The sequence below is a fragment of the Quercus lobata genome, chromosome 9 (genome assembly GCF_001633185.2).
Source record: "Quercus lobata isolate SW786 chromosome 9, ValleyOak3.0 Primary Assembly, whole genome shotgun sequence".
NCBI classification, from domain to species: Eukaryota; Viridiplantae; Streptophyta; class Magnoliopsida; order Fagales; family Fagaceae; genus Quercus; species Quercus lobata.
The window spans coordinates 42,915,193-43,059,371 of record NC_044912.1 but is presented as its reverse complement, the minus strand read 5'-3'; the positions used below and the strand labels follow the sequence as shown (position 1 = coordinate 43,059,371).

The 144,179-nt window shown below is 34.7% G+C and overlaps 6 protein-coding genes and 1 long non-coding RNA gene across 8 annotated transcripts in view; 2 read left to right on the top strand and 5 right to left on the bottom strand.

Annotated features, from left to right (window-relative positions):
- The window catches only part of LOC115960534 (probable indole-3-pyruvate monooxygenase YUCCA5), a 2,139-nt gene extending 1,059 nt beyond the window's left edge, over positions 1-1,080 (bottom strand). Inside the window, exons 1-2 of the mRNA XM_031079467.1 lie at positions 174-1,080; positions 1-56 (exon numbers count right to left, since the gene is read on the bottom strand). The exon at positions 1-56 is cut by the window's left edge and continues 316 nt beyond it. Coding sequence (XP_030935327.1) covers positions 1-56; positions 174-821 — 704 coding nt within the window. The 5' untranslated portion in view covers positions 822-1,080. The remainder of the gene's footprint in view (positions 57-173) is intronic.
- Positions 1,081-23,898: 22,818 nt separating this feature from the next.
- Positions 23,899-56,474, bottom strand: LOC115960533 (myosin-6-like). The gene is made up of 39 exons (XM_031079466.1): positions 56,104-56,474; positions 54,478-54,606; positions 54,034-54,177; positions 53,695-53,840; positions 53,452-53,608; positions 53,144-53,202; positions 52,876-53,035; positions 46,974-47,123; positions 46,740-46,876; positions 46,480-46,626; positions 46,230-46,331; positions 44,955-45,012; positions 44,753-44,854; positions 40,562-40,599; positions 40,325-40,451; positions 40,024-40,194; positions 39,802-39,933; positions 39,585-39,694; positions 39,436-39,496; positions 38,146-38,323; positions 37,810-38,015; positions 37,418-37,537; positions 35,849-35,947; positions 33,937-34,149; positions 33,645-33,784; positions 33,398-33,509; positions 30,557-30,601; positions 30,364-30,447; positions 30,091-30,261; positions 28,369-28,521; positions 28,020-28,205; positions 27,627-27,752; positions 27,450-27,520; positions 27,274-27,373; positions 27,008-27,064; positions 25,750-25,806; positions 24,906-24,986; positions 24,680-24,762; positions 23,899-24,427 (listed from the first exon to the last, which is right to left on the bottom strand). The coding sequence occupies exons 1-39, from the start codon at positions 56,104-56,106 to the stop codon at positions 24,313-24,315; spliced, it is 4,530 nt and encodes a 1,509-aa protein (XP_030935326.1). The 5' UTR covers positions 56,107-56,474; the 3' UTR covers positions 23,899-24,312.
- A 19,420-nt stretch (positions 56,475-75,894) lies between these two features.
- On the bottom strand, positions 75,895-79,306 carry LOC115960065. Its single transcript, XR_004085078.1, has 4 exons — positions 79,094-79,306; positions 76,384-76,449; positions 76,283-76,301; positions 75,895-75,944 (listed from the first exon to the last, which is right to left on the bottom strand). It is a non-coding gene; the product is annotated as an uncharacterized LOC115960065 (long non-coding RNA).
- Positions 79,307-90,268: 10,962 nt separating this feature from the next.
- LOC115960064 lies at positions 90,269-92,882 on the top strand. Its single transcript, XM_031078761.1, has 3 exons — positions 90,269-90,622; positions 90,739-90,857; positions 92,560-92,882. The coding sequence occupies exons 1-3, from the start codon at positions 90,453-90,455 to the stop codon at positions 92,577-92,579; spliced, it is 309 nt and encodes a 102-aa protein (XP_030934621.1). The 5' UTR covers positions 90,269-90,452; the 3' UTR covers positions 92,580-92,882.
- A 7,873-nt stretch (positions 92,883-100,755) lies between these two features.
- On the bottom strand, positions 100,756-109,620 carry LOC115960063 (probable mitochondrial import inner membrane translocase subunit TIM21). Of its 2 annotated transcripts, none has more exons than XM_031078758.1 (9): positions 109,458-109,620; positions 108,852-109,018; positions 106,248-106,313; positions 106,147-106,165; positions 104,875-105,059; positions 104,613-104,791; positions 104,453-104,501; positions 101,637-101,756; positions 100,756-101,305 (listed from the first exon to the last, which is right to left on the bottom strand). In XM_031078758.1, exons 1-9 carry the CDS (start codon positions 109,459-109,461, stop codon positions 101,132-101,134), a joined length of 963 nt encoding a protein of 320 aa, XP_030934618.1. In that variant the 5' UTR covers positions 109,462-109,620; the 3' UTR covers positions 100,756-101,131. The 2 variants fall into 2 exon arrangements, with proteins under 2 accessions (XP_030934618.1, XP_030934619.1); XM_031078759.1 differs by having other exon boundaries at positions 106,248-106,295; positions 109,458-109,600.
- Positions 109,621-132,593: 22,973 nt separating this feature from the next.
- LOC115959057 (FT-interacting protein 3) lies at positions 132,594-135,958 on the top strand. Its single transcript, XM_031077355.1, has one exon. It carries the CDS (start codon positions 132,701-132,703, stop codon positions 135,740-135,742), a length of 3,042 nt encoding a protein of 1,013 aa, XP_030933215.1. The 5' UTR covers positions 132,594-132,700; the 3' UTR covers positions 135,743-135,958.
- A 2,821-nt stretch (positions 135,959-138,779) lies between these two features.
- Positions 138,780-144,179, bottom strand: part of LOC115960672 (ribokinase) — a 10,831-nt gene continuing 5,431 nt past the window's right edge. The window contains exons 7-13 of the mRNA XM_031079631.1: positions 143,858-144,008; positions 141,933-142,043; positions 141,203-141,329; positions 140,967-141,064; positions 140,184-140,322; positions 139,334-139,386; positions 138,780-139,226 (exon numbers count right to left, since the gene is read on the bottom strand). Of these exons, the coding sequence (XP_030935491.1) occupies positions 139,110-139,226; positions 139,334-139,386; positions 140,184-140,322; positions 140,967-141,064; positions 141,203-141,329; positions 141,933-142,043; positions 143,858-144,008 (796 nt within the window). The 3' untranslated portion in view covers positions 138,780-139,109. The remainder of the gene's footprint in view (positions 139,227-139,333; positions 139,387-140,183; positions 140,323-140,966; positions 141,065-141,202; positions 141,330-141,932; positions 142,044-143,857; positions 144,009-144,179) is intronic.

Here is a 144,179-nt window from a genome sequence, read left to right as displayed (position 1 = left end):
AAAACCGCCAATTCAAATGTAGATTTCCCAAGTATTTCTCTTGGTAAGACATGAACCTGTATTGCAAAACAGAACAAACGCCATTAGAATACTAGTTAAATGATTAAATTCATAATTTCCTCAGAACAAGTAGTCCTAGTTTGCACTATGTGGAATTAAGTAACAGTACTTACCGAGTCACGAAGCACCAAGGATGGTGAGGCATTATGGTTGCAAAGATCAAGAGAAACTTCCATGCCAGAATTGCCACACCCCACAACTAGTACTTTCTTCCCTTCATACTTCTTGCCGGACTTGTACTCACTAACGTGCATGACATCACCTTTAAACTCAGTTAATCCTTCAATATCAGGCTGGACAACCTCAGCATTCTCGCCTGTGGCCACCACAAGCCAATGGCAAATGTATTCAGCTTCAGAAGTCTTGACACGCCACAATCCACTAGTCTCATCGTACCTAGCAGACTGAACGCACTCATTGAATCGTGGGTTGATCTCAAAGTGCTTAGCATAGTCCTCCAAATACTCTATGAATTGAATCCTTGTTGGGTATTCAGGGAATTCTTGTGGGAAAGGAAGCTTAGGGAGCTGGCAAAATTGCTTAGGGAGGTGAAGCTTTAGCCTGTCATAGGTGCGCTTTTGCCACAAGGAAGCTATGCAATCAGCTTTTTCAAGGACTACATAGGGTACTCCTTGTTCTCTAAGACAAGCAGCTGTGGCTAGCCCAGATGGGCCAGCACCAACTATGACTGGACCATTAACCCAAATGCATCTACGAGAGAAGAAATCTTTATGATCAGCAAAACCAAAGAAGTTCTCCATGTTTGTTCAAAAGACTAAAAGGTGTCAATTGTGAGAGAAATGTGTTTGTGGCTTGAATAGAATAGAATACAAGGTGTGAATAAGCTAGAAATGTTTTGTGGACAGTTTTTGAAGTGAAAATATGAGAGTTTTTGTTTTTGAGGTTTGAAAGTAGAAACTTTAAGAGCTTTTGTTAGAGAATATGATGTGAGTTTTGTTTGTAGGGACTAACGGGTGGAGAGGGTCATATATAGAGGTAGCATCCGAAGGGAGTAGTGAGTTAACGCCCCTTGGAAGTCATAGTCTGAAACTTGCAAATCATGAGTCTGCCTGACTTATGGATTTTTTTAATCAGCTAAAAATGTTATTATATTTGGAGCATTAAAATATTAGATCTTACTATATTATTCTTGAAGCGTATATTTTGGGGAATAAATTTATGATTTTCTTGGGAAAGTATTTTTAGTACCACAAGATATGAATGAGCTTTTTCTCTAATTTTTGTTTTTGTGAAGCTCCTGTGTATAATAAAATAGGGAATGTTAGGCAATATCTGCATCACCCATGGATGCATGGCAGCTTGATGGTTTCTTTTTCATTGAACACTCTATTATATCACAATGATCTCTCTCTCTCTCTCTCTCTCTCTCACTTGAAATTGGTGAAGTTCTAGAAATTTGAGTACATTTTGATGGAATTGATGAGCTGAAGAGATGTATCAACAATATACACATGACATGAGGTAGTGTATAAGGGTAATTTTTTTTTTTTTTTATATATATATATTTTTTTTTATGTTTTCTTTTGGGGGGAAATAAAATTGAAGTAAACAGTAAACAGAGAATTAGATGAGAATTAGGGAGCAATGAAAGTGATGGGTCATCCACATCTGATTTTATTGGCCCACAAAAGCCTGAGCTATGACAATCTGAGTTAGACGAGCATGCTGAGTCAGACGCTCCCACGTGGAGTGGATATCGAGCCAAGTTGTAAGGTGGGCCTACAAATACATATATATTTTTGGACCCCAACAAAAGCCTGTGTAATAAGCATTGGAAATGTGACTGAAAAGCTGTTGTTTCCGGCCCACAGTCATAGAGCCCATTCTGCCAACCCATCTTGGTCACCACGCTTGTGCCATGTGTTGGCCCCACACGTATCCAACGTACACATACGTTTACCAATTTCCAGTTTCCACAACTATCTTTTAGCAAAAAATTAAAATAAATTAAACACCACTTTCACATCCCCATTAATTTTCAGCTAAATAAAGCTAACTTCCACACTTATTAGGGGCTTTATTATAAGCTTATTATTGTTTAATCAATTGGTAGAGGCATATACTTTAGGTTTTGGGACTTTTTCAACACTTTTTATTGGATTAAATTAAAGGAGTATCAAAAGTTTTGTAACTCAACCGACGCCTCGAGATATTTAAAATTTTAATTTTCGAGTAATACTACGGACACAATAGTAGTTTCATAATAATTTCACAACAAACTTTAGGTGTTAAGTTGTTATTAGTTATTCTAAATTCACACCAACATTATTTTTTTACTTACCATTAACAACTTGCTATTTAGATTTCATTGTAAAATTGTTGTAAAACTATTTTTCTTGTAACTTTATTCTTAAATCTCCCTCCCAACTATCAAATTATTAAAAAAAAAAATGAAAGTCAAAAAGAGGCACACTTAATGGATTAAACGTGAATAAAAACCCAAATAACCTTGGTAACATCAGAAGATTAATGTTTAAAAGGGTTATCATCGTTGTAGGTATCACTTAAGCAAGAATCTAGAGTGTATAAATGTTTGAGGATACAATTTTGTTAGAATTTCACAACAAAATTTAAGTGGCAAGTTATTATTTGCTCTCATCTAGGCTCATTATTGTCATTACTTTTTTACCTACTTTTAACAGCCTTCCATGTAAGCTTTGTTGTGAAATTTTTGTGCCTGTAGTTTCATTCTAAAATCCCCCTCCCAACTATCGAACTATATAAAAAAATAATAATAATGAAGATTAAAAAGTGGCACTCCTAATGGATTAAAAACCCAAAGTAACCTTGGTAACATTAGAGGATTAATGTCTAAAAGGATTGTCAGGCTTGTAGGTACCGCTTAGCCAAGAATCTAGAGCATATGAATGTTTAAGGGTATAATTTTGTTAGATATTATATATATATATATATATATATATATTAAATTTCAATATTTAGTAATGGTGAACACTGCATTATTTATATCAATCTAGAATTACTTTCATCCATGTAGCATGTGAAATGCACCAATAGAATGTTATGTATGGACTTTTTGCTATGATTGGTTGTATGTAAAGCACATATTTCTTTCACATTTGTTATTTGCGAGAGCGGAAAGTACTTAATTAATTAGTATATTATTGAATTAAAGACAAGGCTATACACGAGGATGAGAAAAGAAAGGCTTAGGCGAGGAAAAGAAAACGAGTAGTAGTAGTAGCTCTTTGAATCCTATACAGGAGGAATGAGTAATGCAGTGCAAAAGTTAGAAGAAAATAATGTTCGGTTTGTAAGAAAAAACAGGCAAGGCTACCTCCCTGGAGGTAGACATATGAAATATCCCCAGAAGGAGTAAGTCGGTGCTACAAGAATTTGAATGTAGAATAGAAATTAGGTTTTAATTTGACCGAATGTACAGTAGAAATTAGGTTTTAATTTGACCTAATTGCTAGGTAGGCATAATGATGACCAACTCTACTCTACTCATCTCCACCTCAATTCAAACAGGAGTTTCCATTAAAAACGCCAAAAAATGCCAACTAGTTCAAATACAAAATTCTTAGCAAACCATCCATATTCTAGAGAAAGCTAACTTGGTGAACAAGTTGCCTATCGTAATTAACTACTCCCTCTGTCCTAATTTGTTTGTTCTATTTTTAAAATTTTAACTTTTTAAGGGAACATTACTTATTTTCTTGTTTAATATATAAAAATATATAAGTTTTCAAAACTATCCTTAAATAAATTTATCAAAAATGGTTTTTAGAAATAAAGTAAGGGCATAATAGGAATATTAGTAAATTATTGGTTTTTATTTAGGACATTCCAAAATGAAATAGATGACAAAAAAATTGGAATGGAGTGAGTATAATTTTTTTGTTAAACTATATATACATTTATTCAAAATTGTTCTTACACTTTGAAAGTTTCAAAAATGTCCTTACCGTAATTTGATTAATTGAAATTTTTTGCTAGTGTAACCAAAAAAAAAAAAATCATAAAATCGAGGTCATTTTGCTGACATGAAGGCTATGATAGTATGATGTATGAATTCATTTTATCAAGTCCGTATTTTTTGCTATTGGATGACAATTAAGAATTTTAAAAATATAAGAACCAAAGTATCAAGATTATTTTGAAATACATATCAAAGTTTAAGCCCAAATATATAATTAAGCATAACTTTATTAACGCCAACTAGAGAATTCTAAATCTAAATGAATTGCATTAGGATTATCTAGTTTAGTAGTTTTGGAGAATGAATTTGCATATTTTACTACAACAATGCCTTGATTTTCGTTCATGATACGTGGAAGCCTAAGAAGTAGAAGGTTAAGAAATGATGTTGCTTTCGGTACATTTTTATATAAAGAACATAGTTTAAAATTCGACACGTGTCCTGAAAATAGAAAATTAAAGTGGGGTTTTAGCTTTTCGATTAGTTGATTATGACTGTAATTAATTAGTATACCTAGGTTTAGGGTTCATTCGTGTGTGATAGAGTTGTGAAGTACAAATTCACTTTAATTGTGACTAAGTTAAGAGTTTTGAGTTTTAAAAGTAAAGACTGTGCCCCACTCACCCACTAGGAGCTCTCGAGTGACAAAACTTATTTTCTTGGGGAAGAAGAGGGAAGCATGTGCATGAAACCTTGAACTCCATATGGGTCTCTCCTTTTCATGAAAAGATTGGAGCTATGAGCTTGGCGTTTCTAAGGTCTTGCATTTTATATTTGCTTTGGAATGAGTAGTATCATCATTTCAACTTTACTCTACTTACCCCATCCCTATTTAAATAAACTAAGCCTCCAAATGCTACTCATACAAAGGGATATGAGAGAGAAATTATCTATTGATGTAGGGTTAATACTTGTAAATGGGTTCCAGTTAACTCAATTAGTAAAGTTTTTGATAATTGAAATTTTATAAATAGCACAATTATCAAAAACAAATATTATAAATTGAAACTCTATAATAAAAAAAATATTATTTGCCACAATTTTCTTACAACTTGTTAAAGTAATCGATTGTAAATAGTGGGTAATTATTTTTGCAGGAGAGTATCGCTTTTCCCTATTATTCCTAATCAACCACATCAAAACTATCGCAAAAATTATAGTACAAAAGTTGTATCCACGAACTTTCTTTGAAATTAAATAGAAAGAATATTTAGTGATATCCATGCATGATATGACAGAGATATATGTGTATCCTTAGCCCCCACCAGCCTTGCAGTGCTCCACAGCCAGCTTGGGAATGGGAACTGTTGTGGAGCCTTTCTACTTTTGGGATGAGATAGAATTTCTTCTTTATAACTATTTTTTTTTCTATATTTCTTTTATAGCAAGATCCTAGGGCTTTCATGGATGCTTTTTTTTTTCTTCTGTGGACGGCGGTACCGGCTAATGAAGAAGCAAACGCGTATTTTTTTCACAGAATATTTTTTAGTTGGGTAATGGCTAACTAAACTATGCAAAAGTTTTGCAAATTCTATAATTAGTTTGAGTCACGCGTAAACAAAAGTTCAAGAAAAGGTGCAATCATATATATTAGGATATCACTGACTTCTTAATTTGAAGGTGTTTATATAAGCTAGACTTGTGCTGGAATGTGGATCCTCAGCTTCCTATTAACTTCACTCAGCAGAAAGTTTAACTCCACGGTATCGGGGAATGGGATTGGCGGTGCCACTATAATATTTATAATCATGATAAAGATACAATTATAATATGAGCAATGCTACAAACAAAACAAATTTCTTTTATTTTTTCCTGCAACGTTAAAATCATAAATTACGATTAGTGTAACATTACTTTTATGTTAACGTGGGTGTATGTTTCAAAAACTTTGTTTATTATTTCGAGTCCCACATTAGTTTGGAGTGAGCTCCCATTTGTATTTATAAGTTATTGTAAGCCTTCAATAATATCTTAAAATAGCGAGCCTAGTGTGGACTTGAGCGTTGTGCATATCATTAGCGCCACCAACCCAATTGCGTTGGTGTATTGTTACGTCTCGTCCCTCATGTGTGAGTAATTTCTTAATTTTAAAGAAAATCAAAAGGTTCTTCTTAAACCTCCATGAGTGAAAGTGCATCCATATTTTTCTTGATCAATTACATAAGTTCTTGTGCAATTGACAAATCACGATTAAGGAAACGTATTGAAAGGTTGTTTCTTAAACTTCTATGAGTGGAATTGTATCTATCACAAAGGTTGATGCTATACTATGACCCTGGAGGACTATTCAACCAAGAAAGTCATTCACTCAAAGTTCTACTCCAAATCGAGAAATGGGATTGGCGGTGCCACTATAATATTTATAATCATGATAAAGATACAATTATAATATGAACAATGCTACAAACAAAAAAAATTTCTTTACTTTATTTTTTCTGCAACGTTAAAACGATAAATTATGATTAGTGTAACATTACTTTTATGTTGGTGTGAGTGTATGTTTCAAAAACTTTGTTTATTATTGCTAGTCCTACATTAGTTTGGAGTGAGCTTCCATTTGTGTTGATAAGGTATTGTAAGCTTTCAATGATATCTTAAAATAGCGAGCCTAGTGTGTACTTGAGCCTTATACATATCATTAGCACCACCAAGCCCAATTGCATTGGCATATTGTCGCGTCCCGTCCCTCATGTGTGAGTAATGAACCCATTTTCTTTTAAGGAAAATCAAAAGGTTGTTCTTAAACCTTCATAAGTGGAGGTGCATCCATATTTTTTTTGATCAATTACATAAGTTCTTGTACAATTGACAAATTGCAATTAAGGAAACCTATTAAAAGGTTGTTTCTTAACCTCTATGAGTGGAAGCGTATCTATCACGAAAGTCGACGCTATACTATGACCTTGGAGGGTTGTTCAACCAAGAAAGTCATTTGCTCAAAGTTTTATTCCAAATAGTACAAATCAACTTTTAATGACAACGTTTTTTATGTGATTCTATAGCATTGTGAAATTATTCTTAAAATTTTCTTTAATTATTTTCTGTTCTTACTTATTATTTGAGATACTATTTATTGAATTAAAAAATTGTTTTTCACTAAAATATTTCCAACATTTCATATGTGAATATGTGATCACCACTAACATCATTTTTATTATATATTCACTAATTATTATAACCAATTACCTCATCAATGAAGAAGAAGTTATGAAATTTATTATGTATCTAAACTTATTGTTATAATATTACTATGGTGGTCTCCTCCTATTGGCTGCTAAGAACCCCATTGTGAAAAGAGCATAGGAGCAGTAAATTTAGTATATATATAAGGAGTGAGTGGAGAGCATGTTCCCAAAGGATAATAAGTTGAAGATTAATTTGCTGGAATTCATAGGTTATATATGTCTATTAGTGCTACTTCACCCCCCCCCCCCCTCCCCTAAAAAATTCTAGCTAGGGCATAATGCAGTTTTATCTAAATAGTCATTTGTCATTACATCATTAATAGTTTCTAATAGAAACAATGTGATAGTTTTTTTTTTTTTTTCCAAAAGTAAAAAAGATATGGGCAGAAACCAGTAGTGACAACTCTGTGTTTACTTAACTATAATAAGAGACTTAAAAAAATTTGAAATTTCCTACTCCTTTGGCTTAATATCTCAGTCCCACCCAAAATCCAATAATTACTTCATGGTAGTAGACAGCAATAATATTAAACTGAATCACGCTATCGTCTCCAAAGAGTTTAAACTCATGTATAATCTACACTACACCAATACCCTAGTCACTGGACCACCATCTTAGTGATAACAATATGGTCTTTTTTCTTTTCTTTTTTATGAACTCGATCGATATGGTAGTATATGATTATACTATGTGCATGGGATAAAATTTACCATTTCATGAACAATTGTTAAACCCATGTACGTGCAATTAATTGTTACAAGTACTGTTTTTCTTGTTTGTTTTGTTATCAGTTATATTTTTGGATAAATTTAGATACTACACCCACGTAGTGTACTCTCAAAATTTGGAGGTACTATGAGCTTTATTTTGTAACATTTCCTTCTCTTGTAGTTAGTTTTTTGAGACATTTTTGTTATGACACATGCATCTACAGAAAAAGAATTAAAGCTTTAATTTTATCCTTTGAGTTTGTATCTATTCACATGACATAAGCTTTAAGGTAGAATGATTTTTTTCCTTAATTCTTATATTAATAAGTAAACAGTATCAAATAAAATGCCTCATGTAATTAACTATATATAAGGAAGATAAATGTTACAAAATAGAACATGAGATAGTTCCATGTTAATTTTAAACTTTTAAGGGTATATGTTAGGTAGGGGCGATTCCACATTCAAGTTAGGGTGTTCACATGAACACCTTGACTTCAAAAAAAATGTATAGATACTTGCCAAAAAATATTATATACTAAACTACTACTATATTTTGATCAACTTTAAAAAAGTATGGAACACCCTGATTTGAGAATTACAAGAATTTGAGTTCAACAATAATAAGATTAATGTGCTACGTCTACAGTATTTTTACAATAATTTCATAACAAATTCTAGGAAACTGTTATTAATTCTAATTTTAACCTAACACTGCCATCACTTTTTTACCTACCAATAACAGCTTATCACATAAGATTTGTTATAAACTGTTGTGAGCATTGTATTACTCCAAATATAATTACGCCACCCCAAACATAATCCTTAACCTCTTAAACAATAGAATAAGCTCAAATAACATTAATGAAAATTTGATGACAACAAAAATAACCCAAACAAAAACAATATTAGGCCAACAAATGAACAAATTATTCAACAAAAAGTATATTAAAAAAAATCCCTAATTATTCAAATTTGTAACTCAATCAACTCACATTACATAAAAATAATCTATAATTTCATTTTTCCTAAAAAAAATATAATTAAGAGAAATAACTGTAATAGTGAGTTCTTCTTGGTAGCGTCAACATCTCTGTTCTCTTTGGTTTTGGAGTCGCAACAACTTTGCTCTCAACAACTCTACTTGCAATTGTAGAATGTATCATCCATCTCTCTCTCTCTCTCTCTCTCTCTCTCTCTCTCTCTCAACCTTATCTCTTTTCAATTCCTTTTTGTTAGTAGAATGACATTGTAATTCTTCATGTATATATTCAAGTTCTCTTTTTATTAAATTTTGTATAATTTAAGTTTTTTTCATGATCATCCTAGGAAAAATTTTTAGAAAGAATTTCCGGAGCCTTAACTGATCGATCATAAGTGTAGTAATTTGTCCTTATTTTTTTAATGAGTTATTTAGGGCTGATAATAGTCTATTGGATATAAAAGGAAGTTCCCGTTTATGCATGGTCTGTTACGTTAATTATCATCAGCCTACCAATATATATGTATGCATGTAACCATGCAACTAAAATACGTAAAGCATATACGCATTTGTGTATACCCTAGAGAGAGAGAGAGAAGTAATGAAATCAAAGGTGATGGGTTAGGTTGAATGCATGTCGATCAAATTCTGGTTCAAAACAATACCTGTATAGTCAGTATAGATCCAACAAATCTTCTACCCGGGAAAAAACAAAAACCAAAAATAAAAAACAAAAAAAGAAGGGAAAGATCCAGAGAATCTGAATGAAGGTTGTTAATAAATTATAAATTTTCCTTCCCTATAGCATTTCACATAGCTGTTTTGTTTTCCTTTTATTTATTTTATTTTTTTCATTATTCCCTACAAAAATTAAGTTTGGTGGATTCTCCAAATGCCTTTTCACTTCTTTATGGTCAAACAGAAGGGGTTCTATGTATGCCTCTTTAGGTTTTTCTGGTGGGCAAGGAAGGGAAATATATATATATATATATATTAGATTTAATATATATATATATATATATATGTTAATTAATGAGTTTCTAATATATTAAAGTTTGGGGTTAGGTTCAGTTCATGATTAAGAAAGGGCCCCAAAAGATTGCAAGAGGTACTTAATTTGTAGTTTTTTTTCAACCAAAAAAAGAAAAAAGAAAAAAAGGTTCTTTGTAGTTATTGTACTTATAGCTCTCTCTCTCTTTCCAACTTCTATATATAAACTATAGAAGAAATACTTATGGCACCCATGACTCCAAATGTATAATATCCCCTCATTATTATTTAGCTATAAAAAAATTGAAGTTACTGGCCACACAATCATTAGAAAGAGCATAAAGTTGGATGCCTCCCATCTCCTGACAAACCGACGGTTGTATTTGCATCTTGTGTTAATGTCAACTCTAAATCTTCTCATCTAAGGGCTAGGGTACGTGAAAGGGATCTATCATCTATATAAATACCAAAGATGCTCATTTAGGTGATTGAAGAATTTGGTCTTATTAGCTAAGAAGAACCATGAATGAATGATATACCAAATGGAAGATGAGAGAGAGTGAGGAAACTCAATCTCCTCCATTTATTTGTCTATATCTAAATAACAAAAAAAAGCGAAAGATGGATCACATGGTACCTTGAGGAACTTTCGGAGATTAAAACATAAACCAGGAAAAAAACAAAGAATATTTTAGAAAATCTATAATTGCAAAATAGAACCTTAGAAAGATTTAGAAGATCTTCGTTTCCAATATCTCCAACTCTTTGTTTTCTTTTTTGTGTGTTATTGTTTTTCATGTGAGTCGCTAAGTATTTCATTATTAATGTAGAAGCACTAACATCATATTTATCAATTGAATTTGGAATATTTTCTGTCATGTGTTTGGATTTGTTTTGATATGAAAATTTTAGCGAATATGATTGGCTAAAAAATTTAATGATCTCACATCAAAAAAAAAATTTAATGATCGATTCTTGTATGGGATTTTTGTCCCAAGACAATAAATTTGGTCCGCATGTTAGATAGTAATTGCATTAATTTCTTTTTTATTTGATTCTCAAAGAAAAATCTTTTTATTTTTATCACATAGAATTAATTTGACCCAATAATCTTCAAAACAAAAACAATCCTTCTTGGTTTGGAGTAATTAATTACAAAAAACAATCCTTTTTGGCCTTTGTTTCTCAGTTTATAAGCGAACTTTTTAGCATTGCTTTGGAGTAATTAATTATTTATTAGAGTAATTAATTATTTATATATTACTACAGGAATATAAAAATTCAGTATTCCCTCTTCTCATATAATAGTGCATTTCACAAACTAAATTAATAGTGAGACATATTATTTATGTGAGATGATATAACACGTCATTATTGTACTTTTGAAATATTGTATTTGTGAGTAATTATATAATATTTTGGAAGTACGATAATGTTGTACTCCCTCTTAGCATCATAAAGTTTTACAATAAGAAAGATGAAAAAAAGAATAACATAACATATGGACAAAAAGTAGGTAAGTGAACCCTTGCAAGGATTTTGATAGACAATAGCTTGAGCATTGAGATAGTAATTGAATAATCCTTGCAACGATTTAATTTTCCTTTCAACCTAATTTGAACTTTGTAATTAAGAGTAAATTACACAATTCTCCCTTAAGGTCTAAAGGGATGATACTCAATCTCAAACTTAAAGGGTAAAAACAATTAGTTCCAATGATACCCATTTGACCAATACTATTAACTTGTTTTTAAAATATTTGTGTACTAACCTACCCCTTGGTTAAGGCAGGTTTCTGAAAATACCCTCTCTTTCAAAGGCCACAGAGAAAATGTGGAAGTAAAAGATCCTATATCCAAAATGCATATCAAATTTTTAAATATCTAATAGAAATTCACTATTTAGGTATGCGAATGGATTCTAGTTTTTTTTTTTTTTTTTTTAATGTCTACAAATTATTTTTTACAGTAAAGTAGTCAAAACGGATGTCTAAGTGCTTAAACATTGTGGTTGGGATAAATTCTATGACCTCAAAACGTTTTTGTATGCAATGTCAATCAATAAAAAGGTGATACTTTGCTTTTTTATCCTAAATTCAATCAGTTATGTTTTCACTAATTATAGTCAAGTTTTGGTAAAGAGATTTTTTTTTTTTTAATATAGAATATTTTGTTACTAATATTAATGGAAGAAAGTGAAGAATTTTTTTTCCTTTCAAATATATTGTAAAGTGTCATACCTCCAAACCTTAAGGGATGAGAGTTTTATTTACTCATTAAAATATTGTAATGTTATTTGTATTTTTAGTTATGTTTTTGGTATATATCAATCAAAATTTCATCATGATGTTTTGGGATACAAAATTAAGCAGTAGGGTTGGAAGTTATTATAATTAAAATGTTCATTTTTTTGGTGGGTATATTGACAAAAATATTAAAGTTCAAGGTTACATCACTTTTTCATTTTTGGGTGGGCAAAAAACGGAGAACAAGGACGATATAGAAAATTAAGGTGACTTAAGTGGCTTAAAAATTGACTTAATTTTTAGATTTCAATTAATTCAACTAATAAAGTTTATTTTCATTAAACAAAAGATCTGAATTTGATTTCACATACGTCAAAAGCTAATTAATATTTTGACATGATAATATATAAAAAAATATGTAATGGAAATATTGAAAAAAAAAAAAAATATATATATATATATATAATGACTTAATGCTATTATTCTTTTTAGAAAATAAAATCATGTCAGTAACTTCGAGGAGTAACTTAAAATAACACAGTTATATATTAAATCTTGTGTTAGTGTGTGTGACCCAATGAATAGTAATTCAAAGTTGTCAAAATTCTTAAATTTTCTTTAATATAGTAGAAATGTAGAATCACCCACAACTGTGGATTAAGTAAAAATTGTCTATATTAAAGGATCCGAAGCAATATTTTATTTGTTAATCGACTGAACATGGAGTATTTTTATGAATAAAGAAAGAGAATTAGTTAAGGGGAACGTCAATAATAGAACTCATTAATAGTTAACATGAATCGTTGAGCTTGAATATGGGTGACCTCAATCCCTTGTGATTTCATTCCCTTTCTTTGTTAAAAACACTTCCCAACGACAATATTCGGTTGATGAGGTCTGAAAAACAGTTTAAATGAAGCTTGAAGTCATCACCCTGATTAGTCATCCAGATACCATGTTAGGGCATTGCACCTGGCGAAACCAAAGCTTTGCATGTGGCATCAACCTCTATGTTATTTTTTATATATATATAAATGTTACAAATTAATAAACATATATATAATTATATAACCATTTCTTTTTTTCTATTGGCCTTCTCTTCTTCCTAGGTGCCGTCCCATTCCATGGTTATAGGCAAAAACCTCACATTCTATACATAGATTTAGTCTTCCAAGCTTGGGAATAGAGAAACGAAGGTCAAATCAGATTTCTATTAAAATATGGATTTTGAGGTGAGCATGCATGTGGTGGTCCATTGTAAGAAGTGGTTCTATAAGAGTTTTTCTCGTCTATCTAAACCAATGTCCTCTACAACATGTGACCTTAACTTTTATGATTAATAATTAATGATGAAATTAGGTTAATTATTAGTATATATATATATATAGCTACATTTTGGTTATTGATGGATTAGAACTTGTGACTAATTTCTAATTACACTTTATGATTTGCCTAATGCTGACCATTGGAAATTCTAGAGCATAATCTTCAGTCCAAAAAAAAACCTGAACATAATGTTAATACTTAATAACTAATTATATGATCATATATTAGTTTTTTTGACCTCCACCAAATTACTAATTCTAAATGGCTAAGAAATATAGTTAACGTCATGCATAACCACAGAATAAATAGTCACTAATTAAACTTCAAGCTGGTCAATTTTTAGTCTCAACCATGTCATATGCTTACCATGTGGAAACATGAGTTGAATGTGATGTTAGAAAAATCTCCAAGGTCACGAAAAAGGATGTTACATTTTCTTTATTCTTAGCCAAACAGCAATATTATAGTATAAATATTTTTTTTGTTAATTTCCCAAGACAATTATATTGGCAAGTTGGGAATAAGAGGAGGCATGATCTAAGGCTAAATTCTGTAATTTAAATCTCAAATTTTTTTTCGAGAAGTGAAGCTGTGTTCGAACTTCAAAAATGTCTACGTGGGTGTTTTAGGTGAAAGCAGATTCACGCACATCCCACGTCGATCAATTGCTCCATTTTCATTTGTTTTTTATACCTCCAAAGCTGCAAAAAGAGTCATAACATATAATACTATAATACACCTCAAGCTAGTTCCCTTATCTCTATTAATTTCCCAAGAAAAACTACATGGAAGTAGAAGAGATCGATGTTTGAACACTTTATACTATTTTATTAGGGTTTCAAACGCGTTTACAAATTCTCTTTCGGTTCACAGCAGGCATTATCTAAGGTCGGTAACGAACTTTGGCTGTGTTGGAGTATGATATATAGTTCCTTAAACATGATACTAAAAACCGTCCAAAATTAAATACCTCATTTATTGTGATTAGAAATACTCAAATCCACATGTGACCCACATTAATGGATATTGTAAACTGATTTATTTCCCAAAGTAGGATGTCTAAGTCACTTAATTTGAACACTATTTATATAATTTTCGTTTGGTCTGACCTAAGTCAGACTGGGTAACAAGGTTTATGCAAAGTCAACAGTTTCTTCTCTTTTTGTTCCTCAAAAAAAAAAAAAAAAGTTTCTTCTCTTTTTTTTTTTTTTTTCCTTTTTGGATCAGTGAGTTCTGTTTAGCCTCAAATGGAAGAGATGGGTAGATTTGAACTAAGAGTGTATATTCCACCCATCAACCTAACAAACTTGACTCGACTCAACCTAATTAACCCGGCAAACTTGACTCAAGTTGGTTTTTCATGATTGATGGGCTTAATTGGGTTGTAATTTTTTATCTTTCTAAAGTTTATATAAGTTAGGTCGAGTTCAAATTAATTGACAATATTTTCAACCTGTATAATCTTACCTGATCAATACTATTAATAGTTTAAAAATTAAGTGAACCTAAATTTTTAAGTTTGGTTGATTTTGAATTTTGAGACTATTTATTTATTTTATTTTGATTTATTTTGATAAAACTGAAATATTATATTCAAATTTGTAAATTAAAATTATTTATTGCGTAATTAGCTTCAATAGTTGAATGAGAAACTCCAATTACCTTTTATAAGGCTACACAAAATGGTCATAACTCGAACCCGATAAGTTGAGCAGCTTGATTGATTTCTAGAACTAAGTATCATGGGTTCAGTTGGGTTGGAAATTTATCAACCCAATGAGCTTGAGTTGAGTTAAAAAGTACGTGAGATCCAACTCGGTCTAATTTATACATACCCTTAATTCAATTTGATAACCTTAACTTAAAAATGCATGATCTACAACTCTGTGTATCCATTGGAGGGAATTTTTTGTGCTAAACAAAGTTAAAAGTTATTAGGCTTGCAATTTTTGCTTAATTGTGCAATATATAAACTAAATAGCAAAGATAATATTTGTTGTATGTACAATAATAATAATAATAAAATGTTAGTGATTTGACTTTTTCTTTTTGATCCCTTTTTATTCTTCCATCTAAGTTTTTGAAAGTTTATATTTTTCTCTAAACAATATTGAAATATATATATATATATATATAAGTATTAAATTGTTATATGTCAATTTAAAGTTTTAAACCAATTAAAATTTTAGAACCCATCACTTTAATTGGATTAAACCAATCTAAGACGAAAAAATTTTAGATTAAATTATCCTTTCTAACCAAATTCTCATTAAATTATACTTGATTTTATCTTTTATTTATTTAACAATATTAATTTATATATATATTTATATTTATATATATTATTTAACACGACTTTTCCATGTATTACACGAATTAGCAATTAGTAATTAATTGCTATAAGTTTTGAGAAACTGAGTTTTAGTTATGCTTTGACGCAACATCCAAATGAAATAGCTTTCTAACTTCATTTTAAACATTCAGAGGCCGTTTAGTACATGTGTTTAAACATATGTTTTCAGTTTTTAAACAACATTATACGCATTTTCCCACATTTTTTCACCCACAAGTATTTTCAAAAAATACAAACAACGTTACTAGAACAATGTTTCCAAATGGCCCCTCAAAGTTTCAAACCCTTTTTCCTCCTGTGTTTATTGTCTTTTGAACGAATCTTGAGTCATCCAAAGATTCCAAACTTGGCAGTGCGAGAGAGTGAGGATTAAGGAAATTTCTAATTTGAAAATAGTTAATTAATTGATTAAAATGGCTGAATTTCAGAAGTCCACCCTAGCTAATTCGTTCAAATTTTTTAAATTAGGAAGCCATATGGGTATTGGTTACGGCGGGATATCATATATTCAAGTACCAATCTGACCAATGAATAAGCCTTAATAACTAACTGTATAACTATAATAACTGCAAACATATATTAATTAAACAATATTACAAGAATATTACTCAACTAGGAATACAATATCTTTGAGAACATGACTTAGGGTTTACCAAAGAATCAACAACATGACTGAGGAGTGAGAATTAGATGCTTGTGATTAATGATCTAATAAACTTGACCATATATATAAAGAATATATATTCATAAAAGAGAGATCGATGTAGAAACACATGAGACCACATGGAACATCCGTTTTTAACTACAATTTTGGAATATTCAGACCGTTAGTAAAAAATTAGTATAATTCCAAAATTTTCTTGATTTTTAATTAGATATGCCAATAAACTAACATGTGCTACAGATATATATATAATCTCACACATAGCTAATAATCTAGGTTTTGAACCAACCCTGCATTTGATTGTTGATCGTATAAACCTGTATTATAATTTATATCCTTTGTCTTTTTTTGTACAATAATAATAATAATATATCACTTGTTAATTATAAGTACATGAATCCTTACTAACTACCATTGACTATGTCATGCATTTGGATTTTGGAACATGAACAAGAAACAGATCCTACAATTGGATTTTTCTTTCTGTGAATCGAGGAGCAGGCCGGCTTTATTTTCTATGATTTTTTTTCTTATGTTCCAAATTCCAATATTGGGTGTCTATTATTATACCTAGCTAATTTATTAAATTTAGACCATCTAATTCAAGGAGTTTTTTAACATTTATTTTTGAATAATTGGTCACTGATAGTTTGAGGATGCTGAATATTGACATATTTGTACTTCTTCCTTTCAAAAATAATTTCCTATAGTATATGATTATAATATGTTTCAACTGTTTTAGTGGTTTGACAGTTTCGGTTCGCTGTTTTTTTTTTTTTAAACAGTTTCTTTTGTTAACACTAGGTTTTAAAAGAAAACTATTTTGGGGAATTTCATTTACTTTTTGAAATATATATTAAAAAAATTCAGCCGCCCTATCATATCATAAATTTAAGATTATTCCTCAACTACAAAAAGTTAAAATAAAAATCTCTAAGTTTTTCGAAAACACAAGTTGTTTGTATACAGTTTGTATATAAGTATATTTTGAAGACTCTTATAACTCAATAACATTGTCTTTTTTTTTTTTTTTTTGATATATATACACGATTGCAACCGTAGGATGTCTTGGAGTAGATGATAATGAATAAAGTGACAATTAATCTCAATATCTTTGGTACGCACATGAAAGACATCATTGTGGGCAATCTGAAAAGTATTTCAATTGTCATAATAGGTCGGAGCATTTAACTCCAGATCTCTTGCAAACACCATAACTAAGCTCTGAGGTTTTCATTCAATTTCTATGATTCAACTTTGATACCATGTTGAAGTCTGAAAAACTATGTATTGAATTGTATATAATAAAATACAAGGATCTGCCTTATATAAGTAGACAATGTGTATTGTACAGATAACCTACAACTATGGGCCTAAGCCATTAGGTTTATACTCTAATAGTATTCTAACATTAACTATTAAAGACTTTATTAGTTGTTTCATTTTCTTTGTAATTTCATTTTCTTTGTAAGTACAAACAATGTAACTTATTTGATTTGAAGTCGCCTCCCCTATGAGTACAAAAGAAAATGTAAGTACATTAATTACGGATATTAGTTTGTAGATATGATGAAACTTCAGTGGCTTGCGAGTTGTGCAATCAGCGTCAGTTTCTTGATGAATTGAAGAATGAAGATGACGGATGGCCGACTACACAATATGTCAAGAACTGCATTGGATTGAGATTGACCAATAACATAGAGATTAGAATAGATACATCATACATGTGCCATATTTTTCAATAGAACTTTGATGGGGATGGTCCTTTTAAAACAAAGTTGATATTTGTCTTTTTTTAAAAAGACATATGCTCGGTTTTGCCAACATGAAAAAGATATGGCTCCTTTCACAATCACACCAGCCCAACAAGTACACCGTGAAGATCACCACTTTGCATGGGCCTAACCTTCTGCACAGTACCATGTCATGGCCCACAATTATGGAAAATTCTTTCATATATATAATTTGACAGTTGGAGAGATGGGGGATTTGAATATTGGAAGTCTTTATTAAAAACACCAGAGAGCGTAAGTTGAGCTACAAAATTTTTGACAATTTGGAACTTTGAATTTTGGAAGAAAAAATGAATAAATGAGGAATAGTGACGGTAGAAAGAAATTGGCTATAAAGAATTTAAATTGATGTGTTGTTACAACTTAGATCTTAAAAAACTTGTGCTATTTTATGGTTTGTTACATTTAATGATTTTATCTGTTTGAATATTTGTAACCCTCATCATTAACTACTAGATTCATTTTTTAGTTGGAAAATTTTTTTTCTTTAATAGATTATATCTATTATATATATATATATAAACAAAAACATTTGAATTTTGGTTGATGTAATAATATTTTTTCATAAAAATAAAATTATTTCCTAATTTTTCTCCAATTTTTTACAAGTCATCATTCTTAAACATATTTCCTAATTAAGTTTAAATTATATTCTATATTTAAACATTTCATTAGATTCTTGCAACAATTAAAATAAAATAAATCCATAATAATTAAATATCATTTTAAGGCCAAAAAAAAAAAGTTATTAATAATTATCAAATTTATATTTAAATTAAATAAATAAATAAATATTTCAAAGCATATTGCATGAGGTGCCGACTAATTTATATTTTAAAGTAATGGTTATTTTTTGGATTTTTTTTTTTTTTTTAAAGGCTATTCCAATTATAAATAGCATAGATATCCCACAAAATGGTGTGCCATCAATCCAATGGTCCGGGTTCCTCAGTCTGTCATACCATAGCAATAGCATCGGCCAAGAAAATCGGCAACATTAACATGATTTGATATTGATATTTGATATACATCTCTTCAAATTTATTAACCAAAACTCTAATAATTAAATGGTTTTTTTTTTCTAAATGCTTGAATCATGACCACAAAATTCACTTGGACATGATAAAGATATATGAAGGCAAGAAAATCTTAGATACATTTTAAGTGCCATGTCCCCATGTAGGTGTCGGTTTTGAAAATAACTCACTTAAATTTAGATCCCTCCCAATTCAATTGGGTCCACAACATGTACATCATCATCTTCACTGCAAATAAGTAAAGACAAATTAGAGTGTATACATGTAATTGATGGCTTATGATTGAGAAGGTCATGAAAGCGATTGCGTCGGCTATCTAGTTTTTCCTTCTTTTCCAAAAATAGGCCAGCGTTTTCTTTCTGGTTTTTCGTTTGATGAAACTCTTTAAAGGGTTGAGATTAGATTAAGATGGGATTTTTAGAGTCTTTTTGTTTTTAATTTATAGTTGTGGTCAACTTTTCTTCTCCTTTTTTGAGAGAGTTTCAACTATAACATCTGCTTCTGATGATAGCTCTTTATCATCAGACCTTTTGGTGTAGGCGGAAATTGAACCCCAGATCTTTTATTCAACTACTAAAAATTTTATCGAGCTAACTGGAACCCACTATAATCAACTTGGTGTTTCCAACTTAGGTATTTAGTGTCCTATTTATCATCTGCTTTTTGCTTAAACTTATTTCCTGTTTGTGAGCCCTATATGGGTCCCATAAAACTCCAAACTTATTTCATTTCACTTTTAGGGTGTTTAGTGCAAAATTTTAGTAAAAAAGTCAACTCCAATCAATTGTTAGTGAGTCATTCTATGACTTTTTTGCTCAAACTATCAAATCATTTTTACTTATTACATGTCCCACTCTACTTTTTTTTGTCATAGTATTTTCAACCAAAAAAAAACCAATCAACTTATTTTATTTTAGTTTTTAATAAAAAATTAGATAAGTTGTTTCCAAATGTACCTAGAATTCAAATTACCCCCCCAACTTAAGATGTATTATAAAAACAAAGGGTACGATTATACTTACTAAACACAATTAGTTATTAGACAAAATAAACCAGTAAAAATATACCCAAAAAAGAAAAGAAAAAATGAAAATAAGCTTATCCAATGAGTGAGAAGTGAGAACCACGTTTATAGAATTCATTGGGCTTTCAAAAAGCCCATTAATCTCTAAAGGAGCACTGATCCCATCATCATCATCATCATCCAGGCCTATATTCTACATTGCCAATGCCCTTTTCGCCCCCTTTATGTTATTAAGAACTTCTACTTCAATCATTGTCCAAAGCAAGAAATTTTTATATCATGGACAACCGGAGTCCGCTGCTAGTGCACAGAACCAATGGGCCAAATTTGAAGTCACCTATGTAGGACGTGTTGATATAGTTTAAGGAGGAATTTAGACTCTAAGCAAAAGATGGAATTTGACTACCATGTTTTACATACAATTTTTTAATACTTCACTTCTTGTAATTGCAATTTCACAAGTATACTTTAGCTTCATTTTTCAGCAAAAGGCTGAATAAATTGGTGCTAAACAGAGACAACTGAGAAACTAATAGGGAGAATTAAAAAGAAAATCAGAAATATTAAATCTTTTTTTTTTTTAATGTTTTGGTAATCCTAATTTAAATGTGTTCAAATCAGAGAGAATTGAGGATTGGGTCAAAAAACCTAGCCCTTCTCTTTCACATATTTTTAGAAATGGACCCAACATTAGCAAATAAGTGCATGATGCATGTGGAAGATGATGACCAAGAGAACAACGCTTGTGGAATATGAAATTTTGGTCCAGTCTCCAAGTGGCAATAAGAGAGAGATGAGGGGACCTAAAATCCATGGTCCAACAACAACAGGGTGTTCAAATCTTCGAGATTACTCATATGGGCCCAATTGAAATTTTGAAAACCCAAGATAAAATCCCTCTTATCCAGTTTGTTTGCAAGAAAAAATCTATCCTAAGATAAGAGCAAACCCACATTTTCACTAAGCACTGCCACTTGTACAAAAGAGTGTTGGCAGCACCAACTGGACCGCCAAGATTGATCATTGTATAGCACTGGTGGGAGTAGAGTTGTTGGGTTTTGAAGATTAAGGGTGGTCCAGTAGGGGTCCTTACTCCTACTCCTTATGGTCCTAACCCTAGTGAGAAGTGAGGACTTTCTTGTGATAGAGAAGGTTGTGGTGAATACCCTTGTGTATTAAGTAAAGCTGTTAGTGCAGACCCATGTGAATTCCTCATGGCTGGCGTGCATAACTTCTTCCTCCATTGCAAGTCAAGTTTGAGTTTGATTTTCAAGTTCCTGTCGTTATACATTTATTACATAACAAGTCGACATTAGCAATTTCTTTCTGTCTAAATTATATCAATTGCATGATTTCATTGATCCTTTAGATTTGAAGCAACCTTTCGTGATCATAAATTTTCATTTATTTTGTCTATGTTAAAATAGAAACAAACTCAAGCCAACAAAACACTCATTTAAGTTTTTGTTTCTTTGAATGCCATTGTCATTTTATGTATCCTTTTCATATACTACCTAAGCCTCAGCATAAAAACCAAAGCCTACATAGGATGGGAAGTGTGCTCCCACACAATTGGCCAAAATTAGACTACCGACTTGATAAGGTGGCAAATTATGATTGTGAATTAAGTGAAGTTGTTTGTACACTCCCACGTGAATTCTCATGGCAAGGTCGAGTTTGAGTTTGATTTTCATCTTCCTGTCGTTGTACATTTATTATATAACAGGTCGGTACTAGCTTCTTTTTTCTTTTCATTTTTTTTGTGTTCAAACTATATCAATTACATGATTCGTTGGATATTTGAAATAATCTTTTGTAATTATGAATTTTCTTTCATTCGTCAACAAAAACTATTATTTCACTTGTTTTTGTTTTTCTTAATGGCATTGACAATTAAGTGTCATCATATGCACAAAAGCCCACATAGGAAGTGTGCTCTCACACATAAATGACCCAAATCAGACTATCAACTTGCAAAGGTGACAAATTATTATTGTTGCAATATTACTTTTAAATTGATCTATTAGTAACATTACTTTTATTATGTATCAATCACAATATGTCCTCAAAATAGCTTTTAAATTGGTTTGTTAGTGACATTACTTTTATTATGTATCAATCACAATATGTCCTCAAAATAGCTCAATAGCATTTCGTACTTTCTTTTACAAGAACAATCTAAGTTCAAATTCCCCATTGTTGTAATAAACATGTAGAATCATAAATGGACTCTTTTTATTACCCAAAAGAAAATCAAAAGAAATTAAATGGATTTATATTCCAATAACGAAATTGAATCACTGTTTCTATTTCAAGGAAGTGATAACTGTAGGACATAAAATTGGATCAACCTTGGATTCAAAGTAACTTTCCATTTGGTAGCAAGAGAGAAGCCAAATTTTTTTCTTTTGCTAAGTGAAGAAAAAGATTAAGTAGATGAAGTATAAAGGTGTTGGACTTAAGTCAAATCTTAAAATTAGTACAATAACCCAAAAGTGGCTTACTTAAGAGATACCATTACATTAGGCTACAAAGCCAATCGAAAAAAGTTGATAAAAACAACATTTCGATTTCAAACTGATTAATACATAATATACGGACCCCTTGGATTCGTAACTTAACCCAATTACCCAAGAGGATCCAATCCAGCACACTTAAAGGGCTAGTAGAGGAGCCATATTCAATGAGACCTCTCATGACCCAATGACCAAGCCCAAAACCTTTTCACCTCTCCTCCTTTTTTTTCTTTATAAAAATATTATAATTGAAAAAAAAAAAAAAACCACCTACCTATCTTGCCATATATGTTTTTTTTAGAGACTTTATACAACAATTTTCATAACATTGTTCCAACAATTGGGCTGACAAATTTTTATTAGTTCTCTTCTAGACCAATCACATCATTGACATCGCTTTATTTTCATTAAAAACTTGTTTCTTAAACAGCTATGAAATATTTTGTAACAAACAAAGTAATTGTTTTCTTTATCAAAAAGTCATCTTAAATGTCATTGACATGTAATTGTTTTCTAATGACAACTAAATTCAACCGTGATTTATTTAACTGAATTTAAACACCTTAGAAATATAATCTAAATTATATCCTTTCACATATTTAGAAGTTTTTAGTCACATTGTCCCACCAATATACGCTAAAACAAAACCATCTATTTATCAAAAAACAAAAAAAAACAAAACAAAACAAAACAAAACAAAAAAACAAAACAAAACAAAACCATCTAAGAGTATTTATGCTATGTTTTCCAGTTGTTCATAACTGGAGTCAAGGTTATGTTCCAGGCATAAAAACTCACCATGGGGAAGCACAAAGAAGGCCACCCCATCTGTGTGTGTGTGGGTGTTTAACTTGAAGAGCACTAAGTTAAGACTGCAATAAAATTAACAATACTAAGCACACACCCTAGAGCGCGCACAGCTTCATCACAACAAATACATAAAGAATAGCAATCATGTACACTGATAATTAATAAACAGTGGAAGTAAACAAGTTGGGGAATGGATGAAATTGCCAATGGCTTGCCATTTCAAAATAAATTTAGAAATCCCTTACCAAATTAATCTAAGACTCTTTGTATATATGTTCATAAACTTGTTTCTTTTATACAACAAAAAATTGGGTGGAGATAGCAATATCTCAGCCACCAAAGAACAACAATCTCCTAAACTCCCTATAAAAAAATGCCTGCCCAATGGCAGAAAACAAAACCATCCTCACAAAGAATGCACACCACCAAAAACTATATATCCCCGCCCTCTTCAACTATAAACATTGTACAAATTGAATGCTATAATAAATGAATAAAAAATTAATTTTTCAACAGGGGCGTTGACAAGGGGTAAAAAAACAATAAGAAAGAGATGGATAAGGAATTTACAACCACCACTGCAATGACCAGAGAATCTGAATGCACCATATACCAGGACGAAAACCCGAGAAAGGCATGCTTGAGCCTCCATAGCCTACTCACTTAAAAATTGGAAGGCTGGATTCTCAATAAGTTCGTCTGATGGTTTGACATCGGAGAATTCTTTCTCTTGCAGAGTAGTAGAAAGGTCATCAACCGTGAAGGGGATGCTGTAATGAGACATACATATTAGTTGATAACTAAAAAGCTAGTTTTCTACTATAGCTCCACTTATTACAACGGAAAAGATGAGATCTTTTAAATTATTTTTCTTCAATTATATAATTTTAAAACTCTTTCCAGTTATATTTCAAAATTATCAAGCTCCTCCAAACACACATGGCAAGGGATTTTCTAGAGCCAGTACATGGTTCTAATGTTTCTAGTGTCCCCCAGAGCAAATGTAAAAGAGAAACTCTCACCCAGAGTTGTCATCCAACAAGAAGGAATTGCTCTCAGCATCGTTGGAATCCTCTGTCATAAGTACCCTCATACTAGAAATGACCTGTTGAAAGAAAAAAGGTGTGGTTGTTAAGCTATCAAATTAACTTGACAAGATTAAGAATCACTAACATAATTTTTAGAAAAAAACTTCACAGGATTAAGAATTATTAACATTTCAGAAGATATTCTCAGAAAAAAGCTTACATCTGGAGACACACTTCGAGTATTATAGTTGTCATCCCAGTAGAGCGTACATATTCTGTACAGCTGCTGAACACTTAGGATCTGAAAAATCAAGCCATGATGTCAGAGAGAGATTGGATTTTTTTTTTTTTTTCGCTTTTGACATTGATAAAATATCATGGATACAATTCCCAAAGGAACCAAACGTGTAAGTTTACATACATTATCTGGCACTAGCATGAACAAAATGAACGTTCAGACAAGGATAAGGTGGTGAATAGTTTAGGCAATTGCCACTCAGAAGAAAGACATGAGCTGTCATCAACCAAATATTTAGCATCTATTCTGTGAGCCATGCTCCTTAATTATAGGGATGGCAATTGGTCAGGTGGGGTTGGATCGTGGGTAACCCCATCCCTGCTGCCCCATCTCCTCTTTGGGGCAGGAAAACCTTTGTGGGGCAGGAGCAGAGTAGATCGGGTTTGAGGTGGGTTGGAGATGTTTTACTAATCCTCATGAGAGTGATAAGATAAAGATGAAACATAAGGGATGTGAGAATACTATTAGAGAATGAGAGACAAGGATTTTGGAAATGGTAATAGAATATCTATATAAAATAATTCTAACTAGGATTGTCTAGGAAAGATTAACTTGTATGTATAAATGATTTAAATATATATACATTCGGGTTGGGGTGGAACGAGCTAAATCTGTCCCTGCCCCGTCACCTCTTTGGGGCAGGGAAAATCCGTGCAGGGCAATTTTAACATCCCAACTTAATTCTTTTTTACTAAAGGCCTTCTTGCTGCTAATCAGTAATCTTAAGTCACACTGCAAAGAGTGAGAAAGAGAATGAGAGACTTACAGGGCACAGGTCATGGGTGATTTCATCGTAGGAAATTCTATATTTCTGATGTATGACCTGTAGATCAAAATCGGTGAAAACCAAGTAAGTTATATATCATTAGAGCTACAGTTACTTAAGAGAGAAAATTTGGACCGTGATAATTTCTAGTTAAAGCTGCCAAAGATTTTCTAATAACATGACAATATGCAAAGTAAATCCACAATAGTTGATAAATCACTCATTCATTTAAAATAAAAGAAAATCTACAATGTTTGTGTAAGGTAGGTATCTTTCAGTACAATGTGAAAGGAACTATTATCAGATGCAACAGTAAAGCAACGCCTGAAGAAGGTCCAAGACCTCTTTTCTAAAAATCATGTTGCATTTCAGATCGGAAATACACAAAATACACATATTCAATCCATAAATCAGATAATTTTTATATATTTAGTACATCAATCATATTGACAATAATGCAATGCCTTGACATGTGACTGATATAACTTGTGGATTACCCATGAATACATTATTTATAATTCCCTATTGCCAAATCATCCACAAAACACACAAGGGAGTAGATTCTTTTTTTTATAGGTAAGTTAACATGCACCAGTGGGTCTTAAACCCATGACCTCACCCTCCAGCTAACACTTGCAAGGGGAGGAAGTGCCAATTGAGTAGCCTTGATATTAAACAGTCAAATGTTTTTATGGCTTTTAAATAATGTACTATTATCTACCCATCTATCAGCTGAAAGTAATAATGCCATGATATTGCATAATATTCATTTATACTAACCGAAGTTTGATTTCAAAATCCCTTTTTCTATATAAGGAATAAATACATTAATATCAAAAGGGGGCATAAACCATGAACACTGGGAGTTTGCAAAAGATTTCAGTTTTATAGTTCTTTAACCTGTACACAAATTATCTCTGACCAAAAGAAAAATAGAAATTATCATTATTTATTGTATTGTCATACCTTATTTATAATATGACAAAGTTCCAAGCTTTTCCAAATAATGATACAAATTTCAGTCACTATCCCCAATTAATACTGATATTTCATATAAGCATCAACTTAAGACCACCACTTACCCCACCCCCCCCCCCTTTCAAAAAAATGAAAAGATATGGTTTTCAATTAGGTTATATGGACTGATCACATCCAATTATCAAGAACTCAGATGAACAAATAACTAAGGTAATTAAGCAACATTCCAAATATCATAAAATTCAACAACGGTTGAGGTAGAAGCCACGGAGAAGCTTACCAAGAACCCAACAGCCTGTCTTATGTGCTTAAGTTCATCCCATGATGAGCCTGCAAACTGCAATCCAAGGAGATCAAGTTATGAACCTACAGAAAACTATGCATGCATATGGGAAACAAAGTGTTCCATGGGTTGATGTATGTATACGCCCAGAGACTCGAAGCCTTTTTTTTTTTTTTTGATAAATAATAAACGCCGAGAGACTCGAAGCCTACATGCAACAATAATTAAAATTAAGAAGTTGCCCCCAAGAAACTAAAGTTTACCTCTTCTTTTGCTTGGCAGCACCATAGCTCCAACTCAGCTAACCCAGCTTTAACATATTCCCCATTGCTAAATGTACAACACTCACGACGTAGAAGAAGACTGGAAAGTCATAACAAATTACAATTTAACTAAACTTTTCAGTATACATTGATGAATGAAGAAAAAAACTAATTACCTATTAAAGAGTTGTACGTTGATATATGAGAAAGTTTGAGTGTAGATCTTCTGGACAAGAACTGGAGGCACCTGAAACCCCCCAACAACTATAATCATTTCTGTGAATTTAAAAGATAAAAACAGTTTGGCAATACTCAAATTTTGTAACTTTAAAATCTACAATGAAGTTCCATACAAAATTATCTTTCAGTGTACTGAGAAGAGTGTTGAGGCCTTCAATAATGCTTAGCCAGTGATTCGTTGGAGAATCTTTTCCAAAGGACCGCCCAGATCTTAGTACTCCCTTTGACGTTCTTGGTGCCTATATATCCACATCACAGGTTACACAAGCAACACACTAACTTTTAAGATAAAACAAAAAAAATGCTGCTGACAGATTATCCCATAAGGTTATGCATAAGAACTTCCAAAAGGCAATATTTTAAAAAATGAGGCAGTCAATCAAGTTATACAGGGCAAAACAAAAACAAAAACAACACAATTATGGGCATTTGAACTTTAGCCCTCCAATGTTAGTAGGACAACCACAAAATATATTTTAATGGAGTTCATAAATGAAAGAAAGTACCTGGATACATAAGGACAGCAACGATGACAACTCCTTCTTCAAGTTGTCTCGGATAATTCCATATATTTTCTCCACATAGGCTGTGAGCTGCTGCTTGAAAAGCAAAGCTGGGTATTTAGCTTCTACCTGGCGTACTACATCAAATGCAGAAACAGGAAGATTGGCAGAAGAAGGAGAGCGAAAACCCTGCAATTGAATGACCATATCATATTACATTGATGAAGTAAAGTGCTGATACTTAATTATTATAATTTTGCATCACAAAAGACAAGTCAGATTACATAAAATGAAACAGAACAAATTTTTTTCAAGCTAAAAAAAGAAACAAAATGAATAATAGAATCTATACCATTGTCATCCTCCCAAAGAGGGATGTTGGAGCAGGAGGTTTCCGAGCAGATGCACCACTTGCACCAGACCCCTTCAGACTTTTTTGGAGCAAGAACAATAAAGTAGATGTATTTGATAACCAATAAGCCATATGATTATTGTCATCTTGATCCTGAAATTTAAAAGATATATTATTTTTAACTTCTAATATTAGAAAGAGCACACCAAAGAAAATATGAAATTATTAAATAACTGATGGAAGTCAAGCAAACCAATCTAGCATATATGCATATACAACAGTGGCTATGAAAAGAGAGAGAGTGAAACTAGCAGGAGTGAAACTAGCAGAGCATGAATCACTTCAATTAATTTTCACTAATAAAAAGAACAGAAGTTTTTCTTTCTACTAAAAAAAAAAAAAAAAAAGCAGCTACTTCTTCTACACTTGTGACAACTTGGAGACATCACTAAAAAAATGTCCTACTAGACCAAAGTCGGGGAAGGCAGGAAAAAAGAAACAACTGCAGATAGCTGGTCAACTTTCAATAACATAGTGCTCTACGTTTATAACATAACCCTTTTTATTGTATAATGAACAAAAATTGCATAGTAATGCCTGTTTTTTGAAGTCAATAGAAAATGAAGATGGTTGTTGCCTATTGTTAGAGAAATAGAAACATAATATTATGGGTTGTACCCTTGTGTTGTATGGGTGGCACTCTTCTAGAAGGGTCTAGAAGATTATTGTGATGATGTGCCTTCAAAAATAAACCCTATCTATTGTAACTACCTTTTTCTATATAAGAAATGAATAGTAAGAGGGCTGTGAACTATGAATTTCCAGCTCCCCCTTTTATCTGCAATATCATCTTTTATTCCTTTTCTTTGAAATGGTGTCAGAGCCTTAAACCCCTTGGCCCTCAACAGGAATTGTATGGTAAGAAGGCTGTGAACTAAGAATTTCCAGCTCCTTGTTTTTTGTGGACTATCATTTTTTATTCCTTTTCTTTGACATGGTATCATAGACTTGGCCTTCAACGAGAATTGAATAGTAAAAGAGCTGTGAACTAAGGTTTTCCTTTCCTTTCCCTTTGCTACTCATTTCTCATTCTTTATCTATGCATCCTAACATTGGGTTGAAAACCTGGTTACCAGGCATCTGAGTGTTGTTGGATGGTGAGTGAAGATGTAGGTTATGGTTTGTCTTCACCACCATTGCTGCTGCCATTCTTGGTTAAAGGATGAAACAGAAAAGATGCCCAAATGAGGAATCTAATACTTTGCAGAAATCCCAGATGCTAACACAAGAATTTTGAAGATACAATATGTCTATATTAACAGGAAACAGTAAATTAATCCCAGATTGAAGGTGGAAGTAAAAATTAATTACTGATTATAAAGTTGTCAAAGGTTATCAAATTAGCACAATGATACAAAACATCAAGATGTGGAAATCAGAAACAGTAATTCCATCCTGCAATCAAAAAGAATACAATTACACTGTACTTATAGTCATATATACCATTAACCTTAATGTTTTATTATGGGGCACAAAGGGATACTTAGGGTTTGTGCTTTCATAGAATAGAATTTTATCTGAGGGTGTGCCTCTTAATGTTTCATTAAAGATAATCAACTCTCAGATGCATGATCTTTCTGAAGATTCACATCAATAATTGGATGATTCAACCGTATGGAACAATCACACACAAAACAGCCATAAGCAAAGCAATCTAGTTACCTCAATGGCCGAACCAATCATCTGGATGAGACGATCAAATACACTAGTCCTTTCAGCTTCAAAAGATTTCCAGTGGAGAAGACATTTGTAGATGGTAAATGCTGCAACAGGCTTCCCTTGACTGAACCCAATGTTTTTCATGACACAGCTAATAAGAGCATCAACGTTCTCCTGTAACAAAAGCAAATTTCAAATGTCAAAAATAGTCAGCCTACACTCTTAAAAAAATTAAAGCATAGGCAGCTGAAGATCATGATTTTTTTAAACACAGACATGTTGCCGCTCAGCATTGGATCTTCTGAACTTGCTATCAGACTCCGTAGTAAATTTCTTAACGGGTGTTGCACTCTGGGATTCCTGCAAGAATGAACTCTTTTCAATGAACACAAAAGAAAGAGTACAGCAAGTGGACTCGTATAAACAGAGATTATAAAAGAAACAAATATGAGGGAAAAAAAGTAATTACATTAGCTTTGTCCTCATCACTCACATAATGACCATTTTCCTGTCTCTGCAAATAACAAAAAATATATATATACAAATATAAATCAAAAACTAGAGATAGAGAGAGGATATAACAAAAATATATATAAACAAATATAAATCAAAAACTAGAGATAGAGAGAGGATGAGGATTAGGGGTTTCAAAATCAACCCAAACCCACCCACTTAAATGAGACCCAAACCCACCCAATTATTAATTGGGTTAAATGGGTATTAACCCAATTAAACCCAATTAACATTAATGTTTATTGGGTTTCAATTGGGTACCCAATTAGACCCAATTATGATCCAACTATCATTTCTATAAATCATCCAACTCTAAAATGCCCCAAAACCACTAAAATTACCAAAATACCTCCTCAACCTAAAAAATGACCAAAATAACACCTAAACCTAAAAATGACCAAAATACCCCTAAAACCTAAAAAAAGACCAAAATACCCCATAAACCTAGAAAATGACCAAAATACCCCCAAAACCTAAAAATTATCAAAATAACCCCAAAACCTACAAAATGACCAAAATACCTCCGAAACCCAAAAAATGACCAAAATACCCCCCAAAACCTGAAAATTACCAAAATACCCCAAAACCTAAAAATGACCAAAATACCCCCTCAAAATCCAAAAAAAGACCAAAATACCCTCGAAACCTAAAAATTACCAAAATACACCCAAAACCTAAAAATTACCAAAAATACCCCAAAACCCAAAAAAATGACCAAAATACCCCCGACATCCAAAAAATAACCAAAATACCCCTAAAATCTAAAAATTACCAAAATACCCCCAAAACCTAAAAATTACCAAAATCCCTCTAAAACCTAAAAAATGGGAAAAATAACCCCGAAACCTAAAAAATGACCAAAATAACCCCAAAACCTAAAAAAATGACCAAAATACCCCCGAAACCTAAAAAATGACAAAAATATCCTCGAAACCTAAAAAATGACCAAAATAACCCCAAAGCCTAAAAATTGATCAAAATAATTTAGAAACCTAAAAATGACCAAAATACCCCCTAAACCTAAAAACTTACCAGAATACCCATGAAACCTAAAAAATGACCAAAATACCCTCAAACCTATAGAGTGACAAAAATACCCCTAAACCTTTGAAATGACCCAAATAAACCCAAAACCTCTAAAATGGCCACAAACAACCTGAAACCTCTAAAATTACCAAAAATACCCTGAAACCCCTAAAACGACCAAAATACCTCTAAACCTATAAAACGACCAAAATACCCCTCAAAATATCTAAAATGACCAACATACCACTAATCCTATAAAATGAACAAAATACACCCGAAGCCACTAAAATTACCAAAATAGGGGTTTGGGGTATTTTGGATGTTTCGAGATTATTTTTATTAAATTAAAGGTTCTAAGTGTATTTCAGTCATTTTGTAGGTTTTGAGGGAATGTCACTAATTTTTTAGGTTTTAGAGGTGTTTCGTTAACTTTTAGATTTTGGGGGCCATTTTTTTGAAATTTTCTAGGTTTTGGAGGTCGTTTAATAACTTTTTAGGTTTTTGGGATATTTCAATCATTCTTTAGGTTTCTGAGTTATCTTAGTCATTTTTAGGTTTAAGGGGTATTTTGGTCATTTTTTATGTTTAGGGAGTATTTTGGTCATTTTTAGTTTTAGGTGGGATTTGAGTAATTTTTTAGGTTTAGGGTGTATTTTTATCGACTTATAGGTATAAGGGGCATTTTTGTCATTTTATAGGTTTCGGGGTATTTTGGTCATTTTTAAGGTTTCAAGGATATTTTGGTCATTCCAAAATTTAGGGGTTATTTTGGTCATATTTAGGTTTCAGGGGTGCTTTGGTCATTTTTTAGGTTTCAAGGGGTATTTCAATTAATTTTTTTGTTTCGAGGGTATTTCGATCATTTTTTAGGTTTCAAGGGCATTTTGATCATTTTTTGGTTTCTAGGTTTATTTTGGTCAATTTTTAGGCTTCGGGGTTATTTTGGCCATTTTTAAGGTTTCGGGGGTATTTTGGTTAATTTTTAGGTTTCGAGATTATTTTGGTAATTTTTTAGGTTTCAGAGGTATTTTAGACATTTTTTGGGTTTTGGGGGTATTTTAATCATTTTTAGGTTTTAGGGGTATTTTGGTCATTTTTTAGGTTTTGGGGGTATTTTGGTCATTTTGCAAGTTTCGTGATTATTTTGGTTATTTTTAGGTTTAGGGAGTATTTTGGTCATTTTTTAGGTTTTTTGGTTTCAGTGGTATTTTGGTCATTTTTTGGGTTTCAAGGGTATTTTGGTTTCGGAGGTATTTTGGTCTTTTTTAGGTTTCAGGGGTATGTTGGTAATTTTTAGGGTTTCGGGAGTATTTTAGTAATTTTTGGGTTTCAGAGGTATTTTGGTAATTTTTGGGTTTCAGGGGTATTTTGGTCATTTTTTAGGTTTCGGGAGTATTTTGGTCATTTTTTGTGTTTCGGGGGTATTTTGTTCATTTTTTGGGTTTCGGGGGTATTTTGGTCATTTTTTAGGTTTTTTTTTTTAAGGTTTCAAGGGTATTTTGGTCATTTTTTTGTGTTTTGAGGGTATTTTGGTAATTTTCAGATTTGGGAGTATTTTGGTCATTTTTGAAGATTTTAAGTACTTTGGTCACTTTCACTTTAGTGACATTTTGGTAATTTTGATAATTGGGTGAGTTGGGGTTTATTCATAATAATGGTTAGGTTGAATTTGGGTTAGAAGCAATTAGTTAAATGGGTTTTATACACCCAACCCAATTATACCCACCCATTTGCCACCCCATTGAGAATCCACTCAGCAGTATAGGTTTACCTGAGTTGCTGGAGTTGTCGGATGCTCTGGTGCCTTTTTTACAGGCGTTAGAAAGGTTTGCTGCCGAAGAATTTGATTTTCAGATTCAATGTCAGAAAATTTTTCTTCAAGCCTGCAAATAAAAATAACAATAATCACGATGATAAAAATGAAATTTGAAAAGAGAGCTTTCATCCTACGTTCAATATGTAATTAGATCTATACTCCAATCTATGTCCAATATTACAAAAGAGACCATGGTAACCACCTTTGCATGGCAGTCTTTAGCTGAATTATTTTTGATTCTGCCTCCAAAGCTTGCTTCAACCGCTCTTCACTAATTTTGTTTGCCTCTTCATATCTTTTCTCAGTTTCATCAATTTTCTTTTCCAGTGAACCAACCATGGACTGCAAAATATTTCAAGAAAGCAATAGATAAGCACAAAGAAATGCACAGGTTTGTTCTCCCAAACTAAGGAAAGTTCTTGGGATGGCTATAGCAAATAAACAAGGCAGTGTCCTTCAGCAAAATGCAGATCCTACACTTTCAACCACCTTACCTTCAGCTTTTCATTTTCACTGGTAAGCTTCTCCAGCATTTCATTGTCAATAACCGGAACCTCCTGTATAACAGGGACCTTCTCTATTGTCCTCTTTGCAGCCTCACGTTCCTTCTCAAGCATTGCTTTTGTTTCCTTAAACTGAAGCTGCATCTCTTGCAAAGTAGACTGTAGTTTTTCGTTTTCTTGTGTTTTAGCTTCCTCTACATCGGCCTACACAAATTGGATATATTAGGAATGAGAAATGCAATAAAATTTCAAGAGAAACTGTTTAAGAAACAACATACACACACAGATAAATATATTCTTCTATATATCTTTCTACAAGCAAAAGAATACAGGCATTCTTCAATTACACAAGCCAAAATTATAGTAGTTACTAAAACATAGCTCCATAAAGTACAAACTGAAGTTCATGAACTATTTTAAGGTGAAAGCCCCTAAAAGTTATTATAGAAGTTAGCCATAAAAATTTCAAAATATCCATAAGTGAAATAAGATAAAGAGACTTCCCAGCATACAATGTATCCTTTTCCTTTTTCAGTTCGCAATTTGTAGGCAATTTGTTAGGAATTGAGGACAGAAAGGTTAATGGAAGTGGGTTGGGTGTGTTCTAAAGACTGATTCTTACATAGATGGCAGCATCAAAAACCATCAGCGCAAGATCAAATAGATCAACCAGATGATCACAATGAAACATTTTTTTGCTTGTCTTACCCCTTTTTATTCAAAAATACTTTCCTTTCACATATTTTTTTGCTTGTCTTACCCCAACTCACCCACTTATCAAAATTACCAAAATGCCACTAATGTGAAAATGACCAACGTACTCTAAAATCTTCAGAAAATGACCAAAATACCCCCAAATCAAAAAATGGCCAAAATACCCCTCGAAACCCAAAAAATGACCAAAATATCCCCGAAACCCAAAAAATTACCAAAATACTATTTTGGTCATTTTTTGGATTTTAGGGGTATTTTGGTAATTTTAAGGTTTCGGGGGTATTTGGTCATTTTTTTGGGTTTCGGGGGTATTTTGGTCATTTTTTGGGTTTTGGGGGGTATTTTGGTAATTTTTAGGTTTTGGTGGATATTTTGGTAAGTTTTTGGGTTTCGAGTGATATTTTGGTCATTTTTTAGATTTCAGGAGTATTTTGGTCATTTTGTAGGTTTTGGGCTTATTTTGGTAATTTTTAGGTTTTGGGAGTATTTTGGTCATTTTTTAGGTTTAAGGGGTATTTTGGTCTTTTTATTTTAGGTTTTAGGGGTATTTTGGTCATTTTTAGGTTTAGGTGTTATTTTGGTCATTTTTTAAGTTGAGGGGGTATTTTGGTAATTTTAGTGGTTTTGGGGCATTTTAGAGTTGGGTGATACGTAGAAATGATAGTTGGATCATAATTGGGTCTAATTGGATACCCAATTAAAACCCAATAAACATTAAATGTTAATTGGGTTTAATTGGGTTAAAATCCATTTAACCCAATTAATAATAAGGTGGGTTTGGCTCTCATTTAAGTGGACAGGTTTGGGTGGGCAAATGGGTTTGGGTTGATTTTGCCACTCTTTTCATCCACTTCCCAGTACTAGAGTTTCTAGTACAAACAGAAAACTTTGATCACATACAGACACACAGAAAACCTAAGTTCTAAAAAAAAATATAACACATGTTTGTTACTCTATGATTTAATATCAATGAGATCATGTGGTTCCATTCTTCTCCTGAACCAAGAATTGCTATCAAAAACACTTCAATTGAAAACTTAGCCATACTTCAAGAGGCCAAGGTCCACAATTCCAGAAAATAGATAAGCCTCGTAGAAAATTCATGGATCTGACTGCATGTTCGGATAAGTAATGCGATGCAGCAACTTAACACAACTTTCAATAAATTTGTAGTCATATTAATACTTACCCTCATGCGTTTCTCAAGTTGTAATCTCCATGTCAATTCTTCAACTTGCTTTTCCAATTTATTTTTGGCAGCTTGAAGAGCACCAGTTTCCCTTGCAGCCTGTACATAGAGATGAGAAAAGCTAAGAGCCCCGAAATATCACATACAAAAGCGAAAATTGGCAAACTGTGCAGTGCAGCATAAGAAAAGCCACATTATCAAAAAATAAAAAGTAAAGCAATCATAAATGACTTGGCAAGTAGAAAAACCACAGGCTATTTCCTTTACTTTCTTTTTCATTTTTTTTTTTTTTCTGGAAATTACATAACTCATTTGTTTCGTTTTGATCTTGAGGGTGCTATAATAAAATCCCAGTAACTCAATATCTGCCTCATATATGAAACTGAATTTTTATAAGATGCTTTTTTTTTCTATTAGCAAATTAAGCACTCCCAATTGAAAAAGGAGTTTGTCAGCTTTCTGTGGCTGCAGAAAGCCTGAATCAGTATTCAGTGCAAAACTATACAGCAATATACTTCCCTATCATTCTGGGATATATCAAATATGAGCAGTGAGATCGATTAGGAGCACTTGTCAAAGGACATTAATTGGCAAAAAGGAGTGACAAGGCATTGTATTAGTTTCAATTTTTCAATGTGAGAAAGTTGTGAGGGTAAGGTGACGAGCTTGGAGAGACCCCAGAGATCATCAGGAGAGTAGAGTTGAGTGGTACCGGTTTGAGAAGTCAAGACAAAATGGGGCAGTAAAGCTTGAGAGATAAGGAGAAGGACTTTGGTTGCCGTGAGGAGAATGCGATGGCTGTTGATAGTGTGGGGTGCCTATGACAGTTAACAAATCTCACAGTGAAGGAAATTGTAATTCAAGTATTGCCAATGAATGTTGAGGTTGACAAATGATGCTGGAAGAAGTGATCTTTCTAAGTACTTCCATTGTAAGATAATGCAGGGTGACTGCACAAACCATGAGTGGTTGCTGTTAGATGATGGAACTCTGTCCTTTTAGCTAGCAAAAACTACAGTCGCCATGAATTGACGCAACTATTGGTCAATACTAAAATAAAAAAATAAAAAACTTTATGGCAACCCTTTGTAAAGAGAAATAGAATGAAACAGTTCCTTTAGTTATCCCTTTTCTTTCAGTTGTGAATTAGAAGGATTGAAGGAAAGCTAATTATTTCAATCAGCTCTAGAATCTGAATGCCATATAAAATATGAAGGTTATGGATCTTAAGATAGAAAAGACTTCAGATTTTTTATAATTATTATTATAGGTAAATAGGGGAAGGGGGGCTGGAGGGGTTCAAATCCCAAAGCCAGGTACCACAACAGATGCTGGAACCACTGGAGTATCCCTCAAACCCCACAAAAGACTTCAGCCTTTAGTTGAAAACAATGAATACATGCTTGAAAAATAATGTGCATTTTTCCAGTTTTATCAGATGTCTCATTACAGACCAAATAACATTAAATCTCATTGTTGATTTTATCTCTAACTACAATCCCTTAGCAATTTAATAATATAAGACCTTATGAAATTGAAAGAAAAGACAATAATGGAAGAGGTAATCACCATCTTAAGCTGGCGTAGTTCTTTTCGAGCAACTCTTCCTCTCCATGCACACTGTGTCGCAATTGTAGCTTTCTTTATCTTCATATAATGTAGCCGTGCCAAGAATTTGCGACACTGGCTCTGCAATTCAGAATCAAAAGTATTCCAAGATTGAGAGTTAATATAAGAGAAAGAAAGAATTCAGCAACACGGCTAAACAGCATAGGTAAGACAATTGTGTGGACAGCTCCTTGAGAGAGATGTCTGAAGTCACAAGTATGATGTTGATATTTCAAAACATTTCAACATTGTAGAATAACATAAGAAATGAAATTCAAAAATAAATCTAAAATAAAAAGATGCTTAGGAGCCTTTTAAAAATAGTGACGCATTTTGTTAACAATTTACTTTACCTGAATAATAATTGCTGCTTTAGTCTGCCTTCTAAAGCGTAGCTCAGTACGAGCGGCCATTCCACGCATTCCCCTCTGAATAGAAACGGCAGAGGAATACAATTCTGTGTAAGCTTTCCTAGCAAGATACATGCGCAAGGCTCTCTGGATCATCAGACAGGAAGCTTCTCTTCGCATGCCCTCGTAAACTTGCCGAGCAAGTTGTCCTGCAATCAGCACAGACAAAAGCTAAAAATAAACATAGACAAGTCGCAATGTCTCAATAGACAGGACTACAAACTATGACCTAAAACGTCAGAATGCCCCAAGAAATGTCTAGAATTAAATTTAAAATACCTCGGCATGCTGATTGAAGTTGTATAACAGACCGACGCACCAAGACATAACTTTTGCGAGCCAAATAAGACCGGACTTTCCTTTGAATAATGCTGGCTGATCTTCCTAACACCTCACTCCTAAGGGCATCTAGTTCTGCCATCTGACCAGCCCTAAGAAATATCTTAGTTTTACCAATCTGCAAAAAAACAAACAGGACCATAAGGTCACAAAAACTATCCAGCAAATAAATGTATGAACATGTGACAAATAAGCATTTTACAACAGCAAAGGTAAACACTAATTAAGTGCCACAAACTAACCTATATACCTCTCAAGCCCCCACCCCCCCACACCCCCCCCCCCCAAAAAAAAAAAAAAAAAAACACAAAAAAGCAAAAAGGCAATATACTATTTAAGTGTGGTTTTAAAAAATCTCACTCAACATCAAAAGATTAAGGGGGACAATCAACAGCTTCCAGCATTCCTCAGACTCATAAGATTAAGGGACATATGACTAAAACAGAAGATATCATTATTAGTTCATCATCCATGCTAAATCAGATTCCTGTAGGCTTTTTCTTCTTCCTGGAAATCCTAAAATTCACCAACCCATAAGGTTGTAGTGCTAAGCAATTTTTTTCTCTCTGTTGTGAGGAAATCTCCTGTTATCTCCTACCATCCTTTTAATTTCAATACATCCATTAAAAGGTATAATCTTTCTGTTGTGAATAATCTTCCCATGTTCAATGCTCAAATGTGGTAAAATAGTATTTTAGAAATTAACATCGAATAATTTTAAGTATACCCCATCTAAACACAATAAAATTATATAGGCGGGTTTGGGACGAGTGAGCTTGGATTTCTCAAATAAAAATGGGATAGATTGGGGATAAGATTCATAAAACTAATCGGTTTTAAGACATATTTTAGCGTCTTCTGTTCAGGTTTGGGAAGGCCTGCTCCATTCCAAACCCAACCCATTGCCATTCATAACTAGAAGTTACATCTCCTCACATATAAAAGACAATTTTTTTCTAAATACATTTCATAATAAGCAAAGATAAAGAGCCACAACAAACTAGATAGAGTGTAAGATGAAACAAAGATAGCAACATAAATTAGCATCCATTGTGCAAAGGGGGACTACAATTATTTTCTTCTTAATGATGTTAAAGTATCTCTCCAAGACTTATGTTACGACCACATACTAAATTTTGGGGAAAAAATAACGCACAACTGAGCAAGAGAAACATAATTATGATTGAACCACAGCTGTGACGAATGTTAGATCACCCATCAAATAATTACCTGATAGTCTTTAAGTCCCACCTTCTCCAAAAGCCTCTTGCAAGCAGCGACCTCATCAGAACTAACATTTTATTATTATAAGAAACAAGTTAGGACCTTTGATGGCTAGGCAGCATCCAACAGAAAGAAAAACAATTAAAATACCTTACCTTCCATCCAAAACTTCAGGTGCTAGGAGGCCAAACCTGTCTACAAATTCAACAAAGGGTTTTCTAGTAGGAAATCCAGCACAACTTATCCTAATTGCCTCCATCACTCCCTGAAATAAGATACATAATGCCATATAAACTTAAATAGACTCATTCAACTTTAAACACAATACAAACATATACAAAAAACCAACACATAAGATATCAACATTCTTACCCCACACCGTAGTTGTTGTAGAACATTTTTATTCTCAAAGATTGCTGGCTTAAGAAGATTATTGGGTTTTACACAACGAATGTAATGCGGCTCAGTGGAACTAAGAGTTTCAAGCAACTGTTGCAATTGTTGCTGCATAAGGTACAAAAGAGCATTTTACAACCCACAATACAGAAGAAAGAAGCATTAATTTGACTTAAGAAAAGAGAAACAATATCAGACCTTGAACCGCGAACCTATTGAAGAGAACTTTGATGATTTGGATGAGTCCTCAGCTGAAGGTGGAAATAAACCTGCCACAAAGGAGCATTTTGAAGCACTCAAAAGTGCCTGATGTTCAGCAACAACGTAGTCCTTGTTCTTGTCCAGGAATTGTTCTGTTTGATAAGTGACCTGAAAATCATGTCAAGTTCTCAGTGCATGTATTTTTTAAACAAAGACAATTACATCTTGCTTCTTAGGTCTAAATTTTATGATGTATACATCACTCCAAAAAAAAAGGATACAAACAAAGCATACTTACATCACCAGCATAATGGCAAATTGTGAAGTCACTACGCGATAATTTTGGTTTGGTGAAGCGATTATGATTTTTGAATGTCTGGTATAGCTTTTGGGCAAATGTCTCGTGTGTTGATCTTGGAAACATACTACAGAACACACAACACTTAGCAATCTCACAACCAAACAGTCTATTCATAAATTTTTATGCCATGATATAGAACAATTAAAGCAATACACCATGCAGTACAGTACTCACCAAGCCTCATCCAAGAGAGCAATAATGCCACCAGGTTTCTGAAAACCCACGTACATACAAATTATCAAAAAAGACCAGTCATGAATAAAGTGGAAACAAAAGACAGATGCAGAGTGAGAATCATAAATTAAAAATACTGAATGGCCAGAATCATTTCATCAATCAGTTTGTTTAATTATAATTAAAGAACAATAGTAAATACATTACAATCATCGCAAACCCCCCCCCCCCAAAAAAAAAGTAATTAACTGTAGTGCACTATTATCAACAATAAAAGGTTGTATCAGAGAGGAAGATCGGTACAATTATAGTAATAACAATAACAACAAAAGGAAAGTATCAGCATCAGCAACAAAAGTAAAAGAAAACAATTAACCAAGATCAAACTTCAAAGTTATTATCTCTTACAAGTATTATTCCTCAATTTGGTTGAAGCCGTTATATACTAAAAAACTTACCCAAAAAAAAAAAAAACTATAAATATATATATACACACACATATAAAGTTGAGTTCAACTTACACCTAGTGTAACTCTAAGTAATGTTACACCACAAAATAATTTGTAATTGAATTCATATTTTGAAAATCCAACCATTGAATAACATGTTCTATATGTTCTTACCATGAATGCCAATTTTCATAATAATCGGAAGTAATTTACCATTCGATTCATAAACTCATATTTTATGCATTATTTTAAACTACAAAAACTTGAATTTAAATAATTGATTGATGACATGGCTATTGATCTTTGATCACCTTGATGACATGGTTATTGATATTTAATTTAGGTAAGTTGCACATATCTAGTGTGTTCAAAACGTAGGAAACACGGACACTTCATTTAGAGTGTTGTACCTGTGTCATACCAATGTCGCACCGGTGTTGTACCTGCCGTGTTATGTTATAATTTTTCAAATATTGCTCAAGCCACAATGTCGTACATGTACCCATGCCCGTGTCCATGCTGCCTAGTTCAAAACCCACAACCTAAGCTCCACCCGTTCTTGTGGGACAAGGAAATGTCATTTGAGCTAGAGCCCATTGCATAAAGTAACCTAGAATTATTATATTGGCTTCTTCTTTTTTTATGGGTAAATAATATAATTGATGGTTTCATGTCAAATTAATTTCAAATTGATTCCTTATATATAAGAACAGATTATTTCCAAATCCAAGTATCCTACTTTTCTATAACTCCACCTCTTAAGCATATATACCTCTCCTTCCTCTTTACTCTTCTCCAGCAATCCTTAATCAACACCTTCCTTCCTCTAAGTGGATTACATATTTGAGACTACAATCATACAAATACAAAAAATAGAGTACAGGACAGGTATTTCATAATTTCCACCATTCCATAAAATGGAAGTTGTAACATCAAGATGTAAGGGAAGAAATAGCAGTACTTAAAGACCAAAAGGTGCATAGAAGAGATGAGGTAATAAAGGGGACAGTTAGACCAAATGGTTGAAAACTGAAATATTTGTTGAGATAGTACAAAAGTGGTGGTGAAGTTACTCTTTTCGGGGCACTGCTAGTTATGTTTTCAGTCGGAAGCTGAGAGCACTCGAGCAGGACTTAAAGCAATGGAATTTGGGAATGTTGGGGTAAGAAAAAAAAAAGTTCTTCAGATGATTAAGGAGATTGATGGTTGGGAGGAGATGAGGGTGTTATCATCAGAGGAAAGACAGAAGCGAGAGTAGAAAAGTGAATTACAGAAAATAATGGCTCCGGAAGATGCTTTCGAAGGCTGTTCAAGATCAATCTATTCAGGGCTTCTTGGTAGGAAGGGTCAATGAGCCTTTGATGATTTCACACTTCTTGTTTGCAGATGACACTATTTTTTTGTGGATCTAATCCTGAACAGATTGGCTATTTGAAATGTGTACTGCTGTGTTTTGAGGTGGTTCCTGGCTTGAAGATTAATTTAAATAAGTATGAATTGGTTCCAATCAGTGAAATTCCTTTGGTGTCAACTTTGGCTATCGTTCTTAGGTGTAAGATTTCAAGGCTGCCTCTGAAATAATTGGGACTACAATTAGGGGCCTCTTACAGATCCAATGCCATTTGGGATCCAATTTTGGAAAAAATAGAAAGGAAGCTGCCTGGCTGGAAAAAGATGTATCTATCATAAGGGGGTCGCCTAACTTTGTTGAAAAGCACTTTGTCCAACGTACCCACTTATTTCCTTTCTTTGTTTCCCATTCCAGCTAGAGTTGCTAAAAGAATTGAGAAGGTCCAAAGAGATTTCTTATAGGGGAGCCTAGGAGATGAGCAAAATTTTCACCTCATGAGTTGGAAGACCATGTGTGACCCAATTTGGGAGGGTGGTTTGCGGGTTCAAAGTATAAGTCACTTTAGCAGTGCCTTATTGGGAAAGTGGCTTAAGAGATTTGGCATGGAGGATGGTACTCTAAGGAGATTTGTTGTGGCTTCCAAGTATTAAGTAGGAGGATGGGTTTTGGGTGTCACAAGGAAGCCTTATGGAAGCATATTAGGAATGCATGGGGAAGACTTGCATCCTTTGTTCGATATGAGGCTGCCACTGGCACCTGGGTTAGACTCTGGTTGGATCTATAGTGTGGCGATGTTATTATGAAGGAAGCATTTCCGGCTCTTTATGGCATAGCTCAGAATAAGGAGGCATTAGTGGCTGAATATTTGGGCTGCGAAAACGGTTATATGCATTGGGATGTTGCATTCAATAGAGCTGTTCAAAGATTGGGAGATGGAGGCTCTTCATTCTTTTTTGGGTCTTCTTTATTCCTCCAAGATTATAAGGGATAGGACAGATTGCATGTTTGGGAACCCTACCAACAGAGGTGTGTTTGCTGTTAGGTCCTATTGTCAGGCCCTTTCACCTACTAATACTCCTGAGTTTTCCTTGGAAAAGTATTTAAAAATTGAAAGCCGCTTAAGAGTGGCATTTTTCTTGTGGACAGAAGCCAGAGGGCATATCCTTACTATGGATAAACCTTCTTAAGATCCAGATATGCAGTGTTTAGCGGTGTTGCTTGTACAAGATGAGTAGGGAGTCTACGGATCATCTACTCCTTCATCGTGTGTATGTGCATCACATTTGGACCTTGGTGTTTTGTATGTTTGGAGTGCAGTGGGTCATGCCTAGGAAGGCGGTGGACTTACTGTATATGTATGTTTGGAGGACACCAATCCAGAGATATACGGGCGGCCATTCCTCCTTTTATTATGTGGACAATTGGAAGGAACAAAACAGGAGAACATTTGAGGGGACTGAAGGCTCTTTGCCAGAGCTGAAGCTAGTTTTCTTGAGATTACTGAATGCTTGGATGGCTGCCTTGATTAGCCATTCCTTTTCCTCCTTGGAGGCATTTCTAGATTTATGTAACTTTTGCTAGCATTACAGTTTCTCTGGTACACAACCTGTGTACAGGGGATTCTGTTTTCCCTTTTTTGATGCAATAAAATTTCTTGTTTTACCAATCAAAAATACTCATGCTTTCTGCCCATAGCACACCACTAAACTTAACAAAGCCTCAACCCAACTACTAGGGGTTGACTACATGAATCTTTTTCACCACAGATCTTCATACTCATGCATGACTACATTTTACATTGACTAATTTACCTAACATCTGTTTGCCAGCAACTTTTCCTTTTAGCTTTATAGCTTATTTGTTTATCAATAGCTAAAGCTGTACTACAATTATACTTTCGGTCCTGTTAGCAGGTGCCCTTAGGGCATTTGTTAATGAACCATTTTAGAAAAATATTACCACTTTTATGGGAAATATAAAAAGCCATCAAAAAGATTAGTTGCTTTTTTCTTTTTTCATAAAAATTTTCTAAAAATATTTCCTAAATCAATGCCCTTAGGGCATCCATTAACTTTTCCCTTATACTTTAACCAACTTTCAACAAATAAGCAAATCAGCAAAGTGCTCATCAAAACACACACCTAGCCAATCCTCTTTTGCTTTAAGCTTTCAAATAGACTGCAATCAGGATTCACTTGAGCAGAATGAACATGTAAAGAAAGTTTGATTCATCAAAGGCAAAAAAAGCATGAAAAGTATTGTTCTAAAAAGTGAAAAAAGGAGGCAACCCTAGTGCATAGGGAGTATGCAAGAGAAGCACCAACACATAAAGAAAGTTCCAATCAAAGAAAGAAAGCTAAGCAAAACAGTATGCATGTTAGATGCACAAACCTTTTCAATAAGATCTAGAATATCTTGATTATCAACAAACTCAATGTAACTCCAATCAATTTCCTCTTTTGTATATTCTTCTTGCTCCATTTTGAAAACATGCTGCCAACAAAATATGTTTGCATCAGAAACACATGGACTACACCTGGACTGAAGAAACACCAAGGGCAACAACAACAAAATTACAGATTCACAGAAAAACCTGATTGAAATGTTGCTGAAGCTTCTCATTGGTGAGATTGATGCAAAATTGCTCAAAACTGCAAAAATACATCCCAAAAAAAAAAAAAAAGAAAGATGAAAGAAGATAACAACCATAAGCATCACTTATAAATTCAGTCTACAATTTAAATTTGATGTTATACTCTTGCAAGGCATTACTTTTAATCACTTTACCTGTCTTCTTGGCAGAAAAGTAATGAACTCAAATTTGGCATATTAGTAGGAATACAAAATTCCATATATACAAATTCGGCTTAGGTAACTAGTACTGGAAGTTAGAATAAATTAACAGAAGAATCTTTGACATCATAAGATTTTTTAAACAAGTGTAATATGTATTGTAGGGGCGGAATAAGATATTAAAACATTAAAAAGGACTAAAAGGAAACTGCTCTTTCAAAGCTCCAATTGCATGTATACATAAGCAAGGTGTCTAGAATTACCATAATGTAACATCATCCCAACCTAAAGACTACTTAAGCAGAATGAAGACAAAATTAGTGGTAAAAGCAAACAGGCAGCCAATGCAAGGAACTGTGCCCGTTTGGTAACGCATTATCAAACCAACTTTTTCAAAGTACAGTTTTTTAAACCCCACATTTTCTAGGTACAGCTTTTTTGAACAACCTCATTTTCAAAAGGCTGAAAAATAAACTATTCCAAACGGGCACTTAGTGTTTATATGAAGATGACAAATCTTCCCAGCTGTCCCAAAGATAAAGAAATGAAAGAATTGAGCACATAAACTAGCACATTTTACTTTTATATAGATGCTCAAACCCCCCATAGTAACAATGCTTCACATGTTTGAATTCCTTTGATGTACTTAAAAGGTAAAAGCAAAACAGCGAGATACCGGTTATCGAAAAGAAGTAAGCCTCCCAAGTCATATTAAAGTACTGAAAAGTAGTAACGTGAGGGGACAGGGAGATATGGTTGTAAATTCATAATAAAAACAAACGGTAAAAGATATATATGGTTAATTACTAAAGAAGTCAGATGAAGTGTATGTTGCTTGATGAGTCAGAGTGTAACAAGTTGCAGAAGGTGCAGATTCAGCCCTGAATAGTGAAGCATTTCCCTTATGAGACAACCCAGTATAACATTAGAGCCTCAAGACATAAATAGCTGTTCAAAGAGAGCTTCAGACTATCCTTTTACAACTTGATACACATAAAAATGATATTCCATTGAGCTCACATGGAGAAACTAATCTATGCCAATTATAAAAAGATACAGCAAACCAGTTAAGCACCTGTTTGTCTTGAAACTCTCAAATCCATAAATATCCAGAACACCAATCAAGAACTTTGACTCCGGGTCTTGACCAATTGAACTATTTAATCTATCCACAAGCCTGTACAACCATGAAGGGAATTAAAGAGAAGCACTGCAAAACAAGCCACTGCAAGTTGCAATACAAACTTGAACAAAGTAACCAGTATTACTAAGTAAGGTCCCCACTGAATAATCTTCAATCAAATACTCCAAAGAGAAAAGCTTACCAGTCAAACAACCTCGCATAGACAATTTTAGCCAAAGCATCTCTACTGGTAACTGCAGCTTCTGGATCCAGCCATTTTGTGATAGTTTCATCACGGGTTACAATTACACGTTTGCAAAGAGAATCTTCTAGTGCCTTTGCATCACACCTGAACAAAATTTATGAATTACCTACATATTCTTATCATAGAACATGCTGAGCAAAATAATCAACTGGCGCATATTTTAGTGAGAATGTTTGTCAATCAAATTGTTTAGTTACATGAAAAGCTCAGACGCGGTTCTTAGATGATAGCAAGATTTTTCATCTTTGGGCTTGGACGAGTCTGTTTCCTCCCCTTTTGTAAATTCAATGTTCCCAAGATGCAGAATTGCGGCCACAACTCGAAATATTGCATCCTGAAAGGGCGTAGAAATGAATAAAAATAAGATTTACAAATAGCAGTTATAATTGAAGGATCTTGTCTTCCACTTGAACTAATTCCCTATGAAATACCTGCTCATAAGTACTTATTCCAACAACTTCCATTGCCCTCCGAGTTGCAATATATTCCTTTGAATCATCAACCCCATCCAACTCAAAGCAATTTGTTTGATTCAAGTAATGAAATGTTCTTGGGTTTCCCAATTTGTACCTCTGAACATCCTATTGAAGGAATAAGAGAAGAAAAATGAGAAATGTCTGATAGCTAGAAAAGAGCAGTTGATGCTTTACACATGTAACATAGAAAAGCTGAAAGCATTCTTGCTTCTGCTTGAAAAAAAAATTTTCATTTGTTGTAAACAAAGAAATGAAAATGACATTTGAAGTTTTCAAAGTCTATTTTCAGACATGTCTCTAAAAACCATTCTTTTCTGGGGACATTATGTTTCTATTTTTATATCAATTTCCCAGCAAAAAACACAAGAAGATGAATTCAAAGATCTGATATCCATTTATGTTCTTAGTGTGCGTTTGGGTCCGGCTGATGCGTTTGCGTTTGCATTTTTCTGTTCTTTTTTTTTCTTTTTTTTCTTTTTTTGCACGCGTTTGAGAGGCCAACACGGCTACTGTTCATGAACAGTAGCCGCAAAGTTTGACTTTTTCCACATTTTCAGCACAAATTTTACTGTTCACGGACCCACAAATTTCACTTTTCAGCAACTTTTTCATTAAAAATGGGTTCCACGGTACTATCCACACATTTAAAAATTATTTTGCTACAGTGTTTTTCAGTTTTCACTTTCAGTTTCAGTTTTCAGTTTTCAGCTGTATCCAAACGGACCCTTAGTCTAAACCATGAAACTGGATTGTGCGAGAACAATACAGGCATCATGCTGCTAGGTAAAGTGGTGGAATGCTGCACCCTAGATAACAAGAAAACTGAGACAAAAGCAAACACATTCACATATAATGTTTCCAATTTTCAGATTCTAAAATTCCAATTTGGAAGAAAGAATACTTTTTTTCCAAATGGAACTTAAGACGGCCTAATTGTACAGCAAAAAATTTTAAGTTTTTACTTATCAATACAAACATACAGCAAAATACTAAAGTATGGAACATAAAAATTCACTGTTTGATTCTTTTTATCACTTAGTTTGTATATAACAGAGTTCAATTCACCAACAAAAGAAGAAAAAATATTAAATTACAAAGTTTACCATAAAACCAGTAAAGATTAAAAATTCATGTGGGAATAGCATATTGAGACAAAGATCTACAAAAATCCATTACCAGGAATTACAAAAAAAACATCCCTAACAACAACAACGAGCCTTAATCCCAAATTTTTGGATTAAGTTATGGATCCTCACCAAATTAGTTAGGGTCAGCCACATGTATTCTTTTCAACCATTCTATTCTATCTAAAGTCGTATTCTCTGTTATTCCCTTAATTAGTAAGTCCTTTTCTATTACTTCTGTTAATGTTATTTAAGGTCTTCCTCTACCTTTTCAACTTGGATTGGATTAATTCACTTTTTTTTACCAATGCATTATTCGCCCGGTGCATTATTCGCTCTCCTCTGAACATGACCAAACCATCACAAGCGACTCTCTCTCATCTTTTCATCAATAGGAGCTATCCCTAACTTTAAGTGGATTTTCTTACTTCAGTGTTATGATCCTAATGTCCCACATGAATTAAGTGTAAGCTTAACCATGTGTTTATAAATCCTTAGGTACCCTCTCCTTGCAAGCTGGTTTTCAAGGGTGAGTTCTACTCATGAGTTCCTAACATTTAGTATCAAAGTCAACCACCATGTCGAGTAATCGGACATAGCTCATTGAGTATGGGATCAAATGAGTTGCGGTTTTGTGGTCGGACCTCAGAGGGAGCGACCTAGAGACTAAATTAAAATAACTAATAGGTGAATGGGCCTCCAAAAAGAGAAAAGGCTACCATCGGGTTAGTGTCGCTAGAGTAAGCCATCGTGGATATCGATTGCGAAGCATGGTGGTATGTTATGATCCTAATGTCTCACATAAATTAATTGTAAGCTTAACCATGTGTTTATAAGCTCTTAGACACCCTCCCCACACAAGCCGAGTGGGTGAGTTCTACTCATGGATTCCTAACATTAGGATTTATTTTTTCAAGTATTTCCACATATCTATCTTAACATTCTCATTTCAAATACACTCGTTTTATGAATATGTTTCCTCTTAATAGCCCAACATTCACTACCTTAGAGCATTGCTAGTCGTATAACAATCTTATAAAATTTTCCTTTACTTAATAGATACTCTACGATCTCACAATACTCTTGATGCATTTCTCCACTTCATCCACTTTACTCTTATACTATGATTCAAATCATCTACTAATCTCCATCTTTATGAATTATTGATCATATCGAAAGCTCTCATTCTTTAATATCTCTTTTTTTTATATAGGTAATAAAAGAACTATTATTAATAAATAAAAGATGAATAATACAAGATGTTCATGATGATGAACAATAAGAAACAGAAGAAACAAACAGCCAAACAAAGAAGAGGGAAATCAAATAGAAAATCTAAGGGAAGACAAAAACTCTGGAAGAGACGAAGACTCAGTAAAACCCCAACAACGAGACCACTCAAAAAGACTACGATGGCTTAAAACCTTCAACTCATCCAACGTCTTCTCCTTGTTCTCCAAGGAGCGATGACTCCGTTCCAACCAAACAATCCACATTATGCACCCTAGAATCAAATTCCAAATATTCGAGTTGTGCTTCCCAAGCCACTGATGCCAACAAGACAACAATCCCGCCACCGATCCTGGCATAACCCAATGAATACCATAAGCCTCAAGCATGAAGGTCCATAAGGTATGAGTAATAGGACAGTGAAGGAGGAGATGGTAAACCGACTCCCCATCACAACAACACATACAACACCAATTTGTCAACTCTTGACCATCAAGTCTTACAACTCCTTCATCTGTATTTCTTTTCTTACTAAACCTCATTCCATGTACTTTGTTTTAGTCCTAATTAATCAAAAGCCTTTAAATTCTAGAGCTTCTCGCCAAATTTCTAACATGGGATTAACTACACTTCTAGTTTCATCCATTAAAACCATATCATCTACAAAAACATTCACCAAGAGACTTTCTCTTGAATCGATTTAGTGAGCCCATTGATGACTAGTGCAAAGAGAGATGGACTTAATGCTCATTTTTTATGCAAAACCTATAGTGATGATAGAAAACTAACTTATTATTCCTCCACTTGTTCTCACACTAGTTACAACTCCATCATTTATATCCTTTTTTTTTTTTTTTGATAAATCACAACTCCATCATATATATCCTTAATCAACTTAATATAATTTCGAGGAACTCCTTTCGTTTCCAAAACCCACCACATAACCTCTTGATGGACCCTATCATATACTTTCTCTATGTCTATATTGGATCCATTCATAATAGAGTGACTAAATTTTACACTAGCCATCAACCTACCACAACTATCTTCCTTTACCCAGGTTTGGGACCGAATGTTAACAAATATATGACAATAAGCACAGACATAGGCAGAGTTACAAAAAACATATCTCCTAAAATAATAATAATAATAAAATGACAAAACAAACTAGGTAGCGATCAATAAAAGCTAAGCTCTAATTTCCATTAAAGATTACCCAATTCTTCCTTTCTCAAATCACAAAAGAAAAGTGTATCTCCATAATCCACCTTCTCAAATTCTGGACCATTTTGACATCAGCTGCCAGCCTACCACTAGGGCTACAAACATATTATCTTGGTACCACTAACAAAGTAGAAATCTCAAGAAGGAATCATGACACAAGAAAATTGCAAAACGGACAATGAATATTAGACAATTCACCAACACAGACTTGATCTTGCATACTTCCTAAAGGCCAAATGTTTGAATATACGAATCTTATCTCTTATCCTTGACCTTAGAAATATAGAGTTCAAAAGTAAGCCAAACCAAACAACAAGGTTTGGTACGTTTTTTGCAGAGCAATGGGTTGGCTTGGTTTTTGGACTTACTCAACAAGTTGTTTCAGTCTTTTAGGCATCTCATAAAACCCCTAAACCAAACAGAACCAATGAGTACATTCAAGTACAGCAATTTTATTGGTTGCCTCGTGGAGTCAACTAATGATAAGCATTGTTCTCCTATCCCTTACATACACTCTCTCTCATCTCAACATCTCACTAATGTACCGCCTCCCTTAGCTCACTCAACTCTCAGCCCCTCTCACGCCTTCATCTCTCATCCTTTACTCTCATTGGAGCCATGCCTCATGATCACATGTTCCAAAATATGGATCCAGACCCATTAGATAGCTCAATTGAACTCAGAGTCCCCAAAAAAATTTGAGTAGCTATCCAATCAATCAAGTTTAGTTTTCTATTTTTTATTCTCTGATAAGTTCTGCCTCCAAGGGGAGGAAATGGAGAGATTTGAAATAGTGACCTCCAATTCATGAGGCATGATCCCCAACCTCATTTGCTACCCCTTGGGGTTTGCCACCATAGCTAACTAACGTCTATAATTTTTTGAATGTACATTTCCAGGAGTTTTATACGTTTTTGGTTGATAAGAATTTGAAGCTAAAAGTTGATTTACCTGTACTACCTGATCGAAAACTAAACCAACCACTTCTCGTTGCTTAAGTTAGTACTAGTTTTGTTTGTCTAATTGGTAAGTTACACACACACCCTAGTCAATGAGCCTTACCTCGAATGATATTTCTTCCATTCACAAGTGAGGGTGGAGGGTGAGGTAAGGAGTTCAAAGTACAGCAGGGGCATGCGTAACTTACATATAAATAATAAATAAATAAAAAGGAGGTTACACACTCGCCAGTTTGTTTTGAGTTGACAACCTCACCCTCTACCTTGTTTTTTACAAGGAGAGGAAGTACCATTTGAGGTAGAAATCAAGAGCAACTTAGGATTGGTTTTCTTAAGACATTTGTTGGGAGTTGGTTTAGGTCTTAGAAAACTGATAAAGGTCGGTCATGTACTCATGTTTCAGATTTACATGAAATCCAATCCAAACTAGCCCATGCCCATCCCTAATAATAACACAAAAAAGACAGCACCAATAAACCCATAAATTTTCATGCAATTTTCAAGAATTGGAAGCAAAACCCTAGAAGTGAGTTGACAAAACTGCCAAGAGCCTTGTAACTCAACTTGTACCTCCTCACGTTTCTAACAGAGACATCTAGGGTTCAAATCCCCCTCCCCCAACTATTGAATTGTCACAAAAAACAAACAAATAAACAAACAAAAAGTGAGTTGGAAATACTATCTCCATTTGATAAGCAACTTCAAACTGCCTTCATTGACCCAAGGCACTCTCCAGCTAATTACTATCAATAGGAGAAGTTCCAATAACCAATACCCCCCCCCCCCAAAAAAAAAAAAAAAAAAAAAAAAATCATATTGGTTGCACAAAAGCCATGTCTACCAAAAAGTAATGAATTCCATTGAAATATGAAAAACAATTGGAAATGCTCTTAGCATCAAGACATGCCACTACAGTTCTACACTGAATTTCCCAAACTCCAACATTGATCTGCTATATTTAAAGTAGGGTTCCAAGAAAAAGAATAAAAATATAAATTCATTTTAAGCACACACAACAACAACAATCTGTAATTGAAGAAAGAGAATCACCAGCAAACCTCTAGTTTTAACCTCCACAACAAACATCAGCATGAACAATAAACAATCATACACAAGACTAGAATATCTAGAGCTGAAACATCAAGAGAGAGAAAGTATCGTGGTCCGCTCTGCAAATCCTACTTTGGCCAATTCACAAGATTATGAGACAAATATTTCCATGCAAAGACAAAGTAATACAAAAGAAACAAATAATCTGCAAGTATCAATCCTGATTCTTTCCATGAAGCTGATTTAGTGAAGCAATTTAGCAACCATTACCTCTGGTGGTGCAGCACAAAGCATGTAGAAACAGTGATAATTTCTCTCAGGATCAGACACCTGGCAAACACGTGATCTTTCTAGCAAATAAGTTCTGATAGCAGCTCCTGAAATTCTCCCCATCTTGTCAAATTGAATCTCCACAAACTTACCAAAACGACTGCAAAAATAATATGCAGATAAGAATGGAACCCTAACAAATAGATAGTATCATATAAAATTTGCATTATACAAATAAGAATATTTTTAAAACAATAGATCATCCCACCTCGAGTTATTGTTTCTAACAGTCTTTGCATTACCAAATGCTTCCAGAACAGGATTGGACTGCAAATCAGAGAAAAACACAACAAAAGCATGTATGATACAGGTGACAGTTACAAACTTAGGAAAGAAAATTATTGAAAGAAAATTCAAGCCAATGACCTCTAGCTTGAAAAGCAATACCTAACCCCACAAAAATGGGGTGGTGGATGAGGTTACGTAGGTTCAAGACCCTTTGGGTGTGTATGTTATAAAAGTCAACATCATATCTTACTTCTACATGTACCAGTAAGATTCTAGATTTTTTTTTACCTCCAGGACTTGCTGCTCAACAGTCCTCCCCTCAGCAGCAGCTCTCCCACCCATGTAAGCAAGATAAGCCATGAGCAATTTTGTGCTTTCAGTTTTACCAGCCCCACTTTCACCACTGACCAATATTGACTGACTCACTCCTTCATTAATCATAAGTCTGCACACACATCAATGGCATCTTACATTGCCAGACAAGCAAAGAGATGACATGAAGAGCTTTACAATGAGAAAGTAATAAAGTACCTGTATGCAGCATCTGCAACAGCAAACGGATGTGGGCTCAGCTCGCCAAAGGCTGCCCCTTTATATTGTTGCATCATATGGCTATCATAAAGATGTGGTAGTCTTCTAAAAGGGTTCACAGCAATCAATATATTTCCTGTGTAAGTCTAAAGTCACCAATAAGTGTATCAGCTTCAGATAATACCGAAGATGTAAAGAAACAAAAACAATGTCCCACCCCTCCTCTCTTCGAGCCCCAATTCAACAAATAATAATAATAAGAGAAAAGGACAATCTATGATGGAATAACTATCTCTTTTTTAATAATCATTTTTGTGGAACTCTATTTTGAATACTTACGTATATCTCATTGATATCATATCTTGATCTTAAATTGTCTAGGACTCCCGGTTCATGCAAATAAGCCAGCTTTGTCATATCATCCACTCCACATGGTGGGGCTTCAGCATCTTTAGGGCAGACATTGGAAGCTTTAACAACAACCTGCAGTTTCCACATAAAGAATAGTGGGGAAAATGAGTAAAATCAGTATTCACACACAAAAGGCATCAACATCTCCAAATGTTTTCTTCTAAAACAAGCAAAAACTACAAATAACAACCTAATGGAAAATTGATACCATAAATTGAAATGTTCAACAAATGAATTTTTTAATTTATGAAAAAAAAATGACACATGGACGTTACATTAACAAAGTATGAATTATCATTCAGCATATGACAAAATGAAGGTGATATGTGCAGTAAAATATGCCCAAGAGTAAATATTATCCAAAGCACTTACTGTCTTCCCTGAAGTGCATAGGACCTTAATTTCTTCACCATGAACCTCCACAACTTCACCATCTTCCCAAGCTACATCGGGATCCTCCACCCAAACAAGAGACCCAACCGCAGGACTAATAGTAGCAGCCTGCAAAGCAAAAGTGTCTTAAGTCTAACACATCAAGTGAATTGAATTACTATATTCCATCATCCCACGAGATTTACAGATCATGAAAATATGCACAAGCAGCCATCTGTAACTGCTGTGGTGAAGATGTAAGGCTAAAGCAATTTCTCTTTTCTCAATGATACAACAGAGAAAAAAGAGTCCATATACATACTCAAGTAAAAGAGCAAATAAGTAAAAAAGGGAAGGGGACTCCCTATGTGTGTATGTTCAGGCTAAAGTATTCCGTGCAACATTGCTCAAAATACAGTTTTTGTATCAAGTGGAGCTGACTTTATAGTTGGTTGTGACAAAATTCAGATTACAAAATTAAGTAATTATGTTGAAAGTTATGTTAGCTTGAACAAATAAATTACAAATGTTAAATAAATAAACACAATTGATGTGGTTTAGAAGATAAACAAATCTGAAAAGTAAAGAGAAACCAAAATTTCTAATGAATCTTGTGCTAAACAAAACCAGAACTTATCTAGAAGAAAATAACCCAGCATATGCAACATCAATTGTTTATAAGAACATCTTCAGCAAGAAAGAATATAATATTCCAAAAGTATCGCTCAAAATAAGCAGTATAAGTAAGATATAGAAATAGGCTGTGTAAAAACCCACTAGATGAATTGACTAGCATGACAAAGAGTAGTATACCAAATCCTATTTTTCATATATCAAACCTAACTACCAAGTATTTAAGAGGTTAGTGACTGAGATTAAGGCTTTTTATTAGTTGGATTGACTAGTTACGTAAACATTAGAATAACACCACATCTGGCTGCACAGAATTAATATATAACTGGCAGCTAAGAATAAACAAAATATAGATTTATCTAAAGAAAAATTTAGAGTACCCAAGCCTGAAATGCAAAATTTATTTATATGAGAATCAACCAAGTCAAAAAGCTAGAGGGTGTAATCAATTTCCATGCAACCAAACACAACCTAATTGTTAATCACTAACTGGATTAGCTATAGGTCAAGAATAAATTGCAACAACATTAATAGCCTTCCTTTGAGGACCAATCAGCACAAAGCTGAAGAAAGACATTCGCTGTCAAATAAATCATCAAATTCTTATCAATGTAACTCTCCTCAAACGAAATCCTTGTTTTCAATTTCAATTTACTGTATTCCTTACAAGATCTCCAACCACACAGTAAACACTTTAGTTGGGACACTCCTAACCTTTTGCTTAGTAAATCAAAATAGGCATTTAACCAAACATAACAAAAAAGAAATCCAAATCTGAATATGATGAAAAAGAAACAAACTTTAAAATGAAATGAAAGATATTCATATATCCACTTCTACTCCAACTTAAGCACAGATCAGTAATCAAGATACTAAACCAACAATAACCCTGCATTGAGCAACATAAAAATTCCACATAATTAAAAGAACCCATATACAAGAAATGTACAAATCAATCAAGGACAGCCAAAAAAGAAAGAAAAAAAAATATACCATTTTGACAGAGATTTGATCAGATCAGAAACTTGAGGTTGGTACCGCGTCTACTTCCACTTCCTTTGAATTCAGATACAAAGAATTCTTCTAACTTCTTTCCCTTCCTTTTAGTACAACTTTTATTGATGTATGGGTTTAGAACAATAAAAATAATAATAATAAAAGAATTAGAGAAAAATATATATACTTGATTAATGAAAAAGAATGAGAAGCTTGAACCATTCAACAAACCCAAATATTTTTCAGAAGAAGAAAGAAGGAAGGTGTGTTTGAAAGCAGAAGTTTCTCTGCTTTCTTTGTTGTCTTTGTTTTCTTTGTTCCCTCCCACTCCTCTGGCTTTTGGGTTTTACACTCTTCCTTTACTAATTGAATAAATAATTCTTGTGTTAATTAAGGATGTAATTAAGATAAGAAGAAAATAAAATTCAAAAACGTTTTTGTTAAGTTTCGTGATTCCGGAAATGCCCTTCTTCTTTGGCTTTAATTACGGTGACTTTAATGACAAGTGACAACTCAGACATGGTCAACTGTGAGTCACAGAACCAAGGTTGTCTGAAACTTTACAAAACTCAAAATGCTAAGGCGGGGTAACACTTTACACTAGTTCACGGTCGTCGAGTTGAATTTTTTTTACTTTTCTTTAAGGTTGGTAAAGATTTTTTCTGTTACATACGGTGTCTAACTTTACACTAGTTCTCTTTTTGGGTTTGGTAAGATTTGTTCGGTTACATAACAGACGGTCCTAACTTACTCATCATTTTGTTTTCTTTCTTTTTTTTCACTAAAAATTACAATTCACATCTTAAAATTGAAATTTTTAGTAGTTTTGATTTTGCGTACTGAATTTTCAAATTATGTTAATGTGTCGCGACGAGGATTCTGTAAGTGTCAACTTAACTCAGAATGAAATTGATTTTTTTTTTTCTATTTAAAACTAAATCGTTTTGACCTCTATTAATGTCATATCATATATTATTTTAACTAAATTACAACTTAAAATCTTAAAATTTAGGATAATTTTGAATTTGTCCCCCTTAAAATCTCAAATTTTGGATCTATAAAATTACATAATTTTGAGTTGAGGTGGCCAATTAACAATTATTTCATCACGGTGTATGGATGAAAGAACTTGAATCTAAACAATTTAATATATCATGTTAATAAAAGTATAAATCCAAATTTTAAAACTGGAGAGAATAATATCTAAATTACCACAGTATAAATTGAACTCTATTCTCTTTTTTAATAAATATATTATATCCTATATAATAAAATATGCATTGCCAAGAGTTTTATAGTTAAATTTTTACCTTCAAGTGTTTTAAATAAAAGAAATGTTACATTTATAGTATTTTCACAATATTTTCATAACAAATCATAATTGGTAAGTTGTTATTGGTTATATAATTTGAATCAACAATAACAACCAACCATTTAAGATTTGTTGTAAAAGTATAGTAAAAATGTTGTTGACATAACAATTTTTTTTTCATTAGAAATGTTTATAACTCAAATCCCTTCCTGCTAATTGTAACTATCAATTTTATAAAATAAAATGCACATTCTTATGTTACATTTGGTATTGGCTTAAAAGACCAGCTTTTTATACTATTTAGCTCATTTTTGCTACTATTCAGTCTATTTTTACTACTATCAATAGGTTTCATTACACTTTTTGATACTATTCATACGTCTCATTGTACTATTTCAACTACCTTTTAGTTTTATCTATTGTACTTTTAACAAAAAGTTTTTAATTTTAGCTGAATAAGTTGTTCCCAAACAAACTCTTAGTAAACCTGTTATATGTTATATAATAAAATTAAAATTTTGGAGTTCTACAAGTTATGAAAAGAGAAAGTGGTTGCCTGCCAAGCCACCAAGCAACCTTTCTCTGTTCTTTCTTTTTTTATCACCTTATGCCATTTATCAAGATAAAAATAAAATAAAATAAAACTTCATATGCCATTATAATTCTATAATATAAAATTATTAACACGTTTTTCTCTAAACAAAATGTTATCGTCAAAGTGACTTCAATTATTACACCATTAACAAATTGTTAACTCCTATGTGATATGATCAATCTAATTCCATAAATCATTGGACATTAACGTACAATTTGGTCCTTAAACAATATATTAAACTTCAATTCATTACCAAACTAGTATTCATTATGTCCATTGAGTACTTACAAATTTTAAGCATAATCTGTTATTAAAACCAAGGTATAATATCACCAGGTGGATGATGTGATAGACTTTTTTTTTTATATACATGGCATTATAATCATTGCACAATACGTTATATTATGTGTCTCTCACATTTTAAACATATGGAGATATATGAATATATTTGTGTCTCAAACAAAAAAAAAAAAAAAAATGTGAGAACCATCACCTTAGCATAATATATGACAATTTTTTTTCCTTCAAGAAAAGAACTACAAGTTCTTGGTCATAACTCTTCTCAAAAAAATTAAAAAGTTTTTGATCATAATAAATGATTTTGTTTTAGGTACCAATTAAGTTAGAAGACTTTTCTATCAAAAAAAAAAGTTACAAGACTCTTGGCATATATGTGATATGTGATATGTGATATGTGATTATGGGTTCTAGCTAGTTAACTTAAGTTTAACTAGTAAAGTCTTTCATCCTCTAATAAAAGGACTTAAGTTTGAATCCAACCCACACACAAAATCAATAAGTATCTTACCCTATTGATAAAGAGTAATTATCATAAAGTGAGCGTCATAAGTTCAAAAATTATTGCATAAAAAAAATAAAAATAAAAATAAAAACTTACTTACTAAATAAAACACACGTGTCATGCGACTGAGTACTTTAAAAACAAAATTGATGAGTGATATAAACTAGAGATACAAACTATTTTACAAAAAATTCTACAAACTATTAATATGATGAGTAATTATTGATAAATAAAAAGTGATATTAATGTCGGGTCTAGATGAAAACTAATAAGAAATTGGTCATATCAATATTTTGTAAAATAGTTTGTGCCTATAGCATTACTTAAAAAAAACTACCAAATCAACAATTAAAATTTAGATTTTAGCAATAAATGATAAAATGGCTAGTTTTTATAACTTAAAAAACAAAATTGAAACAACCAATAGTTTTTTTTTTTTTACCAAATAGTTCGTCAGCATATAATTGAAATTCAATGTACACTTTAAAAACTCAAAATATAATTTACCTACGTTGATTTATAAGGTAATTTTACAATTTAAATATTTCTCTCACCAGATATTCAGGAAGTTTCTCTTTAAGGCAAGAATCACACAATTTTGTTAATATATTATAAAGTTTATTAGAATATACATTATACAAAGGAAAAAAAAAAAAATTTGAGAAAGAAATTGAAACACAAAAGATAGAATAGAAAATTTGCATTGAAATTAGTACATGTACATCAAATTACATAATAAATAATAGAACTAATGCAATGAATATAAGAAATGCATATTTGATTTTTTTTAAGAAAGAAAATCAATATCATCACTTAATGTAGATGGATGGAATATTGAACTATTTCACCATACTATCTATTTATTATATAAAAATATCGGTATGTAATTTAACTCAATAAATAAGTCAAATATATACTTGTAAGGACACGATTAGTGGCGGACCGTAACAGTGTCGGGTTCGCACGTAAAAAGGGCTCAAACAATATCATTTGTAGAGCGTGGGCTTGAAAGGCTAGGCCTTGGTCACCAGGCAGTGGGTTTTTCGGGGTGTTCGTATATAGTTATGTTTCCTTCACCCCTGGAGTCTTTCTCCTGGAGGTGGGCTGGGAGGCTCTGGTTTTTGGCCATTTTTCTCAGCCCTTTGCTTGGTGCACCTACCTTTTTATTATATAGTCCGTCTTGGTTGATCCTGACCCTCCACTTGTAGGTCAGGCAGGGGCTTATTTCTATATCCATCCCATCAACCGTCCCGTCTTACTTTCTACTAGTTGCGAAGACCGAAGTTTACACCGTCCCAACGTCTTTTCTCATTAATCGGATCTGGGTGTTGGCAGATGCATTTAATGCTGAGGGGACGCATCTTCCTTGATCCAATCCTACACCCTGCTTCCCTATGGGCCCCCTTCCACTTACATCCCCTTCAGGGGACTGCCTGGGGATAGCCTCCACCAAGACGTTGATCTTCCCATCGAAGTTCTGGAGTGCCGAGGATAGGGCAGCTTTTCAGCCGTTCTCCTTAACTCCCCGGCCATCGACCACTCGTCCTCAGCAAGAGACCTCCTCGGCACGGACCCTGGGCCCAGATAGAGCTTGGGCCGGATTGTAAACTTCCCGGACCCACAATAGCCCCTCAAAATCCTGCTATCCGTCTCTTCGGACGGATAGGAGGGTTTTGATGACATCAGAGATCCGCCAATACCTGTCAGTCCTTGTCACTTATTGTTTCCCGAAACTTTTCACCTGCCCAAGGCACGTTCCTAGTGCCCCTGGAAGGTGAAACGTGACCTCATTAAATACGGGCGGCTCTGTGCTTCCCACGTTCAACGGTGTGATGGAAATCGAACGGTGGTGATCTCCTGGCCTCTTTGGGCGGGAAAAGGGCGTGCAGTTACCCTAGAAAGTATAAAAGATTTTTTGGAGATGGATCCGTCTCTTCAGTTTTGCACTTAAGAGTTTTAGTGCGTGTATCCTGGGTTCATCTGAACTTCCGCCCTAATTCAAGTCTCTCTCAAGCACATAAAGCCTATCCGAAGCGTAATTCTTCTTTTATGTAAGTTTCCTACCTCCATTAACTCGTACTTTTTCTTTTCTGAGTTTATTTCTCTTTGGTTCCCTTTCTTTCCCGTCGCGGGTTTAGGTTTGTTTTAGTAAATGACAAAGACGACTAAATTGAGATTGAGGAAGTTGGTCGATACTGAAGAGGCGATGAATAAATTCATCGTTGATTATAGGATTTCCCCCAACGTAAGCCTGGAGCACTGTAAGATGGGGGAATGGCACTATAAGAGGGGAACGGGCGCGGTGGTAATTCCCGTCCTCGCCTTTGTTGAGGGAGGCATGAGAATCCCTATGGGGCCAGTGACGAGGGGTTATCTCAGACATTTCCGTTTAGCCCCCACCCAATGTGCCGGCAACATTTTTAGGATTCTGGGGTGCGTGGACGCTTTAAATGAGAAGATGGGGTTAAGACTGACCCATCATGACGTGAACTGGTGCTATAACCTCCAAAAATTGAAAGGGAAAACCTACTACATGAGGTCGAGGGACGACAGGGTTCGGTTGATCCAGTGCCTCCCTGACTCCAATAAGGGACTGAACAAGGACTTCCTTATCGTTTTTGGGGAATGGCACGATGGCGATCCATGCCCCGTAGTAGAAGGAGAACCAGGTGGGGTACCGGGAATGGAAGGGGGATAACCCTTTACGCCATTCTAATCTAATGTTGTTCAATAACTAACCATGCATATGTGTTTGCTTTTGTTTTTTTTGCAGATGAACACGCCTACACACGGCATTTTCACTTAGTCAATCGGGCGGATTTGGAGACCGTTTTACAAGCGGCGGTTTTTGTGAATGACAGTGATGGCCAAGTCCGAGCAGCTCACAAAATACTAGGGTACCCTCTTGTTCAAAAGTCATTTGGGGACGCAAAGCACGTGATCAGTGCCCGCCGTCCTTGGCTTCCCAAAATTACCGTAGTTGAGAAGGGATTTTTAATCTCTCAAGAGCCAGCTGTCCCCGAGAACGTCTCGCAGGTGGGTCCCTCCTCGTTTCATCAGGTTGCAGAGGACGAGAGCGAGCCAGATCGGCCCGAGGAAAGTTTTGAGGTTTTTGACCGAGTCTACCAATCTGAGGATCCTCCTGGTGACATAGGTGACCCAGCTTTGTCCGAGGCGGAGTTGTCGTCCATAGGCACCTCTTCTCAAGCCGAGATGGGAGTCAAGAGAATACCCTTGACCCCTCTTCTCCAACTCCTCGAAGGCCAACCAGGGAAGGATACACAGGAAACACCACAACCCGATGCCCCTTCTCCACCACCTCGGCCCCTTACTATCCAAACCAGGTCATCCTCCACCAAGTCCCAGCCACCATCCACCCACCCCGAACCTCCCACTTCCTCCCAACCAGCTCGGCCTCCTCGACTTGAAGGCGCTAATTCCAAGAGAAAGAGGAGCCCCAAGGGCAAGGGCGTTGTGGACGAGGGAAAATCCCAACCTCCTAAGGAGAAGGATGAGACTCCGCGCACAAAACTACTGAAGATCGGACACCAAGGCAAAGGCAAAGAAACTGAAGTTCAAACTTCTCAAGGCAAGGGAAAGGGGATTGAGTCCCAGTCCCTACCGAATGCCTGGCTTCCTGCCCCAATGCTTCACGGGGGTCCACTACTGGAGACGGCCTCTCTGAGGGACTTTGGAGACGACGAGGGTGGCTACGTGGCGGATGCATTAGGGAGAACTATGTTACTCCCTAATGACATGGATGAACTGAGGAGAATGAGGATACAGGAGGTTTTCCTCAGCACCAAGAGGTACTTGGGCATGGTAAGATTTCTTAAAACCTAACACTTTATTAACTCATGCCACTGGTTTGTCACTGACTACGCGCTCATCTTTCTCGACAGGCTCTCCAGGCCACCTATAGGATGGAAGAAGAAGTGCATGACAGGAGTAAGGCAGCCGAGAACGAACGCAAGAAGCGCATAACGGCCTCGAAGACTCTCGAAGCGTCCGAGGATGAACTCGCCAAAGTCAAGGCTGACTTAACAATAACTACCTGCGAGAGGGATAACGTCTCGGCGGGCCTAGCTAGTGCCCAAAAACAGGCCAAGGACCAAACCAAGCGCGCACTTGAAGCCGAGGACCAACTGCGAATAGCCAAAAACCTGATCGAGGATTTAAATAAGCAGCTGGCCGCGGCTGTGCATGAGAAAGGAGTGGCAGAATATGCCCGTGATGAAGCCGTAAGGACAAAGCAGGAAGCCGAGTTTGCCAGGAATGAGGCAGAGGCTGCCAAGAATACGGCCGAGGATGACGGTTACAACATGGGTGTAGCCAAAACCCAGGCCACCCTTAAGGCGCAGATTCCTGGGGTGTGCAGGTTTTATTGCTCCCAGGTCTGGGAAGAAGCATTGAAACGAGCTGGGGTGGATGCTTCATCAGATTTGTGGAAGGCGGAGAGCATATTCTATCCGGCGGCCATCCGCGAGACCACTTCCACCAGCTCTGCGGCTACGGATGATCAACCCGAGGAAGAGGTCACCCCGTCGGAAAACTTACAAGCCAGCGGTTCCTCTAGCAAGGCGCCCAAAGAGGGAAAATTTCGGGATGTGATAGTGATATCGCAGCATGCGGATTCTGAGGCACCTACAGAGGTTACTGAGCCCAAGGTTGGCATTCAGGTGTCCAGTACAGAAGAGCCAGCCACACTTACGCAGCCACCACAGGCCACTCTCCTTACTGTGGTCCCTCAGAGTACCAGTGCTGGCCCTGTTCAGCCTTCCCCAGAAGGGACCGTCATTCCGGCCATCAAAGCTGATCCTGTTCCTATCTCCCAAGATGTGACCGACAAAAAAGCAGAAAAGTAAAAGTCTAGGCTAGGCTTTTGTATTCGTGTCTATTTTAACGATTAACTTGTTTCCTTTTATTTCGAAAACTTCCTAATTTAGTGATGATGTGCAAACATTTGAGCATGTATATATGAAATCTTACTTTTATTTTTTCCTTCTGGTTACATCGTTAGCTACCCTCGTTGATACGCACTTTTGTTTACAAATTCTGTGCTGATTCATTTTTAACACGTACGAATATCTATGTATGCAATACATTTATCATCATGTTTCCCACACCTTAGTTTATTTGCACCCGTAGAGGCTTTAGAATCATTTTTAACCATTGTTTAACGGAGATATAGGAACCATTTTCGACGTCGCGTATGGTAGCTAGGTCTTGTTTAGTGCCCAATTTTCTCATCCAAGTAGTTAGTTTCCCCACAGGCTTGAGTCCGAGGACTATGCAATGCCTTAATTCTGTCCAAAACCTAGTTTTCCACATCCAGGTAGTTGGTTTCCCCATAGGCTTGAGTCCGGAACTATGCAATGCCTTGGTTCTGTCCAAAACCTAGTTTTCCTCATCCAGGTAGTTGGTTTTCTCGTAGGCTTGAGTCCGAGGACTATGCAATGCCTTGGTTCTATCCAAAACCTAGTTTTCCTCATCCAGGTAGTTGGTTTTCCCGTAGGCTTGAGTCTGAGGACTATGCAATGCCTTGGTTCTGTCCAAAACCTAGTTTTCCTCATCCAAGTAGTTGGTTTCCCCATAGGCTTGAGTTCGAGGACTATGCAATGCCTTGGTTCTGTCCAAAACCTAGTTTTCCTCATCCAGGTAGTTGGTTTCCCCATAGGCTTGAGTCCGAGGACTATGCAATGCCTTGGTTCTGTCTAAAACCTAGTTTTCCTCATCCAGTAGTTGGTTTCCCCATAGGCTTGAGTCTGAGGACTATGCAATGCCTTGGTTCTGTCCAAAACCTAGTTTTCCTCATCCAGGTAGTTAGTTTCCCCATAGACTTGAGTCCGAGGACTATGCAATGCCTTGGTTCTGTCCAAAACCTAGTTTTCCTCATCCAGATAGTTGGTTTCCCCATAGGCTTGAGTCCGAGGACTATGCAATGCCTTGATTCTGTCCAAAACCTAGTTTTCCTCATCCAGGTAGTTGGTTTCCCCATAGGCTTGGGTCCGAGGACTATGCAATGCCTTGATTCTGTCCAAAACCTAGTTTTCCTCATCCAGGTAGTTGGTTTCCCCATAGGATTAAGTCCGAGGACTATGCAATGCCTTGATTCTGTCCAAAACCTAGTTTTCCTCATCCAGGTAGTTGGTTTCCCCATAGGCTTGAGTCCGAGGACTATGCAATGCCTTGGTTCTGTCCAAAACCTAGTTTTCTCTTTGTGTGGGATCTTGGCTTTAGGGGAGTTAGCTCCTCAGCCAAGCCCCTAGAGTTTATCCATACGATTAACGCTACCAAGTGCCTAGTTTGCTCTTTACGGGGGACCTTGGTTTTAAGGGAGTTAGCTCCTCAGCCAAGCCCCTAGTCAAGAAACGTAGCCCCTAGCAGAACTTTATACTAGAACTCTATAACCAACAGTTAGAAATAACAAAGAAACTCTATCGACCCACATCCTATACCAACACACAAGCCTTTCCCACAGACGGCGCCAATTGTAAGGACACGATTCGTGGCGGACCGTAACAGTGTCGGGTTCGCACGTAAAAAGGGCCCGAACAATATCATTTGTAGAGCGTGGGTTTGAAAGGCTAGGCCTTGGTCATCAGGCTAGGCCTTGGTCATCAGGCGGTGGGTTTTTCGGGGTGTTCGTATATAGTTATGTTTCCTTCACCCCTAGAGTCTTTCTCCTGGAGGTAGGCTGGGAGGCTCTGGTTTTTGGCCATTTTTCCCAGCCCTTTGCTTGGTGCACCTACCTTTTTATTATATAGTCCGTCTTGGTTGATCCTGACCCTCCACTTGTAAGTCAGGCAGGGGCTTATTTCTGTATCCATCCCATCAACCGTCCCGTCTTACTTTCTACTAGTTGCGAAGACCGAAGTTTACACCATCCCAACGTCTTTTCTCATTAATCGGATCTGGGTGTTGGCAGATGCATTTAATGCTGAGGGGACGCATCTTCCTTGATCCAATCCTACACCCTGCTTCCCTATGGGCCCCCTTCCACTTACATCCCCTTCAGGGGACTGCCTGGGGATAGCCTCCACCAAGACGTTGATCTTTCCATCGAAGTTCTAGAGTGCCAAGGATAGGGCAGCTTCTCAGCCGTTCTCCTTAACTCCCCGGCCATCGACCACTCGTCCTCGGCAAGAGACCTCCTCGGCACGGACCCTGGGCCCAGATAGAGCTTGGGCCGGATTGTAAACTTCCCGGACCCACAATACTTTTAATGATTTGAATGTTGAAGTCGAATTTAAAGATTTTTTTAACAAATAAAAAGGAATTTCAATATTATTCTTTTGGCAATAAAATTTGTAAGCCATTTTGGTTATTGAGCCCAAAGGGTAAAAGGATTCAGACCTAAAGAGTCCAACACAATAAATTTGTAGAGAGTAGGCTTTAAAAGCTAGGTTTCAATGAATCATGCAACAAGCACAATGAATTAAAGATGTTAAGAAAGCAACGAAAGACAAGTTATAAGCAAGGAATTCCTTCATCGGTGAAGTCCGAGGAGAATGATTATTGAATATAGTTCTTTTAGACTTTGATACAATTTCAGTTCTTATTAATACAGTGTGTTCTCTATAGATTTTCTCCCGCCTCCCCCTTTCCCTGGAGGGTCTCTCACGTTATATAACTCCCTTTAGATGATCTTGGCTCTCCATTTGTTGATCGTCCAGGCCCCTACTTAAGTACTTGCCCCATCAGACACCTCCCCAAACCCTTTGTGAATTGAGGTAGCCAAGGTAGCACTGTTCAGGAGTCTTCTCCACATAAATGTAGCCAGAATGTTTGGTGTGATGCATTAAATGTAGTGGTAGCCACCATCCCTTCAGTCATATAAGAGCTAACCCCCTCCCCGAAACTCTTTCTTTACAATATGACCTGCTCTGGTCACGTGTCATTGACGTAGCCTTACTGTTTGAGCATGTGACCTCCTCGGCACAATAATGGCCTCCTCGGCTATGGGTATGACACATGGTGCAAATACCTTATTTTAAATTTTTGTACCCCACAAAATTGATTTAGCAAAAAATTAAGTAAATTCTTTTTAAGTTATGTCATGGGCTTGCCCTTTAAAACTTAGAGCCTAACCATGATGTAGTTGGGGGTTGGAGCAGTATTCCAGTAATTCCAGTAATTCCAACACTGAACACTTCTTATGCATGGACATTTAGGTTAGCCCTCTTTCCTCCTATTTACCAAAATAATAATAATATGATGTAATTGGCAATGTGCTTAAGTAATCAATTATCTTTAATTTGTGAATCGAACTTGGATTCAAATTTTTCTTTCCCTCTTATTAATTATTGTAAGGAAGGAAAAAAAATTGTCAATTTTTGATTGCATTAGTGCCCTTACTACAATTTTATTTGGAAAATAAGATTTTTTGAAATAATTATAATTAAAAATAGTAAAGTTTTTGTAAAATTATACTTTAAAGAAATGCAATTAATAACTCATTATCAAACCGATACTAGTTAAAAGCGTTATACCTTTTACCTGGTTGACATCTTCTACTGATCTACTAACACTAAAAGTCTATTTTTTTTTTTTTTTTGGATATTCAAAAGGGGAGGCAAGAGCGACCATTTGTGACTAACCCCCCAAGGCTTGACCTAATAAGGGCAACCCCCGCTAGGAAATGTTGGATTGAGTCATACCTACTGTGACCGGGACGCCACAGACCTCACCCTAACACCCCAAGAAAGCCAGCAGGAGAGGCACAATGCAAGTTAGGTAACCCTCCTCTCACACGGTACCCACCACGACTCGAACAAGGGACCTTGTGCTTGCATATGGGATCTCTCCCATGGGCCACCCCTCCTGGGCACACTAAAAGTCTATTTGGAACATAGAGAGATATAACTTATATAGGGGCATGTAAAAAGAGGTCAGGTTCATTAATTAACACAAACTTGTAACTTTTGTTTTGCTCCCAAAAAAAAAAAAAAAAATTGTAACTTTTGTAGGGCCGGTTTGTAACTTTTGTTGGGCAATTAAAGTAATGGAAGTTTGGATTTAAAAAAGAAAGACCGATACAAAAGAGAAGTAAATTAAAATATACACCAATACCAATTTGGCATTCATTTTATTCAATATATATGTCCTTCCAATTATTAGAGAAAGCTGAACAATCGAAACATGCTAAGAATGAAAATGATTGCACTGTTCAAATTGAGAAAGATCGGTGAATGAATATGTGACCCAGATCAGAAGAAGGCAATGAGTGCCAGCCAGAACCTGGTTAAATTTGAGGAACACAACTGGATTGTACTGAAAGTCGTGCATGAAAAAAGAGAGCAAAGCTGTGGCTTTTGTTTTGTCAGATTGTAATGAGATCGGTGGGTACATACATTAATTCACATCTCATGAGTCATGATGCATAAAAAGAGAGCAATAGGCTTTTTAGATTCCGCGGTGCTCAGCTCAGCAACACGTACCATTGTCCTTGTCCATGTGGAAGGCTGACAATGAAGCATGTTAAAATTTCAAATAAATGCCGTCATACATTTTTTGTTCTGTATACTCGGCTAACCAAGACAATTATGAGATATATCCTACGTTACATTTTTAAATCAATTGATTCCTGTGAGCTCCTTTTTTGTTGCCTTGGGCACGTAATGGTTGTCATCCTTCTTCTCTACACCTTTTCTTTTACATAAAAAAGAAATGAAAAAAAATGAAGAGGAGCAAATTTATGAAATCATATGTCCCCAATTGCCTAGATTGTAAAATACAATTTTATTTTATAGATACAATAATATTTAAATTTATAAAATTTGTTTAATTATAATTGTGGGTCAACACAGCAACTAATTTAAGTGTAGGTAAGATTTGAACCTAGATTCTATATTGAAAACAATAAATTTTAGGGTAAAATATTATTTTAATCTCTAAACTTAAAAAAAATTAATTTTTCATCCTTAAATTTTGTAAAGAGCATTTTTTTTTAATAATAATTTAGAGACAAAAATAAAGATTAAAAAAAGAACTTATTTTTCAATAGTTTAAGATTGAAAAGCAAACTTTTAATCAACTTTAAAAATAAAAAGTATAACATTTTCGATAAAAAAATTTGCAATGTAATAATGAAAAAGAGATAAAAGTCTCAAATGCACCAAAAGGCAAAAAGTGGGTATCCTTGTCATATGATGGTCATAACTCATAAGGTGGGTCTAACTAAAAAAGAAAATTACTTAATTTACTAAAGGAAATGAATTGTAATGTACAGTTGTGCACATTATCTAGTTGAAAATTTAGAAAATGATGCAAATGAGCTAACTGAAAATAGCTTTGAATTTTATATTATGTACATTATAATTCATTTTTGTAAAGGTTAATAATTTTCATTCATCATAAAATCACTCTCCTTTTTTGTTTCTCTCTCACATTTTTATTTTTTACATGTCTTCAACTCTATCAAAAGATTCAAAAATAAAACTATGTTGATATATTCTCAAAAAAAAAAAAAAAGTTTAAAAAGTATAAGGAGAGGTGGTGCCTAATTTTATGTGGTTTGGAGAAATGTGGCAAAGAAAAAAAACTACGTAGTATTTTTTTTAATTTACCTAAAATTTAGGAGTTTTATTTAGAGTCCACAGCTTAAAGTCCATGACTTTTATTTTTTAAAATACTAAGTATTTTTAACACATATATTAAAAAAAAAAAAAAAGTCTTAAAGAAACTTAAAGTAATGAATATCTAAAAAGATATGAGTCCATGACTTAAATAACTTAAAAAGCCCCTTAAATAGCATATAGAATAAATAGAAGAAAGATGATTAGATAAAAATCAAACCTCAAAGACAGATACATTGAATAATAAAAAAACAATAAATAAAACTCTCAAATGCAGGTGGGTATATTTGTAATTTGATTGGCATAAAGTGGACATTATAAAAAAGAATATTGCTTTAATTCCTATTTTATTTAAAATCCTAAATATTGTACTATACTATATATGTGTGTGAAAATAAAATTCCAGGGTTACGAAGAAATGGGAGAAGATGGCGTCACAGAACGCGGAATGAGAATATCTAGGACCAACTATTTTTTATTCTTCTGTAAAAAATAAATAATCCTCTAGCAACTGCTGGGTCACACGATACAAGTGACAAAACCCAATAGTATCAAGACACGCGTATGCATCATGTATACTCCTACCCTTTTAATTTCCCTTTTGATTTTTTCATGCTTCCGTGGCATATTATGATTGGGTATCGGTCGACCTCACCGATTAAATTAGCACTTTTGGAGTAAATAGGATTCTCACGCGCCAATGCTAGTTTAAAGAATGAAATTTTTTAAAGTTTTAAGCCATAAAACTTACAAATTACTTTACATAAAACTTATAAACTGATGTGACAAATGACAATAATTGTGATTGATAGGCTTCAACAATCGAATTAAAATTGTTTGAATTGTTTTATCTTAATCCGTAACGTATCATTTTGTAAGCACGATATAAGATTGTGATACTCATAGCAACTCACATTTTGAAAATGTAGCGCCCATAACACTATTCGTTTATCAACAACTAGTCTCATTACATGCATTTCGAGCATTTTTTTTTTTTTTTTTTTTTTTTTTTTTTTTTTTTTTTTTTTTTTTTTTTTTTCAGTGTCATCAATTTTCATTCTTTCCAATTTAACATTTACACGTTTTCTCATTAATATTACGCATTTAAAACTATTAATACAATCAAGAGTGTCATGAGGCTAGTTTTTTAAAAAAACAAATATTACACGATTATTTTGTAACAAAAAAAAACTTATGTTTTTATTATATATATATATATATAATTTTTATTTTGAGAATTTAATTTATAAGTGGATAAAGCAATTTGAAAATCAACAGAAGCGTGGCCTTATTTTTGTTATTCCCGCGTGCAATGAGTTTTTTTTTTTTTTTTTTTTAGTGTCATAATTTTTCATTCATTCCAATTTAAGATTTACATGTTTTCTCATTAATATTACACATTTAGAATTTATAAGTGAATAAAATAATTTGAAAATTAGCAAGAGAATGGCCCTATTTTTTAGGCAATATTTTAGTGGGAGTTGGAGTTATATTTTTACTCGATTGTTCTTTAGTTTTGTTTTTACTTAAACATAGGGGTGTAAGGGCATTTTTGAACCAAAAAAAATGAGGATTCCAAACAGGAGAAACCCCTTAAATGGTAGTACAAATAAATATAGATAAATCTATGACATAACATTTTCACACCAAATTTAGATGACAAACTATTAAGAGTCTAGTTAACGGTGCCTTTGGGATATTTGTTAACTAACTATATTATGAAAGTTTTAATATCATTTTCATTAAAAATATTTTATAAAATATATCCAAAAAATATATTTTTCCTTCAAAAATTTTAAAAAGTGCTTTCTAAACCAATGGCCTTAGAGCATCCCTTAAATTTTCTCAACAATTAATGGTGGAATGTAAATAAATGATGTCAATAATGAGTTCAAAAGTAATGCTACAAACACAAACTCTTTTACAACATTTTTACAAATTATTGATATGAAAAACTTCTTACCAATTTTCATTTAAACCCACTAGTAACATCACTTTTTCATTGACTAATAACCACTCACCACATCAACGATTTGTAATTTTTTTTGTAAAATTATTTGTATTTCTAGCATTATTTATAACATATTCAACCATTAGATGTTCATAAAGAGTTTGTTACTAGCTTTTCTAGGTGGGTGGTGAAAATGTTTTTTCCCGAAACATATCTTTCATTTGGTTGCTATTGATGAATTCACCATTCCGAACCATCTTTTTTCAACTTCTTTTTATTAAAAATTGCCATGCCTGGACTTATTTAAGTCTTGGCTAATTTTATTTTTTGGGTGTGGTTGCTTGGCAGTTGACCATATCTGATGATAAGCATTTGAGATCTTAGATGAGTAGTGCTTCAGCCTTAACCTTTGATGTTAAGAATCTATGGAATGATGAATACGCAATTTGGGGATTTAAGGTTTACAATATACTGAATTTGGGAAAAATGATGGCACGCACATGAGACAGAGAGAGATGTGGAAAAATTTGGGTTTTATTTTGATTAATTTTGAAGAAGGGTATTTTAGTCTTTTAACTTTGTTCCACCTAAGTAAGAAGCATATGTTTGTCACATGCAATAAGATTCTGTTAAATATAACAGCAAAAATAACATCGGGGTGCAAAGTGCGATAAGTGTGATAATTTATGGTGCAAAGTGTGCAGTTAGATAGTTTAGGGTGCAAAGTGTAATCTAGTGCATAGTTTACGGTAATAAAGTGTGATTTCCCCATTTATTTGAGATGAGAGAAAAAGATGAATAAAAAATAGTAAAAACCAAATGACATTTCCTTCCGTACCATTCCAAAGATGAAAGTCTACTGTAGCAAAAGCAAAAAATTTTTGGCATTTAATACATTTTATGATAGTTTGTTTTGAGTATTTGGTGTGTCAAATAGCAAATATTTGACATTTGGCACACCTAAGAAAAATGTTCTAAGAGTGGCAGCACAACTTTATATATATATATATAAATTAAAAAAAAAAAATTACTTGAAAATATGTTACTAGTTCTCATCTTGTTATATTCTTTTAAAAAAAAAAAAAGTTCTCATCTTATCTAACACCATTATTTATTTTTTACATCTAATTTATTGCCAATAAAATTATTGGATATTCCCAAGAGAATTTGGACGCACTTTAAAGAGCCAATCACGGAAGCGCGTGAAGTATGTGAGAGTGGGGTAGAGGTATATTGACAATTTGGAGAGTTATGAGCACGTTGTAGGACGTGGACTTAGATAGTTAAAGCTCATTAATTCAGGGAGAAATCAAAACAACGGTCTGGATCTTTGGAAGTATGTTCGGTTTAATTGTAGGCGTTGGATTGGGTTGACGGTTTGGGTAATGAAAAGGAAATGGATTACGTGAAAAGATGGATTCAGTCACCGCCTTAAAAGACGGAATCAACTAGTGGGGGTATTGTCTATTATGTTGTTAATGATTGATTGTGATTCTTTTCTTGCTCGGTCTTTTCAGGATTGAATTGAAAATGTCTTTTTTGGCAGGAATTTGGGTCCATATTGGCAAATGGCAACGTGGAAACGTGTTAAGAGAATGGGGAAAATTCCGAAAATGTAATTCTCAAAGCCCTTACCAGCTCATGTTGTGTAAATCTGTTGCAACGTTTCTATTGTTTTTTTCAATAAAATAAAAGGGTAAATTGAAAACTATACCCTTAAAATTTGGATTTCATCCCATAAATTTTAAAAATTTTAAAGGTATTTAGATTTTATTCCCTAAAATTTTTGGATGTCTAAATTTTACACCCTGAAATTTCAGAATTTGGAGGTATTAAATCCAAAAACTCCCAAATTTTAGGGAGTAAAATCTAAATTTTGAAATATCAGGGTATAAAATCTAAACATCCTAAACTTCAGGGGGTAAAATCTAAATTCTGAAATTTTAAAGTATAAAATTTAAACACCTTCAAACTTTAGGAGTATAATTTGTAATTTTTCCTAAAATAAAAGAATGGGAAAATTTAGGCCCATTTCCTTTCCTTTTATTTTATTTCTTGGTAAATGGTTTAGGCCCCTTTTAGGAATTTATATATTGGGTGAAATGAATTAGATTGGAATATGGTTTGCAGAGTTATACTTAATAGGTATTGGCTGTACCAAGATGGACTCTTCCATCTTATAGTCATCCAATCATGATTGTTCAATTAGATGTTGGTAGGAAGACAATAGTCGTGAGGTTGGAATAAAATACTTCCAAATATGTTTGAAGTCAAAATTTTTCCTACATAGAAATGCGTATAGTAAGTTTAGAATGGAGATGGAGGCCATCCGAACATAAGGGTAGTTTCCTGAATTGAGGTGCATGATTCTTGAGATTGAGATTTGTTACAATAACGAGAGCTATTGTACTGTGTAATTTCAAAGATTGTGATTAAAACTTGAAAAGTTCGCTTTTAATATTAACCCTTGGATCATTTTTATTTTTTTATTTTTTAACCTTTTTACCATGATAACTTTTACAAATCGTAACAAAATGGTAATATCAGCAGATTGCAAATCTTGATTTTTACTCCACTAATGCAGGATACCTAATCATAGGCACAAATCTTAAGATTCTTGCATTTCATTAATTCTACAACACCCATTTTTCCATAACCCTAGTAAATGGAGGAAATCATGGGAGAAGGGATTAGAAAAGACCCCTAACGGAGATCATGATTTCCCTTTGAAGAACATCTGGAAGCCGAAGGTTCCAGCTCAAGTGACATTCTTTATCAAAACTACAAAACCACATTAGGGAAAATCCAACCACGGAGAATTTGAGGAAATGCAATATTTATAGTGATCGAGACTTTGAGTGATGTTTTTGTGTGTGTGTGTGTGTATTTCTTCATTATGATTGAGTTAGATTTGTGGGCTATGGTCGCATTTTTAAGTGGGCCTATTTGTGTGGGATTAAATGGGTCATGCACTCATGCCTAGACGTGTGGTTGATTTTTTAGCTTGCTAGAAAGGACATTTGGTCGAGATTAGAATATAGTTTGGAATTCAGTTCTTTGAATTATTAGGAGAGAGAGAAGCATTAGGAGAGAGAGAAGCATTAGGCTCCAAATGGTATGAGAGTTGCTGGTATAGCTCTTGTATAGTTCCCATGTACTTGGGTCCCTTGTGCACTCTTATTATGAAATAAAAAGATACAACAAACAAGAACAAGCATTACCCAGAATCCTAGGATCAAATTTGAGCAATCTTAACATATGAGTGCATTGCATACAAAAGAATGCCATAGAAAGTAGGGACATTGATCAACAGACTAGTTCAACTAGCACGTGGAAAAGAACTAGCACTGTATCGACAAAAGGTAAGATTTGAGCATGCTTGGACACACCAAATGTATATATACAAAGGAACCCATTGCCCCCTCCCCAAAATGATAAATTCAAACAAATATCAATACAGAAATATAAAAGAAAGGAGTCGACAGAGTAAAAGAGATGTGCTTGGAATTGATTTTATTAAAGCTTTCCCTTCAAACAACCTAGGTCTGCCAAAGGTCAGTGTCAAATGAAGATAAGCCTGAAACAATCAGCGTACCTAACTTGATACATAGTCAACAAAAAGTTTGAAATTTGCCAAGCAGGTGGATCTCAAGTCTATTTTGCTGCGCACACTACATGAATGGCTGGCTGTCAGGTTTAGTCATTGTTGTAATGATTTGATTGCAATTTTAGATGCTTGTTTGTTTAGATGATGTTCTTAATGGTCTCTGCATTCACTACTTGTGGATGCAGACTGTGTTGTAATTTTTTCTTCTTCTAATAAAGTTATTACTTATAAAAATAGAGAGAGTGAGAACGTTAAGGCTAGAGAGTTTAGATACAACATTGTTTTGTGGGGATACATGTGGTTAATAAACAACACTAGTGTGAAATGGGTGGAGCTTGACATTGAAATCTTTTAGAAGGAAAGAACTGTAATTGACAAAACAAAAAAAATCTAAGACTAAATTAGAAATAGGGGTATAACTCTTATTTTTATTTTTATCTCCCTATAAATAATATGGCCTAGAAACTAGATGGATCATTTGCATTCAACGTATTTCTGACTTAAACACTAGAATTGATGATTTGGTATGCAACAGTGACATATATAGACTACATGGCCTAAGAGTGAAATTTTAGAAAATGCCTAACTACTCGTAGTTTAAGGTTTTTTTTTTTTTAATGAGTAAATAATTTTATTGAGGTATTTAATATTTATAGTCTATATAGAACCGGGATTCCTGCAAAACATTAACATATAAAAAAATATGAAAATAAAATAACAAATTTACAAAACCAGACTCACCTATCAAAAAGAAAAAGAAAAAAGGGGACTCATTCTCCCTCCCTAAATTTCCCCACAAATCAGTTTGAACATCTGTCATGGAGAGCTGTCAACATTAGATGCCATAAAAAGGTTGAAACTAACCCCACAGCAGAAGCACTCCTACCAAAAACACTAGTTTCTATACTACATACAATTTTGTCTCCACCAGCAACCTCAAAAAAAGATGGGTAGATGTTGATGATGTGGAGGAATAGACTGGTGCAGAACAACACTGACAAAAAAAAAAAAGCAATTGATGATAATTAATACTGCCTTAAACCAAAAGATGGCTTGTACAGATTGGTAATATTTCAGTCTTAAAATGGAACTGCAGTAGACTAATGCACAGAGAACATATTGCAGTTTGGATGATACCACAGAACTCATGTTCAAACATGGGCACAGTAATACCAACAACCAGAAGGCAGAAACTAACTATTTTTGGAAAAAAAAAAACAAACAAACAGAGCATCCTCTTGCAAGATCATTGTAATAATTGTATATTTTTTGATAACCTTGTAATAATTGTACGTTAAGCTCAAATATGAAGATAAATAATATGAAACTAACCATTAACTCCAAGTACATGCTGCATAATGAAAACAAAGAAAAGAAATTAGACTGCAATCATATGCTAAGAACAAATAAATGTAAGGAGCTAATTACCACACCTTAGTCATGCGGTTTGCTTGAAAAGTTGATCGTCCAGCACTACCTGACTTCAATAGAAGGAGCAACTGCATCATCATCACATAGGAACTAAGTACCGAATAAAGATACATAATGCTTAACTAACAAACTTACAGGATTTGAAACATTACTCTAAAGATATATTTTGTCAACCATGTACATTAGGCCTTAAGCTGAGAGAATCCAAAGGAACTTTCTTCCAGCCATACATGCCAACAAACAATCACAAAATGGTTTCGATTGTTAATTTACTGGCATATCTTTTTCAATGTGACGAAATAGCAAAGTGAAGGATATGTTCAACTAAATTTCCAGAAGAAGATTGAGGAGAAATCTAGGCACTCATAGCATTGATTTTTGATTCCTTCGCCAGCCCTCTCTCCCTCTCCCTATTTCACCAGCTATGTATTCTTAATTTTGTTACTCATAATCTTTCTTAAGTAATTTAGTCTCATGCCTTCTAAACACAGGGTCCTTTATTGTTGAGTATGAGGTTAAGGTGCTGTCAACCTTAGCTATTTAATCTCCTTAATATTTATTAATGCACATAACAATGGTTGGAGAGAGAGAGAGAGACAGAACATATCATCATATATCTTAGGATACATATGATATAACATGCATTGTTGAAAGATTGAGTGCAAAGGACTTAAGAAGCATAGCCACGAAGAAAAGTGTGTGCTTGATAGATGTAAAGTGCAGTGTTTGAAGTGCAAGGTAAAATTATATTCAAGTGAAAAATTTGCAATATACAATAAAATAAAGTTTAGAATCAAAATAGTGATTTATTTATCCAGTTAGCTTAAAGGACTAGAGCATTTTAGAAATCCACTAAGATCAAAGGTCCAAATCCTACATAATCCTTCTAAAGTTTCTAAAATTTCAACAGATAAGTTTGAATTAAATTATCAACAGACAGAAAATCAATCATCAACTCATAGAAAAATTTTATTTAGTCAGTTAGCTTAAAGGACTAGAGCATTTTAGAAATCCACTAAGATCAAAGGTCCAAATCCTACATAATCCTTTAAAAGTTTCTAAAATTTCAACAGATAAGTATGAATTAAATTATCGAACGGACAGAAAATCAATCATCAACTCATAGAAAAATTTAAATATAAAACTATATTTTATTGTCTAGTGATTTACATATTATAATTTCTCATGCATTAGTAATGATCAAATTCAAGTGCATGGTTTGGCTAAATATACCCAACAATCAAAGGTTTTTTTTTTTTTAATGACAACCAGTGCAGTCAAAGACAAGTTGGGCACCCGAGTGAGGCAAGGCACGCCTAAGATGCCTCTAAAACCCTGAGGTGAGATGCCTTTAGTAAGACACTGGCGTTTCGTGCGCAGACAAGCTCCCAAATGCCTCAAGCAAATTGTAAGGCACTTAAGGCGAGAGCCTAAAGAAATTTAGAAAATGAAAAAGAAACGGGCAGTTTAGAGTTAATGGGTGTCTCTTTCTGTTCCTTTTCTTTCCTCATCAATTTAGAAATACACTTTTTTTTTTCAAAGTTCAATCATATAATCATTAGCTTTGATAGTTATTCTTCATTTTTTTTTTTTTACTCTTTTATTTTTAATATAAGCTTGTTGTAAAGTTCATCCTTATAGATTAAGAAGAGAGCATCCTATTAGTTTGCAAAATTCACACCGTGCCTAATAAGTATTAGATAAATCTGGTTTGAATTCATTCTAATGTATAATAGCCAAATTTAGAATCCAGCGCCTTGCTACTAGGGCAAGTGCTGTTTTGGCATCTCACGTGGGCAAACAAAGACTCGCACCTTTAATTGCCTTTCACCTTTAACTACATTGGGACAAACAATTTTTTTAGACCCTACACAAGATTTGTTTTGTATAGCAGACTGAAAAAATAGAGTATCACTGATCAATGGCCCTTTTGATTGGTTATTTCAATGGAAATGGGGAGAAATCCTCCTTTTATAACCCGGAGCTTCCACAAAATGCACAGATTTTATGAACTCTAACTGCTTCACCTAAAGATGATGGGATTTTGTACTTAACTACTTATTACTTTTTAAGCATTCCTAGGCTCAATCCTAACAACATTGGATATAAAACATTGGAATGCCTTATATTTCTAGTTCTGATTGTTCAAGTACTTCGAATTTTACATCATTCAAACAATTTCTAGATCTTTTCATTTATTCAAATTTAACACATTACAGCATAACTCTAGTACCCGACCCCCCAGCTAATTTTAACCAACCCAAACAAATTTTCTCCATCAAATGCACCCCACCAATCATTGTATAATGGATGACAACCTTTTATGGTCCAAACAAAATCATATAAATTTAACACTGATCAAAATAATATGCTATGACAGTTTTTGAGTTCAATGAAACCACCCATGAGACTAAGCAATACATCATCACTACATACTCCAGTGGGTCTAACTATCTTATCTAGTAAAGTCTCTTATCATCGAATAAGGAACCTGGGTTCAAATCCTACTTACACTAAAAACCAATTGATGAATTGGCCTAACAATAAAGAACAATCATCATAAAGCGAAGGTCATAGATTCAGATTATATTGGATCAATCAAAGAAAAAAACTACACGAACCAAAATGCAAATCAGCCCAAGAATTAACAAGCAATTCAAAAAAGTACATTAAAAAAAATTCCCAACACTAATCAATTTGCAAACGGGTCACCTGATTTGCCTCATTGCCCAGCCGAGGAGCCTAATGGGTCTGCAAAGGCCGCAAGGCATGAAGAATGGAGCGGTTTTGTGTGTAATTCCAACACTTCATTTCTGCCAAAAGCCTCACCATATCTAACTGCTTGTTCCTCATTATCCCTGACAAGTACTTGTACGTTCCTAACATCACCAAAACCTACTAATATCAGAATTAAAATCCCAGAATTTCAACAACATCAAAAAATAAATAATGTCTATGAAACTAACATTACTACTCTTAACACTCTATTTGGTTACTGGGAAAATGCGGAAATATACTAATGTATAAAAACTTCCAAGTATTTAACTAAAGTACCACTTAAAACACATACACTAAAATAATTAATCAAACCCAATAACAAAAAAAAAAAAAAAAAAAAAAAAAAAAGAGGACAAAAATATATATCATTCCCACTCTCTAAAAAAGAGTCATTAATAAGAGAAAATATTAAATGTAAGGACGCGATTTGTAACGACCCATAACTGTGTTGGGTTCGCACGTAAAAAGGTCCATACAATATCATTTATAGAGCGTGGGTTTAAAAGGTTAGGTCTTGATCACCAAACGGTGTGTTTTTCGTGGTATTCATACTTTATTAAGTCATTTTCACCCTAGGAGTCTTTCTCCTGGAGGCGGGCTGAGAGGCTCTGGTTTTTTGCCATTTTTCCCAGCCCCCTCTCTGGATTGCTTACTTTTCCTTTTATACTCGCCTGCGTTCCTTATCCTTCGTCCACGTGTAGGATCGGCATTCCAAGACTGATACTTGTCCCATCAGCCCATACCCAGAGTGATTGGGGGTGGTTGTAAAAACTGGAGAGTATGGCTCTGTCAGGTGCAGAGTATTGAATGGTAGTAAGGGTAACTTTTCCTGATCGTTGTACTTTCCAGCATACCCTTTTCTATTGACATAGATATTTTAGATTTTTTTCCAAGCTGTTTTTTTTTTTATTTTTTTTTTATTTTTTTTTTATATCATTTTTGCCCTTCCTTTCTGTGAGATCTCGGACATGCCGAGGACTGAATCGTCCTCGGCTGTGTCCCAAGGCCATTTCGTACTTGTATTACCGATCCAGGGTTATAACCCTTCTCGGCTCGGGCCTTAGGCCCCAATGAATAAATGGGCTAGGGCCACAAACTATTGGGCCCCACAATAGCCTCTCAAAATCCTGCTGTTCGACCTCTTGGTTGGAAAGAAGGATTTTGGTAACGCCAAGCCTTTATTACAGCTCGTTTAACTCTGTCCTTCATTAATGCGGGTGTCTCTTTATCTACCCAGGAAACATACCAGACCATGAGACATTCCTATGAATTCATTCACAATGCATCCCTGCCGTTTGATTATCCGAAATGCGCCTTTAATGACTTCCATTTACGAGACTATTTAATTTCGACGGTTTGTTGACGATGTGGGGAAGTGGAACAGGTACATTCTCGTTTACAGATTTTCTTGGAAATCTAGACAGATTAAATACCCTCTGTTTTGCCCTTCGTATAAGAAGAGAAGCAGGGGGCTATCTTTCTTGTACAGGGACCCTTTTCACCCTTCTGAAATCTGAAACCCTTAACCTCTTTCAGAGTTTACTTTACCCGCTAGTTATACCTTAGATTGCGATACATTTCGAGATAGGAGTAAGTAATGAAGGAACCATACCTCTCCCAGAAACACCATATTCTTATGAAGCTCAAAATGGCTCTGTCAGGGCAGGGATGACAGAGACTTAAGATTCTTCTTACCCTCCTTTCAGCCAAAATCCGAAGCAGGGGCTCGTCGTGTCAAACTTTTGGCGCGATTGAGTTGGGATCACCCATTATCAGTACCAGCCGCTCTCTTACGAGCATAGCTAACATGGCACCATCGTGTTAGGAGTCAGGACTGACGCAGGGACAAAGCATCTCTGCTTCTTCCTCTCTTCCTTCACTGGTATCTCCTTTTGCCTCTCTTTCTTCTTCTTTCCACCGCTAGATCCATCCTGGCGTTTTTCCTTCTTCCTCTTCTTCTCCTCCTTCTTTCTCTTTTTCTCCTCCTTCTTTCTCTTCATCTCTTCCATCTTCTTCTGAAGAAGGTCCTCCTCTCAATATGGGCGCTACTGGGGCAGAGTTTGGAAGGATTTCGGAGACGAGTTTAAGAAGACATCTGACTGTTTATTTGTTATATTGTTGTTGTTTTCCTTTTATTATTTTTGTAATACACCTTCTGTATATGCTTGTTTAAGCCATTCTTTGTACGTTGTAATACCTCTTTATAATAATAAAAGTCGTTATTGCTTTATTTCACACATTCTATCTCTTTATTTCTGAAATGGTTACGCCGTGAATAGACATACTATCTTGTGAATTCTTTTTATTTTTACACTTTGATCGATGTCTAAGACCGAAATCCTAGTTAATAAAAAGATCTTGCTCTGTGTTTATAGACACTATCCGACTTAAAACTACTGAATCGAATAAGTGATACTTAGGGTTGAAACCCCTATTAAGAAAAAAAAGAAATGAACATTATGATGAGCTTATTGAGGCGGCTTGGTACAATACCACCGACTTTAGAGCACAATATTTAGTCCCTTATCAAAGAAAAAGGCGCTATTATGAACTTACGAGTGCTCTTCGGCACAATAATACAGACTTGAACTAATGACACTTAGGGTCAAAACTCTTGCTAAGGAAAAGATATTATCACGACTTTAATAGAGTTGTTTGGCACAACAATGCCGACTTGCAAAAACAACACTTACCCCAAAATAGCCGAGATGACAACTGAATGATCGGTGCGGTGCAGGAAGTAATCATCCGAAGACATATAACCCAAAAAAAAAAAAAAATGAACAGCCCCTCCAGGTTGCTGAGTAATAGGGCGTTTCACCATCTTCTTAACAACTTTAATAGCTTTAACCTTTTACGGTATTTGAGCCGAGGATTGAGTAACTTAGAATTTTTATTAAGTAGCCGACCTTACGAAACTCAGTTTTTCTTCCAGAACTCAGTTTTTCTTCCAAGTAGTTGGTTTCCCCATAGGTTTGAGCCCGAGGACCATACAATACCTTGATTCTGTCCAAAACTCAGCTTTCCCATCTAAGTAGTTGGTTTCCCCATAGGTTTGAGTTCGAGGACCATACAATACCTTGGTTCTGTCCAAAATTCAGTTTTCTCATCTAAGTAGTTGGTTTTCCCATAGGTTTGAGTCTGAGGACCATACTATACCTTGGTTCTGTCCAAAACTCGGTTTTCTCATCTAAGTAGTTGGTTTCCCCATAGGTTTGAGTCCGAGGACCATACAATACCTTGGTTCTGTCCAAAACTCAGTTTTCTCATCTAAGTAGTTGGTTTCCCCATAGGTTTGAGTCCGAGGACCATATAATACCTTGGTTCTGTCAAAAACTCTGTTTTCTCATCTAAGTTTTTGATAAGTTGTCGGAGGAAATAACCCCTCAGCTATGGCATGGGACCTTGGTTTTCAGGGGATTGGCTCCTCGGCCAAGCCCCTAGAACCATCCATGCGATTGACGCTACAAAGCGTAGCCCCTAGTCAAGAATCATAGCCCCTAGTCAAGAATCATAGCCCCTAATGGAATCCTACGCTAGAACACTATAACCGGTTGTCAGAAATGACAAGAGAACTGTCTCGACCTACCGTCTATGCCAACACACAAGCCTTTCCCATAGACAGCGTCATTTGTAAGGACGCGATTTGTAACGACCCATAACTGTGTTGGGTTCGCACGTAAAAAAGGCCCATACAATATCATTTGTAGAGCGTGGGTTTGAAAGGTTAAGCCTTAGTCACCAAACGGTGGGTTTTTCGTGGTATTCATATTTTATTAAGTCATTTTCGCCCTAGGAGTCTTTCTCCTGGAGGCGGGTTGGGAGGCTCTGGTTTTTGGCCATTTTTCCCAGCCCCCTCTCTGGATTGCTTACTTTTCCTTTTATACTCGCCTGCGTTCCTTATCCTTCGTCCACGTGTAGGATCGGCATTCCAAGACTGATACTTGTCCCATTAGCCCATACCCAGAGTGGTTGGGGGTGGTTGTAAAAGCTAGAAAGTATGGCTCTGTCAGGTGCAGAGTATTGAATGGTAATAAGGGCAGCTTTCCTTGGTCGTTGTACTTTTCAGCGTACCCTTTTCTATTGACATAGATATTTTAGATTTTTTTCCAAGCTGTTTTTATTTTTTTATTTTTATTTTTTATATCATTTTTGCCCTTCCTTCCTGTGAGATCTCGGATATGCCAAGGACTGAATCGTTCTCGACTGTATCCCAAGGCCATTTCGTACTTGTATTACCGATCCAAGACTATAACCCTTCTCGGCTCGGGCCTTAGGCCCCAATGAATAAATGGGCTAGGGCCACAAACTATTGGGCCCCACATTAAACAATTATCAAACTGACCAAATAAAAGAAAAGATTAAATAAGAAAAGTGTGGTCCTATTTTGTACGCAATATTTTCGTGGGAGTTAAAAGTTTTTTTTTTTTTTTTTCTTTCAAACTCTAAATTACATAAAAGAATAAGGTTTTTTGCTTTTTTTATTTTTTTTTTCTAAACTCTAAGTTAGAGTTCAACTAAATATTTTGTTGAAAAAAAATATCTAAAAGTAATTTGAGTTCGAATAGAACTCATATTTTTTCTTTGAAATATTCATGTTTAGAAAGTTCAAATAGAAAATTCACTTTTAGAAATATAAGAAAATTTGCATTTAAAAGTATGAACTCATATTTAAAAATTTTAGTCCAAATATAAATCAAATAGAACTCATATTTTATATTCATGTTTTCAATATGAGTTCTAATATAAGTTCAAAACGTTTTCATGCTAATATGAGTTATATGACTTGAAAAGGTGCATATAAGAAACATATTTGAACAAAACAATAGGAAGATAAGAAAACATGACGTGAAAGTGTTTTTTTTTTTTAATAAGATAATGATAACAAAGTAAGGAAAGCAAATACTAAATGACAACTCATAAAAGCAAACGTAATAGAGAGAATTTAATACGCATGAGGCGTTCTAAATAGAGGTCATAAAAGATACTTACATTTTTGTTGTTGACTACACTTCAAGTCCAAAGTCCAAATAGTTCGTTAGAGATGGAGGACTATACACACGAAAATCTTGAAGATCAACACCCTAGTGCAAGTTCCTTGAAGTTATACCAAAATCTTGAAGATAAACACCCCAGTGCATGTTCCTTGAAGTTTAAATACCAAAATCTTAAAGATAGGCACCCCTAGTGCATGTTCCTTGAAGAAATATGTGAAAGAAATTAATGGTGAGGTTGAAATATAAGGGCTATTTTACACAAATATTTGATTTGTTTCTAGAAAATAAGAAGTTGTTCATGAATTAGAAAATCAAAATAGAAAAGACCAAAGTATATTGTCATACACATACCGTTGGAGCAGGAGCAAATTTGAGTTGAGCAAATAGAAAAAATGATGATAATGGTGAAAATAAGACTAATAGAATTGAGAGAATTGGAGAATTGAAGAAGAAGCAATTTGAGTTTGAAAATCAATGTGAGTGCACTGGGAGTGTGGTTCTATTTTGTAGATAGTGTTTTATGTGGGAGTTTTCATTAGAAAAATAATCCAACCAAATTGTGGTGATACAGTTAACAATTTGAAAACCAACAGGAGAATAGTAGTGTCTAAATTTAAGGGATATGGATGAAAAGTTATAATGATAGTTTTATTGTATGAAAAATAAAGAAGAACTTTTATAATTAAAAAAAAAAAGAATTGTTATAAAAAATAATAAATAAAGAAGAATTGATTTGAAAAAAAAAACGTGAAGGGAGTATGAGTAAGGGAAACGTGAATCCAAGAGAGAGAGAGAGAGAGAGAGAGAGAGAGAGAGAGAGAGAGAGAGAGAGAGAGAGAGAGAAGAGAGAGACAGGAGAGAGAGAGAGAGAGAGAGAGAGAGAGAGAGTGAAATAAATAAATAAATAACCCACTTAGAGGAAGTTAGACATGGGTTTAAAAAAATGAAATAGATAACCAAAAAAAGAAAAAAGAAAATTAAAGGATAAACCTTAATAACAGGGTAGATAACTTTTTTTTTTTGATAGAAATGTGGGTTTTTTTTTTTTTTTTTTTAATTAGGTTTTCTATTTTTAATTTTTAAAAAGAAGTTAAGAAAATAGTTTAAATAAATTGTAATATATATCTATTTAGTTTTTTTTTTTTGGATAAACTTGAGGATGTTTAAAAAAAAATTGATTTGAAGATAACTTTTTTTAAAAGGAAAAAAAAAAAAAAAAAACAAATGTATAGTTGCTTTAAAGTTGTGGGTTAGTGGGAGAGTAATCTTATTTTGTAGGAAATGTTTTAGGTGAGAGTTAAAGATATACTTTTACTTTGTTATCCTCAAATTTTGCCTTTACTTAAACATAAGCTGTAGGGGTATTTTGGAACACAAAAAAATTTGGTTCAAATAGAGAGTAGCCCATTAAATAGTACTATAGTAGTATAGATTAGATGAATTTTCGTTGTTTTCATTTTACGTGTAGTAAAAAAAAAAAAAAAAAAGAGAATTATATATATAAACCATTTGACGTAACCATGACGTCTAAACCCAACTTTTATTATATAGTACTAGCCTTTGAGCACACGCTCATGCGCATGCTCAAAGGCTCTTCTACTTTTTGGGTAAGGGTTAATGTAGAGCATTTATTATAATTTGGGATTACTACATTTTCCAATCACAAAAAAACCTAAGGGTGGGATGAGTATTATGTGTGGTGAAATAATTTTTCATCACACCCCTAGGTCTTTTTTGTGATTGGAAAATGTAGTAATCCTAAATTATAATAAATGCTTTAGATTAACCCTTACCCAAAAAATAGAAGAGTCTCTGAGCATGCGCTTGAGCGCGTGCTTAGAGGCTAGTCTATATTACTAATAACATGATTCTATATTGCTATTGATGTAGCAACATAGTCATTTATATCACCTAAATATGCAATTTGTAAAAATGCATCTTTATTCAGGATAAAGAGGTGAGAATTATCACCTAAAGCTGCAAAATTATATTAAGGACAAAATACTCATCACACATAATACTTATCACACCTCTAGGTTTTTTTTTTTTTTTTTTTTTTTTTTTTTTTTGTGATTGGAAAATGCAGTAATCTCAAATTATAATCGATGCAAATTATTAACCTTTATCCAAAAAAATAGAAGAACCTCTGAGCACGCACGAGTATGAATTTAAATGGTCATCTAAATCCCTCATGAAATTCTTAGATGTATTAGTAATTCGAAATGCATAATATTATTGGACAAATGTGTAAATATCAAATTAGAAAAATGAAAAATTATCACTAATTCCAAAAAAAAAAAAAATCTAAATATGTATCACAGAACTAAGGCATAGTACTAAAAATATCACCTACAATGAAATATTAGTAACAATTGAAATTATTTTGGGCCATAACACCATAACAACATTTGCACATTTCTTTAAACTACAGGGTTTTAGATAACCGTTTAAATTCATAATTGGAAACCTTTGAAACATTCTCATATTTTGCACAACCAAGTTAATATAAAAACTAGAAGTGAGTCATTGAGTTAAAACTTAAAACACTTCAAATTTTAGAAATTCATATGTGAAACTCTTAGCGTGACTGAACAGATTTTCTTCAAAATAGAAAATTAGGACATTATTAAAAATGAAGTGACCCCTAAATCTTCCAATCCCCCAAATCAAAAATTCAGAAGACGCATTAAAAAATGACAAAATCGATTCCCCAATTTTTACCATCTTCAAAGGATAGCAACTTCTTAAACATTGAATTAGGAAATTGAAATGATTTTGAGTAATCAATTTAATCCAAAATATCAGAATAAAGAGAAAACAAAATTCTGAAAGCAAAGTAACTAAAATATGATACAATATGATTTTTCACAACTTATTTTTTTAGATTATTATTATTATTATTATTGTTGTTGTTGTTGTTGTTATTTAATAATTAAATAACTTTTAATTAATTAATTAATTATCTCTTCTATTTTTTCTCAAAAAAGGAAACCTATCTAATATTAAATACCATATCACACGATTACATACCAAGGGATTAACTCAATTTTATTTCAACCTACTAATTTTAAAGACCAAACATTTTCACACCCAATTCTTTTTTTTTTTTTTTTGGTTAAAAGGGAAAACAAAAACAACACTAAGCAACAAAAACAGGGGCAGGACAGAGCCTACTAACAACCAGCCCAACGGCATCATCCTCCAACAAGGTAGACAACTCCACCGGAGGATTTGAAAATACAACAAACTCACTGTCTAGCAGTAATCCTAGTCTAGCCAAAAAATCAGCGCACTTGTTAGCCTCCCTGTAGATATGCCTGAATCTTCTCTGAGGAATCTGGTTAGCCATATTTCTGCAATCTTCCATGATAGTTGAGACAAAAGCATTACAAGAAGTGGGAGAGTTAAAAGCATCCACAATGGCTTTAGCATCTACCTCAATAATAACAGAATGCACATTAGCTTACAGACACAGATGCAGTCCATCACGCAGAGCCCATAATTCCGCCATAAAACTATTTGTACTCCCGATCCTTCTAGCAAAACCTGTCACCCAACTCCCATTTTCATCTCTAATTAGCCCACCTCCACCTGCTAGACCAGTATTGCTTGCTGCCGAGCCATCCGTGTTCAAGGTGAGCCAGCCAACCATCGATTTCTCCCATCTAACACTCCTTATAACTGTCCTTTTGGTGGCCAAGCCATTGTTCGCACAGAAATAGAACTCCGAAGCACGATCCATCACTTCTTTGCTTAGTCTGGGATTCGGATTTTTTTGGTTGAAGATGCAAAGATTCCTATCCTTCCAAAGCAGCCAAATACCAAATAAGAAAATAAGATTCCACGGCAGGGAACCAGATTGGTGATAAGAGCTAGATGTGGCATTATAGAAAAGCCAATCCTGTAAGCTCAAGGAGAAGAAATTATGCTTAATTACCCGCCTACCCAAGTGCAGCCACAAATTCTTACTAACGGGGCAGTCACGCAGTTTGTGCAAGATAGTTTCTGCCTCAACATGACACTGGGGGCAGCAGACATCAACTTGAAGACCTCTATCCGCTAAACACTGGTTAACTCCAATGCTATGGTGCATACACTTCCAGACAAAATTTTGAATTGTAGGCAGAATTTTCAGCTTCCAAATCCACTTACCATTGAAAGGGGCATCCCTCAAGGAGTCCATGGCCAACCCATAAGCACTCTTAAGCTCAAAATCACCCTTGGCCGAGTACTTCCAGGCCAATCTATCCTCTAATCTGGCAGAAAAGGGGATTGGGGTGGCCTTTATATCATTGAAAACTTCCTCCGGAAAAATCATTTGGATTAAAGACCAATCCCAACTACCAGTAAGATCCACCACCTCCTTTATCTTTAGATTGGCGGCCTCTCTAGACAAAGGCCCCTGAATGGTCTTTCTAAGGGGACCATGATTAGTCCAATTGTCATTCCAAAAATCCAGCTTACTCTCAAAGCCCGGAAGCCACTTGGTTCCTTTTTTAAAAATTTCTTCTCCTCGCCCCATTCCCTTCCAAATTCTAGAGCTAGGCAACTTGCTTGCATTTCTCGAATTAAGTCTCTGGGGATTGCAATACTTCATCCTCAAAACCTTAGCCCAAGGGGCCTTATCTTCAGTGTGGAATCTCCAATTCAACTTTGCTAACAGCGCTGTATTCCTTCCTTTTGCTGTTTGAAACCCCAAACCCCCTTCTTCTTTTGCTCTTGTGACCTTTTTCCAGCCCACCCAATGCATTTTCCCCTTCTCTTCAATTGAACCCCACAGAAAATTCCTGTTAACTCTGTCAATACCATCCAGCACCTTACCAGGCAGTAAGTTACATTGCATAATGTATGCCGGAATAGCTGCAGAAGAAGCTTGAATCAGCACCGCTCTACCGGCCATGGAAAGGAGGTTGGCCTTCCACCCTGCAAGCTTACACTTCACTCTATCCAGAACAAAACCGAAGTCCTGATTATTATTTCCTTTGTGTTTAATAGGAAAACCCAAATATTTCCCCAGACAATCCGTTTGACGGAAACCAAGAATGTCACTCAAGGCCTCCCTATCATCAGGATCAATATTCGGAGAAAAATAAACCCTGGACTTAGACTCACTCACAGTCTGCCCGGAGTACCCACAAAAGGTATCAAGAACCTCTCTAATGGCATTGCAACTTTAGGCATTTGCCTTAGCAAAGAAAACAAGATCATCGGCAAAGAACAGATGAGAGAAGGCTGGGCCATTTCTAGACGCCTTGATTGGACACCACACTTTAGCCTCACACTTCTCTTGAATGAGTTGATTTAAAAATTCCATACACAAGATAAAGATGTACGGGGAAAGCGGATCTCCCTGCCTTATGCCTCTAGAAAGCTTGAAAGGATCAAGGCTTCCTCCATTAAACAAAATCGAGGTCGAGACAGAAGATATACAGCTCATAATAATCTCAACAAGATTATCCGGAAAATTGTAACGGATCAACATACCCCTAATGAAGCTCCATTCAAGTTTGTCGTAGGCCTTCTCTAGATCAATTTTAATAGCCATGTAGCCACCTTTCCCTTTAGCTCTCCCCATGGTATGAATAATCTCCTGCACAACAATAGCATTATCCACTCCCTTCCTACCAGGAACAAAAGCAGCTTGGCAGGGGGAAACAAGGTGATCCAAGAAGGGCCTAATCCTACCAACCAAAATTTTGGACACTATTTTATACACAAAGTTACACAGACTTATGGGACGGAAACTACCAATAGACTCAGGCCCTTGGATCTTCGGGATGAGTACAACATTCGCACTATTCAGAAAATCCGGAATTTTTTTCTCTCTAAAAACAGTATGCATCTCCTCAGTCACCGACCTTCCTACAACCAGCCAGAATCTTTGAAAAAAACCTGCATGCAGCCCGTCCGGACCAGGCACTTTGAAGGCTTTCAAGGACCAGAGAGCAGCTCTGATTTCCTCCTCCATCACCATGTGACTAATACTATTCTTCTCCTCAAGCGAAAGTTTAGGTATTCATTACTCAACTTCAACCATTCTTTTTATCAAAAAAAAATTGAGACACGTTATTCTATTTATTTATTTATTTTTTTGATAAAAAGACACGTTATTCTATTACTTCACAGTTACACATTAGAGAAAACAAAAGAGGGAGAGGGGGAGAAGGCCGGTGGAGATCAAGTGTCGCCGGAAGGACAAAGCCGGCGGTCATCGGCGTTCACCAAGCAGCAGCGCCTCGTCCGCTTCCCCACTAAAAGAAGAGAGCTAAAAGAAGCTCAACGAAGCCAAGCCAACAATGGCGTACTCAAATGTAGTCTCGAGGTTATCGTCGCGATTACAACCTTTCGCTCTCAAACTCGGCAAAAGATCGCTCTCTCCCGAGCTCTCTCCGCTCAAATCCTGCTCTCAATCACAAGCCTCTTCCTCTGCCTCCGCCTCCGCGGGACGCTTTTCCCGCATTTCTCGGTGAGATCTCCGAGCTCTCATTTTTGAAATCGTCACATGTGAACCTAATAATAACACACAAAAAAGTTTTCATTTTTGTTCCTTTAACTGAGAGTTACAGTTGTTTTTGTGATTAGGTTACCGTTGGAGTTAAGCAGCGTGGAAACGATGATACCGTTGCACAACGCGATAGCTTCGGCGAGGCTTGTATCGAGCTTGTCCACTGATTCTCAGACCTGGAGTTTAGTTCCTCAAGGTACTGTCACTCTCATGTGTGCCTATTTATTTGATGCCCTTTTATTTATTTCTTGCTTTTGAGAGAGCTTTTTGTTGAAAAAATTTGACTAGGAATTTAGTGCACACCACTTGTTTGTATGTATGTCTGTATGAATGTGTGACTTTTGGAGAAGTGTATTAATTGAACTTCCAAATGGGTATATGTAGTCTACTCTCATTGGCCCTATTTTGGATTAAGGATTTTGCAGAGGTATGGAATTTTTTTTTTTTGAAAAAAACTGAGTTGGTTGGTACTGCTATTCTGTATGTTAGGGTAGATGTTGATTGTCTCAACTGAAGTTGGACCTATTGCGGTTATCTATAGTTGGGGATATGAATCATGTTACGCCAATGTGCGATAATAAGATAGATATTTCAAGTTGTTTTATAGGGTTTTTGCAGTTATCTAGGGTGTCTTCTCCCCCCCCCCCCCCCCCCCCCCTCTTCCTTTCTATGGGTGAAGGGATGGGAATTTCCTTGTCGTTGGCGAGGTTCAATTGAGTGTTGCCACTGAATTTTATAAGGGTTCATTTGGTTAGGCATTTTGGGAGCTTAAAAGCGCATTTTTAAACCTCGAAACTTCATTTCACAACAGCATTTGTCATAGCTTTTTTTACAAACGCTCAATTAAACTCAAAACACCGTTTTGCAACAGCTTATCCAAACACACCCTAAGAGGGGGATGGACCTTCATTATGGTATTGCTTATGCAAGGGATGAGACCATTGAAGGGAAAGTTCAAGCTATTTGCTTAATTGATGATTATTTAGGATTGTCGAATTGTAGAGTTGGGTTAGGGGCCTTAGGGGCAGAGCGGATCCCTTGAGACCCAATGCAGCTAATTTATTTTTGTTTTTCTGGGACGAATTATAGGTTGGGGTGTATGGTAAGGTTATATTGAGAAATTTCAATGTACCAGAATAGGGTATCTTCGGAGGCACTATAAAAGTATTGTAAATTCTTTTTTTTTCTGATTGTGATTGTTTTCTGCCACCCACTCCTGTGGATGTAGGCACCCTACCTAAGCATGTAAGATTTGTGTTGATTATCTCTCTATTTTTCGCTGATATTGCTAAGATCATAATTCTTCCACTGAAAGTAATCAGCAAAAACCTTGTATCAGTTATTTGGGTTGGCCTCCAACCTGCAAAATCTTCATTTCTGATGTGAACGGCAACGTAAGATCAATTGGCCAATTGAAGGAAGGAAAACATCACATTCACCGGGTGTTTGTCCCTGATAAACATAGATGATGTAGGCAACCAATATAATTGGCTAAGCTTAATGGAAACAGGAAAATACATAGCAGATGAGGGGGGCCAATTATCTAATATTCAACCTACACATTTTTGCACCCCCCCCCCCCCCCCCCCCAACCCCCCAAAAAAAAAAAAAGGATTCTTGCTTTTGAAACAATTATGTATGCTTAATATGATCTAGTTCTGATCACATGTATGTGTGTGTGTGTTGACAACAATATATGCAAAGTATTATATTTCTTGTGATACACTTTTTTGAATTGGTAAAAGATTCACGCACCCAATGGATCTTCCATGACCTCATCCTCCAACCAATTATTATGGGACAAGGGCATGAGAATTGATCTATAGCTCATTGGTATAACGGTATGTTTCTTATGATAATTTCAACTCATTAAATAATCCATTTTGTCCATATTGCAGGTATATCAATGCCTTTATGACAGAGTTTGGTGGCAGCAAGTTCATATTCTAGGCGGCATTTCTGCTTGAGGGCAATTTTATTTTGTTCTAACTTTTGAGGCCTCTATTGTACTTAGATTGCTTCATTCATCTTCATCCGTTTTTATACTGTTTTTGAATGTCCATTACCAGGAGAGCCTGGATGAATTTTTGTTAACCATGGTTAAGTTACTTTGTTCTGTATGCCTAGCAAAGTAGTCTATAGCTTTGCTCTCTTGTTATTTAGATATATTTACAATTTCCATGTGGCATATTTCAGGTGACTTATCTTTTCCATTTGATAAGCTGATCTGACTCTAGAAAACTCATTTAATTAGTTATTGTTATCTTTAAAACTCTAAAAAGAATTTATGTTTTTTTAGGCAATTGGGGTATCTCTTTTTATAGCGGCCAGCTATGTGTTTTGGGAGAAATTTCCATGTCAATGAGAGAGATAGGCTATATTTGGATCTCCCATCACTCATATCTCAATTCTTATACCTCAAAACTCATTCTCATATCTCATATCTATTTCCCTATTTTCTTTTAACTCACTCCACAGTGTGTTTGGCATCAGAATTCCCCTTAGTTTTCAGTTTGAAAAAAGCAATTTTAACTCATTTTTGTGCAGCCCATTAGTCAGAACAGCCACTACCAGAGGATGAAGAAGATGAAACCCACACACCAACGGTAAAACATTCCACCCATCGCAACAAACCCAAAACTCAGCTCCATCACCACTGCCACCAACAGCAAACCTTGAACCCACTACCATTGACACTACCAACGGTCACAACCAAAAGAAAAATCTCTAACTACCAAATGAATTACAACCATCAACAACTAGTCTCATCACACGCGTTTCGTGCATGTGATAAAATTATTTATTTATTTATTTATTTTTAAGTGTCATAATTTTTCATTCATTCCAATTTGAGATTTACATGTTTTCTCATTAATATTATGCATTTAGAACTACTAATACAACCAGGAGTGTCATGAGGCTAGCTTCAAAAAATGATCAAATATTACACGTTTATTTTGTAGCAAACAAAAAAAACTTATGTTTTTATTATATATATAATTTTATTTTGAGAATTTAATTTGTAAGTGGATAAAAAAAAATTAAAAATCAACAAGAGAATGACCCTATTTTTGTTATTCTTGCGTGCAATGAGGCTTTTTTTTTTTTTTTTTTTGTTTTTAGTGTCATAATTTTTCATTAATTTCAATTTAAGGTTTACACGTTTTTTCATTAATATTACACATTTAGAATTTATAAGTAGATAAAGTAATTTGAAAATTAGTAAGAGAGTGGTTCTATTTTTTAAGCAATGTTTTAGTGGGAGTTAAAAGTTGTATTTTAATCACATTGTTCTTTAGTTTGGTCTCTATTTAAACATAGGGGTGTAGGGACACTTTTGAACCAAAAAAATGAGGATCCAAAACAGGAGAAGCCCCTTAAATAGTAGTATAGATATAGATAAATCTATGACATAACATTTTCACATCAAATTTAGATAACAAACTATTAAGAGTCCGGTTAACGGTGCCTTTGGAATATTTGTTAATTTACTATATTATGAAAATTTTAATACCATTTTTATTAAAAATATATATTAAAAAAATCCAAAAAATATATTTTTCCTTCAAAAATTTTAAAAAGTGTTTTTTAAACCAATGGTCTTAGAGCATCCCTTAAATTTTCTCAACAATTAATGGTGGAATGTAAATAAATGATGTCAATAATTAGTTCAAAAGTAATGCTATAAACTCAAACTCTTTTACAATATTTTTACAAACTATTGATGTGGCAAACTTTTTACCGGTTTTCATCTAAACCCACCACTAACATCACTTTTTCATTTACCAATAACCACTCACCACATCAACAATTTGTAAATTTTTTTGTAAAATAGTTTGTATCTCTAGCATTATTTATGAGTTCAAATGAAAATCAGTAACAATTTGTCACCTAAGTTTTGCTGTGAAAATGTTGTGCTAAAGCATTCACATTAGGTGTCCTATAAAAATGCCATTTCGACACATAAAAAAAAACTACTTTATTATTTTAACACACAATTTTACAATTTACCGTACATCACATCTTCTATTCTTCAATTTTATATATTAAAATAATATATACAAATATTAAAATAACATTAAAAATACCAACAATTTATAAAAATACAAAATAAAAAAACTCACCACAACCTACAGCCACCCCCACTACTCGCACCCATCAACGCCCCACATCCCACCCCACCATCATCCATCATCCATCACCTCACAACTCACCATCAAGGCCACCAAAACCACCACATCAGAACACCACATAAACCCCCAAAATCAAACCCACCACATCAAAACACCACAACCAGAACAAAATCCATTGCCTATCTTTTTTTTAAAAAAAAAAAAAAAAAACTGAACCCAATAAGCTGAGATGCTAGACAATGCAAACCCAATAAGCTGAGAAGCTAGACGAAATAGTAATGCTTTGCTTTGAGATGAACTAAACCAAACCAAATAGTTTTGTTGTATGAGATAGAATAGAGAGGAGAGAGTGAAAAAACAGGAAAAAAAAATGATGAAGATTTTATAGATTAGTGATGATGGAATTTGTGAGATAGTAGAGAGGAAATTGGTGGTGGCTCATGAATGGGAAGAGAGAAAAATAGAAGAGGGGAGAAGAAAAGAGTCTGTTAGAGTGGAGAGAGTGAAGTAGTGAATGTGTGGCTCAAAGTGAAGATAAGAAGAGATATATTTATTTGGGGGAAATGACACTTTACCGCCCTAAACTATGCATTAGATTACACTTTGCATCCTAAATTATTTGACTGCACACTTTGCACCCTAAACTATCACACTTATCACACTTTGCACCCCGGTGCTATTTTTGCTGTTATATTTAACAGAATCTTGTTGCATGTGACAAGCAAATACTTCTTGTTTAAAAGAAATAAAGTTAAAAGACTGAAACACCCTTTTTCAAAATTAATTTTTAAAAAACCCAAAAATTTCCACATCTCCCTTTGTCTAAAATTATTATCCCAGGACCTATTATAACAATAGAGGAAAGGGTGGCAGGGGAGGTAGGCAGTCTTATAACAACCATGGTTCAGCCGTTCAAGATGGCCATGCCCCAACCGATGTTGGGGTTCGTTCATAACATATTCAACCATTAGATGTTCATAAAGTGTTTGTTACTAGCTTTTCTAGGTGGGTGGTGAAAACACTTTTTCCCGAAACATATCTTTAATTTGGTTGCTATTGATGAATTCACCATTTGAACCATCTTTTTTCAACTTTTTTTTATTAAAAATTGCCATGCCTGGACTAATTTAAGTCTTGGCTTTTATTTTTTGGGTGTGGTTGCTTGGCAGTTGACCATACCTGACGATAAGCACTTGAGATCTTAAATGAGTAGTGCTTCAGCCTTAACCTTTGATGTTGAGAATCTATGGAATGATGAATACGCAGTTTGGGGATTTAGGGTTTACAATATACTGAATTTGGGGAAAGGGATGGCATGCATATGAGACAGAGAGAGATGTGGAAAAATTTAATTTTGAAGAAGGGTGTTTTAGTCTTTTAACTTTGTTCCACCTAAGCAAGAAGCATATGCTTGTCACACGCAGCAATATTCTGTTAAATATAACAGCAAAAATAATACTGGAGTGCAAAGTGTGATAGTTTAGAATGCAAAATGTGCAATCAGATAATTTAGAGTGCAAAGTATAATTTAGCGCATATTTAGGATAGTAAAGTGTAATTTTCCCATTTATTTAAGATGAGAGAGAACAATGAATAAAAAATAATAAAAACCAAATGGCATTTCCTTCCGTACCGTTCCAAATATGAGACTCTACTGTAGTAAATACCAAAACTTTTTGGCATTTAATACACTTTATTAAAAGGATAAATTATAAATTATACCCCTAAAATTTGAAGTGTTTGTATTTTACCCCTGAAATTTCAGAATCTAGATTTTACCTCTTAAAGTTTGAGAGTATTTGGATTTTACATCCTGGCATTTTAAAATTTGGATTTTACCCCATAAATTTTAGAGTTATTTAGAATTTATTCCCTAAAGTTTTTGGGTGTCTGGATTTTACACTGAAATTTCAGAATTTGGAGGTGTTAAATCCAAAAACTCCCAAAATTTAGGGAGTAAAATCTAAATTCTGAAACATCAAGGTACAAAATCCAAACATCCTTAACTTTAGGGGGTAAAATCCAAATTTTGAAATTTTAAAGTATAAAATCCAAACACCTCCAAACTTTAGGGGTGTAATTTGCAATTTTGCCTAAAATAAAAGAATGGGAAAATTTAGGCCCATTTCCTTTCCTTTTATCTTATTTCTTGGTAAATGGTTTAGGCCCCTTTTAGGAATTTACATATTGGTTGAAATGAATTAGATTGGAATATAGTTTGCAAAGTTATACTTAATAGGTATTGGTTGTACCAGGAGGGACTCTTCCATCTTATAGTCATCCAATCATGATTGTTCAACTAAGAAGTGGATGATAGTAGGAAGACAATAGTCGTGAGGTTGGAATAAGATAGCTTCAAATATGTTTGGAGTCAAATTTTTTCCTATATTGAAATGCGTATAGTATGTTTGGAATGGAGATGGAGGCCATCCAAACATAGGGGTAGTTTCCTGAATTGAGGTAGATGATTCTTGGGATTGAGATTTGTTACAATAACTAGAGCTATTGTACTGTGTAATTTCAACGATTGTGACTAAAACTTGAAAAGTTTGCTTTTAATCTTAACCCTTTGACCATTTTTTAAACTTTTTACCTTGATAACTTTTACAAATCATAACAAAATGGTAATATCACCAATTTGCAAATCCTGATTTTTACTCCACTGATGCAAGATACCGAATCATAGGCACAAATCTTGAGATTCTTGCATTTCATTAATTCTACAACACCCATTTTTCCATAACCCTAGTAAATGGAGGAAATCATGGGAGAAGTGATTAGAAAAGACCCCTATATATATATATATATATATATATATATATATATTGGACCTCTTTTACTCAAAGATATGAAAGAAAAACCCCAAAAACTCCATTGTTTTCGGAATTTTTAGGTTTTGTGAGTTCTAACCTAAGCATTTGAAAAGTTTGAGACAATACCACATCAGTGCCTCCAATTGGGTGGTGGTTTCCTTTTTGCAGGTCCTCCAAGGCTCCAGTTTGGACAAGTAACCTATTAAGACCCATTGCATCACCACATACCATGCTAACCATTAAACCAATTGTAGGTCTTCATTCATATACCATGTCGACAATATGATGGATATTTCATATTTTATGTGTTTTCTGACATTAAATACAGTTTTGTATGCAGTGGCGACTCTAGGAATATTTTTTAGGGGGGTCATTCAAATTCATGTTGAAGAGGTTGACAATAACCTCTTACTAAATAATATTTTCTTATTTCATCTTGATTATTAAGATGATAATATGAGAGCTTTCGCAACCTATGATTTGAATGAAGATTTTTCAAGTCAACACAAGTTCTTTTAAATAAAAGAACATTGGTAGGAGATGAATCTTGTAGTATACGTGATTTTTTTTTTTTTTATCAAAAAATTATCTATAATACATTAATACATCAAGAGAATAAATGATAAACTATAAGTTCATTGAGCATATTATTCTTTAGTATATTGAAGATTAGTGTTGCTAAAATTAACTCTTGGAAATCTTCAATGGTCTCTTACTATTATAACAAAGTTATTAATTATTATTGTTAAGTGAACTTTAATTATTATTGCTTAGAATATTTTAATTTATTATTTATTAATTTTTGTCTTTACTCTTTTCAATTATTTTATTTAACAATTCAACTCAACTTTGACAACTTATTACTCTTTATAATCCATTAAGAATATATATATTTTTTCGTGTCATTTGCAGTTCAACACAATAATACAATCATTAAAAAAAAGAAAAAAAGAATTGGCTTTACTTCCTAGTTCCCATTGTCCTACGTTTCACTTCCACTACCTCACACTTAAGGTGTGTTTGGATACTGCTTATTTTGTTGAAAACTGAAAACACTGTAGTAAAATAATTTTTTAATATGTGAATAGTATTGTGTGATCCATTTTTAATGAAAGTTTTGTTTAAAAAAGAGGTTTGTGGGTCCCGGAACAGTACACGAGACCCACTGAAAAAGCCACCACAACCACATAAACGCCTTCTCTAAAAAAAAAAAAAAAAAAAAAAAAAAATGCAGACGTAGACGTGCAAGAGTTGTATCCAAACGGGTACTTAGTTATTTACACTTTACTGGCCACTAAATTTTTTTCCTCTAAGATTTAAGATCAACAAATTACTAATTTTTGTTGTTGGACTTGCTTTTTTTTATCAGATTTTAGATCAAATTGGTTTCTTGTTAGGTTTTTTTCTTTTTGTTTAAAAAAGCCAAGACACATGTTGGTGTTGAATTGATTTGTTATTGGGTTTATTTAAGGGGGGTTCAAAATTTCAATTTAGGGTGGTCAAAACAAAAACTTTAAAAATATTATATGTAAAAAAAAAAAAAAAAAAAGAAGAAGAAGGAAGAATCCCAAAATCAGGGGGATCATTTGAACCCCCTGAACACTATGTGGCGCTGCCACTGTTTGTATGCACATGATATGAGTGATAAATGTAAATGTAAATACTAATGGATAAATACTGAATGAAAATGTAAATGTTGAATGTAAATAATTTTAAATATTGGATGTAAATGCGAATGAGTATACTAAATATGAAGCTTTATAATACTGCTTATAAAACTTACAATACAAAAAAAAATAAATGCTTGACTAAAAGCTTGAACTATTGTTGGCTTATTGAAGTAATGAATATAAATGACTAAAAGTTTGAATACATATTTAACTGTTTTATAATAAAACTGGTAGAGTATCTAAAGTTAGAGGGTTCTCTTCTTTAGAACTCTGAATGGCTAAAAACACCGAATGCCTTCTGACTGTAACTAAGCTTCAAATTTATAGAAACTGGAGAAGCCTTGAATCCTCTAAAGATCCCTCCAAATGGTATAGTGAAAGCCGTTTTGTATCTGTTCTAGCTCATGGATTTGGATATGCCAGAATCCGCTTTTCATGTCAAACTTGCTAAAAATGACTACCTTAGAGCCTGTTTACCAAGTATTTTTTGTTAACCAAGCCTATATATATAATGTGTGTGTCTTGTGCGCATGCACAATGTGTATCTATGTATGACTGTGGATGTATGGAGAGTCATATACGTTAGTTATCAATTTTGCTCCTTTGAAGTAGTAAAATCCTAGCTTTGCCACTGCCACCCTATATACAAAAAGGTGGAATAGGAGGGGGGGGGATTAGATTGTTTAGCAATGAGTAATTGAGGTTAAAACTTTTTACAAAACTTTAACCCCAAATGGAGATCATGATTTCCCTTTGAAGAACATTTGGAAGCCGAAGGTTCCAGCTCAAGTGACATTCTTTATCAAAACTACAAAACCACATTAGGGAAAATCCAACCATGGAGAATTTGAGGAAATGCAATATTTATACTGATTGAGACTTTGAGTGAAGTTGTGTGTGTGTGTGTGTGTGTGTTTCTTCATTGTGATTTAGTTAGATTTGTGGGCTATGGTCGCTTGTTTTAAGTGGGTCATTCCTATTTGTGTGGGATTAAATGGGTCATGCGCTCATGCCAAGATGTGTGGTTGATTTTTAAGCTTGCTAGAAAGGACATTTTGGTCGAGATTAGAACATAGTTTGGAATCCAGTTCTTCGACTTATTATGTAATGTATTAGGAGAGAGATGCATTAAGCTCCAAATGGTATAAGAGTTGCTGGTATAGCTCTTGTATAGTTCCCATGTACTTGAGTTGGGTCCCTTGTTCAAAGCATTACCCAGAATCCTAGGATCAAATTTCAGCAATCTTAACATATGAGTGCATTGCATACAAAGAATGCCATAGAAAGTAGGGACATTGATCAACAGACTAGTTCAACTAGCACGTGGGAAAGAACTAGCACTGTATCGACAAAAGGTAAGATTTGAGCATGCTTGGACACGCCAGATGTATATACCAAGGAACCCATTGCCCCCTACCCAAAATGATAAATTCAAACAAATATCAATACAGAAATATCAAAGAAAGGAGTCGACAGAGTAAAAGAGATGTGCTTGGAATTGATTTTATTCAAGCTTTCCCTTCATACAACCTAGGTCTGCCAAAGGTCAGTGTCAAATGCAGATAATCCTGAAACAATCAGCGTACCTAACTTGATACATAGGCAACAAAAGGTATGAACCATTCCAATCAATCAATCTTCTTTTTTTGGGGATAATCTTATGAAATTTGCCAAGCAGGTGGTCTAGTTCCCATCCTATATGATTCCTCTTGGTAGCAAATAAAAATTGGACTTCAAAATTCAAACTAAACCCTTTCCAAAGCGTAAAGAAAAAATTAAGAGGAGGATAACTATTAACAAGACAAGGGCGGTCCATGTTACTTGGTACAGAAAGAAAACCTTGCTACAATCTGACTACTTTTCCACGTTATAAGCCGGCATATATGACTCTAGAATCAATTGTGAAGGGGTTGGAGATCTGATCTCAACAATCAAATATGTGTACTTCCACTGCTTGTCCACTTGGTCCTTGAACATCTCAGAGTAAACTTTCCCAGTTCCATGGGGCCCACGGATAAAAAAATTAATCTACATCAAATTAGTTAGACATTAGCACAAATGAATATTCTATGCCAGATGTTGATGATCAACAATATCATCTACAATTCAGGTTTTCCCAAGGAACAAACTAATATCTAGAATAATATAACAACTTCAACATGCTAAAATTATTCAAACTGTGGAAGTTCACGAAAGTCATGCTTCTTTCATAATGTCATCAAGGTTGACGGAAATTGCTGTTGCACATGCTTAATGGAAATAGTTTAAAACAATTTATTATAATAATAATGTGATGCATATGCTTGGTGGAAGTTGCTTATAAATAACACCACAAGTTATCAGGCTAGCATGGAATTACCTCCACATGCTCTACACCTTCTTCATCAGTCCATGTCTTATGAGGAATACGTTGGCGAGCAGCACGATTTCTACTTTCCTGACCATAGCCTGTAATTGGGGATCCAATCCTCACCCTAACCTGATATGAAGCAAATCTAACTCACGTCAACCACAAAACTGCAATGAAAATGTTCACAAACACAAAAACACTTAAGAACTATTCATCCTTGAACTCAAATAATAGCAAATCATGATCTGTAAATGGCACAAAAGTACTTGTTAAAAAAAAAAAAAAAAAAAAAAAAAAACCTAAGTTATACCCCTGTTTCAAATTAAGTCCCGAATTTTCCATCTTATCAAATAAAGTATTCTTTAGAAAAACTTCAAATGTCAGGCCTCTGCCCATTTCACACTGATGCCAATTACTGAACCTATCTATCAAAACATCCACATTTTACGAAAGCAAATGGACTTTTTCATAGATCCATCCCGCAATGGTGGCGTTCTTTGTTGGACTCTCTTTCTCCCCCACAAGGCAAATGGATGCTGATGGCTGAAATGGGGAGCAGAGAAATGGTTTTGGGTTTGAGGAATCGGTTCACAATGGAGGCTCAATTTGGTGTTGAACTTTTTTTTTGGGGTGTTTGGGCAAAATGGATTGGTCTAGATTCTGTTCTTGGCCAAATTAGGTAGACAATCATTGGTTGGGGAAATGGGTGCCAAAACTGGAAAGGGGAGCTGAATGATGAATTTAGGTTCGAGTGGGTTCATTAAGGTGGATAGTTTACAATGGCACCTGGCTTTGGCTAGATTGTGTAGACGAGTATGGGTTTGGGAAGGCAGCAATAAGGTGGCTTTGCGACTTTTGGGTGGGGTTGGGGGTTGCAATTGGTGGTTGAGGAGACCTTGGATGATTGGTGGCTAGGAGAGGTGGGCGGCGTGAGGACTTTTAGTAGCATTTTTTGGGACCAATTGATTATGGTGATGTTTTGTCAGTGGTGCTTTTATGAGAATTGGCCGGAAATGATATGGGTCTGAAGGTGTTAGGCACCAGTTAGGCTGAGTGTAGCTTTAGGTCTCGTGGGTGTGTGGGTGTGGTTTTTGGTACCGCTAATTAAGGAGCCTGTCTGTTTCATGGAGATTAGCTGGCAGTGACTAGTGGTTTTGGGAGTTGGCATTTGTTATGGGTGTGAGTGGGTTTGGGGTTTGATTGGGAGGCAGCTCAACTGGTTTTTAGAAGCTAGCAAAAGTTCAAAGAGAGAATGAGGCTTGAACATTCTCTGCTGGAGCCTGGATCTCAAGTCTATTTTGCTGCGCACACTGCATGAATGGCTGGCTGTTAGGCTTAGTCATTGTTGTAATGATTTGATTGCAATTTTAGATGCTTGTTTGTTTAGATGATGTTCTTAATGGTCTCTGCATTCACTACTTGTGGATGCAGACTGTGTTGTAATTTTTTCTTCTTCTAATAAAGTTATTACTTATAAAAATAGAGAAAGTGAGAATGTTAAGGCTAGAGAGTTTAGATACAAAATTGTTTTGTGGGGATACATGTGGTTAATAAACAACACTAGTGTGAAATGGGTGGAGCTTGACATTGAAATCTTTTAGAAGGAAAGAACTATAATTGACAAAACAAAAAATCTAAGACTTAATTAGAAATAGGGGTATAACTCTTATTTTTATTTTTATCTCCCTATAAATAATATGGCCTAGAAACTAGATGGATCATTTGCATTCAACTTATTTCTGACTTAAACACTAGAATTGATGATTTGGTATGCAACAGTGACACATATAGACTACATGGCCTAAGAGTGAAATTATAGAAAATGCCTAACTACTCGTAGTTTGAGGGTTTTTTTTTTTTTTTTTAATGAGTAAATAATTTTATTGAGGTATTTATACACATCAAATCTTTTTTTTTTGATAAGTAATAAAAATTATATTATAAAATGAAGAAATTTATACACATCAAACTTCATGCTTTGTAGCTTAACATTCACACTTTGAGGCTTGGTTTACTCATAGGTGAGCTGTGAACCCAGTGGTATTAGGGCTGGCTCATGAACCCGATCAACCTGACTCACATGCCTGACCCAACCTGATTCAAGTATTCATGAGTGGTTTCGAAAAACCAGGCAGGAAGCAGGTAGAAGTCAGATTTTCACCCAATAAACCTGACCTAACTGATAACCTATAACCCTTTCCCACCCACCCCCTTCTTTCTCCTTCCCTTTTCGCCCTTTTCCTTTTCTTCTTCCTTTATTCATTTATTTATTTTATCTCCCTAGTTCTTTCTTTCTACGAGATCTAATAGTCTCACCCCATCCCCCTCACCACTAAGATTATCCAACTTCATTGACCCCGAATAAAATCGGTAGCCCCCAATCACAATGCAGCATGAAGATAATGTCGTCATCCCTGCCTCCATTGTCCATGGAAAATATGAGCTACTAACCTGTGATCTTTGTGATTGACCCAGCTGTCCCCTCCACCCCCCCTCAGCCCCGACCGCAAGTTGAAAGGTAAGCATCAATGGATTTCAACTGGTCTATTGGCCAGCAACGGGTGTAAGAAATTTTCACCCAAAGGACCAGTCAGATTGAGTGACTGGGTTAATACCAAACCTAAACTGACTTGACCAGTCAGCACCCGTAAATGGTATTATTATATTACAGTCTAATAGAACATTTCAAACAATTGCTTCCTTTTCAAATCCACCCAACACAAAGTATATATGTTTCATGTGAACCCTATATCACCATGGCCCCAGTAGAAAGAAATACATTCATCATTATCAAAGCTGAAATTGAGAGAGCAAATTTCACTAACCTGGCTGTCATCTTGAATCCTCTTCAGAGCCTTGTTAAAGACCTTGTATCTGTAACAGGCAATGTTTCCAAACCAGGTGAAAAATGATGAAGGAAGACTTCCCATAAAGAAGACTAATTAACCATATGACATAATTTTAACTAGAAATTTATCTCTTTACTCTTTTGGTTGAAAGATAAGCTCTTTAAAAACAGCATATCCAGCAGCAGCTGCAATTCCAAGCCCTATAATAATGATAGCAGTGTAGGAAGCCCCCTCTACAAATGTCACAGGCTTCTCTGGGATATTATATGTAGGAGCATCAAAGACATCCTCAACCGTTGATATGTCTTTTTTAGTCTGTCAAGGAAGTAAAGGCTCAATCAAGATAATGAAACTTGAATTAGAAGTATATATCGGAAGAACATAATTCAGAGTCAAACCTCTGATCCACTTTGACCCTTCTGCTTCTCTGATTTATTTTGCCTTGGTCGCTCTGAAGCTTTTGATGAAATGGATCTAGTGGAGAATGGAATCATGGTGTTTGCCCCATATTTTTCTTTGAGTAGAAATGGTAACCGGGGAATACAATCTCTAGTAGAAAACTGTCTATATAGAACCGGGATTCCTGCAAAACATTAACATATAAAAAAATATGAAAATAAAATAACAAATTTACAAAACCAGACTCACCTATCAAAAAAAAAAAAAAGGGGACTCATTCTCCCTCCCTAAATTTCCCCACAAATCAGTTTGAACATCTGTCATGGAGAGCTGTCAACATTAGATGCCATAAAAAGGTTAAAACTAACCCCACAGCAGAAGCACCCCTACCAAAAACACTAGTTTCTATACTACATACAATTTTGTCTCCACCAGCAACCTCAAAAAAAGATAGGGCAGGAATTGGGGTGCTCCAAAAGAGGGAGCACAGGAAATTACTTCTGTTAGTTAAGGAGGTATGGATTATTTGTATTGTGGATTATTATTGCTGGGTTCATGATTTCTGCAGCTACATAAAAACGTAGTGTGTCCTCAATTTCTTGTGACCACACAAAAAAAAAAAAAAAAAAAAAAAAAAAAAAAAAAAAAAAAAAAACCCAACTTGAACCAACGTTTTGATCTGGCTCTAACAAAAATATTCCGGTACACCGTTCACCTCAACATTTCTCCCTTGTCTGACTGTTGTTGAGCTGTTTTTGGAAAAAGGACCTCCCAGAGGAAATTTTAATGTGGCTGAAATCCTCCTCCACACCCAACCCCCAAACCCCCGCTTGTGCACACCCAGGCCCTTGAATTAGTTATATTATGATCCAGGGAATAGAAAAAGGTGTCCATTGTCCAATTTTTTGAGATGGGTAGATGTTGATGATGTGGAGGAATAGACTGGTGCAAAACAACACTGACAAACAAAAAAGAAATTCATGATAATTAATACTGCCTTAAACCAAAAGATGGCTTGTACAGATTGGTAGAGGAAATATTTCAGTCTTAAAATGGAACTGCAGTAGACTAATGCACAGAGAACATATTGCAGTTCGGATGATACCACAGAACTCATTTTCAAACACGGACACAGTAATACCAACAACCAGAAGGCAGAAACTAACTATTTTTGGAAAAAAAAAAACAAACAAACAGAGCATCCTCTTGCAAGATCATTGTAATAATTGTATGTTAAGCTCAAATATGAAGATAAATAATATGAAACTAACCATTAACTCCAAGTACATCCTGCATAATGAAAACAAAGAAAAGAAATTAGACTGCAATCATATGCTAAGAACAAATAAATGTAAGGAACTAATTACCACACCTTAGTCATGCGGTTTGCTTGAAAAGTTGATCGTCCAGCACTACCTGACTTCAATAGAAGGAGCAACTGCATCATCATCACATAGGAACTAAGTACCGAATAAAGATACATAATGCTTAACTAACAAACTTACAGGATTTGAAACATTACTCTAAAGATATATTTTGTCAACCATGTACATTAGGCCTTAAGCTGAGAGAATCCAAAGGAACTTTCTTCCAGCCATACATGCCAACAAACAATCACAAAATGGTTTCGATTGTTAATTTATTGGCATATCTTTTTCAATGTGACCGAATAGCAAAGTAAAGGATATGTTCAACTAAATTTCCAGAAGAAGATTGAGGAGAAATCTAGGCACTCATAGCCTTGATTTTTGATTCCTTCTCCAGCCCTCTCTCCCTCTCCCTATTTGACCAGCTATGTATTCTTAATTTTGTTACTCATAATCTTTCTTAAGTAATTTAGTCTCATGCCTTCTAAACACAAGGTCCTTTATTGTTGAGTATGAGGTTAAGGTGCTGTTAACCTTAGCTATTTAATCTCATTAATATTTATTAATTCACATAACAATGGTTGGAGAGAGAGAGAGAGAGAGAGAGGCAGAACATATCATCATATATCTTAGGATACATATGATATAACATGCGTTGTTGAAAGATTGAGTGCAAAGGACTTGTGAAGCATAGCCACGAAGAAAAGTGTGTGCTTGATAGATGTAAAGTGCAGTGTTTGAAGTGCAAGGTAAAATTATATTCAAGTGAAAAAATTGCAATATACAATAAAATAAAGTTTAGAATCAATATAGTGATTTATTTAGCCAGTTAGCTTAAAGGACTAGAGCATTTTAGAAATCCACAAAGATCAAAGGTCCAAATCCTACATAATCCTTTTAAAGTTTATAAAATTTCAACAGATAAGTCTGAATTAAATTATCAACAGACAGAAAATCAATCATCAACTCATAGAAAAATTTAAACATAAAACTATATGTTATTGTCTAGCGATTTACATATTATAATTTCTCATGCATTAGTAATGATCAAATTCAAGTGCATGGTTTGGCTAAATATACCCAACAATCAAAGTTTTTTTTTTTTTTTTTAATGACAACCAGTGTAGTCAAAGACAAGTTGAGCACCCGAGTGAGGCAAGGCATGCCTAAGATGCCTCTAAAACCCTGAGGTGAGATGCCTTTAGTAAGAGACTGGCGTTTAGAGTGCAGAGAAGCTCCCAAACGCCTCAAGCAAATTGTAAGGCGCTTGAAGCGAGAGCCTAAAGAAATTTAGAAAATGAAAAAGAAACGGGCAGTTTTGTAGTTTGAAAAAAGGGTTTTAACTTTGATTAGAGTTAATGGGTGTCTCTTTCTGTTCCTTTTCTTTCCTCATCAATTTAGAAATACACTTTTTTTTTTCAAAGTTCAATCATATAATCATTAGCTTTGATAGTTATTCTTTATTTATTTATTTTTTTTTACTCTTTTATTTTTAATATAAGCTTGTTGTAAAGTTCATTCTTATAGATTAAGCAGAGAGCATCCTATTAGTTTGCAAAATTCACACCGTACCTAATGAGTATTAGATAAATCTGGTTTGAATTCATTCTAACGTATAATAGCCAAATTTAGAATCCAGCGCCTTGCTACTAGGGCAAGTGCTGTTTTGGCACCTCACATGGGCAAACAAAGACTCGCACCTTAAATTGCCTTTCACCTTTAACTACATTGGGACAAACAATTTTTTTAGACCTACACAAGATTTGTTTTGTATAGCAGACTGAAAAAATAGAGTATCACTGATCAATGGCCCTTTTGATTGGTTATTTCAATGGAAATGGGGAAAAATCCTCCTTTTATAACCTGGAGCTTCCACAAAATGCACAGATTTTATAAACTCTAACTGCTTCACCTAAAGATGATGGGATTTTGTACTTAACTACTTATTACTTTTTAAGCATTCCTAGGCTCAATCCTAACAATGTTGGATATAAAACATTGGAACGCCTTATATTTCTAGTTCTGATTGTTCATGTACTTCAAATTTTACACCATTCAAACAATTTCTAGATCTTTTCATTTATTCAAATTTAACGCATTATAACATAACTCTAGCACCCAACCCCCCAGGTAATTTTAACCAACCCAAACAAATTTTCTCAATCAAATGCACCCCACCAATCATTTTATAATGGATGACAACCTTTTATGGTCCAAACAAAATCATATAAATTTAACATTGACCAAAATAATATGCTATGACAGTTTTTGAGTTCAATGAAACCACCCATGAGACTAAGCAATACATCATCACTACATACTCTAGTGGATCTAACGTATCTTATCCAGTAAAGTCTCTTATCATCGAATAAGAGACCTAGGTTCAAATCCTACCTACACTAAAATCCAATTAGTGTATTGGCCTAACAATAAAGAACAATCATCATGAAGCGGAGGTCATAGGTTCAGATTATATTGGATCAATCAAAGAAAAAAACTACACTAACCAAAATGCAAATCAGCCCAAGAATTAACAAGCAATTCAAAAAAGTACTTAAAAAAAAAAAAAAAAAAAATCCCAACACTAATCAATTTGCAAATGGGGTCACCTGATTTGCCTCATTGCCCAGCCGAGGAGCCTCATGGGTCTGCAAAGGCCGCAAGGCATGAAGAATGGAACGGTTTTGTGTGTAATTCCAACACTTCATTTCTGCCAAAAGCCTCACCATATCTAACTGCTTGTTCCTCATTATCCCTGACAAGTACTTGTATGTTCCTAACATCACCAAAACCTACTAATATCAGAATTAAAATCCCAGAAGTTCAACAACATCAAAAAAAAAAAAAAAAGTCTATGAAACTAACATTAATTCTCTTAACACTCTATTTGGTTACTGGGAAAATGTGGAAACATACTAATGTATAAAAACTTCCAAGTATTTAACTAAAGTGCACTTTTTTATTTAGTTATTTGAAAATGAAACAGCACATACCAAATGGGTGTTAAGTATCTCATTTTCTTTCCTTTTTCCCGAGATTTTCTCAGCATCCAAACAGTTTTTTATTTTTATTTTTTTGAAACATAAACAGCATATACCAAATGGGTTTCTAATATCTCATTTTCTTTTGTTTTGTGTTAGATTTTCTCAGCATCCAAACAGAAAAAAAAAAAAAAAAAAATTTCGAAAAATAGTTGAAAAAAAAAAAAAGCGTACCCATGATTAAATATAACAAGAGGGGCTTTCCGGTGGAATTTTGTATCTCGGTCCCCTCTCTCTTTCTCTCTGACTTTGTACACTGGTGTTGTTGATCAATGACCTAATTTTTAGGTATGGTGTTCGAGGGTGAATCTGGGCCGTCAATTTCTGATTCCGAAGTTCCCACCTAAAACCCTGATAGGTGTGTGGGCTTTGCGGGTTTAGTCATCGAAACGGGTCGAATTTTTTTTGATTGTTTTGAATGTGATAATAATGGATAAAATGGGCTTCTTTCTTTGGGCCTTTTGGAGTTGGGTTTTTTTTTTTTATTAAAAAAAATTCGGCTATTTGGTCTCTATTCCTTTGGTGAAAATTGTGGGTTACAACTTACACAACTCACACTTATAGGTATCACTTATTATTATTTTGTCGATTACTTCAATAATTATTAAAAAAAATTATGAAAAACGAATTAGTAGCATTATTGATTAATAAATTTGCTAAATAGAATCCTCCATAGTTATTTTATTTTATTTTATACAAGATAGAAATTTTACTCTAACCTAATTTAAATGTATATGTATGTAAAACTTCCTTTTAAAGACTTGAATTCCAACTTCAACCTCCATACCCTACAAGCACTTATAAATTAAAATCATATACTTTCACATACTTATCACACTTGGTCCCCCACCACAGCACAAAGATAAAAGTGCATGGTGTGAAAAAATCCATGAAATAATATATATGTTTTTAGTATTTTCCATTTTTAGAAGAACCTTGTTAGTGGCACCTAAAAAATCACCAAAATTTTCATCGGTAAAAAATGAGCTGATTTACTATGTTCATTTTAAAAAAGTCAATTTGCAAAATGATCCATAAGGTTTAGGTCAAATTCAAACATACTCTTTGCTTTCAATTTTGTATTATGCTATATTAGAAATCATAAATTTTGATCATTCATGAAAATGGCATTTGACAAATTAATTGTAAAAATAAATCACTTTTTTAAATAAAACTTAAAAAAAATATTGTATTGTCACTAGGGTTGAGGTCAGGGTATTAGTGTCTTTTAAGAGCATCTCCAAAAACTTAGGTAAAGGCAAAATAATCTCTATAATAGAGAATAAGATCCAAAAAATGGTCTCCAATGGATTCTCTAAACCATGGTTTTTTTTGGCTTATGAACAATAGCTCATCAAATCTGATGGGCTACTGTATATTAGCAAAAAAATAAAACTAAATAAAAAATTAGCAAAGAAAGGAGTGGGGATGGGGGTATGGAAATATGTGTGTTAAAAAATGAATAAACAATGAATGAAAAAAATAATATTTAAATAAGATAAAGAAATTATAGAGAATTTGTTGTAAGATATATTTGAAAAAATAGATAGGTAAAAGGTAAATATTATTGTTCATTGTCCAAACAATACAAAAATATAGAAAAGCTGTTAGAGATGCTCTAAAATGGATAATACACCTGATTCCTCTCGGCCTTAAAAATAGATTATAAAGATATAAATTAGATATTTTTTTACATCCACGTATATTAATGGTCTTTACATCTGAAGAGCAAGGATAGGCCACAACCTTGCCCAACTCTCTCTCTCTCTCTCTCTCTCTCTCTGCAGCAGCAGCAGTGGTATGAGTGCATGGTTGTACCAGCTTTTGCACATTCATGTTCCAATGAGGTGATGACATCTGCACGTAATCCAGTTGCCCTTTTCTTTTCTTTTTTTTTCTTTTTTTTTTTTGAAATGAATCCAATTGCCTTATACCATTTTTTTTTGCTGAACAATTGCCTTATACCATAAAAGAAAGGGAAGTTGATATTTGATAGAACTAGTTAGACAAGGAAAAACGGAAAAGTGCTAAGCAATAATAGCAGTACCTTGTATTCTTTGTAGTATTCATCAAATAAATCTTCTCCGGAGTAAGAATTTTTAGTCCTTACCGTGGTTTTTCTATCATTTTCTCAGGGTTTTTCACGTATATTTGCTTGCATTCTCTTTTTATAGTTTTATTACCCTAATCCTTTAGCATTACAGTATCATTTTATTCCTAGACAATGATATTTCTAAATGTACTAGATGTTACGGTTTAGAGACTAGACAAAGTTATCCCTAAAACCTTACTTCTACGTATAAATATTCATAATTAATTTTAATTTAATTAAAATTATAAATAAATTTAAAATGATTTAAAAAATACATCCAAATTCAAAAAAAAATTAAAAGAAATTATGCACGTTCCAAAAGATAGTTCAATAAATGTAAAAAATAAAAATAAAAAACTTCAACCATTTTTATGAACTATCATCCACAATACAAAGAAAACTTTAGGTTTTTTTTGTTCTTTGAATACAAAGAAAACTTAGCTTTGATTCTTTAGGTTAATTTGTAAAAAGTGCATCTAAGAAACCGCTATATCCCCAAGCTAAAATAGAATATCAAGAACTGTCATTCATATTATGGGTGACAATTCATTTTCACATTGTGTCGAGATAAGTATTCCAAATTCCAATACATAGCTCAACTTTAACCTAATCCAATTAATAATCGTGTTAAAACCTCTCAATTGTAACTCAACATTTTTTTTTTAAGCAGGTTGCCATGACACAACTCATATCAACCTATTGAAAATATATAGGAATGGCAAAAGGGTGGGTATGGGGCGAGTTTCCTATTCCCCACCCTTGCCCCACTTTTGCTTCAAGGCAATTTTTTTTCCCGCCTTGTTCTAGCACCTGTGGGTACCCAACCCGCTATATCCAAATTTTATATATATAATTTATTAAAAGTCTATTTTGAACACATTGAATTAAAACTCATAAAACATTAAAAAAAAAAGTTCTAACATTACAAAACCTTCTCTCAAAGCGTAACAATACAACAATTCAAGTAATAAGAAATACAAAAACAATTCAAACATAGCAATAAAACAATTAAAAAATATAAATAACGTAAATATTAAAATATAAAAATATAAATTTAATAATACAATATAAAAAAATCATAAATTTAAAGTTAAAAGGCTAAAAACACGTATGTATGCCTTATAAAAAGCCTATAAAAATCTTTTTTAATTATTTAAATATAAACAGGGTAGGTGCGGGGGAAAATGTTAACCCCCATCCCCGCCCCATTTGTTATGCGGAGCAGGTAAATCCATCCATTAAGGGCGGGTGAGGCGGGTACTAGCAGGTGTGGGTTTAAATTGTCATCCCTCAAAAAAATAGTCTAAAAAAAATAAAATGAAAAGTGACTTTTTTTTTTTTTAGTATAAGGGTTAAGGACTTTAGAATTACTCCACTAGATTTAGAATTCAACATTTTGTTATATAAAAAAAATAACATTTGTTTATATAAATTGGGTCATTTTGGGTTAATTGCAAGTTAAGCATGTTAATAACATGAAGTTGATCCATTTATTAATCATGTTAAATTGTGTTGACTTGCTAAATCCATTTACATTAATCACTAGCAAAAAAATCGTTTCATGTCAAACTGGTTTTAGAGTCATAAAAGACTAAGTACACGATTGGTCTAAAAAATTTAGTTTATAAATGAATTTAGTCCAAAAAGTTTAAAGTGACTGACATTATTTCTTTAGATGCATCATGCATTAGAGACTAAAAGAATTCACTTTAACCTCTCAAAAAAAAAAAAAAAAAAATTCACTTTAACACACACAGTCAATAGCTTGTGCAAATAAATAACGAACAACCTTTTGTATCCCCCCCCCCCCCCCCCCAAATTAGAATTTGATGATTATGATGGTTATGAATGGCTAATTATTATGCTTTTATTTGTATATGCAATTATTTAAGGATTTGGCTTACCTTTAATACATTTTTTAACTGGAGGTCTCTTTTTTGTTTTAAATATGTAGTCGCAAGTGATAGTAAGTTTTAATTTTCACGTTTTATTTAGTTAGTAGGTGATGTGACAATTTTTTTTTTAAATTATTATTATTATTATTTCTTTTGTAATTCAGTAGGTGGAAAAGAGTAGATTTGAATCTTGAATATCTATATTGAAAACATCAAGAAGTGTTAACCAATTGAGCTAAAAGGCTACCAGTGCTCTTTTTCCTTATTGAAGGACAAAATTTTTACTAATTGACCAAACCGGAATCCATTTAGAGTTATTTCTAATTTAATTTTATATATTTAATTTGCAAAGTAAAATAAATAAATAATAAATTCTATTTTTTTATCAAACTAGTTGAGTGAAACTTTTATCAAGTGTACCTTTGCATAATGCATTGGATAGGATTATGCTGGATCCACATGTGGCCATCTAAGAAATATGTAATGTAACCATTGCACACTCTTGGTGCGATGGTTGCGCCACGAGTATAAGTGCTTGTGGGGTGGGAGGGGAAATGATCGAAGTTCAAGTCTTCAGGAAAAAACTTCACACACATATACACTTATAATAGGTTAGAGTAGAGTTTCTATCTTGTAAAAAAAAAAAGTGCATTTTTTTCTTTGGATTCAAGTTACACCTGGTGTAATTCTAAGCAATGTTACACCACTTAATAATTTTTAATTAAATTTGAATATTGACAAATCCACCGTTGGATTACATTATCTTTGTATATTATTTATACTTGCAAAATTTCAAGGTAATCAAAAATTAATATCCATGTCATCAATCAATTGTTAAAATTTAAATTTTTGTAGTTTAAAATAATGCATAAAATATGAGTTTATGATTCAAATGGTAAATAGCATCCAATTGATATGAAAATTGGCATTTATGTTAGAAACATATAAAACATGTAATTCAACGGTTGGATTTTCAAAATATTAATTCAATAACAAGTTATTGGATAGTGTAATATTACTTAGAATTACATTAGATGTAACCCAAATTTTTTTTTTTTTTTTTGATAAGTAAGAAATATGTGCATCTAAGAGACATGGTCTAAATCTTGTCCAACTAATTTATTTTGATTACACTCATCAATGCCCTATTGATCAATGGAATGATAGAGTTGGAATCAAATCTCTTCTCTCATTTCTGAGTCTGAGATGAACTATTTCACTAGTTCAGTGGTGGAGAACTATTGGTGAATGTTGTCGTGATGCCATTGCCAACACCAGAAGAAGCGGGTGGTCCACCCTGAAACACCAGCTAGCAGGGACCGTTTTTGATGATATGGATCTCACGTCTCAGTGGATATATATAGACACTATATAAGGGGATGTTTGAGCGTATTTTTTAAACAATAATTTTCGGTGTATAAATAATATTATACATTTTTTTATTTATATATATTTTTAAAAAATACAAACAATATTATTAGAACAACGGAATCAAACCGTCCATAAATTACACATAATATAAGAGAGTGAGACGTGCCCTAAATTACACATAATAGAATAGAGTGAGAGTAAAGCTATAGGGTAGAGTAGGTTCGAATGGTATTTGTCTGGATAGGATGGATGTGAATGTTACAGTGTATCAGTAAAGTGAGTAGTTAAAAGTAGTATGTTTCTTGCTGCAAAACCATTCTCTGATGTCTATCTCTCTCTTGGACCTATCACACTGTCAGAATTTGCACGTACAGCCAATGGAACAGAAAAGGGCAGCAATGCCAGTCCAAAAGAAGGGAAAGGACTTGCTTGAACTCACCGGTGAGGGACTGTTCGCTCGTTGCACTCTCAGCCACCCCAAGTTGCATGGGCCTTTCTTTTCCTTTCCTTTTTCTTTTTTCTTTTTTTTAATTATTAAGTCAAAATATATACAAATTTTCATAAATTTTTCATAAATATTAGCATGTTTGTTATAGTTGGTACATAATAATAAAAGGTGATATTAATAATTAACTCATATATACGGAAAATTGTTCATCAAAAAAATATAAACGTAAAATTGTCCCTAGTATTTTGTTTTTTTCCTTGATGTACATTTCATCCATGTAATTTGGTTGAGAGTCTTGAGACCTAAGGCCCATATTCTGAAAAGGTCTTACCCCCTTTAAAAAAAGGTCACACCTATCATAAAATACCCAAAATTTTATGATAATAAGTAGTTAAAAATTACAAAAGGGTTGTGCACCATTTTTTTCACCTCCAAAAAGGCCTCCAAAATATTAGGTCAATGGAAACTCAACCCAATGGAGATCCTAACTTGTTTGAAAACAAATTTATAAATGTGTCAATTTGTCTATGGAGATTAATTAATTTTCCCTAATGACGTTTTGATTAAATTTATATAAACCAACACCTTATACGAGTCAACATTAGCTACCTAGTCTCCCATATGGCAACACACAAATCAATCACTATCTCTTTTTTAACACAAAATCAGATTGAAAATTAGGTTACAACTTTATTTTATCATGAATCACCTTATGCAAGATAAGGTAAACCTTTAAAAAAAAAATATTTGCGAATGACACATAGTTGACCAAGCCTTAGCTTGGTGAGGCCTTTGCATATGGCAGTGTGTGGAGGTTGGGTGATAGTACTTTGCAAGTTTTTTGGTGGTTAGACTACAAGGCTTTGGGTGATGGGGAAGATGATTCCAGTCAACAATTTATGACAATTGAGAATGAGGACTATGGCGATGATGATGATGAAAGCAAGGATCACCGCAGGCTTTGAATCTCTCAAATCTAGTTGCTCCAACTGCAAGCCTAGCATTGAGTTGAGTTAGGTATGAAAAATTTTGGGTTGGTTATGAAAATTGGTATGAAAATTTTGGTAGAATGAAGTTTGGGTATGAAAAATCAATGTGAGTTGAATACATCATCATCATCATTATTATTATTTACTCAGAAAATAAAGGCCCAAGCCCACTAAGAACAGTGATACCTTGTCCTTCAAATCAAGCCCAAACAATAGAATTTCTTTAGAGAGTGGGAAAATACTTTGAGTGCAATTATAAGTTAGGTTCAAGTCTAAGGCTAAAGAGCCCAGAGTAATAGAGAGGTGTAATTCAAGTAGTAATTGAGAATAGTGCTCTCCTTAGGCAGGTCCGAGAATTAGTTTCTTATATAAGATTGGTCCAAGTTTTATACCATATTATACATTGTTCACTTCACTGTTTTTTAGAGGAAGTATTCATCATCCCTTTTTTATGGAAGGTTCTCCCCCTTTTATATCCCTCCTACTTGCATCCTGCCCCTCCACCTGTATGCCTTAAGGTATTTCTTAGGATACTTGTCCCATCAAAACTCTACTAAAGGTGGTAAAATGGGCTGCTAGTTGTAAAGTTACTGTTCATGTGTTATTTCCTCATTAATACAGCTGATAAAGTTGGTGTAGGACATTCAATGCAGAGGGGGGAAGTGTACCTTTCAGGAAGCTTCCTCCCACCATCTTTGTCCCTATTATGCCTTTCTCTTCTCCTTGGGCTTTTATAAGATACTAACTGTCCCGTTTTCACTTCCATACTCGGGTCGGCAAAGTCCTCGGAGCCTATTTACCTCTTCGAGCTGGATTATGCAAGATACTCCATGGTTTAATCCTCCTTGGTCCTCGAACCTCTCACATTATTATTATTATTATTATTTGAACAAAAGTGGGTTGGTGTTAGAGTTTTAGATATAGGATTTTGGTGAAGGCTTTGCATAAGGATTGATTTGGAAAAATGTTTGAGAGGGGAATTGATTGGTGAAACTTTGTTATGTTAATTTTTTTTTTTCTAACTACTGATCTAATTCTTTGTATAAGTTTTCAATTTCTATTTTTGGGTACCAATTTTTAGAACAATTTGGTAGATTGATAATGGAATGTGGAAAATAAAGTAATTTATTTTATTTTATTATATTTTAGGATTTATTTTAATTTTTAAAAGTTTTTATTTTATTTAATTACAAGGAATAATTAAATTTATATGGCATGATTTCATTGAGCCAACTAGCACATTCGATAGCCTTAACTAACACTTAATAGACACATTAGCACTGACATGGAGGGATTGGCTCCATGTCAGTGCTAATGTGTCTATTAAAATTTTGAATTTTGAAGGGACAAATTAAAATTATCCCAAAATTTAGGGGTATAATTTACAATTTAATCTTAACAAAATAATAAAATTTCATTTATTTTTTTAAAATTTTATGGTTGAACCATATTATTTGATTCTCTATATGAAATTAACCTTATTAGTTTGGTTAGTATTTTATTTTATTTTTTTTGAGAAAAAGTTTGTTTGTATTAATTCATCTAATTATGTGTTTAATTCATCAAATTAACCTTGGTTTATATAGTATTAAATAAATAAATTTAATTAAAATTTAAATCTAAAATCTCTACTTAAATTTATCACCTTGTGTCTCAAGCTATATTGAGTTGTCCTTGATTGTGGTTTAGCACCACTCATATTTTATTGTCTCAAAAAATATTGTGAGGGTGCCTAGCACCACTCATAAATTAAAAAAAAAAAAAAAAAAAAAAAAAAAAAAAAAAACTCCAAAAACCTATTTCAATAATTCATAGATATTTTATGGGTAAACTATGTTTTTGGTCCCTATCCTATACACCATATTTCAATTTGATCCCTAATCTTTCAATTGTATCAATTTGGTTCTTAGCCTTTCAGTACCGTGTCAATTTAGTCAATGCCGTTATCTTTTGGATGAAAATTGATGACGTGTCTAATGACCAAAATAAAAAATTAGCTTCTGCTGATGTGAGAATAAACTAAAATTTTATTTTGACTATTTGCCATGTCGGCAATTTTCACCCAATATATAACGGTAAGGACTAAATTGACACGACATTAAAATGTTATAGACCAAATTGACACAATTTAAAAGTTAGGGATTAAATTAAATTATGGTATAAAAAATATGGACCAAATGTGTAGTTTATCCATATTTTATTGTCTAATTTAGGCTAAGAAACCTCACCCTTAAAACAATTAATAATATTGGATGTTGACTGTTGACTGTTGATAACATCTAGAAAATCATATGATGGTGCTAACTTTATTTACCCTTCCAAGCTCGAGATATCGCAAGGAAATCAATCTAGAACCTGATATCATCAACAAGATGTTTCTCATTTTATTCGGATTTTGAGCTATTTTTTACCAAAACAAAAAAAAAAAAAAAAAAAAAAAGATTTACAGCATAATGAAATTGTCTATCTAAAAAACAATGTTTTACATTTAAAAACTAAAGAGTTTTTTAAAGATGCAAACCAAATTGGGTATATATTTAGGCATTCCCCCCCCCCCCCCTCTCTCTCCCTCAAGAAAGCCCCCAAAATATTGAGCCAACATAAATCCAACATAATTGAGAATTATCTTATATATTGATTACATGTAATCAATGTCTCATAATTAGTGGAGACCACACGTATGTAGGTCTCACATTGTGAAACCTTAGTTACATATAATTGTTACACAAGAATCTATCTCCTAGGCCTACTCAATACTTTTTGGTTTTTCTTAATATAGTTAGCATCCTTGAGTTTTGAGCTAATACTAAGATTATGTTTGGTAACAGTTTTTGTTTTCTATTTTCAAAAATTTATTTTTTGAAATATAAAGAAAAAACAATTTTTTTTTATATTTTTGAAATAAAAAACATGTTTGGTTAATTAGTTGAAATTAAAAAGATAGTTTAAAAAAAAAAAATTCTAAAATATGTGGTTACTAAGATTTGAATTCTAATGCGAACTCATTAAATAAGATAGATTCATTAATTAAATGCATTTTTTTATTGACTTTTAAAAATTAGAAACTAAAAACAGTCTTTTTGCATATTTTCAATTTCCTTCACAAATTGAGTTTTGAGAACAATTTTTGTTTTCTATCAATTTTAGGTTGTCAAACAAGTTTTTTAGTCTCAAAAATAGAAAATTGTTTTTGGAAACATAAAATTAGAGGAAAAAATAGTTACCAAACATACCCTGTTCCAAGACATTTCAAAATTAATCAATTTGGTCATTTTAAGGATCAAATCAATTATTGTATTTTAGAAATACAATAATTTAATTTCCAAGAGCACATGATTTAGGGACCAAATTAGTTATTTTTTAAATATCTTGGACTTGCTTGGCATTAGCCCAAATCTTAGGGGCGCCGATTGTATTTTACCCATATTTTAATTATCCAATAAATATTAATTATTCAACTTTCTATAGTATTTTATTTTTCTTTTTTAAATCATTCTTCTTGTTTTTTGAAATGCAAATTGCTAATCTAGTTTTTGTATTTATATATTAACATATATTTTACAAAGTTATTAAGAAAATTGATTGTTAATGATTATTCGGCACACTTTTAATTTTTTTTTTTTTGGGAGTGAAATAGATTAGGTTCCTTTAAAAAAAATTGATTACCATTTTATAAAACTCTTTTTTGGTACAATTTTGGGAGATTTTTTGTTTATATTATAATTATAGGGCTTGGGGACCCTTTATAAATTTTTGGGACAAATGGAGGTTTAGTTCCTAAGCCTAGAGCCGGCACTCACTATCTCCTAGATTTATTTGTGTATTTTATTTATTTATTTCTTCATATTACTAAGGTTTGTATATATGGTGTGTTATTAGGTTGTTTTCATCTCGAAAATGATTAAAATCCTAGTTAATCGAACTGTTTCGGATGAGACTTTCCAACTTCCTTTGCATGAGGTTATTTTTATCGAGGGATTTTTTTTTTTTGAAAAATAATATCATGAATTTTATAAAAAAACTTTTAGCCAAAATCAGTTAAGAGAACTAAATTTAAGTGTGGATGAACATCCTTTATCCACAAAAAAAATTGCTAACTTGTCTAATATGTTAAATAAGGTTATGACTTATGAGTCATAACTCCTTATCTGCAAATATGAGAAAGTCTAAGATAATGAAAGAAATCAAAATAGAGTTTCTTTTTTTTTTTTTGGTGAAAAAGAGCTTCATTATAAACTAAGCAGCAACAATACAAACAGAGCAAACTCTATTACAAAACAACCCATTGAGGTCATCCTCAAACACATCTATAAGGTCCATAGGCGGACTATCAAAGGTAGAAAAATCAGTATCAAGACAAAAGCTCAATCTAGCAAGACTATCCGCACACCTATTGGCCTGACGGAAGCAATGCTTAATACAAAAATGCGGAATGCGAGAAATCAAAAATTTGCAATCATCCAACAGAGGCGATATGACATTATTCACATAAGAAGGATTATCTAAGGCATCCACAATAGATTTGGCATCAAGTTCAACTTCAAGAGCACTAATGTTAAGGTTGCTGCATAGAAGAAGACCCTCCCTTAAGCCCCATAGCTCAGCGGCAAAGCTGTTGGTCGTGCCAATACTCCTACTAAAACCCATAATCCACCTACCTGCATCATCTCTAATCACCCCTCCACAACCTGCCAAACCTGTGCTACCACAATAAGAGCCATCTGTGTTGAGCTTCCACCATCCTTGAAGCGGCTTCTCCCACCTAATCCTCCTTACAACTTTTTGGGTCAATTGCCTTGGAGAAGAAAGGCAATGAAAGAATTCCACTGCTTGGTTTACAATCACCAAATCAAGCTTCGGATTCCTACATTTGCCATTGAAGACCGCATTATTCCTACTCTTCCAGACATTCCACACAGCAAAAGGAAAAACAACATTCCAAGGAGGATGAGTAGCACCTAAACTGTGCTTAAATTTACTATTTAACATCAACCAATCTTGAAGGTTGCTCCTCCAAAAGTCTTGATTAGAGGGTAACACCCCCAACTGATTCCACAAGCCTCTTAAAAGAGGGCAATCTCTTAGGGCATGTAAAATGCTTTCAGCTCCTTCCTGGCATAAAGGGCAAGCAGTGTCAAGACTAACACCCCTCTTCTCAAGGCAAACCTTAACACCAATGCTGTTATGGGCACACTTCCAAAGAAAAGTTCTAATCCTTGGAAGAGTATTCACTTTCCAAATCCAACGAGCTGGAAAAAGATCTATCCCTTCATCCCCCATGGCAATCCTATAGGCACTCTTCAAGTCAAAAGTGCCTTTAGGAGACCCCGACCAAGCCAACTTATCAACACCTCTACTCAACAAATTCACAGGGGTTGCTTGAATCAACCTTCTAACCTCAACAGGAAGTTCAAAGGGAATCTTCCCCCAATCCCAACCAGTGTCTATCATAAAATCTTTAAATTCTAATTGACTAGCCTCCCTCGTGATAGGACCCTGAATCAAGCCTCTAAGAGAACCTCCATTACTCCAATTGCTCTGCCACACATTAAGCCCACTATCCCTACCAACCATCCACCTGCTACCCTTATTGAAAGTGTCCATACCTTTCTTCATCGCAGCCCAAATGTGAGAGCAAGGAAGCCTGTTAGCATTGGTAGCCACTCTTCTTCTCGGATTACAATATTTCATATTCAAAACTCTAGCCCAAGGAGCCTCCTTTTCAGTATGGAACCTCCAATTAAGCTTAGAAAGGAGAGCTATATTCTTTCCCTTAGCAGATTGCAACCCCAGCCCCCCTTCCTCTTTAGACTTTATAACCTTATCCCAACCAACGCAATGAATCTTCTTGGCAGCCTCAGAAGAACCCCACAGGAAATTTCGATTCAATCTATCTAACCCATTCAAAACTCTACCAGGCAAAAAGTTACACCGCATAACATAAGAAGGAACAGCAGCTAAAGAGGCTTGAATGAGAACATTCCGCCCTGCCAAAGAGAGCATGTTAGTCTTCCAACCCGAAAGCTTTTGTTTTGCTCTATCAAGGATGAAATTGTATTCTTGAGTAGAAGAACCAGGATGCTTGAGAGGGAATCCAAGATACTTCCCCAAGAAAGGGGTGGAAGCAAACCCAAGAATGTCACAAAGAGATTCCCTTGTGTCACGGTCAACATTAGGAGAGAAATACACCCTCGACTTAGCTTCACTAATTGATTGCCCAGATAACTCACAAAAATCATCAGGAACATCTCTAATGGTGGCGCAATTAACCCAATCTGCCTTAGCAAAAAGAATGAGGTCATCCGCAAAGAAAAGATGAGAGAATTCAGGACCACTTTGAGAGGCTTTAACTGGCTGCCATGTTTTCATATTGCACTTCTCTACAATTAACTGACCAAGAAAATCCATGCAAATGATGAAAAGATACGGAGAGAGCGGATTACCCTGCCTTATCCCTCTCGAAGGAAAAATCGGCTCCAAAACTTCTCCATTAAACAATATAGAAGTGGAGACCGTCGACACACAACTCATTATAACATCTATGAGCTGTGTGGGAAGGTTAATCCTCCTAAGCATGTTCCGAATAAACCCCCACTCAAGCTTGTCATATGCCTTCTCCAAATCTATCTTTAAGGCCATGTACCCCGTCTTCCCCTTCTTTTTCCCAAGAGAATGAATTATTTCTTGGGCAATGATGACATTATCAACACCCTTCCTACCCGGCACAAAAACTGTCTGTAAGGGAGAAATAAGCTTATCCAAGAAAGGTCTCAGCCTAGCCACAATGATCTTGGTCACCACTTTATACACCGTATTACACAGACTAATAGGTCTATAATTACCTAAAGTCTCAGGACCTTGGATCTTAGGAATCAAAGCAATAAGAGTCTTGTTTAGATGCTCAGGCACTTTCCCATTCCTAAAGATCCACTTAACTTCCTCAATCATAGAGTCTCCCACTACCGGCCAAAATTTTTGGAAGAAACCCGCATGAAGTCCATCCGGACCCGGGGCTTTAAAAGGCTTTAAAGACCACAAGGCAGCCTTGATTTCTTCTTCAGTAATCTCTCCACCAATGCTCTCCCTCTCCTCATCCGAAAGGCTAGCCTGGTACTGAACAAAACTAGGATCATCCCTAGAAACAACCTCATGAGATGTTGCGTATATCCCATTAAAACCGCTTCTAATAAACTCTTTAATCTCATTCTCCTCAAGGATCCACTCCCCCATTGAATTTTTAATAGCCAAGATTTGATTCCTTTTCCTCCTAACCAAGGTTGAAACATGGAAGAAAGTTGTATTACGATCCCCTTGAACCAACCAATTAACCCGAGACTTCATAGCCCATAACTTCTCTTCTTGACTGAGAACAAGATCAAGATCCCTAAGGAGATCCACTTCCAACTTAAGAAGAAAGTTAGAAGGTTTACAAGCAATAGCCTTCTGAATACCACTGATCCTAGCCATCAGAATTTTCTTCCTTGTAAAAATATTCCCAAACTGATTTTTATTCCAAACCAGAACATTTCTAGTGAAGCTATCAATGGCCTCAACCAAATTATTAGCACCTCCCCAAGCTTGAGAAACAATATCAGTGAAGGTAGGGTCAAGCAACCATCAAGTTTGGAATCTAAACGGCCTCTTCTTCCCCCTGCTTACACTCGGTTGCAACTCTAGCAGAACAGGGCAATGATCAGAGTGATACCTAGGAAGATGGGTAACTTTGGCATCCGGGTAGAGCAAACACCACTGAGGGTTCACAAAGAATCTGTCTATTCTCTCCTGAATCAAAGCTTGAATTTCCCTTCTATTAGTCCAAGTGTAACGAGGGCCCGCAAAGCCGATGTCTATCATATTGCATTTATCTAAACACTCCTTGAACAAAAGAGAGCTGTTAACACTAACCGTTCTACCACCAAACTTATCATCATTAACCAAAGGTTCATTAAAATCCCCTGCTATAACCCAAGGCATATTGTGAAGGTCCGCTACTTTCATAAGGTTATTCCACAAAATGTGTCTTTCAGCACATCTAGGACTAGCATACACAGCAGAAAAAAGCAAGCAACATTAGAATTACGTACCTTAACCGTAAAATGAATTTCTTGTTCAGTACTAGCCAAGTGAGCAACTTCAATTTTTTCAGAATTCCATAGCACCCAAATTCCACCAATAAAATCAACTGCATCGGAGCGAATAGCTTCATCAAAAGGGAGTCTCTCAACGATATCCCTTGCTTTATTAACCCCAACACGAGTTTCCATAACCACCAAAATATCTAGATTATATTTCTGCACCATCTCCTTAACACGCTTCTGAAAAGAGGGCTTAGAAGCACCTCTACAATTCCAAATAATGCAATTCATAAAGACACAAAAAAACTGGGACAACACAACACTCAATGGGCAGACCCACCATCACTTCTGCCTTCCAAAACCATCAAATCCGCACAAGGGTCAACACAGCCCCTACTCTCAGCACTTACAGAGCCAATGTCAGTACAAACTCCCTGAAAACCCTCACCATTACCAGACCCATCACCAGCGATCCCACAATCCCAGCTCATCATGCTCGCCTCAATATCACTTCGAGCACCATGTTCACCTGTAGAAACCTGTCCCGTCTCGGAATCATCAACAGCAGCGAAACGGAGCTCTCCATCTCGCGACTGCACCGGCTTGGCTAGACGGATCTGCGCCAGCTCCGCCCCTGCGACGGCACCGACACCATGTTTTCCTCCGCCTCCATCTCTTTGAACCTGTCCCGTCTCAGAATCGTCCACCGCAGCGAACTGGAAGTCTTTATCCAGCGACGGCACAGCGCTCTACCTAAGCTCCGCCCCTGCGACGGCACCGGCTTGGCTCATCTTACGTGCCAGCAATCTGACCTTTGACTTATCTTCCCTAGCAGCATCGATCACAAAATTGCATCCACCCTTGGCACGAGCCTCCGCCTTCATCCCTTTTACTGAACCAGACTTACGGCCTTGAGTATCTTTTGGCATAAAAACTTTTTTTCCTGCATTATGGGCCGAACCCACATGGGCCTCTTTCCCAATCTTTTGGAGGGCTTGTTCCACTTGGGCTTTCTCCAGAATTCTTAAAGGGGCCAGCTTTCTTTTTGCCTCTCTGCTAAGCCCATTGGAGTCCTCATTCATCTCCACACCAGCCCAGTTCTTCCTCTGATCGTTACTCCTCTGCTCCATAGCAAAACCGTGGCCAGGTAAGGACCCACCACTCCTCTGAATTTTTAACTCTTTCTTTCTACGTGCCACGACCATCCAAGGTCCATACGATCCCTCATGCACGTCTTCTCGCACGGTATTGTCCTTTCCATGTGGTCCCAAATTTCTCTCAGCAGTGTCAGGATCATGCACAACGTGTGTGCTTGCCCTTCTGTCACCTGCACCTCCCTTCTCCTCTTCTTCACACGGCGGCACCGGCCTAATAACAAATGGACAAGCCTCTCTTTTATGGCCCATTCTTCCACACTCAAAGCATAAGTTATGGATACCCTCATAAGTGACAGTTTGCTGGGGTTTACCTATCATCACCGTAGTAATAAGCGGCTTGTCCACATCGACTTGGATACACAACCTTGCAAACTTTCCTCTTGATTCAGTCGCCGTAAAAGTATCAATCCTTAACACATTACCAATAGCCTTCCCAATGTGTTGAAGAGCCTTAGCATTGTAGTATTCAATAGGTAATCCACTAAGTCTAACCCAAACTGCAATAGAAGAGACCTTGGCTGATTCAGGCTTGAAATCCGGTTCCCATGGTCTAACCGATAGGAAATGTTCTCCTAAAAACCACGGACCTTTCTTCAACACAGTCTCCACATCCTCTTTCAATGACAACCTTACTAGAAAGAACCCCTGTTCAAGGTCAACAACATCCATACGCCCTGCTGGCTTCCACAAGGATAATAATCTAGCTTGGAGAAAATTTAATCCAATAGTTCTACTGTATACTTTCACAATCAAAGCTCTCACCCAAGGTCTTCGAATCTCTATTTTAAGCTCTTTCGAGAACTTCACAGCTACCATACCTTGCCTAAGAGTTTCCACTTCGTCATCCGACTCGGCATCATCATCCATGAACTCCTCAAAACAAAATGCCTGTGTGTATGCACCTGGTATTTCACCCAAAAGTTTGTCTTTGAATGAAACATTCTGGCTGCCATGGCCCCCAGCGAAACTAAGAGATGCAGACCCCGAGCTTTGGCCTTCACAAAAACCCGCATGAGTCACATTTTTAACTTTTTTATTGCTGCGGGCAAGTTCCGCTTGTTCCTCGAGAGAGAGAGAGCGTTCCATTTCAGAGCGTTCCATTTTCCAAAATAGAGTTTCGACTCAGCAATAAGATGACCATGGGAAGACATTAAAAGTTAGGAATTGAGTTACAAAACTCAAAATTATTTTATTGTCCAGCAAAATTGAAGCAAAATTATACATGCGCACAAAGCTGCGAAGTAATCAGTAATGTCCAACCAGGACCAAGTTAGTTTGAACCGTCCAAAACACAAGACGACAACCTCAGGTGGGGCTGGTAGTGCAAAGTAATGTAACCTTACTCAAATCAATTGGAGAGGACAACGATCCGTGGTATCTATATATATATTCTTTATAGTTCATAATAATTCATACATATCCCTAATCCTAGTCCTATATCTAAGGATCGGAGTTTCTTTTGCCTTTCCCCAGTACACGTGACACAGGAGCTACAAATAATCGGAGACAGATCTTTCGCTGTATTAATAGGAGGTAGGTGTTAATAACACACTAATCACTTTTCCATTAAAATAAAACACACACACACATGCACACTAATCACTTACTCAAAATCAGGGTCCTTAGGCATTCTCGATGTGACATGTTGCATAATGAATTCTAGCTATAAGATTCAAATACTTCTTGGGCTTCCATTTCATTATTCATTCAAACCAGTCTTTTTTATAAATGGTTAGTGCATAAGTCCGATTCAGAATTAAAAAAAAGAAAGTGTTATGTCTATAATATAATACTTTTATCATAAATCATAATTGATAAATTACTATAAGTTTTTAATTTGAATAACACCCTACATATTTTTCGAACCAAAATCTAGTCCTTTACTTTACCACTAAACCGCCAAACCAATAGGCACTGTATTCATTCAAACGAATCAAACCTTTACAGATTGCTCTTCCTTTTTTTGTAGCAACAAGAAACAAAAGAAATCAAATTGAAAAAAAGCAACATGTAACAATATTTGTGCACGCGTGTGAAGTAGTGTAAAAGGCTGGGGTAGACGAGAAAAAATCTAGTGGGACCCTAACGTCAAATTTGACAGGTGCAAATTTCAAGTTACAGTGAGAGTGGGTCCCACATGACAGCCATGCTGATTACACAGTTACACTATTACGGGTACCGTGTTACACGCGCCTCGATATGGCAACGACAAAACATTCTTAAAAACAGAAAAAAAAAACTATAATAAAATAGAATAGAACAGAATAAAAAAAAAAGTCGTTCCGAAAAACCTCGGACTTCGAGGTTGTGGTTCTATTCTCTCTCTTCTTAACAGATCAAAGAAAAAAAATTCGGATTCTTCTGTAGATTCTGTGGCATGCTCTTACTGACCTGTTGCTATTGCCTCATGTTTGGGGTTTGAGTAACAATGCGTGCCATCACGCGCCTTGTGACCCAAATCATCCAACCATTGTGATTTTTTTTTTTTTTTAATAATGAAAAAAGTAATTAAAGTTTGTATCAACTATTTTTTTTAATTATGAGAAAATTAAAAAAAAAGTTATTAAAATTTTGTGACTCATTTTATAATTATGTAATTGTTGTTTTGCTTGATAAGGGAGTAATGCTAGAACCATCAAAATTAATATAACTTTATACCACAACTCACCATATAGATACATTTTTACTAATTATAAATTGTAATATAAAATTATGTCAATTTCAATGGTACTAACATTATTTTCGATAAGGTTAGCAAAAATTTTGGAGAAAGTACGTCAAAAATCCTAAAATACTCGGTACGTGCCCACATTTTTAATGGGACACTTCAAACCCAACATTTTCATAAAGTAAGCCACTTTAAACTCCATATTCGGGCTTTTTTTAGGTATATTAGTGAAATATGGGTTTAATGTTTAAGTTGTTCCATTTAAAAATTAGAATTTGGGGGGTTTAATATGTCATGGTAGTAAAACTATAGGTTTATTTATTTATTTTTTTTATTTTTTTTTAATAAATAATATACTTTCCCTCCCCAAAAATTGTATTTTGTTAGAGATAACTAAACTTAAAAAAAAAAACTTAATTTATTATTATTCTTAAAATATTTTTTAACATCACAGATTTTGTTTAGGTACCATTTTCTTATAAATTAAATAATTCATATAATATTCAGTGATTAAGTAAGTCATATATTACAAATTTTATATTCAAAGATATTTTAATTTATATATCACTCATAATACTGCACACTTGTGGAATACACTAAATTCCTAGCATATATAACAGCTATTTGACCCATAATAATAAAGCAACAACCAATACACCAATCAATAATTATTTCAAAAAACTATCATTTCCATCAATCTCTCAGAAAACCTCGATATCGTTTTTAGTTGACATTTTATGTGACTTTGGATTATTTACTGAGTAAAAGATCAACATATTAAATACTAAAAAGAGAGCAATATATTAGAGAAAAAAATGATTACTCAAAGAAAATTATGAAAGCTAAAGATATTAACCGCATAATCTGAGAGTGCATTGTTCAAATTGGGTTGACAAAACCTACAATTCCTTAGATAATATTTTATTATTCATGCTAAACAGGTTTTTTATTTTGCTATTTTCTTTATCACATGCCTTAAATAGAATTGTGTTAAAACCACTAAAGATTGTCATGTAGTATTTTCATAAAATTAACGAACTTGAGTAGGGCTTTTATAAACTTTTTAAAATCTATTTATAAGCTTATTTATTTTCAGGAGATATTACATTTTTTAAAAATTCATTTAAAATACTTTTTAAGCAGTCCAATTCACTTTTTTAGAAGGTCAAACTCTTAAAAGTTTAAATTTATCAACAAAAAAAAAAAAAAAAAAAAAAAAAAACCCCTCTATTGGGACATGGGGCTAGATATTACATGACAGTCCTTAAAAGTGATTCGACTTTATATTGAATTATTAATATACACCTTAACATGTGCAATTCAATGCTTGTTAAAGTAACCTAAAGATTTATTGATCGCTCAGATGAATTTATGAAGGTTTTTTTTTTTTTTTTTTGGCTTATGAGTTAATGATTATCTTTGTCATGCCCAGTGTCATTAATTAGGGAGAAAATATAGGTTTACAACTTTTGTTACAATTATGACGTAATTGATTATGAATTGTAAAGAAAAAGTAATAGGTATATATGAAGTGATGGTTCATCATACAATCAACTACTTTTTAACAAGTTGTGATAAAAGTTATAAAAGATAGTGTGTTCCTAAAATCATTGATTTTTAAGGACTTGGAGTTTGTTTTGATTTATAATTGGATCATGCTAACGAGTGCTTTTAGGGCACTGATTAAGAATTCAGTTAAAGAAAATTTTGACATCGCTTTTATGGGAAATGAAAAAAGCTGTCAAAATATTAATTGTTTTTTTCATTTTCTCATAAAAATTTTCTTTAATTTGATTCTTAATCAGTACCCTAAGGACACTTATTAACATTTTCCTTTATAATTAGCCACTTGATTTTTGAAAGAAACACTAAAACTAAAAAGGAGTGCTGAGAGCAGTATAAACATTAAAGCCATACATTTTTTACTTAAAACCACTTTTACTTATCTAAAAAAACCAACATTTTACTTTTTTATTTTATTTTTAAATTCTTTCCCATGTGTCAAACTTTCCTTGCAAACTCTTTTTTTTTTTCCCTTTTATCTACTTGTTCCCTCTAGTCCAACTAGTTGCAAATATCAAATATCTTTGTATTGCATCACCTCGATTTTCCAAAATACAATGGAAGAAGAGAAGAGGCACGAGACCCATCGCATCACCAACTAATCAGTCACAAGCTCCCAGAAGAACTGGAGCCACCAAAAAGAACTGAAATTCTGCTTACATTTATGATTTATTTTACTGCTCATTCCTCTATTTATTTACCATCTTTTCACCTTCTTTTCAACGAGTACTGTCTCTCCATTGAAATACTTCAAATACATCACTTCAGTCATCAGTGAAGCTGCTATAGAGTATGACCTGTGAGAGATTATTTCAATTATGGTTTATGTGTAATTTTTTAGGTATAGTTCTATTTTTATTTAGCTTATTTTTTAACCCATATTTTAATGTAAATAAGCTCTTCTAAACAATTGCTATCCAAACATGATTCCTTTAGTACATGTCTCTCTTCCTCGAGTGAAAATGAAAATTTAGGGAATTCAACCTTCATAAATAGGGGTTGAAGGCCACAAACATATAATTATTCATAATCAAACTCTCTTAACAACTTAAAATAAATTTGTAATTTGCGATTGTGACACTAAGTATGATATCACAACTTTAGAGACCCTCAACCTCCTCGCACCGATTATTGAAGAGTTTTTTTTTTTTTTTTTTTTTACAAGATAGAAATTCTACTCTAGTTTAAACTAAATGTATATGTGTGTGAAGTTTCCTCTTAGAAACTTGAACCCCAATTCTTATCCCCCACATCTCACAAGCACTTATATTTATAGAATGACCATCGTATTAAAAGTATGCAATGGTAGACTATTGAAGAGTTAATTGTTAAGACTAAAGTACTAAATAAAGTTTTAAACTAATTAATTGAGTGGTTTGATATTCATAATGATAGAAAAAACTAATTTTTCTGTATGCAATATTATTAAATGGGTCCTTTTGTGTAATAAGAGTAAAACATCCTAATCTTCTCCATCCCTAATTTTGGCTTCAAACTTTCTTAAGTGGATTCATTCCTCTATAATTTTCTTGGGGATTTCATTTTTAGTAATATGTATTATTACAAAAAAAATTATAGAAATTTGTTAACCATTCATAATAATAAAAAAATGTCCAAACATACCTTTGTTAGTAACCTCCTTCAAAAAACCAAGTGAACAAGCAATGAAGAAATTGGGTGATAATATTACATTATAACTTAATTTTATGATCATCATTATAATACTATTTTTTTATTAGATAATGTTATTAGAGATCGACCTCAAACATTATAGTTTCATTAAAAAAAAAAAAAAACCCTCAAACATTATAGTAAGCACAAAGATAGAGATGTCATGAAGTAGACAGACCATGGCAGCACTATCTTGTAAGCTATATGTATAGTAGTTGTGTGGCAACAACACTAGCTAGCTTCTTTTTTGTTTGTTTTCTGGTCTGGGGTCACGAGTAAGACAACAACCATTACTTCTAATACGATTGTTAATCTAAATAAAAACATATGAATTTTTTAATAATTTCTAAAGACTCACTTTATAGTTATATTCTTAACCATCTTGATTGTGTTATCAGGAATCTTGTAAATCTTGTCTAGCAATATTATCTTGTAAATATTACATAGTAATTTATACAATTATTTATGTATATTATTTAAATAAATTACATAATTCGTTAAATTATATGACTAAAAGTACATATTGATGATAATTCATTACATTTAAATTTAAAGGTGGGAGAAACATATAAGATATAAAAAAGGAATTCAATTTAATAATGAATAACTTTTTTTTTTTGAATAATTTAATAATGAATAACTTGAATATTACTGTCCTTCTCCCGATTAGATAAATAAGTATTGACAATCACAGGTGTTGAGAAAAAAAAGTACTCCCAAACAGTTATGGAAGCCATCTTTTAATTAATGCAGTCGTATGTATATATTTATTGGTTGTAAGTAAGTATGCTGAAGTTGAACACAGACAAATGAAGAAGTTGGACATTTTTGTGAAAGAGTAACTAATAATAACGGTGGCAGCACAGTAATTAATAGTATAAGCGGACAATGAGAGTCGCAAGAAGAAGCAGCAGTAAAACTGTGCACTCAAACAACTCTAGCGTCATCGACAATTAATGAATTGAAGAGAAAGAGAGAGAATGAAATAGAATTCCAATTACCATTTTTTAACTGTATACCATAATCGTTTTGTTTCTAATCTATACTTTATTGTGTGTGATATATCATTGAGAATGTGACATAAACGGACATTAAGGAAAAAAAAAAAAGAATAAGTCAAGCGATCTGAGTTGACCCCTCTTCTTGAACCAATCTACAACCAAATTAGTTAATTTTAAACCTGGTTTTTACAAGGTAAGTTAACGTTAAAGAATGTTGTGGGTCCCAGCATATCTAAACAGTGAAAGGGATTTCTCACGTAGTTATTGGTGCGTGCACTGCACACCAAGCTCTTCACACATTCTCGAGAATTGAGATTGTTGACTGTGTACTCTCTCACTCGCATCCTCTCTTATAAAACTTCCTCTGTACAATAAAACTATGCTACACGCTCTTCTGTTTTCACTGTCTTTTAAAGCTTTCCCTCCTTGAGCCTCTCACTCTGTCCACTCTCTCTGTATTTCTCAGATTCTTGTTGCCAAAACAGCCATGAATAACAGCACCCACTACAGCAAAGAAAAGCTAGTAGTTGAAGTAGTAGCAGCTCACAACCTAATGCCAAAAGATGGGGAAGGTTCATCATCCCCATTTGTAGAGGTTGAGTTTGAAAACCAAAGGCTCCGAACCCAAGTCAAATACAAAGACTTAAATCCCATTTGGAACGAAAAGCTTGTGTTTCATGTCAAAGATGTAGCTGACCTTCCTTACAGAACTGTAGAGATCAATGTCTTCAACGAGAGAAGCTCCAGCAACAGCAGAAATTTTCTTGGGAAAGTCAGAGTCTCTGGCTCCAGCATTTCCAAACAAGGTGAAGAGGTTGCACAACTCTATACCCTTGACAAAAGAAGCTTGTTTTCACATATCAGAGGTGAAATAAGCTTGAAACTTTATCTTTCTGTCAAAGAAGAGGTTAAAGATTTAGGTGCTACTAATGGAATAGTAGAAAATGTTACGTCTTCTTCTGCTACTTCTTCTGGATTTTCAAAGAAAGCTAAGAAACTTCAGGGACTGAGTTCAGGTTCAGCCATGGCGGCACAGCAACAACTTGGTCAGGTTCTAGAGTACAAGCCAACGCAGCAGAGTCAGACACAACATTCAAAGTCATTGGAGCAAAACCCTGAGATGAAACCTGTGGTGGTCACTACAGGGCCTGGTCCAACAATTCCCAGTGTTTCCAGTGGTGGAGTGAGTCTATTCTCAAATGGGTTAAGCGAGTTTTCTCTCAAGGAGACTCGGCCACAACTTGGAGGTGAGTCTTTACAAAAAGACAAAACCAGCTCTACCTATGATCTTGTTGAGCAGGTGCAGTATCTGTATGTGAGAGTAGTGAAAGGCAGAGAAATTTCAGTGCCTTTTGGTGGGGCTGAGTTGGTGGCTGAAGTGAAGCTTGGAAACTATAGAGGAATCACGAAGAGGGTGAGTTTGAATAATGTTGAATGGGACCAAGTGTTTGCTTTTTCCAAAGATAGTATTCAGTCATCAATGGCAGAGATTTTAGTGAAGGAGAGCAATAAAGATGACTACTTGGGCCGTGTTTGGTTTGATTTGAATGAGGTTCCTCGGCGGGTTCCACCAGATAGTCCATTGGCTCCACAGTGGTATAGAATGGAAGACAAGAAAGGTGAAAAGGCTAAGGCTGGAGAGGTCATGCTTTCAATATGGTTTGGGACTCAGGCAGATGAGGCTTTTGCAGAGGCGTGGCACTCTAAGGCAGCCAATGTGCATCTTGATGGCTTGTGTTCTATTAAATCCAAGGTTTATCTCTCCCCAAAGCTTTGGTATTTGAGGGTATCAGTTATTGAAGCACAAGACATTGTTTTAGGGGAGAAAGGGTCTTCAGTGATGAGGTTTCCTGAGCTTTCTTCCAAAGTCCAAGTGGGAAATCAGGTTTTGAGGACTAGGATCGCGGCTGCTAGCCCAAATAGGAGCTTGTCAAATCCTTACTGGAATGATGAGATGATATTTGTGGTGGCTGAGCCTTTTGAGGATTACTTGTTGGTTTCAGTAGAGGATCGTGTTGCGCCGGGGCGGGATGAGGTTGTTGGCAGAGTTCTTTTTCCTGTAATGGCGATTGAAAGGAGAAATGATGAAAAGCCTGTGACTTCAAGGTGGTTTAATCTTGATAGCCACCTTGGTAATGCAGGGGAGTCTAAGATGGTGACTAGATTTGGGTCTAGGATTCATCTTCGGGTTTCGCTTGATGGGGGTTACCATGTGCTAGATGAGGCCACATTGTACAGTAGTGATGTTAAGCCTACGGCTAAGCAGCTTTGGAAGCCTCACATTGGTGTGCTTGAAATAGGAATTTTGGGTGCAACTGGGCTTATGCCAACCAAAATCAAGGAAGGGAAAGGAGGGTCTACGGATTCTTACTGTGTTGCAAAGTATGGGCAGAAATGGGTGAGGACGCGCACTGTGGTTGATAGCTTGTCACCCAAATGGAATGAGCAGTACACATGGGAAGTGTTTGATCCTTGCACCGTGATCACAATTGGGGTGTTTGATAATTCCCGGGTCGACAAGAACACAAGCAACATTGCTGGAATTCGTGATAACCGTATTGGGAAAGTTAGAATTCGATTGTCAACACTAGAATCGGATAGAGTTTACACTCATTCGTACCCTCTCCTGATGCTGCACCCTTCTGGTGTCAAGAAAATGGGGGAGCTGCATTTGGCAGTGAGATTTTCGTGTGCTAACACGGCCAATATGCTGCACATGTACACAATGCCATTGCTGCCAAAGATGCATTATGTGCAGCCACTGGGTGTGAATCAATTGGAGAGTTTGAGGTACCAGGCTATGAATGTAGTGTCATCCCGGCTTAGCCGGTCAGAGCCACCACTGGGACGAGAGGTGGTAGAGTATATGCTTGATCATGACTCCCACATGTGGAGCATGAGGAGGAGCAAGGCTAACTTTTTCAGGCTGATGAATGTTGTGTCTGGCCTTGTTGCCATGGGCCGTTGGGTGGAGGCAATGCGCAATTGGCACAGGCCTGTGTACTCAACCCTGTTTCTGGTGTTGTTTCTACTGCTTGTCATGTTCCCGGAGCTTATTATCCCTAGCGTATTGCTCTACATGGCCTTTTTGGGACTTTGGCGATATAGGTCCCGACCTCGTCACCCACCCCACATGGATACTAGGCTCTCTCATGCTGAGAGTGTTTTTCCTGATGAATTGGATGAGGAATTCGATTCATTCCCAACGAGTCGAAGTGCTGAGGTTGTTCGGTTGAGGTATGATAGACTAAGAAGTGTGGCAGGAAGGATTCAAACCGTTGTTGGTGATATGGCAACACAAGGTGAACGTCTTCAACACTTGCTAAGTTGGCGAGACCCAAGGGCAACATTCTTATTTGTGATCTCTTGCTTGATTGCTGCTGTTGGATTCTATGCAGTACCAATTCGGGTTGTGGTGGCTTTGTGGGGGCTCTATGTCCTTAGGCCTCCAAGGTTTAGGAGCAAGATGCCTTCTCCAGCTTTGAGTTTCTTCAGGAGGCTGCCCACAAGGGCTGATAGTTTGTTGTAGGCTGTAGGAATTGATGCATAAGTTCTTGTTTAGGTTTATTTGGAATGGACATGTGATCATAGTGGAAGGCCTTTTCTTTTGTATTTTGGGTAGCCTTCCTTTTGTGTTTAGTAATCTTGCGTGTAAGGTGCCTCTCTGCCCATTCAAGAAGCAAATTTGTGTAATGTGCAAGTAATCATGCTTATTGACTACTACCCATGTGTTCATTAAGTTGGTTATTTTGGTACTTGCCTAAACGAAAATTCAGCTTACCATATCAGACAATAGATTATAGCTAAGGGTTGGCTAGGAGTTCCAAACCCAAGACCTTATGAGGCCTAGACAACCAGTAGGGTTGTATGTTCCTAACAATATTTTTGACTCCAGCTCTATTACCCATTCTAAATCCAAAGTACCCTACCAATATATCCCAAACACGAGGCCTAAAAACAGATGAATTTCGGGACTTCACTTCTTAAGACCGTAAATGAATCATCATTACTAAGAAAGTGCAGGTAATCACTAAATATCAACAAACAATCAATTAATCAAATCTGCTGCTCTCTAACTAAAAGTGGCACTTCCTCACTACTCTACAAAGAGTAAGGTTATAGGCACAAAAGTTGTCACTTCAAATAGTTGTGAAATTTGTTGTGACTTATCACTTTACAAGATGTGTCTATACTGAACAAGGGACCGTATAGAAGCTTGACATAGGACAATCAGAACAAAATTGAAATAACGGAAAAATAAAAGATATGACCTAGGAGTTAGCACCTAGGCCTTGCTTGGAGTCAGCACCACCACTAGGAGTTAGCACTTAGGGTAGACTTGGAGTCAGCACCAGACCAAAGAAAAACCAAACGGTCATTTTTTCATTCATCAAAATATCAACTATCTCCTCAAAGAGTGCAATACGTTGCTAATAAAGGATTACTAAATCCTAGTTCTAATTGGCTAGGAAACCTAATTGCCTTATTACGAAAATAACCTTACTTCTAAATTAAAATATTAATAGCCTAATAAACTACTAGGACCTAAAACATAAAAAATACAATTGACTTGCAAACATAAATAATACTAAATAAAAATCTTCTTGCGTCTCCAACATCATTCTCCTTTGGTTGGAGAAAACTCGACCTTGAGTTTTAAAGCATTGAATGATTATGATGTCGACAAGTAACACTTGCTTCAAGTCTGGAATCACTTTAGGGAGCACAGGGAAAAGAAAAACCTTGAATTTCACCACATCAAACTCAGTTGGAATAACAAAATCAACGTGTGGAATCAGTATAATCTCGTCTTGAACCTTATGAACCATAGGAAGTACTGTGGTTTTAACCTCTTCGACTTCACCAAGATGTAGATCTTCAAGGACTGTGGAAGGTTGATCAGAAGCACGTTCAACAACTTCAACTTTCACATCATTTGCACTCTCTAACATAATACTCTCTTTAGGCACCATCTCTTCACCTTGCTGCTCTTCAATAGATTCATTTCCTTGCATGCATGTTAAAGCAACACTTGTCGAGGCATGTACGTCTATGTTAACATTAGGCTTTGGTATTGTTGGAGGATTCTCCACGACCAAGATATCATCATTAATGTTGTCTTCTATTGGGGCAGCAATAAGTTCATTGTGATCAAGTATCCTTGGTTTCCCAATTGAATCGGTTTGAGTCTTCTTTTGCTTCATCTGAGCAATCCTGTCTTGAACATCTTTCATGAGCTTTACAAATAATTCCTTTAATTCCTTGGTAGATAATTCCTTGATAGATTGTTCAAAAGTGCTTTGAGGACATGAAATGGGATGAGAATGAGGATTCATCGTATTTGCTTCAACTTGAAAAGTACTACACTGAGATTGGGATAGATACTTAGCTCGATAGTATGGTGACAAATACTCATCACAAAACTTTTCTTTCATATCTTCCCACACACTAATGGCAAGTTCATACTTTATATAGCGGAAATATTCAAGATTCTCCCAAAACCTTTGTGCTTTACCTCTTAACTTCAACTTGGCATACCTAACCTTTTTATTATCTGCAAAATTTTCTTGCTTAAAAAATTGCTCCATCCCATTCATCTAGTTGACAAAATCTCGTGGATAAGTTTCACAACCATCAAAATAAAGTGCTTTTAATATTACCATGATTCTCTAAAATAGTGCCTCAACAAATAGTTGCGTTGGAATGGGCTTCTAAGACTGTTCTCCCAAATAGTTGTTAGGATTGGGCTTGTTGACAGGTTTGGACTTCGTGCTCTTCTCTTTTTATTTTTTTATTTTTTTTTTGTTTGCATGTAAAGAAACTAAAGAAGAATCTTAAATGAAAAGTTGAGTCCACTAAAGATAGTAAGAGAACCTAACCCTTGTGATGGCGGCTAAGTGTACTGGGCCTTACGTGGAGTTGGTTGTTCGCGGACTTGGAACTTCTCTAGTGCACGAGCCAAAGGACTTGAACCCCCCCCCCCCCCCCCAATTTTTTTTTTGAATGACCAAAAAGCCAGATACACCGTGTGGACGGGTAACAACAAAACAAAGCTTCAGTCCCAGTAAATGCAGTGGTTTGACAACAATGTCGGGCGATATGGAGAGCTTCAGAACCAGCGGAGCCGGCAATGGCGCATGAGATGAAGGGCTTCTGGCGGTGCAACACTGACAAGGATCAAGATCGGGCTTGCGGGTCGACGAAGATGGTCTGGCGTCGATTGGAGCAGGTGAGCAGATGGCGGTTTGAAGGCTGGATCGTCGTCGTGGTGGCTTTGGACAACGAAATTGGAAGTCGTCGATGTGATGGGGATGCGGCTGGTGATTTTTTATTTTTTATTTTTTATTTTTTAAATACTCTTCTGGTTCGTGACTATGATAATACTTGTAATAGATCGGTGTTTGCTCTAATACCAAAACTAACGCAGGACAATCAGAACAAAACTGAAATAATGGAAAAATAAAATATATGACTTAGGAATCAACACCTAGGCCTTCCTTGGAGTCAGCACCAAGTGAGGAAACCACTAGGAGTCAACACCTAGAGTAGACCTAGAGTCAGCACCAAACCAAAGAAAAACCAAACGGTCATTTTTTCATTCATCAAAATATCAACTATCTCCTCAAGGAGTACAATAGGTTGCTTATAAAGGATTACTAAACCCTAGTTCTAATTGGCTAGGAGACCTTAATTGTCTTATTACGAAAATAACCTTGCTTCCAAATTAAAATATTAATAGCCTAATAAACTACTAGGACCTAAAACATAAAAAATACAATTGACTTGCAAACATAAATAATACTAAATAAAAATCTTCTTGCGTCTCCCGCATCAAAGCCCTTTTAGCAGCTGGGATGAAAGAGCCCATCTTGCATGCTCATTCTCATGCTTCTTATTTACTTTGCCAAAGATGTGATCACTTGGGAACTTTGTTGTAAAAAAGAAGCCAGGCGTGGATCTGTGCGGTATGGGAGACCAGTTCGAGCTCCCAAAGCTCTACAGTTTGCTGCTGCCTGCAATCACCACATCAAAATTCACAAACAAATTTTCTTTCAATTTCCCATTTCATCCAGATAAACACAGTTAAGCTAATTTGGCCCTTGGAAAAAGGTCCACTTACCACGTGAGCTGCAAATGGCAACATTTGTTCTGGTGGCATGTCAGCACATATAGCTACAAGGAAATTGAGTAATTACGAATCTCATCAATGTTTCCTCCAACAAAAAAATATGCGAAAGACAGCAGGCATGAAGCTTTGCAAGACAAACTGGCAAGGAATTTTGTAAAGTGATGACTTATTATTAGGTGAATAAACTAATCTAGTAATTGAGATACTATGGCAAAGTTGCTAGAAAATAACAGGCCTACAGTCCTTAAGTGGTGAGATGTCAAGAAAACATCGAATCCTGCTTCTCTTTTTTATTTATTTATTTTTATATTTACCATTGAATAGTGCTGAGGCATCAACTAATAATTTTTATTCAGCCAAACAAGTCAGGACTAGTTATTTTGAGTAAGGTAAAATGTAGTCTGAATTGTCAGCAGAGTTGACGGCTAAAAGTCCAGGAGATGGACACCTTATCCCATGGAACAGAAGTTAACCCACATTGGCATAAAAATTCTTTCTACACTTGTAATCATAATCATCAACTAAGTCTTGCTCTTATCCTGGTGCGACTGTAAACTAAATCAAATTGATGCTGCCTATATGGAGTAGTCCCAGTATAGTTTACTCTAAGCTATGTGGTCTTAAATCTGAAAAGATAGCAGATTTGACATGGCAAATGTGACTTGTTGGATGATATTGAATGTAAAATGATAATAACCTTCAGGACAAATGATCTGGGAAAATCCATCTTGAAAAGCAAGAGAAATTACAGGAAAAATTACAGAGCATGCATACAAACAAATGTATGGATAGAGAGACAGGCTACAGCGAAAAAACATATGGATTGAATGGTTACACATACCATAAATAACAGCTCCAATAAATGCATCCCCAGCACCAGTTGTGTCGATAAGTTCTGATGGCAGTATCTTCTCAGCCGTTCCCAGAAATAACCTCCCACATAGTGTCCCTATCCCTTTTGCTCTCAATCTTGTCACTGACTGGAAAATTGAAAGGAAAAATATGTAACAGTAAAGATGTATCATAAGTATACACATTACCTCCACTATACCCTGCTAGAATTCTATCTGACTAATGCTTCTCTATATTCAATACTATCGGAATTTCTGAAGGTGATTAAATAAGAAATCACATATATAATTATAACCATGCTTTTATTATTATTATTATTATTTTTTACTTCTATTTTCTTGGTGAGTTACACACGCATCCAATGGGTACATTACAAACTTACTACAGGTAGATCCTTCAAGTCCAGATTACAGTATCATTCATAGAACTGTATAGTTCTATGGTCTCAATAGGCTGAAAGTAACAGCTATGGCACTTTGATTGAGTTTGCTGGTGGCATGGTGGACAACAAGAAAGGGCTGGTGAAAGCCCTCAGTCCATATCATTGCTTGCTCAACAACATGAGCAAGCATTTTTTAAATTGAGCAAAGGCTTCCATATACTGGATTAGTTTTTCAAAACCAAAACAAAAATTAATTGGTTAAAGTTCACGCTGCACAACTGTACCTCTCTCTTACAATGAACTACGGCTAAGACATAGAGGTAAACAATAAACAAGGCCTTAATAATAAGAGAAAAATAAAGTTTTGAGGTTCAATAGAAAATATTTTACCGATGAAATACATGTTGGGCTGGTGCTTTCATCCTTTTGCTGCTGCTTTAATGATTCCAATAAGACATCTACGTCAATCTCTTCTGTCCCAGAACTCTCTGCCATAGAAATACTTCAATGAAAAGCATATATAAAGCAAATCAAACAGAAAAGGGTTTGAATTTTTAAGACACAGCATCTGACTCTGCTTGCTTTTCATTCTCCTTGACAAGAAAAATGTGCAATTGCATACTCACCATTTACACTTCTCTCAAGCATCATGCATCCATCTTCACCCAAGGTCACAATCACAAAATTGATGTTTGGCAATCTCAACAGAATGGAAACAAGTGCACTTGGAAGAGATGGTGCCTCTGTCCATGCCTGTCACACAAGCAGCCTCAATGTTGTTCCATATATTTTACCAAGGATACTAGAGCAGTAATTAGTGTGTGTGTGTGTATTATGCCTCTTAAACAAAACAGTTCATCCTTATGGGCCAAAGGATCTGATAATGTCTAAATCTGATATGATGAACAAACATGTTGAATTTGATCAAATGTAACAAAATTATAATAATCACATCAAGATGAAACTTGAACAAAAAATATTTCCCCACAGATGGATAGATTTGATAATACATACACATGGTATTAGAAGTTACAGAAAAGTGCATTAGGTACAATTTAAAAAATAAAACAGATCCATAATTGGGGATGTTTTGTAAATAGAGTGTAAGTATGTATGTGTACATAAAAAAAGAAGGTAAGTATGTGGCAAGAAATCTGTGTTGACTTTAATTGTTATTCGAAAATCTGTGGCCATGAAACTGAGTGGATTTTCAAATTTGAGAAAACAGTAAATGGAACAAAGATGCAATGCTAGTATAACTTAAAATCTGTGCACGCCAATGAATTGGCCGATGAAAAGACTCCCCATTCATAAGTTCCTCCCATCAATGATAATTCTGAAGAATAGTCAACTTGCCTTTGGAAATTTTGCTGAGCATATGAGATAATCAGCTAATTTCAGGAGATCATCCAACCCTTCCCTCTTTCTTTCTGCATCAATTAAAATAGGTATACTTTTGTGCACTGCCTGTACTGGAAAGATCCAATAAATATTGATTACTTCTTTGTTAGTTAATATTATAAACAGTGGGAGTATTTGCATGATGAAAAATTGTATTTCTAATATTTATGCACATCTAATTCTTGAAATGATATGTGAAGAGAAGCACACTGCATTACTTAATGCCAAGAGCTGTCAAAGAGAGAAAAATAAAAAATAACAGCAACAACATAGTAGGAAATGTATTCAGGTTGTATTTGATGCCCGTCTTCTCTGGTTCGACCCTCCCTCTTCCTCTACCCATTAGGTTGAATCCTACATCTCAAAGCTTCAAACCTCCGTCCAATTTGGGCTCTAGTGCTGCTTGGCCTCTCTCAATCATGAGCTTGTCAACCTGATCAATCTTGACCACATCTACAGTCAACCTCATATCCAAGCTTCTTGATGTTGATGACTTGTGGTGCGAATGTGAGCCTCAATGATTGAGCTTTGGGAATTACTAATTATTAAGATTTGAGAAAGAAATGTCTTTTTCTTTTCTCCCTTTTTTGAGTTAAATGCTTCGATTGATATAAGGAATGTGAGAAGTGCAAGTTTGGGTCATGATCGAAGAAAAGTGTTAGTCACATCTACACTCTATCTTAAAAAGATTAGTCACAAAAGAGACCCTTTGTAATTGTTTATATAGCCCCAAGATCGACCTAGAAATTTCTTGATGTAGGACTCAACGTATGCACAAGCAACACTTTCACAATCTAAATCCACACAATCAATTTATCAAAAAGACAAAAAAAAAAAAAACAAAACCACACAATTCATATAATCTAGGATATCACAATCTCCTTCACTTAAATTCTTGAAATTTTGTCAAGGCTTGCATTGCCCTTCATTGCACTCAAGCCACGTGGAATTACTAGGTTGGCTCCAATACCATTTATCATGATCTGAGAAAAGTGTAAGTCACGTCTACACTATACCTTAAAATTTGGTCACAATTGGGGATCCTTATAAATGCTCAATGTCACATACCAGCTCAACACCTTCACAATTCAAATCCACACACAAACCATATAATCCAGGTTATTATATTTGGACTTGATGTTGGTTATGGGGAATATGTGTTAGAATTCAAGGATAGAATGCTATGATATCTTTAATAGGTGATTGTCAGTTTTCCAATGAAATCTAGTGCAAACCGCCACCTCCCTCCTTTTTACTCCACTCCCTCTGCTGCCAGTGTACCCATGGTCTGTTGGTGTTCTTGGAGCTATTGAGTTTTCAGATGAAATCAAAACAAAAGTTTACAACTCAGATAAGGAATTCCAGTTATTACATGTGGTGTTAGTATTTGACTTACAAAATTATTTAAGATTTCAAGATGTCAAATAATGGTCACCCAAGCTAATTTTGCAGTGAATAGAAGGGGTTGTGGGGGGTGGGGGGGGGGTGAATCCCTAGATGAAGACTTAAAAAAATATTGGAGAATGATTCAGTATGCCGGACTTGAAGTAATTTTGAATTTCATACTCAGAATCTTCATTAATTGCAAAATATAGTTAGTAGAAGAGGAAGAAATTAGCAATCAATGTTATCAATAGAGTTTCTAAAGCAGAACACACAGAAATCTATGGATGCCTTTAGCCAAATTGGAGGATAACCAAAAGGACACATTATTAAGAAACATTTAGATCATCAAGGTGAGATAGTAAAAAACAAAAAAAGATTTTATAACTTACAATGTGGAATTGCTTTCTTAGTCATACTAATTCAAACAGCAGAATCAATATTGGCTCAATACTAGAAGTATCAAGGAAACTAGAAGAAATACAAATGAAAATCACCTCTTGTGCAATAACTAAAGCAGTTTCAGGCAATCTTCCATCAAAATAGGCAATTCTTGCACCATCTAATGCAGACAATAAATTTTCTCGAGAAAGGTCATCTGGTACCATGGGAGGATTTCCTGCGGTGTGAATACAAGTACGGGTTTTCCTGAATATATCATTTAAGATTAATTAACTGGAAATTAAAAAAAATCCCAACAGACTCTAAATGTTCACTATTTATATTGATTCAAAGCATAAATTTTTAATCATGATATATGATTTCAGCCAATGAAGAGCAAATCATTGATAAGATAACAAATGTGTTTTGATGTAGTGC

Excerpts from the sequence above, each read along its gene's own strand:
- LOC115960064 (XM_031078761.1), top strand. The coding sequence starts at position 90,453 with ATGGCGTACTCAAATGTAGTCTCGAGGTTATCGTCGCGATTACAACCT. Across the intron at positions 90,623-90,738 it reads CGCTTTTCCCGCATTTCTCG|GTTACCGTTGGAGTTAAGCA; the intron begins GTGAGATCTCCG and ends TTTTGTGATTAG. Across the intron at positions 90,858-92,559 it reads CTGGAGTTTAGTTCCTCAAG|GTATATCAATGCCTTTATGA; the intron begins GTACTGTCACTC and ends TCCATATTGCAG.
- LOC115960533 (XM_031079466.1), bottom strand. Across the intron at positions 47,124-52,875 it reads TTTGTGCTGCACCACCAGAG|GATGTTCAGAGGTACAAATT; the intron begins GTAATGGTTGCT and ends TTCCTTCAATAG. Across the intron at positions 33,510-33,644 it reads CTAAAGACTGCCATGCAAAG|GCTTGAAGAAAAATTTTCTG; the intron begins GTGGTTACCATG and ends TTTTATTTGCAG.
- LOC115959057 (XM_031077355.1), top strand. The coding sequence starts at position 132,701 with ATGAATAACAGCACCCACTACAGCAAAGAAAAGCTAGTAGTTGAAGTA.
- LOC115960063 (XM_031078758.1), bottom strand. Across the intron at positions 106,314-108,851 it reads TGGGCAATGAGGCAAATCAG|TTGCTCCTTCTATTGAAGTC; the intron begins GTGACCCCATTT and ends ATGATGATGCAG. Across the intron at positions 104,502-104,612 it reads CTTATCTTTCAACCAAAAGA|ATACAAGGTCTTTAACAAGG; the intron begins GTAAAGAGATAA and ends TGCCTGTTACAG.